The sequence below is a fragment of the Crocodylus siamensis genome, chromosome 3 (assembly GCF_052110815.1).
Source record: "Crocodylus siamensis isolate JL-2025a chromosome 3, ASM5211081v1, whole genome shotgun sequence".
Lineage (NCBI taxonomy): Eukaryota > Metazoa > Chordata > Crocodylia > Crocodylidae > Crocodylus > Crocodylus siamensis.
The window spans coordinates 33,905,231-34,027,126 of NC_143397.1; the positions used below are offsets into that span (position 1 = coordinate 33,905,231).

General features: G+C 44.5%; 2 protein-coding genes across 8 annotated transcripts; one reads left to right on the forward strand and one right to left on the reverse strand.

The window, feature by feature from the left end:
* Nucleotides 1–13,495: 13,495 nt before the first annotated feature.
* Nucleotides 13,496–72,779, forward strand: POC5 (POC5 centriolar protein). Of its 5 annotated transcripts, XM_090038073.1 has the most exons (13): nucleotides 13,496–13,588; nucleotides 17,503–17,603; nucleotides 37,665–37,854; nucleotides 52,623–52,807; nucleotides 55,224–55,400; nucleotides 58,394–58,498; nucleotides 60,092–60,271; nucleotides 62,325–62,487; nucleotides 65,693–65,811; nucleotides 69,172–69,285; nucleotides 70,246–70,419; nucleotides 71,911–71,969; nucleotides 72,339–72,472. In XM_090038073.1, the coding sequence occupies exons 2-12, from the start codon at nucleotides 17,520–17,522 to the stop codon at nucleotides 71,938–71,940; spliced, it is 1,521 nt and encodes a 506-aa protein (XP_089894199.1). In that variant the 5' UTR covers nucleotides 13,496–13,588; nucleotides 17,503–17,519; the 3' UTR covers nucleotides 71,941–71,969; nucleotides 72,339–72,472. The 5 variants fall into 5 exon arrangements, 4 of the variants coding, with proteins under 4 accessions (XP_089894199.1, XP_089894198.1, XP_089894197.1 ...); XM_090038072.1 differs by having other exon boundaries at nucleotides 71,911–72,481; XR_016441192.1 differs by having other exon boundaries at nucleotides 13,497–13,588; nucleotides 70,246–71,969; nucleotides 72,339–72,428.
* Nucleotides 72,780–72,906: 127 nt separating this feature from the next.
* On the reverse strand, nucleotides 72,907–120,637 carry ANKDD1B (ankyrin repeat and death domain containing 1B). Of its 3 annotated transcripts, XR_016441193.1 has the most exons (16): nucleotides 118,849–120,635; nucleotides 111,053–111,156; nucleotides 107,461–107,559; nucleotides 99,173–99,271; nucleotides 98,972–99,076; nucleotides 97,919–98,017; nucleotides 94,624–94,722; nucleotides 93,247–93,345; nucleotides 91,930–92,028; nucleotides 89,571–89,669; nucleotides 85,962–86,060; nucleotides 80,325–80,420; nucleotides 75,575–75,773; nucleotides 74,567–74,698; nucleotides 74,031–74,245; nucleotides 72,907–73,205 (listed from the first exon to the last, which is right to left on the reverse strand). XR_016441193.1 is itself a non-coding variant. In XM_090038074.1 (15 exons), exons 1-15 carry the CDS (start codon nucleotides 118,934–118,936, stop codon nucleotides 74,187–74,189), a joined length of 1,575 nt encoding a protein of 524 aa, XP_089894200.1. In that variant the 5' UTR covers nucleotides 118,937–120,635; the 3' UTR covers nucleotides 72,907–74,186. The 3 variants fall into 3 exon arrangements, 2 of the variants coding, with proteins under 2 accessions (XP_089894200.1, XP_089894201.1); XM_090038074.1 differs by having other exon boundaries at nucleotides 72,907–74,245; XM_090038075.1 differs by lacking the exon at nucleotides 80,325–80,420 and having other exon boundaries at nucleotides 72,907–74,245; nucleotides 118,849–120,637.
* Between the last annotated feature and the right edge of the window lie 1,259 nt (nucleotides 120,638–121,896).

A 121,896-nucleotide genomic window follows, 5' to 3' on the forward strand; every position in this document is an offset into this window, starting at 1 on the left:
ATTCATCTAGTTCACCAAAGACAGGTTTAACAAAATATAAAATGCACAAAATACAAAACACCAAATAACAAGAGATATAGGGCACAGGTACCTGGAGGGAGAAAGCTGGGAAAAACACAATGACCCTCTCCACTCCAACAAGAATTTCTCCTGTCATTTCACTCACCCCTACTTGATCCAGCCAGGACTTAAACTCAGGTCTCCCACATGGTGGGCAAAAGCACTAACACACAGCAACCACTGCTAGACCTGTTTTAAACTGCTGGGACTTTTGACTTTCTTGAAGCCCCTGCTTCATACCAAGCTATACTGCTTCTTGCTGGAGAAACTGGAAGTGGAGCTGACAGCCTCTCAGGTCACTGCCCAGCTTTCTGCTGGAGCCTTGCTGGGGATCCTGGAACTCAGCAGGGAGCCTCTCCTGCTGGCCGTGCTGCGCTGCCTGAGGGCCCTGTTCTTTTAGGCTCTTCTGGGGCAACTGCTCCTGCCTCACTGGCCCAGCTCTTGCCAGCTCTTTGAAACTCCTTCCTCATTGTCCCTCACAGGTCTCCTCCGAGTCACCTGCACTGCCCCTTTTAAACCTCTCCAAGTGACCTGAGGGGCCAATCAGGGGACACGGAGGGTGAGTCTCTGGGGCCTGATTGGTGAAGAAAGGGAATCCCAAGCCCTCCAATCATTTTTTACCCTTTCAAAGCCCCTGGGCCAAATCACTACCAGCTAGTGCATCACATGTGTATTTGTGCATGCACCTGCATGCCACTGCTCTGTGTGTGTGCAAGCCAGTGTCACTGGGGGAGGGGAGGGTGAGTGTGTGTATGCATGTATTTGTGGATCTATGTGTCACTGCTATGTGCAGCAGAGGGCACTGTCTACGTGCTGCGCCGAGACCAGACCCAGAAACACCAGGCAGGGAAGGCTGTATTGGAGGCAGGTCCGTGATGACCTTTGCTCTGACCTGTTGCTTCCAAGATCCTGTCATTCCTCCCAGCACAGAAAGGGGCTCAGGCCGAGCTGAGCTCTGTGTTCCCAGCCCCAGTCACTGCCCTGACCCCACAAGGCAATGATCAGAGGGGGCTGAGAATCGGGCACTGGGGGCTACTGTTTAACCACAACCCCCCAGACAAGGGCAGTCACTGTTGTTAACATCCAGCCAGGGCTGTCACTGTGTGTCGTCCAAACGGACAATGAAGGAGAACTTTCCCAAAGAGTTCAGGGCCTAAGGTCGTCCGGTGCCGGGAACACCTCCAGGCCAGGCCAGGCCAGACCAAAGACGCCCATATCCCAGCACTCAGCACCTTGCTGGTGTGGGAGGGAAACCCCTGGTTGCTGTGGCAACAGTGCTGCTTCCTGCACTGTGGCATCGCAATCCCAAGCCTCAGTGTCAGGCACTGGCTCCTCCCAGTCCTCTTGCGACCTTCGCCAGAGCCAGTTGCCCATCGTAGTCACTCGTGTTTTCGGTCATTTCTGTTCTCTAGAGTTAGTTGCTTAGTTAGTTTGTTATTTTGTTAGTTCACTAGTTTGTTAGTTCATTAGTTAGTTCATTAATTTGTTCATTAATTTGTTTGTTTGTTAGTTAGCTAATTAGTTCGTTAGATCATTAGTTAGAGAGTTAATTAGTCAGACATTTGTCAACAGTCTTTAATCCAAGTGTCGGAAGTGAGCCCTGGTTGGGGACATGAGTGCCCTTTCTCATTCATCCATGGGCGCAGCACCAGGGACACCACACGGGCCCGTTTGGGAGATGTGGCAAGTTGTCAGCAGGAGCTCAGGTTGTGCAAGGGCCCAGGACTCAGCCCCACGCCTCATCCCTGCTCTTGGCAGTCAGTCTCCTCTTTCCCTCCTTCAGCTCAGGGGCTGTGTTTGTTTGCAGATGCTCTAGCAAGAGAAGCTGTCACCAGTGTGCCTGTGCTCCTGCAATCTGGGTGAGACCTGGCCATGTGCCCCACCACCATGGGAGCAACGAGGGCTGAGCAGCACAAGAGGCTTCAGGGCTCCCCTCTCAGCAGGGTTTGCCTGGCAGGCCAAGCCCATGCTGTCCCAGGTCCAATCTGGACAGCCCCGGCTCCATGCCCCACCCAGCTGTCACCCCCTGCTCTTCACCAGCAAGTTCCCTGGGGAAGGGAAACAGGACTGGCTCCCACAGGTCCTGGCCCTGCAGCCCCTGCCCATGGCCATGCCCTGATAATCTTCCCCCTGGCAATGGCCCTGCTCCCCTCTTCTCCCTTGCAGGGTGGGGCCCACATGGACTTTGGGATCCCCATCCTCACAGTGGTGCTCAGTCCCACCCAGCCTAATGCACAGCCCTCATGTCCCCTCAGCACTACAGGCCTCCCTGGGCACAGACAAGTGGGCAAGAGCGAAACTGCCCCCCATTAAGGGGTCTCCATGTTTACCCTCTGTGGGGGTGAAGTCCAGGAGAGGAGGGGCCCTGCACCCAGTGAGTTTGGGTCCAGCCTGAGCTGGAGACGGCTTGTGCAGTTGCATCGGGAGGGGGCAAGTTCTCTGCAGGAGGGCATCCCGCTCTCCCTCCTCTGCCTCCATTCCCAAGGGGCTGATCCAGCCAGGAGACCCCTCCCCAGCCTTACTGCTCCTCATCCCGTTGTCCCCTGGGACCCAACCCCTGCCAGGGGCATTTGCACCTCAGATGACCAGCCATGTCCCTGGGGTCACGTAAGGGACCAGACCTGCTCCCTGGAGGGACTCCCACCTGACTCCTGTGGAGGAAGGCCCTGCCCTTGTGGCACGCAAGACTCCTGACAGGTGCCCCCATGCACTGCCCCAGAGGGGCTGGTTGCTCTGAGCCCTGGCAGCAGAGTGGGCCCAACTGATGCATGGCCCCTTGTTTCCCCTCAGGACCAGGAGCAGTGCTGGGGGCAAGTCCAGGCAACGATGTGAGGAGCCAGATGTGGCCGCACCCACCCACTGCGGTGAGTCTTTCCCCTGCCCAGGGAGTGGGAGGGGCTGATCTGGAGGTCAGGGGTCTCTCACCATGTTCCCCGTGCCCCTCCAAGCCCCATGCAGCACACGAGACCCCGGGAGAGAATCTCCCTCTCCTGACAACTCCATGGGCCCTCCAAGAATAAGAGAGAGGGTTGTGAGCTCTTCCCCCCATCACAGGGACAGTCCTCCCCAGCTCAGAGTGTCTGAGGGGCCTGGGACCTTGAGCTGGGAGGTGGGGACTCACCTGAGAGAGGTGGTAATAAACAACCCCTGGGATCCCCAGGGCCCAGGTCTACGAGCCCTCCTTGGCCCAAGGGCTCTGGGGGCCACCAACCCTGCATCATGGGGAGATGGGGAATTCACTACACAAGCGAGTCCATTACCCCAGCCGCTCTTTGAAAGCAGGAGAAACCCTGTGGCAGGTGGGCAGCTGATTAGCAGGTCCCAGCCGGGGTGGGGGCTGTGAGGGAGACCAAGTGGGCTGGCTGATGGCTGCATGGAGGGGTGGACCAGAGGAACAAGCCTGTGGCTGAGGGATGGTGGGTGAACGCAGGGACAGAGGGACAGATGGGGGAAGAGGTGGCTATGTGCGCAAACAGACAGGCAGTGGTGTGAGGCTTCTCTAACCCGCACTGTCTTGTTTGTTGGCAGCTGGAGCTGAAGGCGCTTCGTGCCTGCTGGCGCAGCAGGAGCAAGATGTGGAAGTCCTCCTGTCCTGGCAGGTGTGGGGCTGGGGAGGGAGCTGGCTGTTCCAGTTGTGAGGCACAGGGGTTGGAGCAAAAGCCCAGGACCCATCCCTTCTTCTGTATGAGTCTCTCCTTGGGGAAGGGGTGTTTTTTGGGACAGCGCTGCAGTCTCTCTGAGCCTGGAAATGTTTTTTGTCTCCACAGTGCTCGGCAAAGGAAGGAGCAGCTCCTGATAAGTTTAGGGGTGGCAGAGGCCGGCAGGGCAGGGAACAGGCTGAGGCTGAGCTTGACCAGGCAGGGTAACATCCGAGAGGATGTGAAAACGGAGAACAGAGTCCTGACACATTGCATGTGGGGAGAGGTAGGGCTTGATGGGTGCTTAGGGAGGTAACGCTGTTGGGTGCAGAGGTCCAATATATGTGGTGCAGCCATGGACATGGTCTGATGGGCTGGGGTGATTCTCATAGAGGCTCAAGTGGAGGACCTGAGGCTCCTTAATTTCTCCCTAGTCCTAGCCCTCAAGGCCCAGAGGGAGCAGGGCCAGTCTGTGGACAACAGCCCCACAGAGGTGAGCTGCTCTGCATGCTCCTGCCCCGGGGGGGAGGAGGGGGGTGTATGTGCCTGTGTGTGCACAGGGCAAGGCTGTACCTCTGCTGTGCCAGGCCCTGCAGTATAGGGGCAGGGTGTTGCCCTGGCTCTGTGGGTGGACGGATTCTGTGTGCAGTGCTGGGCACCATGTGAGCTTGGTGGATGTCACACTGTGGGACCGGTGGGGTGACACGTCTGTGCTGCACTGACCTCCCCTGCTTTGTGGATTGCTCTCCCCTCCCCCAGCCTCCCCTGTACTCTGGCAGGTGCCAGCTCTGGGCCAGGGGGTGGATTTTGTTATCACTGCCATTTTGCTTTTTCATTTGCAACAGCCTCCCATGGATGTGGAGGGGATGGCTGGGGAGTGCTGGCCACCCTGGAGGGAATAAGACGGGGACAGGGAGGGGAGGGTGAGGTGTGGGGCTCTCCTGAGTAGCTTGTGAGCTCTGGGGCAGGCTATGGTGTGTTACAAGTGGTGCTTTTTGCAAGTAGGGGAGTTGTTCCTTCTCTGGTGCTGGAGGGGATGAATTCAGTCCAGGACCCATTTCTGACCAGTTCCTTTCTGTCCAACCAGGAGCATTAGGCCCCTTCCAGAAGAAGGCTGCAGGGTCCCAGCAAAACACAGGGACCCAGACCAACCTGTCCCCTACTACAGAGGCTAGCGCCCAGACAGATGGCCCCCAACACAAGCATGCCAGCACCCAGACCAGGGTCCTCTGCCTGGCTGACGTGGGGTGTCAGGGTGAACCCCTGGCAAAAACAGCGGCAAGCACCCAAACGAGGCTTGTCATTGTCCAAAAGGAGCAGGACACGTGGAGGGGTATGGTGCTTTTCGTACTGTTAGCTTGTGAGCCCTGGGATCTGGGTGGATGGGACCTGGGTGATGATCAGGGCCCCTTCTGCCTCCAGGCAGGTCAGGATGCCCCATGAAGCCCATCCCACAGGGTGCCAATGCGCTGCACCAAGCAGTTGAGTCGTGTGTCAGTCCCTCATGACTGGGCTTCTGGATCCTGTGCTCAGGCAGTGTGGGGGCCACATCTTGTATGAAGCCTTAAGAAGCTGGTGGGAGAAGTTGGTGGTGGGCTTGTACACACCAGGACATAGTATCCTGGTCCCTTCTGTCTCCATCCATGTGGGGCTGAGTGGGGAGCGTGCCATTCAAGTCTAGTGAGGGAGGGGGCTGGTATCTGAGACAGCTCCATCTCCTTCTGAGCCATGAAATGCTTTTTGTCTCCACCGTGCCAGGCAGAGGCAGGGGAAGCTGTTGGTAAGTGTGTATGGGGCAGGGGTAGCAGAGCTCTAGGGCCATTGGGGAGGAGGCCAGGGATGGGGAAGGGAGCTAGGAAGGGAGCAATTCCAGAGGGTAACCCAGAAGGGTCCTCACACACCCAGTGCAGGCCTGGGCAGGCAGTGACAGGCTGTGTACAGTCTCACACTGTGTACATCTTGGAATAGCTGTTTTGAGGGAAGCTGAGAATGAGCAGGACGAGAAGGAGCCATTGCTCCTAGGGAGAATGGCAATGCAGAGATGAGCCCTTCTATGGTCCTGTATCACAGCGGGGGGAGAGGGGGGTTGGGGTAAATGTCACCTTCCTGGTGTTTTGTGGGAGGGTGTGTGTGTACACTGCTGTGTGTTGTGATGTTGCGGTGTCCCACTGTGTTACCTATGCAGTGTGTTGTGTGGTGTTTGAGTGGGTGGTCAGGGCTGCACTGACCTAACCTCATTCTTGGTTTGGTGTCCTCCTCGGCCTACCACTGGGGGGCCAGCTCTGGGACAGAGGAACAGGAGGGTGGATTTCATCCTCAATGGCATTCAATTTTTTTATTTGCAAGCACAGCCCATGTATCAGGAAACAATGGCTGGGAGGTCTTGCTCGCCCTGCAGGGGGTAAGTGGGGGACAGGGAGGGGAGAAGGAAGTGATGTCATAGGGGTCTGTGGGGGACTGGACAGGTGCTGGGGGTACTGGGGATGTCATGCAGAGTGTTCCAGCTGCAGGGTAGGCTGGAGGTGCTGGGAGCAGTGGTGTTTGCAGGTAGGGGAGTTCTTCCTTCATAGGGCCTGCTGGGCTTGAATTCAGTCCAAGGTCCACCTCTGACCAGTTGCATCTTGTGCAATCAGGAGCAAACGCCTCTCCGAAGGGATTGAGGCAGGGACCCAGGCCAGTATGCCCCTAACCACGGAGGCCAGCACCCAGGCAGAGGGCCCCCGGCATCAGGCCACCTCCACCCAGAAAAGGGCTGTCTGTCTGGTTGACGTGGGGGTGCCAGGGCGACCTCCTGCCACAGATGGAGGTGAGAACCAAGGCTCATCAGGGTCTAAAAAGGACAGGACAGGGGGAAAGGTATGATGCTTTTCCTAGTTTTTTTGTTTTGTTTTTTAAAGAAATGTTTCATGCTTCAAGCCAAATCCAGTCCAAATCTATGAGTCAAAACTGTAGCACATATCATGGAGGAATGTCCTATTTATCTTTTTAATGATTGTACTGAAAACCTGCACCAGGCTGCTGCTGCTGACTTGCCATGGATATTGTACCTAAAACTGTCACTCTAGTCTTATCTCTTAGTGCCATTGCTTAGAGCTTGTTCTGCTATTCAGTTGCTGTATCCATCTGAATAAATCACAAGGCAACAAGTGGAAGTCATTGTGCAAGCACCCCTGCTCAAAACCCTGGCACCTAACTGACTATATCATAGTGCATTGCAAAGTCCACCTCAGGACAGCCATAATGCCAACTGCCATAATGGCCGCAGCACAACACGGCCCGCTCAGATTCGAACAGTCGGCAGATTCTGCTGAACGCCTGTCGTCAGCCATCTCAGGTGGGACACAAGAAGAAGACGAGGAGAAGACCAGCCCCAACAGCTGCTGGGTAGATCCTTGTTTGATATGCTCCAACATGTCCATCCATACGGCCACAACATGATGTCAACAAAAGAAGCAACCAAAGAAGAGATTCAGTCTCAAGTGCTTGAAAAACCCTGCTAAGAGACATCTTCTCCAGCAGTGCCTCAGTGAGAACTGTGTCAACTGCCCTGATGCTCTTGACACCACCAATCACTGGAGCAAGAGCGAGAGCTTCAAGAAGGGCATCCGTGAGGCATGCCAAAAATCTTGAGGCTTCTCCACAAAAAAACGTGAGAACTGGTTCAGTGAGAATGATTGGGAAATTCTTGCCTTCAAAATGCACAGACCACACAGTGACATCAACTCCAAATAGAAAAATTTACATTCGTGGCCTTCAGTACAGATCATTCACTCAACAGCCCCTGCCACATGGACAGTTTTGCACACATAGTTGAAAAATGGATCTCCTGCTTTGTGTGTCTTAGAAAAAGCCACCATTGAATAGGTGTGTAATCTGTAACACGTAATAAAAAGACAGGAGAATTTATTAGTGCTCTAAATCATTATGACATTTTCTCTGGACTCACATAAGGGCTTCACTGCAAAGAAGCTGCTTTGGCTTGGTTTAGCACATCCTTCTGCCTGTTTACCTAGTCATTACTTTCCAGTTTCCCTGAGGTTTTTCCCCCCGCTACTTGCCAGAGGAGGCAACCCTTCCTCAGGCTGGACAAGGCTCAGGTTTCAGATGGCAGCTCCCATTACTCCCTCAGTTCTGTGGCAACTTGTAGGATCCAAGCCTTCCCTCTTCCCACCTCCTGTCACCAGCTGTGCTCAGCCCCAGCTGCTCCAGCAGGCTGCAGGGAGGTTGTGACTGCTCCTGTCCTGGAGCTGGGAGAGGAAGCAGAGGGCAGTGTCTGCACTCCCTGCCCTGGGCTCCAGGTTGGCCCTCAGAGCTGGAGCCCTGGACTGAAACCTCCCCTGGGAGCAAAACACCCAGCCTGGGGTTGGGGGGCGGGGGGGGGTGTTTCTGTGTCTCTCTTTGGCCCCTGGGGGTTTTGTTCTCCCTTGGTGCAGTCAGAAACCCAGGGACCCGAGCACCACCTGGCTCTGGCACAGAGAAGCCAAAGGCCACTTTTCAAAGTCATTTCTGTTTTTCTGGGTACCCACTTTCAGACACTGGGAATCCAGACAAGTCCAAGTGAAATCAGTGGGAGCTGCAGGTGCTCGGCCCTGTTTACAGCTGCAAATAGATTCCATCTCAGGCTGGATGCCTCAAAACTTGCCACCCAAATGCAAAATCTATTCTTTAAAGTTTGTCCCTCCTTGATTTGTGTCAAAGATGCAGTGGGCCAGCCTTGGAACCAGGAGTCCCAGCTGTTAGCTTCTAGCTCTGTCCAACGGGCCTGCTCAGCAGCACTGCAATTAGTAATTACGGTAGTTAATATTTCCAAGGGGCTTTGAAGAGGCAGAAGCCAAACTGTGCTCTGAGGGAGGAGGCAGTAGCATTCCCACTTGTCCATTTCTGATTTTGAAGTAATTTACATTGATAAGAAAAAAACAACAACACTAATTTATAGTAGGGTTTTTGATGCTCTGCCCATGTCCTGATGGATGTTCTGCCTGACTTAGATCAAGTATGTTCCTCCTTTCTGCCCAGCCCTGCCAAGTGCTCCCTGCCAGGCACAAGGAAGGGGAACCTGCTGGCTGCAGCTATTGCTGTGACCACTGGAGCACTCTGGACCCCCTCCCCACTCCAGTCATTTGGTGCAAGAGGGTGGAATGGAGGGTTGCCAGGTGCTGAGGGGGGCTGTGTGGCTTGCCTCCCCCTTGCCCAGAATGAACCTGGCACCCCAAAGTGCAAGGTCTCTAGCAGGGAAGTAAAATTTACAGCATGGCTTTCAAGGCAGATGTTGAAAAATCAGAGAGATCTGGGGGCAGGGGCACCTAGAGCACACAGCCTCCCTGGAAACACAAGCAGCTCCTCAGCACCTCCCCCCAGCTTCCACTTCTCCCTGGAAGGCATGTACTTCACCACCCCCTGGTGGCATTTTGGTAGCAGAGCATTCCCTAAAAAGTCACAGTTTTACTTAGAACCCTTGGCAGTATATGTATGGACACTTCTGTCCAGGGAGAATTGGGAATTGTTTCTCAGTCAGTGATATTATTGGAACACTTCAACTGTTATATCTGCCCATATGCTTAGTCTTTCAATGCCCTAGATATCATTTGCAAACAACACAAACCAGCCACATTAAAACTAAAATTGCAGTAGAGTCCCCAGGTGTAGACAGACATAAAAACTTGTACTGTTTCTTGTATTGTTCCAAGAATGTCACTAATTGGGAACAGGTTCACAATTGTCCCTGGACACAAGTGTCCACAAATACACTACTAAGGTCTTAAGTAGAATCCCCATTTAGGGATTGTACTGCTGCCAAAACACCACCAGGGGATGGTAGAGTCCCCAGACCCTCAAGCCTTCCAGGGCTCAGAGCCCAGTTTCCCCAGGATTCCTGTAGAGTGGGAGGATGACCCAGAAGGGTGCAGGGTTGGAGTGGAGGAGTTGCCAGGTTCTGCAAGTGGAGGGTTATGTGGCTCTAGCTCATAGTCCTTAGGGGGCTGGGGGCTCCACCACCTATCCTCCCCCCACAAAAAAAAGAAACAACAAAAAACTGCCCAGCTTTTTCAACCACTCAGGTACCTTGCATTGTCAGATGTGTGTACAGGATGGAACCAGCAGGACAGGGCTGCTGCAAAAGTGCAGCACAAAGAGCAATGAACAGTTAATGGGCCAATTTACTTCACATTGGCTGTCAATTCCATCTCATCCAGTTCTATTAAGTGTCCATTGTGCAACTGCTCTGTTTCTCTTCACCCCACCCAGCAAGTAACAGGTGTTTATTGTTTTACTGTTACAGGCACCAACCCACTCATCACAAGGAGGGGGGCTACAAAGCACTCCCCGCCCCAACCTGGTTACTCCCTTCCCCCAAAACTTAAAACAGAGGCTTTCAACTTCCCCATTCCTGTAGATTGTGCGCAATAGTTCTTTGGGAAGTAAAGTCCTGGTTGCATCCCAGAGCATCCTCATTACCTTGCATGGGTTTGGGGAGGGGTAACGGGCAGTGCAGTTAAGATGCCCAGGCACTAGGCAGGGAATGCTCTGTGTCCACATATAACATTGAACTAGTTCAAGGAGGACCAGCTCAAAACAGTACTTGATTCTCTTGCGTGCTTTGGAAATACTCTAAGTTTAAATTGGTCTAAAGTGGCCTACATTTCTAGACTCTCGGGCTGCGTACAGATGAGCACGGACATGTGGTACGTGGTGCCGCAGATCCGTCTGTGGTGTTACACGCTGCATGCAGAGAGGTTTTAGACCTCAGAAAATCCCAAGGTAAAAAAACCCATACCACCCAAAACTGGACCCTTGCCAGCCAGAGCCATACTTCCGCTGCTAGCTAGGCTTTCTGCCCTGGCTGCAGCCCCAGGAGGCCCCCAGGATCCCAGATAAGGATGCTGGCCCCAGCATAGTTCTTGGTCTCAGCCTCCCCTACCCCACCTGAGGTAACCTGCTGTGCACCAGAACGCATGTGGCACTGGTGTTCCTTGGGGACAAGTAGCAGCAGCAGAAGGTACTACTTGTCCCCGAGGAACCAAACATCCACATTTGTCTGGATGCAGTCTTGGGGTTTAAATCTATTTAGAATGTTCTAAGAGTTACAGCTATTTGCACCCTGATTTCTTCTTAGTCCTATTGAGGCCATGACAAAGAAACATACTTACCCTTGAGCTTCCCTTAGCAAGAAAAATGTTCCCTTTTCACTGAAAAGCTAACAAAAAGAGTTCACAGAAAGGGAAAAAATTTCCAATGGTTACTTCTCATTTGACATTAGTCTTTGCTGTTTGAGATGTCTGAAGGGAGAAGATGTAGCCAAGGTCTAACCAAATTTTGTGCAATATATTACCAGAAAGTTAGAAAAAGCAAAGTCAGATGGATCTACTATTGTGTTATTTCCAGTTCCTGGAGCAAGCCTGGGTTTTTCTTTACTTCTGCTTAAATGTAGTGGACTTCAGAGAGATGCTCTGGCAGTCAAATATCATTTAAGAGAGGGACTTGAAAGGCCCCTTTTTGAGGACAGGGCAATGAATATTGTCAAACTGGAGATTGTAGAAGCAGATATAAAATGCTTAACATAAAGACTCTCTCTTTGTGCAACTTGCTCCAAATTGTCTACAGATGTTTCTTTTGCTATCAAACTAGTTTTAAGCTAAATATCAGTGATGCTTTGCAATTATTTGAGCCAGACTGGGATATGTGACTCCTGTATAGCTGTAACCAGAGTAGTGTGGTGCCATATTGCAAAAACATTTCCCACCTCAGAGCCTGCACTACAAAAAGCAAGATTAAGGAGGCATCAGAGTAAACCAAAAGACTAATGGGGCAAAAGACTCCATATTCCCTAGTGTACAACTGAAGAGCTTTAAAAATCTAGTGCCATGCTTATAATTATACAGGGAATCATTATGGAGGCAACTCATTCTGGGATCACATTCAATACAGAATATATTTAGTCCAAGTTCTGGCATAGCAATGCTGCGAGACACTGAGCTGGACAGAAACCAGCTATAAAGTTGCTGCATGTTTTCAAACACTAACTTTGTAGCTGGCTGGCTCTTTTTATGGCTGGATGGACATTTTTATGGCATGTTGATTACTTTGCACGTGTGCCCAGTATAAATGTATTGCATGATTAACTAGTTAATTGTGTGATAATTACTTTGCACACATGGCTGGTCTTACTTTATAGTGCAATTAACCAGCAAATTGCACAATATATGTAACATGTGGCAGGGACCTAAAAGCTCAGGAGGCACCCCTCTCCCAACCCAAGCTTGTTGCTGAATGCAGACCCTGGGGTAACTGCCTTTGTCTGAAGACTATGGGGACACACTCTTGGGGATGTCTAGGCTTGGGATGCAATGGCTGTGCCCCAGAGCTCCCAACAGTGGCACATGACTAATGCCAGGCAGCAGCACTGAAGGCACACAGCAGCAGCAGCTCAGAGGCACGAGTTAAATTAAATGACTTTTCCTACCCAGGCAACATGCTGTACCTAGCAGACTAGGAGGGGGTAAGTGTTTCCTTCTCATGTCATTGTTGTGACAAGATATTTAGCAGAATTCACAGACATGCTGGAATCTGACAGGGCTGTGAGCACTTCTGCCATGGCCTCATATATGCGACCTCTGGATTGTCAACCTCACCCATGTCATCACACCCCCCATATCCTATTAGGTTGCAGACAGTAAGTCTGACCATCTTGAAGGATGCCTTATTTTCACATCTTGATCCACTAACTGCATCTCAAATCTCTTGTTCTCAATAGGAAGGGAATCCTACCAAACTCACACCCTTCCCATTGAACTCTTCACAGTATTAAGTATACACTTACGGCATAGTTGTTTTGGGCTTTTTTTAATATTGAATTTCTGTTTGCTAACACCAGAACAAAGTGTCTTCAATTCCAGAAGACATGGTGCTACACAAAGTTGCTGTGTTTAGAAATCAAGGCAAAAACATTTTCAGCCAGGTTGATTATCTCTCATAGCTTGAAAATTTTCATGTCAGTGGGTCAGCATCTGTATCTGCATCTTCTTGTCATTAGGCTACATCAGTGTAAAGTGGAGTGGGCAACTTTGGCAAAGCCCCAGTCAGGATCCTGGCCCCAGGCCCTGCAACTCCAGCCCTTTGCTGCCCTGAAGCCAAGCTGGGGGAGGAAGCCAGTGCATGTGGCACTGTCAGCACATGTGTTTCACACAGCCTGGGGGCAGTGTTGCCATGTGCACAATAATTATCATATTTGTATAATAATTTCAACCCTTATACAATGTATGATCAATAATAGTAAAAGTGTTCAAAACGAAGGATAATTTCAGAAATGCTTCAACTCTGATGACCCAGTTCACTCACTGGGACATTACAGCGAGCAATATAAAGAAATAAGAAAACGCACATTTTTCAGCAAATCGGTAATTTTGAGCTTCCAATATACAATAATTTCGTATTTAAGGCCTGACAGCACTGTCCGCAGAAGGCCCCAGTAGCACCCACCACCCTCAAGGAGGCACTCACACCTGTCCACGTGACCACCCCAAGCTAACTGACTGTGTCCCCGCCCAGCACCACCCGCCTTCGAGGCCCGGTAACTTCCCTGACCAATCAGCGCGCGAAAGCGCCAGAGCGCCCATGGTGACACGGAGCCTATCAGAGAACGGCACAGGTAACAACTTGGTGAACAGCCGCCGCCGCAGCCGGGCTTGGATTGGGATTTAAAAAAAAAGAGCAAGCCCCGCCTTCCCGAGCTCACCGACCGCTTCTCGATTGGCTGCGACGCGAAGGGGTTGTCCAATCATCGGGCGCTTTGCAAAAAAAAATATTCTGAGCCAATCGGGAAGGTTTTTATGTCACGCCCCGACCGTTTGAAACTAGCAAGGAGTCCGGCAGAGCCGGCGCTCGGCGGGGCGCAGGTAAGGAGGGGGAGGGCGTGCTGCACACGTTACACTCAGTGTTGGGCCCCAGCGTGGGCGGCCCCGTTGTCCCGCTACCTCCGCCGCACCTCGGCCGGGCCGGGCTGCGCCGCGCGCGGTGCCCCAGGACGCGGGGCTGTTCCCCTCAGCCGGGTTGTGACTGGGCATTGCGGTAGCGGTCTCCTGCCGGTGCCGTGGGGCTTGGGGAGGGCCCCTCCGCTCCGCTCCCGAACACCCCTTCCAAGCGCGCCGGGTCCCGAGTGACACATGCCCAAGTCTGGGAACTGAAACGGAGGCCTACCTCCTGGCTGCGGCCGGCTGGGGTGTTTCTGGAAATCGCCAGGCTTATGCGGGAAGCGACTCTTGTTTCAAGGCAGGAGCCCAAGGGCAAGGCACCGCGGGATGTTTTGGTCAAACAAAACCCCGACCTGAAGTCAACATGTCTTGTCGGAGCGGATCTAGGTTATGAGAAGGGGGCACGGGTGGTGCAATGCAGCGTCCCATGTGACAGTGCAATCCATGTCTTCTCCATCGAACGAGAAAGTCGAAGGTTTACTAATATCCAGGGACCTAGGGCTGTATTATTAAGATGGAAACAAAAAACAGTATAACTTCATTGGAATGAGTTAAAAGCAGTTTGCAGGGCTGTGAAATAAGCTATGTTACCAGGAGTAGTGAACAGAGGGAGGAACTGCAGGAGAAAGGTAAAGTGATTAGTGGAACATCAAGAATATTAAATCATAGAAAATGGGAGTTGGAAGGGATGTCAGGAGGTCATCGAGTCCAACCCCCAAGCAGGATGATCCCCAACTAGATCACCCCAGCCAAGGCTTTGTCTAGTTAGGTCTTAACAACCCCTGAGGTTGAAGAATCCACCACCTCTCTGGGTGACCTGCTCCAGTGTTTTACTACCCTCCTAGTAAGAGAATTGTTCCCAATATAAAACTTAAACCTCTCTTGCTGCCACTTGAGACAGTTGCTCCTTGTTCTGTTATTTGCCACCACTGAGAATAGTCTAGCTTCATTCTCTTTCCAACCGCCCTTCAGGTAGTTGAAGGTTGCTATTGAATCCCCTCTCAGTCTTCTCTTCTCTATACTAAAAAAAGCCCATTTCCGCCAGCCTCTCCTCAGAAGTCATGTGCCCAAGCCTCCAACCATTTTTGTTGCCCTTCACTGGACTCTGCAACTTGTCCACATCCTTTCTATAGTTGGGGGTGGGGAGGCGACAAAACTGAACACAGTACTCCAGATGTGGCCTCACCAGCGCTGAATAAAGGGGAAGAATCACTTCCCTTGCCCTGCTTCTCTCTTCTAAAAAGGAGAGAGGGTTGTTAACACTTGTGGAATGAAGTGTTTAGAAGAAATCAGGTAGACTTCAGTGAGCCATGAATTCAGTTCACACTCTCACTGCTGCCTGAACAAAAATGCTGCTGCCACCACCAGACAGTTGATTTTAAATGTTGGGTGAAGCATAAATCAGAGGGGTGCAACTGTACTACCTTCCTTCCGCCCCCCAAGATCCACCCCTGTATTGTTACTGTTTTTATTTGCAATATCACTGTGCCTAGGAACCCTGTCATGGACCAGGACTTCATTGCGCTATAGGAAAGTTTTGTGGATGCATAAGCCAGTATATTGGGTTTTAACATTAGAGACAACAGTACTCTTTTTCTGATTTTGGGCCAAAATAAATAACAGCTTTTAAATTCTCTTTCCAAAATTTTTAAAATCTCAGTGTCTCCATGCTAAGACTAACTTCCCCTCCCCTGAGTCATGGAAACTTCAGAGGATAGGAAATGCTGCATCTCTGCCCTTTGAAGTATCTACAACAGCTGCTGTCAGTACCAACAAACCAAAATGTGAATTTCAGCAAGTGTTTAACTTTTTAGGCATTTCGGTATACCCAGTTTTCTTAAAATACAATAATACAGGTTCAGAAGTCATGATGGGGAAATAGCTTAGAGATTTCCTTTATCTTTTTTTCTTTGCTATGTTGATCTGGGAGGGGATTGTAGTCAATGTGCTAGGGCACATCCCAGTACAGTATCCCATGTAAATATGGGTTTGGGTCATCATCATGTAGCCAGCAACACATAAGTGAACTATTGAAGTGCTGTGTGACTACAATTATATATTCATATACAGTCAGTTTCAAGGCCTTTAATAATAAATATGTGTTTTCATTTTTAAGTCCACTTTTGTAAAGTGAACTATTATAGTGCTGCTGCTTTGAACATCACAAGTCCTGTCATCATTTGCATAGCTAACACCTTTTTATAGTGATTGATACTTAGCTGTGTAAAAAAGACTTTGCTTATGTGACGTATGTGACATCTGTCTGAAAGCAAATTTCCTACTCCTACCAGAAAATCAGGGAAATAACCTAAGTTTGGCAGGTGTTGAAAGTAAAAAGGAAACAACTTTTCCAGTGACAAAGAACTTTCCTGGAGAAAGAAGAAACGTTGTATGGAGTCTCCCCTTTTTTCCGCACAACTTCCATCTGCACTTTTATATGTAAGGACAAAAGACTAGGACATGCTTAAGTTGGTTACTCTCTGCTAGGTTAAAGGCAGTAAAATTGAAAATAATTCTGGTAACTTAAAATCATGTTTCTATTAGAAAATACTTTAAAAAACCCTTAAAGTCACTAATTGCAAATGCCTATGGGAAGAAAAAATGTTGTTTTTCATTTTTCTTTATATAGTTTGTTCATTGTTTTGTCTGTATAAACAGCAAGTTTCTACTGTTATTTGTGTGGGTCTTTGCACAGAAATCCTCTCTGTGTATGTACTCGATGCAACTCTTCCTACTTTTATTTATACAGTTGATATTGTTTCCTAGGCACATCAGACAACTACACCACATTGTCTTTTACAATTTTTCCTTGTTTTATGTATTTATACCCCCGCCACTTTAGTCTGCAGTTACCCCCTATGCATCCATTCTTTTCCCTGTATCCCAAAAATAATCAGGTTTTTTCAGTGCTCTATAAAATCTGTTTTCTCAGCAGTGAGTATTTAGAGCTGCAGTAAGTCAGAACCTTTCCTTTAGTCAGACCTCAAGTGTTATCCCTTTTCCACAGTATCACTACATCCAAGATCCCTGCAAGGTGTCACTTCTGTCCCATTCCCTCCCTTAGGAGTGGCTAGAATGTTTGGCAGTTTTTTGGAAATGAATAGGGCACCACCTGTGTTCTGCTTCCATCCCAGGCATAGGGTGTGGAATATTGGAGTCGAGTGGTAAATGATGTTAGCCATTAGAAAAGGCTTCAGGGTTGCAGAGCAGGAGTACTTTGGGTATGGCCTCACCTAGTGTTGGGGTAAGGAAACATCTAGTTCAATGAAGAAGGATCATGGAAGAGTTAAGTGCTACAAAACCTCTATATAGGAAAAACAAGAAAATCAAATCCAAAACAGTACACCATAAGTAAGGTGAAAGGACTGAGTGTAAACTGATGAAAAACATAGGATTCTGAGTTAAGGCTGATGTTTCTGGAGTTTATTATACAGGTATAAAAATGTATTTAATATGATTTTTTTTATTCTACTGCTCAGAAGAAATCACAGTGGGAGTCTTGTTCAGCCAATTATAAAACCTATAGAATTATAGAAGACTATGGGGGTCATAGAGCTGCTGCTTAGGGTCCAATTTCAAAGTCCACTGAAAGTAATGGCAGTCATTCCATTGTTTTCAAAAGGCTTTTTTGGCCTGGGCCTAGGTAGATAGGAATGTGAAATCATGGTGTTGTATAATATCAACACTGCATAAGAATTTGTTTTTACATTCATATTAGTACAACAAATGTGAACTGTTTACTATATTAGAATTCGTATCGCAAGCAACTTTCTAGATCAACAAAGAGAAAAGAAAATCGTATAACTGGAAAATGAAGTTTAGCTTCTGCTATTTTATAGAATTGTCTTTGTGCAAAATGTCTTCAGATGAGGAGAAAAGCACAAGTCCAGTTTTACCAAAAGACTCAGATCAAGGCAGTTCTGTCTCTTCAGATCTTCAGGTAGGACAGAAGCAACCTCATATGAACTTCTTGCATGGCATTTTATTTGACAAAATGTTTTTCAAAAGAAATACGGTGAATAACTATCTTTTTCTTTTTTGCTTTAGGCATACAAAAAAGCAATAAAAATGTTAATGGAAGGAGTGAATATAAACAAAGTAGTGCAGACATTAAGCAAAATTTGAATGTTCATAAATAAATACAACATTGTGAATCCTTGCATAGCAAAGTTTTACATTTCTTGTAATAGCACAACAAATTTAAGTATTTGGAACATGTCTGATTTCAGCTTAGAAGACAGTACATTGAAACCCAGATATAAAGATCCTTTTTTTTTCTTATAGTTGTTTTCACTAGTGTGTATTACCAGACTCAAATATTAAAACTGATACGAAGGGTAGAAGAGAAAATACTAATATGGAATATATGAGGTATCCACCTTATTTGGCAGGAGAGAAATTTTAGTGCAGTGTTTCCCAAACTCTTCTGCCCCATGGCACACTTACCTAAATAAAAAAAAATCACTGCAGCACACTGGACGCAGAGCAGGGTGAGTGTGGTGCGCAGCCATCTGGACACTGACGGGGGAGTGGGGAATGGCACACGGCCAGCTGGATAGCATTTTGGGCTGGAGTCACGCACCCCGTCTGTATGTGTCCACAGCAGCAGCAGGCAGGGGGCTTGGCTCCAGCCAGGCAGGGGGCGTGGCTCCAGCCCAAAATGCCGTGGTATACCTGCACGTGCCTGACGGCACACTGGTTGGGAAACACTGTTTTAGTCAACTAAGGAGAATGAATCTGTCACTTCAGTACATTCCCATCACTGCTGTGGGATGTAGTGGGATTACATTAGTCTTTTTGCATGTTGTTAAAGGAACTGAGTGCGTTCTTTTTTTTTCTAATTTATTTATTTATTTTCCCCTCAGCAGGACTGTGCTACAGTTGTTATCTCAGTAACCACATGATAGTGTTGTGTTTTGTTTTCTTCATCAAATACATAGGGACTTTGCTGGAAATGTGACATAGTTAATTGTGTTTTTGCTTCTCCAGATTTTACTGCAGGGAAATATTTTTGGGTGAAATCTTGGCCTTGTTGAAGTCAATGCCAAATGGCGATTTTGCTACTGATTTGAACGAGACCAGGATTTATCTTTTGTCTGGTTTGTGTGATATCTTGAATTAGAAAGTATCAGAATGCTATGATCGTTGTAGGTAATATCTTATTGCATTTAAAAGTCTGTCCTTATGAGCACCTGAAAGCCTGTAAGAATCGCATTTTAATGTTATTTTCAGGTTTAAACACAGGAATTCCAAAACTCTTTTAATAAAAAAAATACTTAATAGTAATACAGGTTTTAATGAATTCATAATAAATATCTGTAGTTTAGGATGATCAAAATCATTTGGAAATTGTGTATAAAACTATAGTTTTGACTTGTTATCTGTGTTTGTAGCATTTCTGGTCTTTTATATCCATTTGGAACACATTTTTAAAGATTTTATATTGTAAATGGGTTAGGGCTGTTTTGTATTTATAATCTCTAAATTTTCAGTGCTTGTAACATTGGAGTATACATAATTTTGTAACAGACAGAAACTGAACTTTTTTCCATTATCAATAATACAGGTATTTACAAAATGCCCATCTCTGAATTCAAAGTAGAATTTATTTCCTATAAAGATTAAGGTCCCACCTGACATGTACATTGCAGTCAAAGGAATGACATTTTGGCATCTTGACTCTAATAACAAAAATTCCATTAACTTTTTTTGGTCCAGGATCTTGTTACATAAGTCTGCAACCTCAAGATGTCAGCTCTGTTGGATTTCACTATATTTTCTTCTTTTTTGTTACAGCTCACTGATACTGTGTCAGGGGGAAAATGTCCAGTTTTGGGATGAAAAAAGAGCAGTTGAGAACAAAAGTCTCCCTGAGGCCAATCAGTTTCAACTAAAAGTGTTCCTCTGCTCTAATTAATACCAGGTTTTGTGCCCTCAAATTAATCTTTCTTACAATTTGTTTAGATCTTGCAAAGATCTTGGAATAAACACATTAATAAAAATAATGAAGTCCAGCATTATACCTAAATGTAATTTAACTGATTGCAATAAATAACATGTTAAGATTTTCCCACATACAGCATTACATAAGTCGTATCCATACCAAAAGTGCCATTCTCTGGCATAAAAAGGCCAATGGTGCTCTGCTCTAAATAGGATTCTTTTTATAAAAAGTACATGTCTCCCAAGTACATGTCACAAACCTTGGTTTTGTGTTTTGTAAATTATTCACATGAATAATTTAAAATACAAACTTAAGTTAGATGGGGAAAATCGTGCATAAATAGAATAACAGCAGATAGGGATGGGAAAGAGCTTAAGGTTGCATCTAGACAAGCCTGGCTATGTGGTACAGTGGAGTCGCATCTTACACGCATTTAACTTGTGCAAATTCAGCTATACTCGCTCGGCTGCTGGGGCTAGCCGCCGGGTGCTGGCTGGGGCATGGCATGTAGTACGGTGTCACGTGGTACTGCCTGCATGCGCCAGCATGGCTGGGGGGTGGCAGCTCGCTCACGCTCAGCTGGCTCCCCTGGTGGGACAAGGCGGCAGAGGATGAGAGGGGTCAGGAGGACGTGCGGAGCAGCAGCAACAGGTTGTCCTGCTGCCGCCTCCCTGTAGTAGGCGCAGCTGTTGTGCAGCTGTCGCACTGCACACACGGGCTGGGATTTTCAAGGTAATTTTGACTATATGCGATTTTGCCTTACACGCTGACTTCAGAAAGTAACCCCCTCGTAAGATGCGACTGTACTGAACTGCAGATCTGCCTATGGTGCCCCAAACTGCGCACACAGGTGTTCCTTGTCCTGCAAGGTAGCAGCATGGGGAGGTGTTTTGACCCCAGGAGATCCTGGAATCAAAAAAAACCTGTGCAAAGAAGAAGTGGGGCAGTACATGTGGGGGCAGCATGCACCACCCAAAATGAGCCTCCCTGGCTGGAGCCACACTCTGGCATCTGGCCAGGCTCTGAGCGACAGGATCACCACGGCTGCAGCTCCCTGAGGTTTCATAGATTTCATAGACATTAGGGCTGGAAGGGACCTCGGGAGATCATCGAGTCCAGCCCCCTGCCCAAAAGGCAGGAAGTCAGCTGGGGTCATAGGATCCCAGCAAGATAAGCATCCAATTTGCTCTTGAAGGTGTTCAACATAGGTGCTTGAACCACCTCCGCTGGCAGACTGTTCCAGACCTTGGGGGCTCGGACAGTAAAGAAATTCTTCCTTATGTCCAGCCTGAAATGGTCTTGCAGGAGTTTGTGACCGTTCAACCTCGTCATCCCTTGGGGCACTCTGGTGAACAGACGTTCCCCCAGATCCTGGTGGTCACCCCTGATAAACTTATAGGTGGCCATCAGATCACCCCTGAGCCTGCGCTTTTCCAGGCTAAAGAGTCCCACGGCTCTCAGCCTGTCATCGTAAGATCTGTTTTCCTGACCTCTGATCATGCGCGTGGCTCTCCTCTGGACTCTCTCAAGCTTCTCCACATCCTTTTTGAATTGTGGAGCCCAAAACTGGACGCAGTACTCCAGCTGCGGCCTCACCAAGGCCGAGTACAAGGGGAGAATGACGTCCCGGGATTTGCTCGAGAAGCATCTATGGATGCACGCCAGCATTTTGGTCGCTTTGCTAGCCGCAGCATCGCATTGCAGACTCATGTTCATCTTGTGGTCAATGATGACCCCCAAGTCTCTTTCTTCTGTAGTGCTAACCAACATAGCACTGCCGAGCCTATGAGGGTGCTGCAGGTTTTTCCTCCCAAGGTGGAGAACCTTGCATTTTTCGGTGTTAAACACCATGAGGTTCTCGTCTGCCCATTTGCTGAGCTTGTCCAGGTCATCCTGGATCACCCGCCTGTCTTCTGGCGTGGATGCTTTGCCCCAAAGTTTGGTGTCATCGGCGAACTTGGCCAGTGCACTCCTGACTCCAGTGTCCACATTGTTAATGAAGATGTTGAACAGTATGGGTCCCAGGACAGAGCCTTGAGGGACCCCACTGGTCACAGGGCACCATGATGAGTGACTGCCATCAATCACAACCCTCTGGGTCCGACCACGAAGCCAATTTCCCAGCCAGCGGATCGTGGTGGAGCCAAGGCCACAACTGGGCAGTTTGGCCAAGAGGTGATCATGGGATACCAGATCAAAAGCTTTTTTGAAGTCAAGATATATGACATCAATCTCTTCTCCCTTGTCCAGGTGATAGGTCACCTGGTCATAGAAGGAAATGAGATTGGTCAAACAAGACCTACCCGCAACAAACCCGTGCTGGCTATCCCTTAGAATGTTAGCCTGGGCCAGTCCCTCAAGGATGGCCTCCTTAATAAACTTTTCTAAGATCTTCCCCAGGATAGAAGTCAGGCTAATGGGCCTGTAGTTAGCCGGATCCACTCTCCTCCCTTTCTTGAAGATCGGCACCACATTGGCCTTCTTCCAGTCTTCGGGCACTACACCAGAGCGCCAGGAGTTTTCAAAGATCCGTGCCAGGGGCTGGGCTATGACGCTTGCCAGCTCCTTGAGTACCCTGGGGTGCAGATTATCAGGGCTGGCTGACTTGAAGGTATCCGGCTTCTCAAGGTGTTCCTTCACGAGGTCAGCATTGATGGAGGGTAGGGGATTCCCCTCACCCAGATTTCCCTGTCCCATAGCAGGCATGGGCATCCCGTGTGACTGATGAAAGACTGACGCAAAGTACCTATTTAATAGGTTGGCTTTTTCCTGGGCGTCAGTTGTCAGTTGCCCCATCTGGTTTAGCAGGGGTTCAACATTGCCCTTGCTTTTCCTCCGGCTCCCCACATAACTGAAAAAGGACTTTTTGTTGTCCTTGATGCCTGAAGCTAGTTGGAGTTCAGTTGCAGCCTTGGCTTTCCTGGTTTGGTCCCTGCAGGACCGGACCAGTGCGGAGTAATCCTCCTTGGAGGTGAATCCTGTCCTCCATCCTTTGTAGGCTTTCCTTTTAAGCCACAGTAGGTCCTCTAGGTCTCTGGAGAGCCAGGGTGGCTGCTGTGCCTTCTTGCTGCCTTTCCTCCGTGTTGGAATAGATTTAGCTTGTGCACTGAGGATCGCTTCCTTGAGAAGCAACCACTCTTCTTGAACTCCGATCTCCCTGGGGTCATGGTCCCTGAGGGCCTGACTGACTAGCCTCTTGAGCTTATCATAGTCGGCTTTTCTGAAGTCAAGGACTTCTGTGTTGCTGACTGACTTGCCAGCTTTACGGCGGTTGCTGGTCCCAACTTCCCTACTCCACCTGGGGCACAGGTGTTCCCTGGGGGCAAGTAGCAGCAACACAAGTTGTACTGCTGCTTCTTGTCCCTAGGGAAACAAATGTCTACTCTTGTGTGGACGCAGCTTAAAGGGTTATTTAGTCCATACTCTTGTCCCCAGGTAGGATCAGCCTGATACCTGAACCATTCCTCATAAATATATTTTTACCTTGGTCTTGAATCTCTGTTGGAAGTTTTTAATAACCTCCTTAGGTAGTGTATTGCAGTACTTAACTATCCTTGCAGTTGAAAACTTTTTTCCTGACATCTAATCCATCTTTCCCTTGTTGCAATTTAAGCTCGTTATTTCTTATCCTATCTACCATTTTACAAGCTTCCCCTTGGCAGTAACCTTTTGCATATTTGAAGACTGCTATCGTGTCTGCCCTCTCTCTCTCTCTCTCCTCTCTCTTTTTAAAAAAAACAAAAAACTTGTAGATCATAGTTTCTAGGCCCTTCAACATTTTAGTTGTAGTCTTCTGGACTTTCTTTAATTGGTTCACATTCTTCTTGAAGTGTGGTGTGCAGAACTGGATACAGTACTCCAGCTGAGTCCTTCCTAGTATTGAATACAGTAGAATAATTTATTTCATATGTCCTGTTTTATATATCCCAGATATCTCAGATTAGTATGATATTGTTGATGCATTTTAGTTTGATTTGCTGCCATACCATTAGGACCATCTCTGGGAAATAACTTGCTAGAGGATAATTCTGCACTTTGTGTTTATGCATGTGGTAAAGCACCTTCAGTGCCTACCACTTTAAGGGCTGACAGTAGGCAGCAGGGCAGTCAGCAGGTGCAGGCCAGCCCTGATGAGTCGGTCACATGACTGCAGGAGGACCAAAGGACTGGAGGAGAGGGCTGAGCAGCCTCCATTTTGGTTCAGGCCCTCAGGGCTGAGCCAACAGTCTGCTCCTGGCAGCTGGAAGAACATCACCTGGCTGAACTGCTGCTTAGAACATCTTGGCGGTAATGGCAGGAGCTTTGGGGGTGGCAGGAGGTTCCTGGTCCTGGGGAATGATTGAAAACTACACCCTGCTACGGGAAGGATGGACTGGTGGGACTACCTGTGGTGGGATAGTTCCCCAGAAATGCCAGCCCAGTTGTCTCCCCAGTAAAAGGCAGGTAGGGGCACCTATAACGCTAGCTCCCACTACCCAGTGGGTAATTTTAGATCAGGAACAGGCAATGGGGGCTAGTCATGTCTGCGGGCACCTGAGCCCATGGGGTATAAGACCTCAAGCCCCAGTGAGGTGGTGTGAGTTGGCCCCAATGAGGGGGCAAAAAGGGGCCCCAGTGAGGGGCGGAAGTGCATGTGGGGGCCTGCACAGGGTACGGTGTGTGGTGGTGCCTGCAGGCTGTGCATTGGGGTGTAGAGTAGGGTCTGCATAGGCGGGTGTGTAGAATAGGGTTTCTTGGGCAACCTGAAGGGCTGCACAGGGGCCAACCCCTACAAGAGCAAAAAACTTGGATGAGTTGCCTGGCAAAGTACTAGGGCCAGAGTTCAGCCCAGTGTGAGGCATAAGGCCAGTGCCACATACAGTAGGGTTGCTTGAGCGACCTGAAGGGCTGTGTGGCGACTGGCCAGAGTGAGAGTAGATAGGCCTGATGGCCTGAGGTGGCTGCTCATGGAGCAGGGTGGGTTGCAAGTGGCCCAGTGAGAGCGGGCAGGATGAAAGAGGCCCTGTGAGAGGGGGTGGTATGTTGAGGCCCAGAGAAGGGCAGAGTGTGAGAGGCCCAGCAAGGGGCAAAATTTGGCCCAGCCTCGGGCCAAAGTTATGAACAATTTATGATGCCATCTGCGAGGCATGGGACGTGATATAGGGAAGGTCAGAGCTGTGTACAACACTGTAGTCATCAGGGCATTTAATAGGCAGCCTCCTGCATTCAGTATCCAGTTTATTACCCCAAGTCATGGCAGACTTCCCTAGACAGTTGAGCAGGCTGACATTGAGACTTGGCCCTCAGCCCCCTGGCACAACACAGTTGATTATTCCTACTTGTATTTTGTACTTGTTCTTAATGTCTTTCACCCTACCTATTTCTACTGGAGACCATTTTTCCGATTTGTGAGGATCACTTTAGAATACAATCCTGTCCACCAAAGTGCTTGCGACCCCTTCCAGCTTGTTGTCATATATATTTCCCATCCCAGTCATTAATGAAAATGTTGACTAGTACTGGACCGAGGACAGACTCCTGCACAGCCCAACAATACACAATTTCAATTAGCAAATCATTGATACCTACTTTCTGAGTATATTTTTTTTTGTAAGCATTTTTATATCCATCTTGTGTGAGTTTCTTCTAGGCTGTGTTTCCCTAGTTTGTTTAAGAGAATATCATGTGGGATATTAGCTAAAGTAAAGATATGAATCTGAGATATGTGTGCTGTCATCCCTGCTTTATGGTTCAGAAACGTGTACTACATGTGCTAGGCATATCAAAAGATTGGACAGCTTCCACATGAGATGTCTGCATAAGATCCTGAAAATAAAGTGGGGAAAAAAGAATACCAAATACAGAGGTACTGGAGCATGCAGTACTTCTGGACTGACGCACTTAGAAATCACTATCAAGAAAAAAAGGTTGCTATGGATTGGCTGTGTCAAGAGAATGGAAGAAGACAGTATTCCCAAGAATATTTTATATGGTGAGATTCAAGAAGGCTCTAGAAAGTAGGGTGGTCCTGTATGGCAGTATCACGATGTGTGCAAAATTGGTATGAAGTTATTCAACATCACTATAGAAAGCTGGGAGGGAGCATGCTGGAGAGAACATCTGGTTCTGGATGCAGCTCAGCATGAATCAGCTTTGATCCAGAGGATAGAACCACAGTGAGAAAGAAGAAATCATCATGCTTTAAATTTGGACTCCAACTTGGGTAACAGAATCATAGAAAATTAGGGTTGGAAGGGACCTCAGGAGGTCATCTACTCCTGCTCAAAGGAGGACCATTCCCACTATATATCATCCCAGACCAGGCTTGGTCTGCTCGGGTATTAAAAACCACTGAAGATGGAGATTCCACAACCTCTCTGGTAATCCTGTTGGCATTTCCTGGGGCTGCTGTACCACCAGGAGTCCCACCAGGCCTCCCTACCCTGGCAGGGTGCAGTTTAGGGTCATGCCTAGGACCTGGGACCTCCTTCATCCCCAGAGCCCCAGCCCATATACCTCCAAGATATTGTGAGCCTCAGCTCAGCCGGCTGATGTCAAAGCAAGTGATATTCCAGGTAAGCCCCTTCAATGGAGCGGGGGAGACCCAGAAATCTTTCACAACCCAAGGGGTCACCACTTGAAGCTGGCAAATATTCACCTGCTGCAGCTATAGGACCTGGTATAATGACAGTGGAGCTGAGGCTTGTGGGGATAAGGAATTATTTCAGGGCAAATCTTGGCCTGTTACTTGGTATAAGTAGCAGAACAGCAGGGAGAAACTTGAGATTTGTGCAGTATCCTGTGGATGGGTCTGTGACACTTCTGCCAAGTGTACAAGCCTGCCTCCTGGCTATTCAACACAGCTCACAAAGACACTCTCATGGGCCCAGAGGAACAATCTTCCATCTTCAGCTCCATCTGTTCAAAAATGAAGTTTATTTCCTACCTATGAGGACATTTTACCATCTTGTACCATCCACACTTTTCCTAGAGCCTGATGAAAGACTTTGATCCCAAAAGCTTGCAGAAAAGGACAATTTTCTTGCCATTTTCCAGTTGGAAAATAAAAGGTATCATTTTGGAACCAAGAATTCTAGTTGTTTGTATGTCCTGGCAGTATATATATTCAGAAAGCCATATACAGGAATAATTTGGCTTTATTTCTAAGCATTTGAAATTGGAGGACAAAGCAAAGACATTGCTATACAACAAGTCCTAAAAAGACATGACAGATTTTTTGCATCAACTTGTTACTGAATATCAAGCAGGTCCTGGAGCCAGCACACAGAGAATAATAAAACATTAATGCCAAAGTTAGTCTAAAGCCTAGTTAAACATGACTGATGCTACAAGATAGACTTATAAAGGTATTTAGGGGCCTATATTGCATATAGGCAAAAGGAGGATTTACAAAAGTGTTGAAGCATGATAGCTGCCTAAATCTCATTGAAAAATCTACTTTGAGGTATATTTTTATAAATCTTACTAAGCAGCTATCTAGCAGTAGTAACTTATTTACAGCTTTCTGTAAAGCATACAATGAAACAGACACTACAATTATATTTTACACCTTTTGCTAGAAGCATACTATAAAATTATACGTTATATTTTATTTTGCCCTTATTTGTTGTGCAAATAACACACATACACTTAGGGAGTGTTAGACAGACTGTGATTCATTAGAGAGAATTCAAATTGTTTTCTCTTCATTAGATCAATATTAAAGGTTTTTTTCCACTAAGGGAGAGATCCATTTCCTCTTATCTCTTCAGAAAAGGAACACGAACATAAATAATGGTTTAAAGAATCTATTTCATTCCTCCCACAAGAATATATCCTGTCTGAATATGGAATCTGGCACCATCAATCCATAACAACTATACATCTCAGTAAATGTCTAGTAATAGCTTCCCATTGTTTAAATGCCTATTTTCCTCAGGCAGCTTCATACTTTTTGTCAGTCTGGCTTTATATACAGTAAGCAATAAATTGGTAGTAACTTGGGTCTTGTGTCTTAATAGTTGTAACGGGGGCGGGGTGGAAATAGGCAAAAGCTGTTTCTAAAAATTTCTGGCACAAAGTGACCAGCAGTCTTCAGTTCTCCAGGACTGTCCCATATGTCTGGGCTTCATTCCTGAGGATTCATTTTTGTACCCAATTTAAAAAAATTGGTGCCTGGCAGTATTCTGCTGCATCTGCTAAGTGGACACAGTACAGTGCCTTCTGGCACCATAAGAATACAACTTTACTACTTTCAAATTGGGAGGTAGTGGCGATTATCTCTTGAACTGTAAGCAGCATAACTATGTTCATGTTGCATTATTCCGGCTAATTAGCCTGTGAAGTCACTGGATCTTGTCTGGAGCTCCAGGGGTGCTTCACCTGTGCCATGCCACACCATGTCCATGCTGCCAGAAAAATGTTGCCGACCCCTGGTGTGAACTGCTTTCTAGTTCAGGATATCAGCTTCTCGAATGGAGTTCTGGATTTGGTCCCTTGAAGTTGGTTACTTTATTCTGACAGGAGTAGTTACAGCTAATAAAACTCTAATGTATCCTGTAAGAAAAGATTCACCTGGAAAATAGGATATTGAACAGCATATGAGCATTTGTACTGTAGGGGAGCTTCCAGATGATCATGCATATATGGTTTGCAGCACCTCAGAACTGTTTGAGGTGCCCCAAAATGCACTCAGCACATCTGCAACCATTTGCCACGTTACTAATTTGCAGCACCAAAATCTGATACCAGGAACTCCCAGTATAAAAAAAAAAAAAAGAAACAAACCCACAAAAAATCCCACCACAAGGAACAGTGGCACAAGGCACACTTGTGGAGTGTGTGCCAGAGCAACTGGAGGCTGAGTCCTCCAGGAAGATGCTCTGGCTGATACCCAGACCATCACCACTGCTTTAGGTGTCCCCTGGCTCCTTCATCACACCAGGAGCCAGGAGGAGCAGGTAAAAAGCAGTTTCCCTGAAGCAGGACATTTTGCCTCATAGCAAACCCCACATGCAGAGGTGTATGCAGCAACAAAAAGCAGCACAAATTTGTGCCGCTGGTATTTGTACAGCAGCAGACTCATGCCCCTGCATATGCTGATGCGCCCTAGCCAAACACTGGGAATGTTGTCAGCTTCCTGAGGGGAAGACAGGAAAACCAAATGCTAGAAATGTTAGCTGATTTAAAACTACCGATAATTAGCCAACTTAAATACACATACAACACTCTATTTCTTTTACAAATGTGTTCACCAAATCTTAGAGAATCCTACTTTTTCTGTCATTATTCTATATGCAGTTCATCAGTCTCCTGTTGCTAAGGACCTCACTGTTGCCATAAAGATGAATTCTATGCAGCAGACTTATGTTCCTTTTATCTTAAAAAAGAAAAAAAAGAAAAAGACTAATAGTTTTATCGCCTAACACTCCTGTGTTCTCAACAGTAGTATTAGCCTCCTCCCCACAACTGAAAAACTGGATCGTATATATTATCCCAACTTCTGTTTTTCAGTTTCCAGTTCTTTAAGTGCCAATTTTATGCTCTAGTGGGAATTTGACATTTCTGTACAGACTTAGCTCGGGGTGTCATTTAGAAAAGAACAAGAAAAGAAAAGGGGGTGAAGTTGAGGTTACACTTTTTTTTATTTCACTTTTTTTTTCTCACTATTACGCATTTGACAGCTTTTCATTTAGAAAAAAAAATCTAGTTTGGTGAGGTAGAGGTTTCTCTTTATTCTGTTACTTTAGTTTATGGCCCCTTGTGTTTCTCATCAGTTTGCTCTCCTTTCAGTCTTTTCATATTTTACCTTTTTGTTAACAAATGGATTTTTAAAATGTTTAATGCAATTTTCTTGAGTTTTGTGCCCGGTATATGACCAATATGAACAGCTATCGGTTACTAGTTGCGTCTTCATTTCCTTACAACTTGTGCTCTGCTACCTTTTCTGTTCCCAGAAGTTTCAGGTGTTTAAAAGTCTTAAGGTATTGAAGGATCTGGGTCATACATTTCAGAGATGGTAGGGAAGTGATCTGAAGTCCTTTGCACAAGAATTTTGTCTAGCTGAGCTAAGATGAAGGTTAGAAGTTGTTTTTTTTCCTTGCCCTTGGCCATAGTTAGTTGCTGCAGGGAACTTTGTACTTTTTCATTTTGTGTATAGTTGATAAATCTATACAGTATTATTGGGAATGTCTGTATTTTTCTTCTAGCCCTCATAATTAATGGGTACTTAGCAGTGCTTTGTGGCATGGGAAAGGTATCAGCCATTCTGAAACATGCAGAGGTCTGCTGCTTCCATAAGAAGTCATCCCTTTTAGTTAGATCATTTGCCCATTACTGCCTTGTTTCTCACTAAAGAAAATAATGGCTTTTGAGTGCTATGAAGCTCAGTGTCAGAGATCACAGGTACATTTCAATGTGATTTTTAGACCTCTCTATGTGGTTGAGGCCATGGTGAGAAAAGACATGAACAGACTATTTTTTGTCATTTTGGTTTCTACATAGCTTTCTATGTTACAAGACTAGGACCTTCTGATGATCCACTTCGTGCTTTTGATTATAAACAATTCCTGTGGGTTGCACTGCCTTTTTGGGGAAGGAAATTGGATCTATCATGATTGCATTAAGGAGCAACAGAGAGGATGGAGATCTAATCTACCATAAGCTCTCTTTCTCTCTCTCAGCTCTGTAATGCCCCGCTAGGCAGAAGTCCTTTGTTGCCATTCATATACTTGTTTCCTCAGCGTCTGTCTGGACACTGCAGGATGGGGTACATATTTTAGCCTTACTGTGGATGGTTGTGTTAAATCACTGATTTAATCATGATGTAAATCAGCAAGCTGGAAACTTGGATTTAAATAATTTTAATCTTGTTTTTCGCTTGTACCAAAAGTTTTTCTACAGAAAGGCTATTTCCCATTGGTTGATTTAATGGTCGGTAAACATTAAAATACTAGCCAGTTGCCCATCAGGAATGACAGGGGGCAGGGGAGGGCGGGTGGGGATGAAGCACCACCACCACCTTCCAGGAGCAGGAGGGTGGCGGAGCCGCAAGGTAAGCGGCCAACTACTTGATGCAGGTTACATAAAATCAAAGTAAATTACTGCAGTTAGAGCCCATTTACATGAGACGTCTACTGAGCAGTTGATTAATTAACTGCACAGTAAACGTTTTGGCATCTATATATGCAGTCTATGACAGGGGCCATCTTGGGACTGAGATCTCATGTTGGTCCATCCACCTGTCTATATGGGGCAGTCCACCCAGTCTTTTCTGCCACGACTTTGCTAGTATAATAAACTGGTAGTAAATGTAGGAGGCTGCGTGTTATATGCCCTGATGCCAGGGGGTGCTACCCACAGTTCTGTACCTTGCCTACACTGTGGCCCGTGCCTCGCATATGGCATCTGAACAGATTCTTACATTTTGAGCTAAACTTGGTGTCTCAGCGTCTGAGAACTTACTGATGGCTCCCTCTGACCCTGTCCCATGGCCTTGACATGCCCGAGGACTTACTGGGGTTGTGACTCACCCTGGCTACTGCACTGAGCCATGCATTTGGCCTCTGGCCCAACTGTGGCCTCAGGCATCTGTGGACTTACCCTGGCCTATCCACCCCCTACCTGGGGCTTCAACTTGTGCCCTACAACTTGGGACCCTCCAACTATGCCTTCTCACTAGGGCCTTCACTGTACCACTGATGTTATTACTTGGGGGTTGGCCTGTGTGCTGCCCTTCAGGCCATCCCTTCAGCCCTACTCAACACCTGGATTACATGCAGTCTTTCGGGTCATAAAGATGCCCCCTATTCTGTGTGGGCTGCCTCTGCTCTCATGCCCTCTCCCTAGAGCTACACAACTGTCCCCTCACACTGGGGCCTCTGGGGTCTTACATCTCTCTGGGGCTCAGGTGGTCGCTTCCATGCCTGGCCCTCTTACCCACAATGTGGTGGGGGCTGGGGTTATTAAGGTGCCCCTACCTGCCTTTCACAGGGGAGGTTTGCAGTCCTGGCATTTGAATGACACTGCCCTGTCACAGGCAGCTCCATCAGGCCTTCCTACCTCAGCAGGTTGCAGTTTCAGGTCATGCCCAGGACCAGGAGCCTCCTGCCATCCCCATAGCTCCTGCCCTTGCCTCCAAGATGTTGTGAGCAGCAGCTCAGTTGGATGATGTTGATCCCTGGCTACAAGCAGCAAACAGTCTGACTTGCCTAAGTTTGAAAATGGCTGCCTTAATCAGGTACCTGCTGGCTGCCAGCTCCAGCCCTTAAAGTGGTAGGCATCAAAGGTACACCACCACAAACTCCTACTAGGGCATATGAAATTAAAACTCTGGACAGCAGAGGTTTTTTGTGCACAGCAGCATGTGTAGATCCTGCCCCAGGTGATTGGGGCATGGGGTGCTTCAGTGCAGAACATCCCCAATGCTAGCAGGCATCCCCAATGTCAAAGCACCCTTGTGCCTCAACCAGCCCTACCACAGCATGTGGAGCCCAGTTGGAACAGCTGACCTCCCAGATACCCTTTCAGCCTAGGCTGCTATGACCAGGCTCCACATGCTGGGTACAGATAAATTCTGGAGCATTATGCTTTGGAGCTTTTTGCTTCTGGGTGCACATTCAAACAGCACGCCTGGGAGCCATAAATTCCAGAGTTTATTTGTGTGCATCATAGCCCAGCCCCTGGCACGGATCTTTGAAAACTCTTGGTGCTCTGGTGTAGTGCCCGAAGACTGGAAGAAGGCCAATGTGGTGCCTATCTTCAAGAAAGGGAGGAAAGTGGATCCGGCTAACTATAGGCCCATCAGCCTGACTTCAATCCTGGGTAAGATCTTAGAAAAGTTTATTAAAGAGGCCATCCTTAATGGACTGGGAGACGCCAACATCCTAAAGGATAGCCAGCACGGGTTTGTTGTGGGTAGGTGTTGCTTGACCAATCTCATTTCCTTCTACGACCAGGTGACCTATCACTTGGACAAGGGAGAAGAGACTGATGTCATATATCTTGACTTCAAAAAAGCCTTCAATCTGTTATCCCATGATCACCTCTTCGCGAAACTGGCCAGTTGTGGCCTTGGGTCCACCACAATATGCTGGCTGGGAAATTGGCTCCATGGTCAGACCCAGAGGGTTGTAATTGATGGCAGTCACTCATCATGGTGTCCTGTGACCAGTGGGGTCCCCCAGGGCTCTGTCCCTTGACCCATACTGTTCAACATCTTCATTAACGATGTGGACATTGGAGTCAGGAGTGGACTGGCCAAGTTCGCCGATGACACCAAACTTTGGGGCAAAGCATCCACGCCAGAAGACAGGCGGGTGATTCAGGCTGACCTGGACAAGCTCAGCAAATGGGCGGATGAGAACCTGATGGTGTTTAACACTGAAAAATGCAAGGTTCTCCACCTTGGAAGAAAAACCTGCAGCATCCTTATAGGCTTGGCAGTGCTACGCTGGCTAGCACTACGGAAGAAAGAGACTTGGGAGTCATTGTTGACCACAAGATGAACATGAGCATGGAATGTGATGCTGCAGCTACTAAAGCAACCAAAACGCTGGCTTGCATCCATAGATGCTTCTCAAGGAAATCCTGGAACATCATTCTCCCCTTGTACTCGGCCTTGGTGAGACCGCAGCTGGAGTACTGCATCCAGATTTGGGCTCCGCAATTCAAAAAGGATGTGGAGAAGCTTGAGAGAGTCCAGAGAAGAGCCACATGCATGATCAGAGGTCAGGAAAACAGACCTTACAACGACAGGCTGAGAGCCATGGGACTCTTTAGCCTGGAAAAGCGCAGGCTCAGGGGTGATCTGATGGCCACCTATAAGTTTATCAGGGGTGACCCCCAGGATCTGGGGGAATGTTTGTTCACCAGAGCGCCCCCAAGGGATGACAAGGTCAAATGGTCATAAACTACTGCAAGACCGTTTCAGGCTAGACATAAGGAAGAATTTCTTTACTGTCCGAGCCCCCAAGGTCTGGAACAGTCTGCCAGCGGAGGTGGTTCAAGCACCTATGTTGAACACCTTCAAGAGCAAATTGGATGCTTATCTTGCTGGGATCCTATGACCCCAGCTGCCCTCTTGCCCTTTGGGCAGGGGGCTGGACTCAATGATCTTCCGAGGTCCCTTCCAGCCCTAATGTCTATGAAATCTATGAAATTGTGTAGACACCCCCTTAGCAAATTAAACTGAATTATCCATATTGGACACTTACAATTTTAGAATTAGTAGATCATTCTCAAATCCATTTTGATTTATGAACTGGACAATAAATTAAGCTTTTTCTTGAACTGAAGAGGTTGAAAAAGTAAAAAATGTTACCACTGTCAAAAATCTATTTAGCATTTTAACAGCCAACAGTTAAGTCGTTTGATTTTATTTATTTTTTCCCTTCAAAACGTAATTGTAGTGAATATGTTCTTCTGGAATTAGTTATTTTAATTAATATAATTTGTTTAAATGATTTAACTGTAGGCCTTATTATAGGGTGATAACTTCAAATTGAAATTTAAATCTTTTAAATTGAAGAATTCCATTTTTTTTAATTTAGAAGGTTTTTATCCAACTTGGTTTACAGTGGGAAGTTTGGAGTGGTTTGTGCTTTTCCAGGGTAACTGTTTTTATAATTAGTTATTTAGTAATACAAAACTATCTAGGGAGAAGAATAGGGAGGATCAGTGGCACAGCACAGGGGTGGAGAAAGAATATGGTTAAGTTGTGTGCCACTGTAGCCTGTATTCAGTCAGTTTGCAGGCTGGATTCAGCCCCTGAGCTATAGGTTGACAGCCCCTGCTCCAGAGTATCTATTCCAGTGCTTAGCAGTCCTTGGAGTTAGGAAGTTTTTCCTACTGTCTAACCTAAATCTCCCCTGTTGCAGTTTAAGTACATTACTTCTTGTCCTGTCCTCTGAAAACTAAAAAAAAAAGTTGATTGTAAGGCTCTTTTTAAGAACCCATTTTTATATTTGAAGACTGTTTTCAAATTTCTCCTCTGTAATTTCCTCTCAGTCTTCTCCGACCAAATGATCTAACTGTCCAGCTTGTCTTTGCATGCATGTTTCCCAGACCTCCCATTATTTTTATTCCTCTTCTCTGTACTCTCTTCAGTTTGTCCTCATTTTCCTTAAGGTGCAGTGCTCAAAATTTGACACAGTGAAATATCCAGGTGAAATATCACTAGTGCCAACTTGACACTCAATTCCATCCTCCAAAGCATTAACAGAAGTATTGAGTAATACTGGAACAAGGACAAATCCCTGGGAATGCTCCCCCTCCCTCCCTGTACCTACTTTCTATTAGACACATTATTCTGTGATCATAATTGTCTGCACCAGGTATATACCCAGCTTATGGTAGTTTTAGCTAGGCCTTATTTCCTTAGTTTAGTTATGAGACTGTCATGGGAGACATTACCAAAAATACAGAAAAACCTGGTTAGTTCAATATTGTATAGTTCAGCCAAAAGGATAGGTTTTTGTATGCTTTATGATATAGATAATAATTTAAAAACAAGGAAAACCTTCTTAAATACTGTATCTGTCAAATACATTTTGATGTCCTTTTTATTGCCACAGCTGAGCAGCACCTTTCTTTCTCATTTCTAATGTCTGCTGTTTCTTCATCAGCCTTAAATGTCTGCTGGGTGTCACTGAATGTCTGCGTAGATGAAAGGCCCTGTCATCTCCTCTCTGTCTGTCACATGTGAACAGTGAACACTCTCTGCAGGGCAGAGCTGGACCAACCAGCTCTGTAGCTTGTCTTCAAATAAATTTGTGGAGGCCCCCAGGACTCACGACAAGACTACCTGGTTCCAATCATGAGCCGGGGGCTGATTAGCATGTGGATCCTTGTGGGGGTATTAGGGGTTCTGGAGTACATGCACATGCTGAGCTGTGGGGTCACCATGGCTTGAAACACTGTTGACTTTGCTGGGGCCCAGCCCAATGACCTCAGTTGTAAAATCATGAGCCTTTTGGCTTTAGTGTGATATCTCCAATAGCTTTGTACTTCTCACTTTGTTCTTATTAGTTAGTAAGGTGTGCACATGGGTACACTAAGTCTGTAATTACCCATAGCAGTTTGTAGACATGTAAATTACTATGGGTGTACCAATATGTCAGTTGGCTGTCAGACTGGCACCAATAAAATGACTGATATCGTCTATCGGCTTTTCTTGGTTGTTGTAGTTGATAATTATGACTTTGTGCCCATTGCACCCTGGCGAGCATAGTCTGGTCCCCATTCCATGCTGCCAGCCTGAGCCAAGTCCTGATGAGCAGCATGAAAGGGAGGGGACCCTGGTGAGCAGTCACAGGGCACAGCACTCAGCAACAAAGGGACCTTTACCAGCTCCTGCTGCTGCTGCTGCTGCCTCTCCCATGGCAATGCCACACATGCAGTAGGGGCCTGTGTTCCAGGGTTGCCATGGAAACATTGGAGTAGCCTTAGCCCCAAGCGCACAGTGGGCAACTTGCCCTTGCCCCATACACAGATCTGGGGGGCACATGCCCCCCATACCTCCCCCAGAGGTATGTGCAGCAGCAGGAGTCACCCCCCACTCCCCTGACAAGCCACTGGCTCCATCCCACACCCTGCCCCAATCTGGCTGGGCAGTGGCTGCCCGAGCCCCTGCCCCCATCCTACTCCCTCCATCACCATGGGGGCCTTGATCTGCCTCCCCCCCGCCCCATAGCTCTTCCCCACAACAGTCTTACCAGCCGGATGCTGCTTTCCAAGCTGTTGAGCTGCACTCCTGGCCATGTGCATGTTGTGGCTGCATGCACGCAGCAGCATTTGTCAGTGACATTATCAGCCACATTAGCTAAAAAAAGCTGATTGCCAGTAATGTCAATTTTCTTTTTATCGGTGCTGATATGATATGCATTGATGCACCTCTAATATGTTCTAGTATCATTCTCATTGTTGAAGTTAGTCAGACTAGTTTGTAATTATGGGCACTGACATATGTGCACCTCCCTGGTCTAACTCATGGCACTTTAGAGAAAGTGCCATAAGTTAGACCAACCCTCCCAACCCAACAGACATTCGCTACTGGGGCAGGAGGATGAAGGATTGAATTTCAATTTGGAGCCAATCCAGCCGAGGAGCTGCAGATATGCAGCTTTTCTCCCCTAGCCTCACCCCCTCCCTCCCAGTTTGGGTACTGCCTGCACTATGGGAGGTGGGGAGAAAGCAGGGGAGGGAGCTCAGGCTCAGCTTTGCCCAGCCTGCACTGGAGTTAGGAGGCAGGTAGATTGGAACTCCTGCCAAGGCAGAGGGGCTACAATCCCCGTTTAGCACAGGCTGGACCAAGCCCAACCTGAACTCCCTCCCCTGCCGTCTTCCCCCCTTCCCATTGTGCAGACAGCACTGGGGCGGGGCTAGGCTGCATCAACCCAGCCACGTGATCATTAATGAAGGTGCTCCACTTTGGAACCCTCATATAATGGTTAACTTTTTATGCCATCGGGGACCTTTAAAGTGCTCTTCAGCCATGAACGTCTGTTAGGGAACAGCTGTAGAGTGCTTTCAAGGGGCTGATTATGAGACAAATATAAATTCTGTCCACCTTTTTCAGAAATGGGGCCATCTTTGCTTTTTTCAGTGTTGTGAGACTTCACCTGACCTCCGTGAGTTCTCAAAGATAACAGTCAATTTCTTTTCAATTACTTCAGTCAATTCCTTGAGTCCTCTAGGTCTAGGATGACTGTCCTACGGCTCTACTGTTTTGAAAATGCCCACCTTTTTAAAATAATGTCTAACTTGTCCTTTCCCTACTGTAATTTTAATACTTCAACTAAACCGTTATGTGCATGCACTGTGTAGTCACTGTGTAATGCATTAACTAGTATGCTATATACTTTCTAGAATGGGAAATAAGAGACATTAACTTTCCCTTTTAAATAGAAGGGAAACAGTTGACCCATTAAAAATGTAAGTTAAATCATTTTTGTTTCTGTTGTGATATAAAGTACTCATTTAAGTTATATCAAATAAAGCTAGTTTCATTCTTTGCTTCTTACACTCTGGTTTAAAAACCATGACAGTGGCTGTATATTATTTATCACCTTATTGTGACAGGATGAATATGAAGAGCTGCTTCGTTACGCTGTTGTGACTCCAAAGTTCGAACAGTGTGTCCTACGGCAGTCTGAACCTGCTTCAGAACTGACAGCAGATGGCAGGTTTTCAAGCTTAATGGATGAAGTCATTCACCATAAGACTCCAGCTAAAGAGAGAGGGGAAGAGTCTGTGCGCCAGATGGATGAAGGTATATTTAAAAAGTCTTCTGATTAATTTTAATTTAAAGACAATAATACAAAGCTCCTAGATAACGTTTGGCTTAAGAACCAGGAGAGAAAGGGAATGGATGACTGGATATGTACATGATTTAACATTTTATTTCATAAATAACTGTCAGATGATATTTATATTCTGAAAATTCTCTTTGTATGCTAACCATTGCATAAAGTGTGAAAGGAAAATTTAAGGTGATTGGTATAAAAAATCAGAGACAGAGCACTCTGTGTAGTCTCATTTTAAAGCACACCTCATAGTAATTTAGTCATGACAGTTACTTTTGCCCATATCTGTTTTATCAGGACAGCGCTTTATATACTCACTTTGCAATAGCTATTATAATAAAAAGATTGACTTGAAAAATAATTTTGTAGAGAGATGACTGCCACTTCTATGTTACTTCAAAAATATGCTGCATTTGTAGCCATTCTTTTAGCTCAGTAACTTAGTTCTGGACTAACTGAAAATAGTTTTAACTACTGGTTTGGTCTTTAGGGCTAAGTACATAAATTATACATAAACCAGTATAAGTGAATGGAAACCCGGTTCAAATCTGTAATACAACAGAAGTTTAGTGCACATAAACCGCTTTCAAACTGGCCAAAACCAGTTTTAAGACAAGCCTGGATGGATATAGTATCATACTTAACTGATTTTGGTTAAATCGATGTATTGAACTTCAGTCCCAGATCCTCTCCAGATTCAAGTTAACTCACAGTTCCCCAGCATCCCAGGATGCTTTGTACCTACCCCGCAAACAGCCCCTTGTGGCTAGCCTTGGCCTAAGCTGTCTGCTCCAGCTGAGCAGGGAGGTATGCTCTAGTGCCCCCGTGGGTTCTGACCTGGGCCACTGCAGGCATGTGGCTGTATTTCCAGAATCAAAAGTGAATGTCTGCTCACTTGCTTATTAGTTCAATCTGTGCATCTTTGACTATTCTGCAAAGATTGAATAAATTCTGCATCAGGCTTTTTGACTCTGTGTACTTACCCCAGGATTCTATAAGCTAGTTTCTTGTGATGCATCAAAAGCTCATAAGGCAGTAATAGTGAAACTGGTGATTATTTAATTACCCACTTTATCACAGACAACTTTTCATCTCTAGGAAATGTTGTTTGCCTAGCATTTTTTTTCTAAAGCAAAATTAGTATTTGCTTATCTGTATCTTTTTTTTTTTTAATTAAATGAGCTTTAATTAGGTGGAACTTATTCTGGTTGTTTGTATTCAGAAGAAGGACATTACATGATATGGATCCAGTGCATAGCTATGCTTTTTTGTCTACTTAATTTCTACTGTATTTTATTCTACAACCTCTGACTCATAAGGAAATTTTTGATCAAATTTCAGTTCCCATTTGTTGAAGAAATGTCCCTGTTTTTGATACAAGTTGCTTGACACATACTTCTAAAACTCAAATTCGAAGGTAGTTGCTAGAGGCAATTCTTACTAAGTCAGAGAAGTTGCCCTTTAAAGCTGAAAAGGAACAATCCTTATACTATACCAGGGGTTGGCAACATTTTTGGGTAGAGTGCCAGAAACATTTACAACCTTGATTTGTAAGATGTTGATGTGCTGGGGTGGACAGCAAGGAAGCTGGGAGGGGCTGGATTCTTGTTGTGGCAGTGCAGCTCTGGCCTCTTCTCCACCGTCTGTCCCTAGGTGCATGTGCTCGCCATGGTGCCCAGGCTGCTCACAGCAGGTGGCAGGGAGGCTGCAAGCAGCTGCACTGGGGTCTGCAGAGCCTTGGCCTCGCTTGTTGCTGGTGGCAGATGCATACACACCTCGAGGTGGACAACAGGGAAGGGACCAGGGCTGTACTGCCACAACAAGGATTGGGCTCCTCTGGGCTCCCCTGCCATCTACCCCGAGGGTTGGTGTGCCAAGCAAAATACCTTTGTGTGCCACACTGGTGCACGTGCCAGGTGTTGCCTACCCCTGTACTATACCATTGCATATTTTTACCTAGAAATACCAATTCGGGTGTTACAAGTGCTAATTACCAAAAGTTTTGAGTCTAACTTCATAAAATAAGTCTCCTTGAATAAAATGTTCTGATTTATCTTGTGCTTATTCTTCAAAATCTTACAAATATAGATTTACACAAGTAGCTTAATAATTTACTCTGCAACAAAAGTACTTGTGTTTCTAGCACTAACTGTAAATAAGGCAGCAAGTTCAGTTTGCTTGCTGATTGCTCTTATTTCTTTCCAACCCCTCAACAGGAAGATGAATAGGTTCCCTGTATCTGAAAAGGAAGGTAATGATCTTACCTTCCTTTTCAGAAGGTAAGCTTATAATTGGTTATAAGCTACCAATATAAACCATAAATAAATACAAATAAGCTTATAGAAGTTTTGCCCGATTAAAAATAAATTTTTTAATCGGGCAATTATTTTGCCCGATTAAAAATAAATGCTTATTTGTGTTTTATATTTATAATTTATATGGTAGTTTTAATGATCATCACCTTCCTTTTCAGATACAGGGAACCTATTCATCTTCCTGTAGTAACAGTGACATTTGGTGATTATTTCATTATCTGCTTTAGAAAATTGTTTTCTAAATGCCTATGTATACTGGGGCTTTTTTGGTGTGCTTACATTCCACATGACCAGACAAGAATATTTTAGCCGTTGTTTTCTTCCTTCGGTGAATATCACTGACCAAGTTCTATTGGCTCAGGACTAGGATTATCTTCATTATCAGTAAGAAACATTCCCTCCTTTAACTCTCAGATTCAAATACAGTTTCTGTCTCTTGAAAAAAGTATTCATACAGCTCCTCTTCTGCTTTGGAGGTTTTGGGTAGGGTGGTTCACCACATTCTTTCAAAATGCAATCCTCTGATCCTTTCTACCTTGATAATTGCAACATGTTTGGGGGAATTTACAGAAGAACTTCATATCCTACATGGTCATCTGCATGGTCCTTGTGTGGTCCTACTTCTTGGATGTATTTGGCATCAGGACAGGAGACCTAGATCCTCTGTGATAGTGAAATGTCACCCTCACCACAGGAATCTATCAGAGTACAACAGTGATCCTCCGATCTCTCTTGTAGTTGGCTACAGAAGCTCAAGTACAAGTTTCCCTTGCTTTATGCTGTACATGTGTTCCTGGAAAATGGTGCATAACTCGAATTTACATAAAGGGAACCAACTTTACAAGGTAACAAATAGGAATACATTCCAACATCTAGACTGTACTGACCCCCAGACCTATTTCAGTCGCTTTTACAGGACAGTTTTGGCACTCACCAACAGCAGACAGTACACACAAGCACAGGGTGGTAGTGAATGTTACCATAATGGAGATGGCAACTGCAGAAACCTATGTCGCAGACAATGAGCAAGGAGCGCAGATCCACATAAGAGACTATATTTTGGTGTGCATCACTCCCACAATGCACCGCACAAAGCAGCTGACTGCAGGCTTCCACCACACTGATTGCATAAGATTTCATAGACATTAGGGCTGGAAGGGAACTCGGGAGATCATCGAGTCCAGCCCCCTGCCCAAAGGGCAGGAAGTCAGCTGGGGTCATTGGATTTACATCCAATTTACTCTTGAAGGTGTTCAATGTAGGTGCTTGAACCACCTCCGCTGGCAGACTGTTCCAGACCTTGGGGGCTCGGACAGTAAAGAAGTTCTTTCTTATGTCCAGCCTGAAACGGTCATAGAGGAGTTTGTGACCATTCGACCTCGTCATCCCTTGGGGCGCTCTGGTGAACAGACGTTCCCCCAGATCCTGGGGGTCACCCCTGATAAACTTATAGGTGGCCATCAGATCACCCCTGAGCCTGCGCTTTTCCAGGCTAAAGAGTCCCATGGCTCTCAGTCTGTCATCATAAGATCTGTTTTCCTGACCCGTGATCATGCGTGTGGCTCTCCTCTGGACTCTCTCAAGCTTCTCCACATCCTTTTTGAATTGTGGAGCCCAAAACTGGACGCAGTACTCCAGCTGCGGCCTCACCAAGGCCGAGTACAAGGGGAGAATGACGTCCCAGGATTTGCTCGAGAAGCATCTATGGATGCACGCCAGCATTTTGGTCGCTTTACTAGCCGCAGCATCGCATTGGAGGCTCATGTTCATCTTGTGGTCAATGATGACCCCCAAGTCTCTTTCTTCTGTAGTGCTAACCAACATAGCACTGCCGAGCCTATGAGGGTGCTGCAGGTTTTTCCTCCCAAGGTGGAGAACCTTGCATTTTTCGGTGTTAAACACCATGAGGTTCTCGTCTGCCCATTTGCTGAGCTTGTCCAGGTCATCCTGGATCACCCGCCTGTCTTCTGGCGTGGATGCTTTGCCCCAAAGTTTGGTGTCATCGGCGAACTTGGCCAGTGCACTCCTGACTCCAGTGTCCACATTGTTAATGAAGATGTTGAACAGTATGGGTCCCAGGACAGAGCCTTGAGGGACCCCACTGGTCACAGGGCACCATGATGAGTGACTGCCATCAATCACAACCCTCTGGGTCCGACCACGAAGCCAATTTCCCAGCCAGCGGATCGTGGTGGAGCCAAGGCCACAACTGGGCAGTTTGGCCAAGAGGTGATCATGGGATACCAGATCAAAAGCTTTTTTGAAGTCAAGATATATGACATCAATCTCTTCTCCCTTGTCCAGGTGATAGGTCACCTGGTCATAGAAGGAAATGAGATTGGTCAAACAAGACCTACCCGCAACAAACCCGTGCTGGCTATCCCTTAGAATGTTAGCCTGGGCCAGTCCCTCAAGGATAGCCTCCTTAATAAACTTTTCTAAGATCTTCCCCAGGATAGAAGTCAGGCTAATGGGCCTGTAGTTAGCCGGATCCACTCTCCTCCCTTTCTTGAAGATCGGCACCACATTGGCCTTCTTCCAGTCTTCGGGCACTACACCAGAGCGCCAGGAGTTTTCAAAGATCCGTGCCAGGGGCTGGGCTATGACGCTTGCCAGCTCCTTGAGTACCCTGGGGTGCAGATTATCAGGGCTGGCTGACTTGAAGGTATCCGGCTTCTCAAGGTGTTCCTTCACGAGGTCAGCATTGATGGAGGGTAGGGGATTCCCCTCACCCAGATTTCCCTGTCCCATAGCAGGCATGGGCATCCCGTGTGACTGATGAAAGACTGACGCAAAGTACCTATTTAATAGGTTGGCTTTTTCCTGGGCGTCAGTTGTCAGTTGCCCCATCTGGTTTAGCAGGGGTCCAACATTGCCCTTGCTTTTCCTCCGGCTCCCCACATATCTGAAAAAGGACTTTTTGTTGTCCTTGATGCCCGAAGCTAGTTGGAGTTCAGTTGCAGCCTTGGCTTTCCTGGTTTGGTCCCTGCAGGACCGGACCAGTGCGGAGTAATCCTCCTTGGAGGTGAATCCCGTCCTCCATCCTTTGTAGGCTTTCCTTTTTAGCCACAGTAGGTCCGCTAGGTCTCTGGAGAGCCAGGGTGGCTGCTGTGCCTTCTTGCTGCCTTTCCTCCGTGTTGGAATAGATTTAGCTTGTGCACTGAGGATCGCTTCCTTGAGAAGCAACCACTCTTCTTGAACTCTGATCTCCCTGGGGTCATGGTCCCTGAGGGCCTCTTGAGCTTATCAAAGTCGGCTTTTCTGAAGTCAAGGACTTCTGTGTTGCTGACTGACTTGCCAGCTTTACGGCGGATGGTGAAGGTGATCAGCTCGTGATTGCTGTCACCCAACTTCCCATCAATCACTAGGTCGCCGATTAGGTCGTCCCCCGTAGCCAGTACCAGGTCAAGCAGTGCTTTGCCTCTCATTGGCCCATAGACTTCTTGAGTCAGGTAGAGGTCATCCACGCACGAGAAAGCTTTGCGCCCACTCAGATTTAGCTGAGTGATCTTCCCACGAGATGTCTGGGTAATTGAAGTCACCCATGATAACCAAGGTCCTGGAAGCAAGCGGCCTCAGTCAGTTCCCGGGCGAACTCCTGGTCGAGCTCGGGACTTTGAGTGGGAGGTCTGTAGTAGACTCCCACCATTGTGTCCCCTGTGCCGAATTCCCCACGAATTTTTACCCAGAGGGTCTCTAGCTGTCCATGCCGGTCGCCAACATCAGCTTGCAGGGACATGTAGCTTTCCTTCACATAGAGAGCTACACCCCCGCCCCTTTTGTCAACACGATCCCTCCTGTATAGGGTATAGCCCTCTATCCCCGTGGTCCAGTCATGGGTGGAGTCCCACCAGGTCTCCGTTATCCCAATGACATCATATTTCTTTGCACTGAGCAGGAGGACGAGCTCGTCCTGCTTGTTGCCCAGGTTCCTGGCATTAGTGTACAGGCAGGCAAGTGTGCCCTTGGGGGCTCTTGCCTTGCCCACAGATTGTGCCAGGGCTGGGGCAGGGGTGGGCTCCCTTAAGTGCCCCCTTAAGTGCCTTGGTCCGCTGGCTTTGCAAGGGCCATTCAGCGGGCCAGCAGGGGCAGTAGTCCCCCATCCCCCAGCGGGCTTAGTTTAAAGCCCGGTGGAGCAGGTCAGCCAGCCTGGCTGAGAAGAGCCTCCTCCCCAGGGGAGAGAGGTGGAGGCCATCTCTTCCCAGCGGCTCGCTGCCTCTCTCTCCAAAGAGCAGGCTGTGGTCATGGAAGCCAAAGCCTTCCCGATAACTCCAGCGCCACAGTCTTTGGTTCACTGCGTGGATCCTCCTCTCCCTCCTCAGCCCATAGCCCGAGACTGGGAGGATCAACGAAAACACCACCTGAGCTCCCAGACCCCTAAGCCCCACTTCCAACTCCCTGTAGCGCCTCATGACCTGGCTGGGGGTGCTCCGAGCTGTGTCATTGGTGCCCACATGAATAAGGAGCATGGGGTAGTGGTCCATGGGCTGGAGGAGCTGCAGGATCCTCTCCGCAGTGCCTCGGATCTGGGCCCCTGGGAAGCAGCAGACTTCCCGGGCTAAGGGGTCGGGGCGGCAGATTGCCCCCTCAGTGCCCTGCAGGATGGAGTCTCCCCAAACCAACACCTTTTGCTTTGTCTTGGGGAGAGCGGGGCCAGTAGCTGCGGTCGAGCCTGGGTTGCCTGTGGGAGCTGGCAACTGCGTGGGCTCTGCTGGGGCTGCAAGAGGTGCGAACCTGTTGCTAAGCTCCGGTGGGGCAGGGGCCTTGGTGCGGCGGGCCTTGAGGCCCTTGACCACCTTGGTCCATGCCCCTGATTGGGCAGAGCGGGAGGTCCCAGAGTCCTCCTTAGTTGTGGAGGGAGACGGAGCTCTCCCCTGTGGCTCCTGGGGGAGAAGGGCCTGGCATAAGAGTGAATTTACCTCGGATATAAAAAAATTGGTATAAAAGGGTCATTGTGTAAGAGCAAATTTGCATGTACAGAACCTGTATAAAATGAGGGAAACCTGTATCAGAGGAACTGCAAACTGAATACATTCTTAAATTATTTGCCTGAAATATCTGCAGTTTCTGTGAATGAAAATCTGTTTTCCTGCCCAACCATTCTGGCAAACATTGGCATGAATATTAACAACTGGAGGAGGGGGAAGATAATAGAAATACTAAGTTCCTTCTGTGGGATTTGAGTATTTCTATTTGTATCCAACTCTAAGGTCTCCAGTAGTTACTACTATGCAGGACAGAGTTGGCAAGCAAACTTCAAAATCCTGGAGAAGGAGACAAACAAGATCTCTTTGGAAGGAAGAGCAATTTTTCAGCTAATCTGCAAATTGGAGTAGCTAATTACCAAGATCACCTTTCAAAATCTGGCACAAAGCCACAGCTTTCCTCTGGACAAAGTCCTAGTGGACTCTAAATAAGAACTAAATGCACTGACCTGTGATTAACTAACAGTATGAACCTCCCTGAAAGCTACTATTGATGCATAGGGTGCTACAGTTGAGTCTGTGGCAACAGTAATTACTATGCATCATGCCTCCTGACTACAATGAACTGTGCAACAGAAATTCAATGCCAGATGATTCACAACCACTTTCAGGGGTTTCCTTTAAATGTCTATTTATGACATGTTGAAGGTTGTTTCAAGATTTCCCTTCACATCTCAAGGGGCAGTTATACTCTGAAATATGGTAAAAGGCATGATGTCCTTGGCAGTAACAGTTATTCAGGGTGATTCCAAAATAGTGTTCATCTATTCTTGTTTCAAACAAGAAAGTTAGAATGTGGATATAATTAGGGACCAACCCAAACTGCGGCAAGATGAAGGTATTTTCACGGGCCATTTCCTGCATGCGGAGCCAATTTCACGGTCTTTTCACAGTGAGCTCTCCCTCGCTGCAGATTGGCCAAGGGGCCCCAGCAGCCCTGCTTTGTGCTGCTGATAGGCCAAAAGACTAATCACTCAACTTCAGATAGCAGCATTGCTGTAGCGTTGCATGTGGCTTCTTAAACGATGGCTCTGAAACCCATTTGCTTTCCTGATTTGCGACTTCACTGAGCCTACATCGCTAGCTCAGCCTCTTAGTAGCTCTCTCTCAAACCACATGCTCTATCACTGCAGGGGTCACAAGGTTTGTTTTGTATTTTGGTAAGCTTTATTTTTCAGGCAATTTAAAATCATGGCAAATGCCTTTTTTCAGTGATTCTGTGAAAATTGTGAAACTGCAGTTTAAGGAGGTCCCTAGATATAACAAACAAAGCCAGGCAGCTGTACACTGGCATTTTAAGAGCTGAAGGATAGACAAGCCAAAACTCAATATTGCTGTGCTGATAATAGTAGGCTTTGAGCACTGTGATAGCTGGGATTGTCCAGGAAATGTATGAGACACAAGGATGTTTTGTAGCCAATTCTTGGTCCAGTAAAATATATTGCAAAAAAAATCAAAACAAACAAAAAAAACCCTTTGCCATATCTGATTTTCGTGTTAGATAAGAGGTTTATTTAGAGAAGATAGTCCTTAACTGATTACTTAAATAGGTTCTCCTAAAATTATTAACTATATTTAATATCCTATTAGGGGATTTCTGACATTTTTACTCCATTCTGCTCTGCTCTCGTTTGATCATTACCTGTTCAGTTAGGAAAATAAAATCTTCAAAGCAGGGCCCCAACTTTTATTTTAACTGTATGTAAAGCCTAATGCATACCTGTGCTGTATTCAGTATTAGCATAGGTCTACACTCAGAATGTAGTGTAGTGTGAAGATACTGATGGGAGCTCTGAACTGAGTATAGGCTAATTTCCCTTGCTTCTTGGCAGGATAAACTAGTGTGTGCTGAGCTCCCTTCTGCCCCAGATAGCTCAGGGACTGATTTTAAAGGTGTCCTGGGTGTCTCTGCACTATGCTGAATTCATTCATCTAGGCTTTAAAATGAAGACAGTTGGAATTGCTATTAGTACATAATGCCTTCTAGAACACAGCCTGGTTTGTGGGGTATGGGGAGGGGGTCACTGCTTTTTAAATAGTTTTGAGGCACGTGGAAGAGAAGCAATAGCATTCAAGATGGACTCTACTGACATAGCATAGTGTTTTTGTAGATTGCCAGTTACTAGTAACTTTTTCTTTGATGCAGTGAATCTAACAATAAACAATATTTTTACTAAAAACTTTGTCAAGGAAAGAAAAAAAAAAGTGCTGTTTAAATCCAATGTCCAGATGGTTTTCAAATTTAAAATCTAAATTTAATTTCCTGTTCAGTTAATTAAATCTAAAAACTTATGAGTTGGGAGTAATAAATTATGTGTAGCAGAGATGTAGAGTAGTGACTCATCCAACAACGTGGAGATGTCAGCTCTTTAGTTTTGGCACTCATTTTGACTTATTATGTTCCAGAGAAAATTTATAAATGCCAGCTTCATAAATTAAAAACAATAACAAGGTACTCAACTGGATCTATGCTGCCAGAGTGCTTGTGAACATAAGATCTCCAGTACCTTCCTGTCCCACCTTTCTCTTTGCCTCCCATCAACCCTCAGAATCCTATACAGATGTAATCTTCAAATTCCTCCAGTGGGCAGACATATTTTTTTTACATGGAGAAACATGGATGGAGAGTCAAATCCTAATCTTATTTATAGGCAGACAAGGTTCTTTGGATAAATCCAATATCTTTTACTAGACCAACTCAATCAATCTATGTCCTTAGACCAACACAGCTACAACGTACACCCCTGAAACATGGAAGATATTTAATCTCATTTATACTGGTATAAATTGGGATTAAAGCAGTCTAACCTTCTGTTAAACTTGCACATCTGAACTCAGAACCTGGTGCAGAGATATTAAGTGCTCAACTAAACCCCTGAGCCCAACCTGAGGTAAAGAGTGGTGTGCAGGTGCACTGTCTCAGGAGACTTGGAAGGAATTGCAACCTGGCTTTGCAGAGTCGGATTCTTGTAGCTTGAAGAAATGAAGTGAGGTAATTTCAGGTCTGCCCATATGCTCATACAGAAATACTGGGTAGGCAGCCTTACTGTCCCCACCTATTCTTATCCCCCTTGTCAGGAATCCTAACATTCTTTCCTGTAATCGCTGTAAACCTGACAACTTCCTCTACTGCCTTGGGTACCCTGAATACAGATTTCCTGGCTCCCAGCCCTATAAGTGGTCCACCAGAAAATGTCATGGATCAAGTGAACACAGGATTCAAGACAAATATTACTGGTAATTCCATCCTCTATCCCTTTGTATATCCTGGGTGCCTTATTTGGGAAGGTCTGTTTTTTTCCCCCTGCAGTTGCCATATGAATGGATCTTTGAGCTGTTAACTTCCCCTTCTCCAATAAGAAATGATTAGCACTAACTATTTGACATATTTACTTAAATACAAGAGGAGGTTCCCCCCAGTCAGCAGAGGGGGGAAGCCCCTTGTCTTATATTTGAAAATATGGAAACCTCATTAAATAAATTGCTTATCATTAAACTGATGCCAAAAGCAGCATGTGCTCAGCAATGGAAACCAACTGTGAAGTTGATTTAAATGCAGCCAACACTGAGCATAACTATAAAACACGTGGCCCATACTGGAGAAACATACTGATTTTTTTTTTCTTTTCTTTTTGCAAAATTATATATACAGTAAAACTCCATTAACTGGCACCTTACAAGCAGGCATGTTCTATTAACCGGCCTGCTGGCTCGTAAAGTAAAGCGAAACTGGAAGTGCCTACCATGGCACTTCTGGTTTCTCCGAGCCCCCCCACAGCTCGGGGCAAAGCAGCCTGTGCTGCTGAGCCCCCACTGCCCAGGGCATAGCAGGCTGTGCAGGGCCCACATCCCTGTCCCTCAGGGCCTGCGGGGGGGTTGGCAGTGCCACAGGAGGGTTGGCAATGCCGTGGGAGGGGCGGCGGTGCCCCAGACACAGCGGGAGAAGCAGCAGCCCAAACAGGCAAAGACTCCTGTTCAGGCCACTCAGTTAACCAGCATGTTTTGTTATTCGGCACCCCCCATTCCCCATGGGTACCGGATAACAAAGCTTTTACTGTATGTAATTTAAGTGAACCACAGCAGTCACAAAACAGGTTGGTAGAAGTATCATTTATATTTATATTTAATCTATACTTATACCAACATGTCTTGTGACTGCTGTGGTTCACTTGATAATCCAAAAACACCTTTACAGTTACACCACTCTTAGTCCTGTTACAAAAACCATGCCTACATGCCTGCATACCCTTCACTGTCACCTTTTAACCATCATAATTGCACAAAGGACTACCTCAGTGTCTTTCCCACACCCCTTCCCAACTTCTCCACCTGTTCGCCTAGTCCTTTCACTTGTCATTGTATTCATCATAGTTTCCGTCATCACCCTAATTGACAGCCTATCTGAACACAATATATGGTAGTGCCCATTGAGCACAGTTCCCTTCAGCACCAACTCTATTTTTTTAAACCATGATGAGCTACTGCATTTCACATATTTCAACCTCCTCTTCACTCCCACAGCTGGACTGTTCCTTTCTTTCCCATTTCCATGATTCCTGTTTCTTCACCAGCCTTAAATGCCTCGCAAACATCGCCTAATGAAACAACAAACAGTTCACCCAGAGTCCCTCTGTTGGCCCTTCTCTCAGCCTGTCACATATGATTAGTGTGGTCCTGCCTTCTGTGAGGTGGAGCCAGACCAGGTTGCCTTGTGTTTGATCTGCGTATAATTTTTTGGAGGATCCCAGAACCCATGACAAGAACACCTTGTTCCATTCACAAGGGATGGGGCTAATTAGCACATGGAACCTTTGGGGAGGGGGTACCTGGAGTGCACACACAGGCTGAGCTGTGGGGTCACCGTGGTTTGAGTTTCTATTGACTCTGCTGGGGCCCAGACCAGTGAACCATATGGTAAATCATGAGCCTTTTGGTTTTGGACTAATATCATGCATATGTATCTGGGTCCATGGAGGGCCTTACGGCTAAGGGCAAGCAAAACTCGGGGGCATCCAAACACCAAGCCTCCAGGTTTGTGCCTGCATGTAGTATGCCCACCAAAAGATTTTGGAAATATCTGTCGGCCCTGGTGGAGGTGGAAGATGTTTGCCAGTTGTAGGGCCACTATGGGTCTGGACTGACTCATAGATTTGGACTTGATTTGACTGATTTGGCTTAGAACACAAAAAATGTCTTTAATTTAAAAAATAGTTTGTGCTATATATGAGTAGGTACAAAGGTGCTTCTTAAAAGTGTGTTTATGGAGCACCTGTGCTAAAACTTGTAGCAGTTTCCAAAGTAAAATATATCATTTCTGGATGAATGAAGTCTGAGTACTATATGCAAATTCCTACAGGTATGTTTCTTCCAAGGTCAGTGTTTTCAAATTTGCTTCTCACCTGCATGTGGTCAGTGCAAGCCTACTGGGAGAGTCTGTTGGTAAAGAAGGGGAAGGGGCTGCAGGGGGAAGAAGGTGGGAGAGGCAAAGGACAGGGGTCCACTTGACCCAACCCATTTATTTTCCCTGCTGTTGTAGTGGGAGGGGGACAAATTCAAAGCAAATCTCCAATAATTAGATTATGAGCCTGGAAATTGTAGCAAATGTATAAATTTTCCGTATATAAAATCCTAATTTTGGGGCATTGTTTTATAGTCTAGTAAATATGGTATTTCCCTCTAGTGTATGTTTCTTTTTACCTATGTGTTATATCATCAGACATTTTTACATGTATATTTTGTGGTAGCAAAAATTCTCTTAGTAAACAGAATGTGTAGAATCCAGATGATATCCTCCAGCTTTCACAACTCAACTTGTACCAAGCTGTAACATGAGACATCACGTTGCTTATACTCATAGCTACATAACAGTTCAATACTAAATGTTTGAGGTTTACTCTTGCTTGTTTATAAAGAACGACTGTTTTTTTAACAAAGCTGATCTCAGCTGTAATGTTTATATAGCAGAAATCTACTAGTGGATAGGCTGTCAGAATTTCCTAAACCTTTGTCCAGCTTCCAAACATCCACTTCAGTAATCTGTTCCATTTTACACATGCTCTTTATGAAAAATATTTTTCATTTTCCTGAATTGGGTAAAGTCTGATCCTATTTCATACCCTGTTCATGCCCTCATCCCTTTGAATTCAATATGTATTTGTATTTCAGTGGCACCAAGTGTGTGTGAGGCAGGCTGTGTTGTGTTAGACACTGACCAAAACAGTCAAGAGCCTGCCTCAAGAACTTCCAAGTTTTAAATAGACAAGAAAATCAAAGACTGAGAAAACCGTATATTTGTATCATTTCACAGATGAAAAACCAACACAGAGAAAATCAAATCTGTTTGCTATTTATTGTGGTTTATGTGGATAAATAATTGGAGGAATAGCTTTAAAGGCATTACAAACATGCAAGATAAAGGTGCCTGTCATGAGGAGGTTATAATGCATGTCAGGTATATTTGAAACCTAGGAAATGATACAGAAAATGCTGAGTGAAGTGTATATAGAACTCTGTTTAAGATAACTTTTTATGTGACTTTCAACAAAAGGAGGTTTTTTTGTTTGATTTTCTTGTAAAAATAGTTTTTTAAGGCTACCAAATGTGCTTAGTATATAAACACTATTGTTGGACCTATATGCAACCTTGAAAGCTTCTGACTTTCAGGGGAACAATATTTTGACTTTGGAAGCATAGTTCGTTCCTTCTTGGAGCAAAACTGAATGCTGTTTTTTAAAACGTTTGTCCGTTCAAGGGTTTTGGGTTGTTTCCAGTCACTCAGCAGAGACTCCCTATGCCTGAAGAAGGGTGGTGATTGTACCTGAAATCTTGCAAAGAACTTTTTTCCAACTACTCAGTTGGCCTAATAAAAGATACAACATCAGCTCAAAGAACTGCCTGCCTACATCTCTTCAAGGAGAGGCATAACAAGGAGGGTTTGCACCCTGGACAAAGATTGCAGGAAAGAGAGCAGGGTTGAGGGAGGGTGCAGGAGTCACTCAGGCTGAGAACATCAAAACAGCCCCTGGCTATGTTGTTGCTGCTGCCACCACTACATACTGTACCCACCTCATCTCTTCCTCCTAGAGCAGCAGCAGCAGGCTGTCTGTGCACGGGTTACTGCTGCTGTAAGAGCAATGCCATGGGGCTGTCTTTGCTGTTGGGAGATAGACTTTCCAGGAATGGGCCAAAATTCTGGCACCCCTCCTAAGTTGGTGCCCTCCTGACCCTAGTTACACTACAGCCTTCAAGGCATCCATTTGAATTGGGTTTATATGCACAGGAAAAGGAGGCTGCTGGCAACATGGGTCTTTTGTGTGTCCACTTCTGACTTGTATCCTTAATGTATGAGTTAGGTCCTTCAGAGAATCAGCTTTTAACTTTTTGTTTTGTCTTGTTTGTTTGTTTTTGTTTTCTGTTTTGTAATTTTAACACCAGTGAAGGAATCTTCCCAGGCAGACATGGAAGGACTTTGTCCAGTTCATTCAGGAGAGATTTCTTCACCAGGGTCCTCATCTACTCCAAGAGAGATCAGTGAAACTGCAGTGACAGAATTAACTGTTCCAGATGAAAAAGTGACCCAGATAGAAAGCATCCTTGATCTCTGGAGTGGAAGTCTTAAGGTATCAAATCTGTGCTAAATTAAACCTTATAAGTGATGTGGGTGTCTGTTTATTGATGTGAAATTTGTACCATTACAGGGGAAAACTTAATCTGAATACACTGGGAAACTGGTACTCTTTTTTTTTTTCTGAGGATGTAGGCCCCTATAAGGTAGGTCTTACATGTGTGAACTTGGAATGTTCTAAAGTGCCTTGTCCATCAGGACTATGCATTAGGGCTGTGCAAAGCTTCAGTTGGTGATTTGATTTGGAGGAGATTTGCCCTTACCTGGTGGCCGAATCCGGATCGAATTAAGGGATCAGTTTAAAGGTCCGAATTGATTCAAAGCTCTCCAAATCTTCAGAAAGATTTTAATCCCCAACCCCCCGCTCCCATAGCCCCCACAATGGCTGCACCTGCCTGCCCTAGCTCCCAGTACTTTAAAGAAAAGCTCTGTTGCTCACCAGATGCTGCTGGGTGGGAGGCGATCCCCACTGTCTCTCACTGCCCCACACTGCATAGGGGGCTCTACACAAGTCCCCCGACCCCCAGCCCCCCCCCCCCATAGGTGCCCCTCTTGGGCTAGCTCTGGCCCTTTAAGAAAAAAAAAAAAGCCGAGAAAAGCCCCTGGACTCTCTGCTCCTGCAGCAGCCTTGGGGCTTTGGGGGCTTGTGCAGAGCCCCCCACATGACATGGGGCAATGTGTGGCGGCAGGCACCCTGCCAGCAGGAACAGTGAGTCTGGGGGTTTTGTAATTTTTCTTTTTTTTTCTTAAAGGGCCAGAGCTGGCCTGGGCAGGGCACCCGTGGGGGGGCTGGGGGAGTGAGGAAGGAGTTAGGGGGCTCATGCAGAGCCCCCCATGCAATGGGGGGCAGCAGCAGCACCTGGTGAGCACTGGGGGGGAGGGTTAACAAGTGCTGGGGGACTTGGGTGGGTGAAGCGGCCACTGCGGGGCTGGGAGAGGGGTGGGGGATGGGCCTGGCTTGGCTGATTCAGAGATTTGGCTGCTGAATTGAATCACTGGCCCCCAAATCGGCCAAATCTGAATCTGAAGTGAAGGCTAGCCACTTCACACAGGCCTATACTATGCAAGTGTCCTAAGCACTGACTTGTAGACCAGAGGTTCCTAATCACTGGGTTGCAGCCTGATACCGGGCCATGAAGGGTTAGCTGCCAGGTCATGGCACAGCAGGGCAGCCCTGGGAGGGAGGCAGCTAGCTCCATGCACCCTGTCTTGCTCCTGCCACCATGGCCGCGCCCATGGAGCAGTTACCAGGGCCTGCATCAAGCTAGGCAGAACCCGCCAGCCCTGCTGGGAGCAGGGGGAATGCAGGTGGGAAAATGCCCAGGGAGGAGGGCAGGGAGGTAGCTCTGCTGCTTGCTCCTAGGGAAGGCAGCAGAGCCCTTTTCCTGGGCAGCCCCAACTGGATCCCCCAAGGCACCACCTGCACAACCCCCTCCCCTGCAGGTCTCCCTGTGCCTGCGGCTGCAGTGCCCCGACCCAATATGATCCTCGCAACACCTCCCCCATGTAAAAATTTAATTTAACTATGTAAGTTAAATTTAAATATGTAAATTAGATACCTAGTTTGCCAAAATTCTTTAAGTGAGCTTACCAGTACACAATATAAAAAAGGTTGGGAACCACTGCGGTAAACAATCCTAAACTCTCCATTAGACTTTAAATCTGTTAGAGTGTTAGACCTCTCTTGGAGGTCTAATACCACTCTAGCAAATGGAGTTTGGAGTACATGTCACATCTTGTTTACAAAGAAGGCCCAAAGTCCGGTGGAGATCCTAAAAGTTTGAAGAACTGTAGCAAGTTACCTAAAGCTAAAGCAAGAAAGCCAATGGAACTACAGCACTAATCTTGGCACCTGTTGAAGAACCCCCTTCTAGTGTTGATGTTTGTCTTTTAAGAAATACCCTTGTCATTTCTCCTGATAGCATTAGCACCCTTACTAGAGCCAGACTGGATGGTGACATTGTCTATAAGAGAATTATTTTCTTATGTCAAGGCACTATTTCCCACTCTTTCTCCTAGCTTCCTACTTGCTGAGACATTTGTGCTGATAGCCTTGCTGCACATGTCCGCACAACTCCCAGTCAGGCTCTAAGGTTATCCAGACTTCTTATCACAGAATTAGGGACATGTAATATATCCATACTCGGTATTGTTACAGTTAATGGCCTGGATGCTGGTTGGATGCCGACCATCTAAAAGCTCTGCTCTTCACATGTTAAGAGATCTTGGAGAAAAGCAGGAAATCATCCTCAAGACAGTTTTATTCCTCCAAGTGGCCATTTCAATGTGTCAGTGCTTGTAAGAACAGATAAGTTGCATGTGAAATGCTGAATTAGCTGCCACATATTCTAAGACCTAAAAGATAATATAATTTTACTCATTTCATTAGTTCCATCCCTTATATGTTCCAGACAAATGTTTTGACTGAACTGAAGAAATGGAAACTTACTTTTATTGAACATCACAAGCTGGAAATGAGACAAGAGAGGGAGAAACATGCTGCTCATGTGAGACAACTGAATAATCAGATGGATAACCTGAGAGAACTGCTACATACTTATGAAATATCTATTGGCAGAAAAGACGAGGTAACAGTTTTCCTATACTACCATTCTTCTATATTAAGAAATTCTGCACCCCACCTTCTCCCTTCCACCCAGCCTTGTTTGTACTTTCACTGCAGGAATTCCTATCGCAGCAGTAAGGCAAGCAGGTAAACAATAAGGTTAGATTATATAGTCAGAAAAGATGACACATTACAAGCTACATAGGATAGAAATCTATAAATAATAGAATTCAACTACTTTTCTGTAAACCACTTGCATAACTTTTTATTTTCTAATAGTAAAGGAAAAAAGTACATGTTGTCTTTTATTTGTAGCTTATCTTTCATTAGAACTGCACTCTTCTGGATTTAATAATTACAAGTTATTCTCCATCACATTATCCTTTACAACAATATTGTTCTAAAAAGTCCCAATTTAAATTTTGTCCAGATTGGATGGATCTCCAAGTGGGAAGAAGTCTTGTTTGTTTAGAGTTTTTAGAGACAGTCTTCTGGAGGGGGAGAGGGGAAGGTCATAATCTGATTATAAAATGAAATAGGCCTATACTTTTTAGAAGTAACATTTTTCTAGCAGTACTTATACCAACTGTCCTGAAATTAACTAGCATACAGGTGGATGTAAAAGTAGTAGGAAAAAGGGAATTCCCTCAGTCATACTCCCAACATAATCCTCTTCTATATGATAATATCTTAAACCTGTGTTTAAGAATACCTAAGTAAATTAAGATTTTGAATCTGATTACTTTGAAAAATGTGTTGGAACTATAATCCTGAAAGAGCATGTGCAGGAAGAGTGAAAGTACATACTCCTGCTGCATTCATTAGACATGCCCCAGTTATAGTGATAATGAACAAACAGTTGCTACAGCTGTGCACACACATCTGGTATTTGCCAGTGCAATTCAGTTTGCCTGCCCAGGACACTCAGGCCCATCATTATTTCAGTCTCTGCTTTTGATTCCATTAAGAACAATTACATGACAAGATCATATTTGCATAACACATCTGGTAATAGTGTCATCAGAAATTATGATTCATTATTAATGCCTCTCCCCACTACCAAATCAAACACATTTCTTCATCTAATTCTGCTTATCACTAGGCTTCATTAGAATGGCAGTACCACTTTATGACTAAATTATAGGTGAGAGTGTCTTCCTTATAGTAGTGCATATTTGATGCAATGAATTACAAGCCACATTGGTCTACCAAGACTGATCTCTAGAAAGCCTACTGCTTCCACTCTTTCCCTATCAGAATTAACTCTTAGACTTCAGGTAGTTTCATTAATTTAAGTGGGCTTTTTTGTTATGTTCACATCCACTATCTAGTTGTATAACAAAAGTAGTATGTGGCTTTGTGCATCTTGCAGGCTATGACAATACTTCCATCAAGAAAATCAAGTTGATACTCTACATACTGTTAAATAAAACATGAGTAAAGTATTTGGTGGTTTTCCTTTTTAATTAACTTGTAAATATGTTATGAAATTGTCTTGTAAATTTATATAAAGTCAGTATTTACACTGAAAAAAGTTAGTTAGCTATGACATGTGAGCAGAGTAGCTTATTCAAGGTAGATTTCATGTAATACAATACTATGGATAGCGATTCTTAAAAAGCTAAAGAATTGGTCTTACTTGACAGATTTTAAATTGGCTTTTATTATTGCAAGTTTTAGTATTTTTTAACATTTTAAACTGAGCTCAATTTTGTGTATTGGTATAGACTTCTTAAACAGTATTGCCTGCAAATTATCACCAGCAGAGCATGTTTTATTGAGATTTAAGAATTCTGCACAATGTACTAGGCAACTGCTTTGATTACAAAGCAACTTCTATACTAATAGCATAGATCCTATTCATGTAACAGATGATTAATAGTTAGTTCATGCAATGAAAGTATAAATGTATTTTAAAGTACTAATCCTTAGAATCTTTCTGTGTGGTAGGCCAGTGTAGTGTACCGGTTGTAATTATGGGGAAATATAATTTTGAGGAAATGAAAGCACTGAGCCAAATTCTACCCCCAGTTATATGGAGGGTTACTGAGGTGTAACTGAGGTCAATATGTGCACTGTAGAAGCTGGCTAAACAAAAAGCTTCCAGAGGTGCTCACTAGTTTAGGATGCCCAACATGTGACATCCATAGGTCTTATATTCAGTTACTGAATCTCTGGTCCTCCTGTTGATTTCAGTTATGGATGTTCACTGTGTCTGAAAATCAGGTCAATTGAATATACAGTAACCAACTGATGGATCTATGAACCACCAATACTGAAAGTTGGTGGAGTCTGAGTGAATTACCCAAGCCTACCTATCAGGTTGGTAGTAGATCCAGAACTAAAACTCTAAACTTCCTGGCCTCAAATCATACTTGATTTAGAAGACAGTGTTGCCTCGTGAGGGGAGAATTTTTGTCTGTACCAGACACTCCACAAGATGCTCTACTTTATAAGATCTTTTAAATAAGAGTCCTAAGTTTGATATTTAGTTTTTAGCAACTTCTCAGCATGACAATTATTTTTTGGCTAGACAGTTTGTATATCCTTTCTGAAGTTCAGGAACTTTTTATGAACACCTCAGTAGGAATCTGAGCCATATGCAGGCAGACTCTCATTTAATACAAATGACAGTTGTTCCTGATTTAGTGTGCTGTTTTTGTAAGTAAATGTTTACATCTTCCTCTGAGCCTCTGCTTCCCTTTAATTAAATGTTACTGTGGTACAGAAGCTTGCAGATGTAGGAGGATAATGACCACTTTGATTTACCATTTTGATGAAAATTGCACTGAAAATTTCCTTGAGTGCAACGGGGTCTTTGAATGTTGATGTTGAATGAGCTTTTCCTTGTTTGAACTTTAAATTCTTTTGCATGACATACAAGAAAAAGATATAGTGCAAAGCTTCTGTTAAATATATTTAAAATTTAAAATAACTCAGGCATGCAGTAAACTTTAATCCATTCTACAAAATCATAAAACATCTGTCCAAATAGTGTCAGTATGTGTTTTGCAGGTAATTACTAACTTGACTCAGGCAATAGAGAAGCAAAAGGAAAGAATAGAGTTAATGAGAAAATTTACACTGTGGCGGATTCAGCATGTTGAGACCAGACAGCAGGTATGTGCATAAAATATTAGATAAACCTCTGAACTCAAAAGGGTCAGAGTTACTGCAACTCTTTGTTACCATCACAAGAAGTGACAACTCTTATATTTTGATGCATATAACAGAAATTGAATTGATGCTCTCAAGCTTTTTGATAGTAGTGCATTTGTTCTTGGAAACGCTTAGTTGGATAGGGGATAAGTCTGAAACAAAAATAAAAATGATTCCCTGTTTTCATGTTCTCTCTCTTGGGTTTGGACATCTCTTTGTTATTCTGTCTTTTCTTTGGCTTGTTTTAGTCTTACTGAATCTGTTGTTACCACTTAAAAATATATATGTTGGGCACCAGTTGTTTTTAAACAGAATTAGATTTTCTTTAAAATAGTGCTTTTTTGTAAGCATCCAGATGTAGAAAACTAGGTATTAAAAAAAAAAAAAACCAGACAGACATCCAGAACATGTGGTTTTTGGGTTTGGACACATACATTTGGAACCCTTTTGAAACTGTTCATCCAGGGTTCCGGATGAAGCGTTGTTTAAATTGGAGCAGTTTCGCTACGTTTGAATCATTCTTGGCTCATTCACACCTGACGTTTAGAATGTACTGGCTGCTGCCTTTTGGAAATTCCCCTTTTCAAAGGGTCCCAAATGTCCTTACATCCAGTGGTGGAAAAAATTGCTGCTAGATGTGATTCTGGGGGAGAGAGCAGTACAAGCTCTCAGCTTGCAACTGCCCAGTCTTCCCCTGTTCCTTGGACCTTCCCAAAACCAGGGTGATCCGAGTCTGGGAAAAGCGTGGGCTGCTCCAATCCTCTGCCTGTTCCTGGAGCACTGGAACAGTTGGGCAAAGCCCCTTTGCCCACTTCTTGCACCTGGGTCTCAAGTGAGAGAAGCAGGCAGGGGGCTTGCACTGCTTTTCCCATTGCTCGGGAGCTGAGTGGACAGAGCAGTGGGACAAAACCTACTTCTCACTTCAGGGCTCCCAGTGCCTGAGGAGCTGACAGTGGGAAGATGGCAGCTGCCCCTTCGCTCCCCTCCCCTCCCACTCTGAGAGGGGCAGGAGGAGCTGCTCCCTTTGCCTTCTTCAGACCAGGGTAACTCCAATCTCTAGAAGGCATGGGAGCCTTTCCCTGTGGCTCAGGGACTCCTGGAAACTAGGGAGAGTGAAGCCATGGTAAAGTGTACAAACATTAATTTTCCCAGGAGAAACTCTTCCAGAAGCAACTTCTAACTGTGAAAGTTGGTTGGAATTGAATTATTTTGTCTCTTAGAACTGCCATTTTGGTCCAGCAGAAACAGCATGAACATTTGTAGATGTCTGGTTTTTACCAACAGAATGGAAATTCTCCTGGTAGAAATAGGATGTCCGTATGTGGCTAAATGTAAATATATCCTTGTTTACCTCCTGGTAACTTGTTCAGTGCCCAAGCATATGCTGCTGCAGTTGTAGGACCGTGTGTGATGTTGTTAGTTTGAATATTGCCGAACTGAGAGCATAAACTGTAGTCTGTTTAATATGTTGTGAAACACTCGCATATACTCTCCTTAAAGAGCATTAAATAGTCAAGAAATATTTATATAACTTGGTAATATTCACTATTCAAGGCATATGCAAATAGACTGGCAGAGAGACAATTCCAAACAGCTTTGATGAAGAGGGTGTGGGCAGCCTGGCGGTCCCTTACTGAAGCAAAATGGAAAGAGAAAGTGGCGAAAGCCTGTCAGTCAAGGGCTGAAGATGTCTGTATTCAGCTTTCTCAGGATTATGAAGCTAAAATTACAGAGGTAAGGGGCTTATTTTAAGTTCCTCTTTCTAAACCAGCTTATGCATTCGTTTTCCACCAGAGTAGTGGGAAGTAGCTGCCAAGTGTGCAGCTGGGAATTTAAGGTACAAGTTCTGCAGCTAAAGCTTTGCTACAGGCTTATATTTTCTGTGCTCCATCTTTTTGCTGTATGAGTTGTACAGTAATATAAACGAAGTCTCTACATTTTGGCTGGAGAGGAAAATATGTCCTATGTACTGTATGAAATACAGATCACTTCACTTATCTGGTAGCTGTTTTCACCTGTCTGCAAATGGTAATCCCATGCCTATGAATAGTGTTGTTTCAGTAGACCTTAATGCATTAATATTTGCTAATTGCTTTCAAATAATCTTTTGAAGACATTATAGAATGCAAGACAGTTATTTTTCAGTTTGTCACTGTACAGTAGATTTTGGTATTACAACTGCTATTCTGTTAAAAGTTGAATTTTTTTTTCCTGTACAAGTCCTAGTCTAAAAATAGTCACACATATTAACACACATTCATTCAGATGAAATAAAGGTTGCCAGCATACTTTGGTGATCCATGTGAGTATTATTTGTCAAGAGAGTTTTATAGTTTGACAGGAAATTAAAAACCCTGGAATTTTATCATATGTCTCCACAGTACAGTGCAGTACTGTGCAGATACCTGAGCTAGGTATTGGAGGAATATAGCCAATAGCTGTGTGGGTGAAACTCTGCCTACATGAATACACCTTGCTTCTGCAGGACTGATTAGCTCATGTGGAGCTTCACTGCTGACACTATCCAGATTAACTTGTTCAGAGCTCTGGCGTCTCTGCACAATACTGCAGTGTGCTGGGTAGACATACTCCTGAGAGTTACAGATTTATTTAACCAGCCCCAGTCACAGTGAAATAACTACTAACTCCTATCCTAGTAGTTACAACTATGTAGTCATTTTGTATGTAAGAACTTAAAGACTGCAGCTTATATGGAGGGACTGTTGATTAAAAAGTGTCAAGAGCCTAAGTCCTTTCTGTGTGACAGTCAATGAGACTTACACTCCTAAATAACTCTCATGTTTTTGAAAATTCTATCTGAAAAATACAGTACTTTTCACTTTGGAAATATAACAAAAGGAAAAAACATCTTAATCTACTGCTTTCTGGATGGATAACTGAGTTTGTCACTTACCAACACAGACAGCCTCATCCCCTTATAGATGGCTGTAAAAATGATAGCTGTCTGATACAGTGTGGATGCAGTTAAGGGCGGGGGGAGAGGGTGTTTTGGAGTTGTTTTTTTAAAGAAATGGGCTGTTCATGCCAATAACAATGCAAACTATATTTATGTTACAATAGAAAAGCTGCTATCGGAAGATAAAATTAAACTGATTTCTTCCTGACCCTAGCTAGCAATATTTACTGCCTCTTTCCTGCTCCACCAAAATATTCTATAGTACTGCTAGACTGTATTATAGGCATTCTGGTATGGTTGGCGATGGATTCCCAGACTACAGAGATAATTAGTCTGTTTAAGTATGGCAGTTGCTAGGTTTCTCTCCTTATCAGGTGTTTTCGCTAGTTATGGGGACTACATGTTTTATCTTCTTTCTAGCACAACAGACTTTTGTAAGGAAATATTACATTGAGAAAATGAGCTACAGTAAAAGCTTTGCTATCTGGCACCCATTGGGAATGGGGGGTGCTGGATAACAAAATATGCCAGTTAATTGAGAAGCCCGAACAGGAGTCTTTGCCTGTTCAGCCGCCACTTCACCCACCACGTCCGTGGCATTGCCGACCCTCCCGCAGGCCCCAAGGGACAGGGAGGTGGGCCCTGTGCAGCATGCTATGCCTTGGGCTGTGGGGGCTTGGAGAAACTGAAAGTGCCACAGTGGGCACTTCCCATTTCACTTTTACAAGCCGGCATGCCAGGTAATAGAACATGCCACCTTGTAAGGTGCCAGTTAACAGAGCTTTTACTATATTTGGTATTTTGAAAGCTAGTTGAGGATTTGGGGGGGTTTCCTTGTGTTCACATATAAAGTTTTTTTTTTTATTATAGCTAAATACTTCTTTGGAAGAGGCAAAAGCTGAAATCCTGAGACTGCATAGTGAAAGAGAACAATATGAAGACACCATGAAGAAAGCCTTTATGCGTGGGGTGTGTGCTCTGAATTTGGAAGCAATGACCATGTTTCAAGGCAAAGAAAGTAGGCCAGATCACGGTTAGTGCTTCAAGTAGCTGTGGGTGGACTTATTTGGTCTCATTTAAGCAATATTTTCATTTTTATTATGGGGATTTAAATAGCAAGGATGAAAACACCATACTTATTATGGGATCAATTTATTGCTTACTTTCAAAATACAGTGAATACATGATTAAGAGTCCCTTGGAAGTGTAAGTAAAGAATACCTTAATGGTTGATTCTTCAGCAACATATTGCAGTTTTTAAGAGACTGTATAGATGGTTTGGTGGCCATTCTTTTCCCAGCCAGCTGTTTTCCTTCCCTCTTCTAATTCCACTTGTTTTAGAGCTTCAAGGGCAATAAAGTTCCTTAGGTTATGTCTACATTAGTGCTGTATACCAATACTGGCAGTTTCCTGTTCTTATGGGTACAGCTTTAGTGGCAGAGCTAGAGCAAAACCACTTCCCGAAGTGAAACTACCAGCATTAGTAAAAGTGCAGCTTTGCCAGTCTACATCAGGGGCTTCTGCTGGCACAGCTGTATTATTTGCATCTCTAAAAACCCCAGTCCAGTTTAGCTGTGCTGGCTGAAATTGGTAGGGTAGATGTAGCCTTAGCTATATAATTTCAATTATTAAACCTAAATTGTTAGCAGGTGTATTTAAATGTCCAGAAGCATCTGAAGACAGGATCCATCCCTCAACAGCCTCAAGTTTTAAATGTAGATGTAATGCAGTAAATTAAGGGAAGAAAAATAGTGAAGGGGAGGAAGTAGAACACAAGTGTCTGCCTGAGTGACTGCACCACCCTGTGAGGCTGTGCAATGAATGTGAGTACCCACTATAGCAAGCAGTCTCTTGAGTAGCCAGAGCACAGCGTGCACTAGGTGGCCAATTTGCATGCTAGGGTATGTATGATAGCAAATTCGCTTTATATCTACTACTGTTCAGAGTGAGGATATAGATAAGCAGCATATATTTAAATCTTTGGAATCTTCTTAGTCAGGTAGATTTTTAATGGAGTTATTTTTCAATGGTGAAACTTGAAAATAAATGGCAAGGACACTGCCAGGTACTTCAGTACTTAACTCAGTGAAAAGTAACAGTACTGAATTATCTCTTGGAAAAATAACACTTCTCTGGCTTCCATTTTGTGACCTTTCATCTTCTAGAACACAAGCTAATAGTGTATTTCATCCACTGACTTCCGAAGCTTCAGTGTTAACAGAATTCTGGGAATGGGATTTAACCTCAGCTCCTCCTACTCGCCAGGTGGCTGCTTCTGCAGCAACAGAGCAAACAGAATTAAAACGATGTTGGGAGCATTCAGGCTCAAATTTGTTTATTAGCGAGCAGGATTCAGTTAGGTAAAACAAACTCAAACTCAAGGCATTAAACTAATGAACATTCTCTACTAAAATCAATTTAGAACTGGGGACTTAAAAACTGCACATCCTGAGCCTTTCCAGGGCACTCTTCAAAAAAGGAACCCAAAATAAAGTGTGTTTTCTATTTATCAAATATACACTGTACATACAATCTTTTTAATGTTTCATGATTGTAAGCATCATAGATGAAGAAACTCGGCTTTTGTAGTGCATGGAAATTTATAGATTCTGTAGCTTACCATACATCTCCCCAGTTACTTATTGATAATTAATTGTTTGTGGAAGGAGGATGGATGTAAAGACTCAAAATTTCTGGCAAAATACTAAGGAGAAAGTGCCTGGAAAAGGCCATTAGAACCTGTAAATAAAACCGTTGATGGGGCTCAATAGCATTAAGGATGTTAAATATCTTCAGGTAGACAGGTTTAGATTGGATTAAAAAAAATCTTCTCAGAGACTTTGGGCCAAGCCAGCTGTTAGGTGTACATACAATGACAATAGAGACTGAAGATGCATATTTCTGAGCAGAATTTGGCCTCCTCATTTGACTTTTGGAAAATTATCAATGCATAATGCCCCTAATAGATACATTTAGATATGTTGGGACTAATATAAAACCCTGCTGTATGATATTGCAAACAGTACTGTAAATATATACAGAGAAAAGAGTCTTTAAAGAAAATGACATCAGCGAAAGAGCACATATATGTCATTACTAAAAACTAGGGTTGGCAAACCGGTTAATTGACCAGTCAATTATTGTCAGTTGATCAGTCAATTGGCTGCATATTTTTTGACCAATCATAGATTAGAGCGATTTTACAAAAAAACTACCCTTTGTAGTTTTCTTAACAGAAATATAATTTTTATATTTTTGACACTTTTTAATGGAAAAATTGTGTTTTTCTGTGTATTATATGGACCTATTGGCAATTTTTTACAATTTTGACCAGTCAGTTGACTGAACTTTATTTACCTTGTCAAATATCCAAACCTACTGAAAACATTTATAAGTTACATTTATAAGTAGTATGCACTGGGCCTACAGTATATATTGGCTCTTCCTATGTTCAAGCAAAAGCAAAAAAAAATTTTTGTGTGTGTTTTCTTTTCTTTCCTGAGACTGGAGACATGTCCTGCTCACTGCATTACTCCCATTGGTTGGTTAAAAAAGCATTTAAGTGGGGACTAAACTAGTGAGTATACCTTGTTCTAAAACTTTGAGTGACAAAATTACAGCTACCACACGGTGTCACTGTAGTCTATGGAATGATGAAAACATCACTGCCTACTATGAAAGTCCACCCTAGAAATCAGAGGTGAGGGCAAGCAAGTAAATGAGAATGTGCCCCTAGCTGCTTCACAAAGACTGCACAGGTGGAAAGAAAAGGGCAAACCTCTTTAGAAAAGAGAACAGGTGTATTCTCTGGGTTTGAGCTCCATAGTGCAGGAGGAGTATGGTGCCACTGAGAGTCAGTTATGCCTCCCTGCACTTACAGCTGCTCAAGTCTCTTGTTAGTTAAGTAGCCTTTTATCCTACTAACATAGATTCCCTAAAGGACCTTATACTGGTGTAGCAGAGCTCCAGCATGTCACCTTTCCCCACTGTGCCCCATATACTATGATAAGAGCAAAGGGACAGTGGGTGTAACAGAGAATTTGGTGTCATGATATTTGCACCTTTCTGAGAATAGAGTAGAAATACAAGAAGAATATCTGCATAAGAGTAGACTGATCCTTTTAATTAGATTATACACAAATCCCAAGGGAACAGTAAGGTTTTACTATGACTCATCTCTCTCCTTAGGGTTTTCTAGGTCCCATGCTCATTGCTTGAATTTGTGTTTCTAATAATAGATGCAGTAAGCAGAAGAGAAGATACTAGTTCCAGTGCGCCTGGGAGGCTCCCTCCTTCCCAATTTGATCCACCATCACCACCACCTCCAACAGCAGCCATCATTCAGACAGAAGGAATTGTAAGTATTGTAGCAGGAACAGACTTCATGTGTTGTTTAGTGAGGACACAGAATAACTCAGGTATTACAAGAATGTTCAGAGTGTGTCTACACAGCACAATACAGCATCTGCATCAAGCCATGTACACTTTGCCAAGTGACGTAAGGTCAGATATTAGATGGTGTTGCATTTGATTTCCCTTTTATTCTCCAGTAAACTTTTTCTTTTCCTAGAATTTTCAAACCAGTTAAGCAAGTTACAGCCTTGAGCAGAATTTTTTTCCTAAAGTATCTTTTGAGAAAAGTTGCTGAGAGTTTTTTTTGCAGAAATACCTGAACTTAACTTATTGCAAGAAAATAGAAAGTAACGTTAAAGGTTTAAAAGCTAATTGTTAGAAACATAGGCTAGATACAGATGTTACAAGTATCACACTTTAATCATGCAGAAACCACTCTAAAGCCATAACTGAACAGACGTTCACAGCTCTTAGAGCACAATTCACCATTTTTAAAGCATTCTAAGTTAACCCTTGATGGATGAGGTGTTAGACTTAAGCACTGTTAGAGCACTTTGTTGAACATTTATGCCAGATCCCATCAAGGGTTAACCTGTACAGTGAGATTGCACAGGGCTGCTGCTCTAGCCTTGGGCAGAGGTGACCCACCTCCCTGGCCAACCCAAGTCAGTGACAGCCTCTGATCCCAGCCCCACCTCCTTCCTCCAGCCAGCTGTAAGCTAGGGATATAAATATCGTTTAAAAAATATTTGTTTAAGCTCCTCTAATTATATCAGTTAAACAAATGATAACAGTGGACACAGCTGCTGCTGGGAGCCACTACAGAAAGGCCAGGCAGTTTCAGGTGGAGGGCCGCTTACTGAGTTTTGGCAAGTCATTGAGGGCCTCATGACAGGCAGCCAGGCACAAATAAATTTTAATTTTCTAAATTTTGTAGGGGCCCCGTGGGCTGGATAGAATGGCCTGGCAGGCTGCATCCATCCGGTGAGCCACATTTTGCCCACCCCTGTGCTACAGGCTCCCAAGAACCCTTTGACTGGGAGGAAGAGAGGAGGAGGCAAGCTAAGCCATACAACACAGCCCACATGAAGCCCTGCACTGGGAGGGAGGGAGCACCTGTGAATGAGCAGCTAATGGCTCAGTTGTTGAGTCATTAGGCTGCTCACTGTTTTCCTCATTAACTAGTCTCCATAGCCCCTTCTCCCTCCCCTCCTGTCTGTCCTGCCTTCTGCTTCCAGCTGGTGCACTGGGTGGGTTCCCTTCCCTGCCAGACTGTGGCCACCCTGAGCTAAAGGATAACCAGTAAGCTAAATGGTTATCACTGCACTTCTCAGTAAAATGTTTAATTGTTTAACCTTTTACATCCCTTCTCCGAGCCATGTTCTGCTGGGGATTGGGAGAAGGGAAGGAGGGAAGTCTCTCTCCCTGCAGCTGCTTTGGCCCCATTTCCCAACACAACCTGGCCAGAGGGGCTGCACAGGTAGGGGTCCGGGGTCTCTCTCCTCACAGCAGCCCTAGCTCAATGGCACATGGCTGCCAAGCTGGAGAGGGATATGGGGAAAGGGGTTTGGTCTCTGTGTCCCCACAGCAGCTCTAGCCCTGCAACAGAGCACTGCCTGGCCAGGACTGCTGCAAGGACACAGTGCAGCCCCCCGTGGACTGGGCAGAAGGACTGCCCAGCTGTTGGGGAAAGGATCCAGATTCTCTCTCCTCACAGCAGCCCTGGCCCTGTGGCCTGCTGCTACCTGGCTGGGGGAGGGGTCTCTCTCTCCCTCCAGCTGCTGATGACAATGGTCAGCTGGTGGGAGGGCAGGGGCTGGGGAAAGGGGCCACTCTGGCAGCCTCCTGGGAGGCATGTGGTAGCACCCCCAGTAGCCAGTGCAGGTAGGCAGTGAGGCTTCCACACCTCCCTCTCCAAAAGCAAACATCTGTTCAGTTCACTTGTGCTCTAACTTATAGCAGTTTAAGTAAAGTGTGGCAGAGCGCTTCTACCAAGGGCTTCTTGAGCATCTGTATTTAGCCGTGATGTGATGTTTAAAAATGCTACTAAGAATAGTGTCAAGTTAGTAATTAGTTGTTTCCAAAACATGAAATAAAAGTCAAATGACATCTATTGTGAGTCCCACTGAAATTTAATGGTTTTACAGTCATGGTTTCCATTTTCTTGTGGTTTTTCTTGTTACCTATGTAAAATTTGAATTGGCACATAAGTCATGAGATGCTATTTTTGAAGTGTGTAGGGGGGTTATTTGTGAAGGTGTTGAGGACTGTGGGTGTGTGGGTCTTGGAGCCTGGAGAGTCAGGCTCCCCAAACCCGTGGCAGGATGTGGGGTACTGTGGGTCAGGAGTAAGAAGCAGCAGCAAGACTGGGGGGCTGTGGCTTGGGAGTGAGGGGCAGACTGAGACACAGACAGCACCCAGCTGATAAGTGCAGAGAAAGGGAAGGGGTGTAGGAGATCCAGGCCCCCAGGTTAAGGGTAGGAGTGGGACAGGAGCAGGGGCACAGGTGAATGGGGCCCTGGAGTTTGGGCAGGTCATCCAGGGGTGGAGAGGAGCACGGCTCCCCATACCAGTGCACCCCCCCAAGGAAGACATGAGGTCACGTGCCCCCCCAGGGGGCAGAGGCAGATTGCTGTGGGGATCCCCCCCTCCCCCCACCTCTGGATGACCCACCCTGGCCCTAGGGCCCCATTCACCCTGCCCCTGCTATTGCCTTACTCCCTCCCCCCCTGCCCCTTTCCCTTCACTTACCAGCTGGGAAAATCCAGTGATCTGAGGGTTGGATCAGGAGATCATGAGTTAGAGTTATTTAAACTTTGCAATCCCAAGCAGGGCTGCCCCTGGTGGGGGAGAGGGAGTCTGGGCAACTGCCCTGAGCTCAGCACTTTAGAGGGCCCTGTGGAGCTGGGTGGAGTGGCTGTGGTGACTGTACAGCTGCTGGCTTCATGTCCGACCCCCCCCTCCCCCGGCTGTCGAATCTGCTGCCAGCTCCTTGCGTCCGGGGGCAGGGCCCCACGCGGGCTGATTTGCCCCGGACCCTGCACCCTGCTCGGGTCGTCTCTGATCCCGAGTCTTGCAATGGTTTCACAAAACAGTTGGCATTACTGCTTTCAGTTACAGTAATCTTAGTTATTACTTCAAACTCTGTAGCTGCACAAATAAAAAACAAAACCGTGTACGGACTTTAAGTCGACTCATTTTTAGTTTTCTAAGTATGAAATCTGTAAAGAAAACTACATTCAGCAGTATTATTTGAAGAGCATTAGAAGAGTAACCAAACTGCATTTTCAGTAAAGGATTAAATATGAACAAAAATGCAATACTTCTTTCTCATTCCTTTATAAACCTTTTGATTTATTCACAGTTTTCCTCCCACCTGGGCCACGCAAGTACTTCTCAGACCAGATTAGAATCAGACTCTCCAGTAATAGTCACTAGTACAGCTGTAGGATCCGGCATCATCTCAGCTCAAAAACTGGTAACAAACTAGAATTAAATGGATTCATTTTTCAAGGTTTTCCAGTCACCCTAAAATCTATTTTGGAGGACTTCTGAGTGATATTTTGGGGATATGTTATAGAAATATGAAGAGGAGGAAGTCATCTAAGAATTTAGATGAAGATTTGGGCAAAAGCTAGAAACTGCTCCAGTTCGTCTTATAGGGATTTTTTTTTTCATAGTGAAAGAGTATTTTTGGGAGAGGGAAAATTGTGGAGTTGAAAAAGGAGAGAGAATGAATGTAAAGATAATGGAAAGTCATAAACTGAACAATAGGAGTAATTCACTTTTTAATTGCTGAGAGAGGCTTTAAAAAAATAGCTGTCTTGTTTCCCACTTGCTGCTCATTCCTTCCCCTGCACTTCCCACCACTCCACATTTGTTTCTAAGCTGTTCTTTTTGCTTTTCTTCCTCCGCTAGCTGCTATCCTCTCTTCTTTTCCCATCTGATGCAATCTGCTGGTATGTCTCCAGGGAAGGGTTGGAAAATGGCAGCACTTCATTTTCATGTGTAAGCTTTTTGGTGCCTGGCATGTTATTGATTCAAGGACTCTGCCAGGGTGATGTGGGTGCCTACAGCTGTTACTGGCTTGCAGCCTTAAAGCAAAGCTAGAATTGTTACAGATTGCTAGATTTGTCAAAATATCTGACAAAGAGGCCACTTTCATGCTGATTTTATTCCTTTTCAGCACAATGCTCACTTACCACATCACAGTACTCACACTGCTTGTAGTAAATATATATTCTCTAGGTAGGATGCAGAATGCCATGGTAAACTAATTGCAATTAAGTATCAAATTTTAGCTCTACTTACTGTATGTAATCTCAGTTAGACAGTACTGGGGTGTTCTATTCATATATGCAGCTAATAAGCCTAAGCAGCTGTACAGGCACATTGTAAACATTATACTTCTGCCAACTACTGTCTTATTTGTTTATAGCCCATGGCAAGAGTAGTGACTTCTGCTCAACAGAAAGCAGGAAGAACAATCACTGCTCGAATCACAGGCCGGCCTGATTTGGGGCAAAAGAACAGAATTAGTAGCTTAGCTGTAATGGGAGTCTCACCACCCATGAGTTCAGTCGTTGTAGAAAAGCATCATCCAGTAACTCAGGTAAGTGAAATGGACCTTTACCCTACCTCCTGCCTGCAAGAAGATTAAAAACTCCTCAGGACAGAGGTCATTTGCTGAAGGGCTGTTAGAATAAATAAGAAGCACTCTTGATGCTAGGTGGGCACTGGAATTAAAACTTGCATCAAAATGAGGGAAGGAAGTAAATGCCTCCCCTTCTGCTCTACCCTAACACCTTCACTTAGTGAACAGCCATGTTCAGAGCTGTGGAAGCAAGTCCTTTTTGGTTCCTTATGTCTTCTACTGTCCCCTTTCTCCATCATTCAGTATATGCAATAACTTTGGAAATTATTTCTGTCAGTCACTTGATAGACAAAACTTGTATACCGACTTAATTTTAATGGCGAGAAGTGTGACTGGCCAAAGGTATAAAAATAAGATGGAGTGATTGATATGCTTTGCTCGTGCATCCCTTGTCTTAGTGACAATCTCCCGAGCTACCATCTTGCTTGCATGACAACAAAACAAAGCAATAATTAAACCTGCTATTTGTTGCAGTTGATTCATTCTTTCCTCTTTCTACTATGCAAACTTTTATGCAGTATGTTGTGGGACAGTGAATATGTTAATTAAGTTTCAAATAAATGATATATTCTGAGAAGAAGCATTTGTGCTATGGCCTAATTAGCTGAAAGATATGAGTTGGCCTGTGTCATTTCTTGAGCTGATTAGGCTGGCTACTGTCAGGGTAAGAGCTCTTTTTTGCTTTGAGTGGATGCAGGAGATCCAGCTTTTTTGGCTAAAAGTTCTCTGTGATTTTGGCCCAGATAATCAGAAAGGTCATTCTTTCGTCCCCTTTATCAGTACTGCCATAAATCTGATCAGCGCCAGTACTTTTGCTCTCTTGGTCTAAATAGACATGCTTAGGGGCTGAGTGTTTGCAGTGAAGGATCCTCACCTCTGCGTTTCCATCCTCTTCAGTCTACCAGATCTTCCTGACATACTTTCTGTTGGATTTTAGGAAATATTCAGGTTCAGAGTAAGTGGGGTTCAGTTTCGTTAAGGGGCAGCAGGGGACTTGTAACCTGGCGTGTGTGCTTAATTTTTCTTAATGAAAGTGACTGAATTTGGATGTGACTAGTCACTTTGGCTATTGTGCTAGAGAGTCTCTCTTGTAACTTCAAGATGCCTGCAACTTGGAAAGGGAGCTGGGAGCAGGGGGGAGAAAAAGGGGAGGTTTGTGAGAAGAGATTTTTTTTTTTAAGACACTTGTACATTTTTGCTCTGTCCCAGAACTTGAAAAAAGAAGCCATCGGTTCCATTGCAGTTCTCTGGCCCAGGGGCTGTTTTTTAGGCCTCCCTTTCCCTACATACCTTCCTACTCATGTGCACTTGGCAGTAAATGCCTGGTGCAGAGTCAGCTAGCCTGAATTGTATTTTTCTGATTTGAATTAATTGTTGGCAATGGAGAGAAGCTGTCAGGAATGGTGTTAGTTTGATTAAAAAGGGATTGACTGCTACTTATTGCTGCAGAGAGACCATCTGCCTACAATGAAAATGTAACCACCACCTTGTCTGAGGGCAGTTGCTTGGTAAGATTTCTTGGTATGTCTTTAGGGGGTGGCTTTATTTAAAAGTGATCTTAACTTCAAAGCAGTGTTGCTATAATTAATTAGAGCTACAGTCAAACTTTCAGAGACCCAAAGGAAAAAAAAATAAGCAAGAGGCCTGAATTAGGCACCCTGAGCTTTTATGAGATCAAACACTGAAATTGTGTTTTTAAAAAGAATTAAAATATAGATGGTGGTGGACGTCAGGGAGTTAGACACAGATGCCACTTCTTTCTTCTAAATCATTACCAGTTCTAAGGTGCAGATCATGATGTTCCAGCTAATACAATGGGGAAACTGTTGCTGTGAGCACTTTTCTTAGTTCTGATGTATCTTTTTTTTCCTCTTCAGCAAACCATATCCCAAGCCACTGCTGCTAAATACCCTCGAACTCTCCATCATGCCTCTAGTGCCACCACTGTGAGACCTACAGGACAGGGTGGACGAATGCCCCATAGCCAGTCTCATCCTCATGTTCAGTCGATAAAGGTTGTTGATTAAGTTAATGCTTTGTGTGTATCCTTTCCAACAGGCAGAGGGTTTTGTCAAGTCTCAGTTTAAAGCTATTCCCCATTGTTTCCAGGTTGCTATCACATGGCCAATCATGTTTTTACCTATTCAAAACTGTACTGCAAATCTGCTCATGCTGATGTTTTTTCTTTAAAACTGTTAAATTAACTTTTGAAATACAGTTCTCAAATTGCAAAGTATGCCTGTTTGAGAGAACCTGTTATAGCTGTATTCTTATTTAAGGAATTTGTTATATAGTTTTTAATAAAAGATCCAAACAGATATTAGTCTGATGGGATTTTTTAACACCCCCAATTTAAATTCCCCCAATTGCTTGGAGTGAGAGATGAAGCAAGTCACCTAATCTGGTTTCAATTATCTGCTAACCCTACAGAGACCCTTTGTTTGCAGGGCACAACTCTAAGAGAATGGTAGGCCGGCAGTTTTAGTGAGAGTGACACACAATGCATTACACAAATATTCTTTAATCATCAGCTCCCAAGCAGTTTTCCCTTTTTCAAACCAGCATTGCTTAAGCTCATGTTGTAATGCAGGACAGAATTGGACCCAAGACTTCAGAAGGCCGGAAAAAATAGAGTTCAGTTTACCAGCTTCACCCAGGAAACAGTTATGCTCAAGAAACAGGAATTCCTCTCCGTACTCCTCAAGCAGCAAATGGAATGAATGCTGTTAAATGTTCAGTACTGCCTTGATAGACAGAAAAAATGACAGCATATATTTGCTTATTTGGGAATGAATATTTAGCCAAGTTTGATTGTTTTCTTTTTACAAGACAGAAAAAACTACTGTTCCTTTAACAGTTCTTTTCTGTGTGAAAAACAGTAATTAAGTCAGAAGTTATAGTTTTAAGGCTACTATTATAGGGTGCCTCATGATGGGAATAAATTTAATGATGAATTTGCACCCATCTACAGTGTAGTCAAGGTGCCTCTTGTATTTTGCTGTGCTAGGATTAGCCTTGGTTAAATTTAATTAGTAGTTTATCTAGGCAATCAGGGTAGCTTTTCTGAAATGTCTGTTGGCCAGACTAGGCTAGTGTTTACTGTGGCTTTGTCCATGCTAAGAAAATTAGCATTTTCAGTGCTGGACACACACACCAAATAAACATCCACCAAAAACCATACCCCAAGTTTAAACAAGAAAAAGCCAGCGTCAGACAGAAAACTCTGATCAGATTCTTGCGGGCAGTATAATGAACTGAATTAGGCCAGGTGCTAGCCTATTTATGGATGTGTTTAATATTTATCTACACAATCCTGACTTATTAAACATCACTTCCTTAAGCTACAAAATATGCTTTTTATTTCTTATCAAGCACAGAGTAGCTTAACTGCATAGTTCCAATATGGAATTACTGCTGTGATGTAAGTTGGGTACAGAAATTGTAGCATGTGTGTTTTTTCTCAGACCTGTTAATTCTAACAACCAACCACTCTCCAAAAACAGTAAATTAACTGTATACTTACAACTGTCAGAAAATGACAGTGTGTGGAATTAAACAAAGAAACTAACCTGAGAATTATTTCTGGCAGGTAAGTTTTGAGAGCTTGAAGAAAAATCTTTTGTAGACTTAAAGCAGGCAAGTTACATTTTTTAAATATAATCTTTCTAGAAACAGTATTCACAAATAGCAAACAATTCCATGGTGTGTGCTCTCTTCTGTTGAAGTCAGGAAATTACACATTTTCGGGAATCCATATCAATGCTGCTTTCAGCTCTGATCTTTTCTGTAAAAAAAAAAAAAGGGGGGGGGTGGGAAATGCTGAGACAGGCACTGCTTCTCACCAGGTCTCCAACTGAACCAACAGAGGCCTGACCATGAACACTGGGATGAAACTGGAGTTTTTGTATGATTAAGCTGGGAGGGAGGGATTCATCTCTTCCCTTGATCAGCCAAATATCCAGAGCTGCAGACCCGGTGGGCAGCCATGCTTCTTTTGCAGGCCTGCAGTCATCACCTCTCTTCTAACATAGCTTGGTGCTTCAGAATAGCAGCAGTTTCTTCTGAAAGCTGCTTCACTCTGCTCTGCATACCAGAAAAATCTTACCCGCTAGATGTGGAAATCCTGCATTCACCAGATCTTCAAATATATGTTTGACCGGATTCTGATGAGCCAGCAACACTCCGTGTAACCAGATAAGCAGCATTCGGTGTCCATGTTCCTTATAGCTCTTTTTTCCTAAGCCATACACAAAATACATATCTGTGCAACAGGCTGGAGGCAAAATACCCTTATAGCACATTTGCTTTACAAATAGGGATTTTCCTTTAAAAACCACCTTCAGGCATTCACTTTTTCATTTGCTTTCTAACCTAGAAACTAAGACTTCCAAAGGTGAAATGGCAGTTTTACCCCAAAGCTGGTGGAAAAAAATCAGGATTTAATGAATCGAAAATTGAATTTGTTCCTTTCATGTTTAACTTGTGGAAAGGCATCATAGGGCAAGTAACAAAAGTGAAATACATGGAAATACTGAGTTCTCAAAGCTAACTGCAATCACTCATCCCTAAAGCTGGCAAGAATTCCTGAGGATTATGAAGCAAGTGCGAGATGTTAATTTGAAGTGTGTTTGGACTTCACAATTTTTTTAAATCACAAAGAAAATAATGCTGACTTGACTCAAGTGAAATGTCACTGTTTGACCAGGGGAAAATACATACTCGTGACTTCCTCATAAGTTAAGTGGCCTAATCAAGACACAAGGAATCAGAACTTGTGGCAGAGGTGGTATATTTTATTAGACCAACTAAATATTTTCAAAAAAAAAATCTTTATTTGCAAGCTTTAGGGCACAGGCACCTTTCTTCAGGCATAGGAGAGTGCAAAGATTGCAAAATTTCTCCTAGGTGGAAATGAAAATTCTGTGCCCAAAAGCTTGCAAATAAAGATTTTTTTGCAGCTATCTAGTTGGATTAATAAAAGATATCACCTTTGCCATGAGTTCTGATTTGCCTCTAGACCAAAACAGCTACAACATGGATACCTAATCAAGACACAATATTTTGACCTAATCTATATATGTCCTACCTGTATACATTGAGTGCCTATCATTACCTGTCCACTGTTCTTCAATAGCTTTAATTTGCTCATCTGTGAACTGCCAGAACAGGGCCAGCTTTTTCCATTCCTGTGGCTTTAACTGATTGTAAGCCAGATTCCAGAGGGAGGAACGGATTTGCTTGGTCTGCATGCTGTGGTCTTGCTTAAAGGACAGAAGAAAATCTGATGATTCCTCAGTACTTCCAAAATGCTCCTATAAAATAAAAACCAAGTTTCAGATAAACTGCAGTTTTTTAATGACAGATTCCAAAATTATGCTTAGGACATTTATCTTTGGCAACTAAACAGTATTGGGCTGTGTGCTTTGCCATATCTTGGCAGCACTAGGTAATTTTCTTATTATTAACATATGAACATAAGAATTGCCATTGACTGGGGCAGACAGTATCCCCCCTCGTATCTTGGGTCACACAGGCAGGCAGATGATATTGAAAGGGACAGTGAACTGGGTCTGACCAGCGCTTTTTCACTGTTTCCCTGTTACTTGTAGCCTCCAGCATTTAAGCTCGAAGTTCTGATTCAGAGGCTGTATCTAACTCCTACACTCAATAGCTACTGGGTTGTAGGTTGTAGCCGTGTTGGCCTCAGGACACAGGCAGACAAGTTCTTTGGGTAAATATGATATCTTTTATTAGACAAACTTAAATAGTTGGAAAAGTTATAGCAAGCGTTCAGGTTTAAAAACCCTTCATGAGGCTGAGGAAGTCTCTGCAGGTGTACAGTTATCTAAAATTTCCCACTATTGCTACCAGCAGTTCAGATTCACTGGAGAGGGCACTTGTTAGATAATGCAGCAGCGACTTAACTACAGCATGGCATTCACCATCTCTGAGCTGCCAAATGATGATGTTAGAACAAAGTAAAGTCCCTTTGAGCCCTGACTGCATGGCTAGTCCTGGATTAGGACCAGGACCAGGGCAGCAACAAACCAAAGTTAAAATCCTGACCACATGAAGTATGAGTCCTGGATCTTTAAACACATAGTAAGGCCCTAGTTCAGCAAAACATCTAAGCATGTGCTTATACCCGTGATGAGTAGAAATGATAAGCAGGTGCTTAAATCCATCAAATCATAGCTTATTTTTATTCATCACACTAGCAAAAACATTTTATGTGATTTAGCCATAACCATATTACTCTTATCAGCAAAAGTGGTGACCTTTGAAATGTAGGGGCCTGTCTGGATGTATTTTCATACCAAATCCTGTAGCTGTGCTTCACCCCGGCTACAGTGGCATTTGTGGCGGGTTATAACTATGCTGTTGCCTCATGTAGAGCCTCTCCTCCTCTAATATTCATTTTTGATGGTATTTGTTTACAGAATAGATGTATTTCACTCACCCTCTAAAACTAAAACTCCGAGCTGCTGCAGTGATACAGGATGCATATTTTAAACTACAGAACAGTTGGCCAGGAAGGTAAGTATTAGCATCCCACACTTCAGAAACAGTAAGCAAAAAGCCTGCATTCAAATAAACCCAGAGACCTGCAAATGTGTTGCTTACTCCAAAAGCACCTTCCCTAAAAACTATCATGGTTCAGTAATGCAACTTCACTAGGCACATTATAAAACATTCCTCCAAGGCAGATTTCATTGCCTGCAGTTTAAAGTAAGGTTTAGAAGCTTACGTCATTCTAATTTACTCAGAAATGTTATTCTATAATAATGGTTCAAATGTTCCAGAATTCAGAACATTGAAACTACATTTTGTTTACTTCCTAGCAGTTTATGTTCCATAGTGGTAACACTGATGCTGGTCCAAGGACTGTGTCCACCTGTATTGAGATATTTAGCTACAGGTAATGGGGTAAAAGTGCTTGGTTTTCATTTCCCAACATCTCTTAAACTGTTCCAAAACCCCATCAGCTTAAACATCTTTTCTTTCCCTCAGGCAGCTAAGTAAAGCATAGCAAAAGGGTAGGAGTATGACCTGCTACTATCAGAGTTGTCATATTTTCTCCAGGAATAAATGGTTTCACCTCCAACTGCCCTCTAAGATGAAAGGAACAATAATATATCTGGCGACTCTACCTGAACCATCTCAGATCAGATGTACACAAGCTGCACAGTTCATGGGCATGTTTTTCACTAGAATATAATTTAAAATTCTTACTTACCTTCCTGAGTTTCCTACAAAATTGAATTTTAAAGAATGAAAGAAGGCTGAAAGGGCCCGTCATTTAGTCCATCTCCCTGCACTGAGGAAATCCCTCCCATGTCTCCTGGTGGATGTTTGGCTAACCAGGCATGCACTCAGATGGATCGCTATAGTGACCCCAATGGTCCTCACCACTCTTTATTAAATAAAAAAGGATTTGAAAAGCAAATCAGCTGGTCATGTGTCCTCGATACATGGCAATTCAGTTAATCTGCCCATATATCTGCACATGCAGGCCCCCTGCCAATGTGCTTCAATCCAGTCAGAGTAGATCCCATTGGTGGCAGCTCTCCATTGGAAAGTGTTCCCTGCAAGTGGCCCTCAAAGTGAGTTGTGCACCCCTGTTCTTGGAAGCTGCTAATATCAGGAAGTTGGAAGGAGAGACAAGGTATTTATTTCTTTAGTAGCTGAACCAGGACAGGCAGAAATAAGACAGTGACATGATTTCAGAGCTGTCCTTAAATAGATCAACTGAATTCCTTTCTGCATCTGTATTTCCAAAAAACCAGAAAGAACCAGGGAAGCTTACAAAAGGGTGGATGTCCCTGTGGTATATGATAGGGTGTACATATTGGGAGTGCATCATGAAGTGAAGTAGGTTTACTTTAGATGTATTACATCTATAAAAGTTTCAGCTCCTCTTGAGTTCTGTGGAGGTCCCTACCCACTTTGTGTATTGTGGAGGAGCCCCTGCACCTCCACAATATTCCCCATAACTTACCACCTGTGAGTCATTCCTTTGGTCTCTGTGCACTGTAGTGTATCCCCTGCTCTTAAAGAGTGGTTTGTAGGTCCAGTTGCTGTTCCAGACTCAATATTCCCATGTGCTTCAGTGTAAGTAATTTTTCTGAGCTTGCTACTTTCCCATATTTACCCCCACAGGGAACTAGCATGGAAAGTCAGCTTCTCAGGAACAAGAAAATTAAAAAATGGCAGAGGAGTCCAGCCTACAAATGGCTGAATTGTTCCCAAAATGTCCCTTTTTCCTCCTCCTCCCTCTCCCATGGTAGGCAAGGGGAAATGCCTCATTGGATAAGAGATGCCAAATTGTAAGAAGGCTTGTCAGTGGAGGAGAGCAAGACAGGTATGTTAACTGACCTGCATCTCAGTAATACTTGTTATTTTTGAATTGGGATTTTTTTCACGGGGAAGAGGACTGGGGACAGGGGAAGAGCATTAATTTTCAGAGCGGCTGGAACAAAACATCAGCTAGAACCAATTCCAGCTCAGGCACTGACTACCTCGGAAATTCCCTGTTGGCTTAAACAGAGCACCATGCTGCTGAATTCAACGGCACTGCACCTGTGTACCTCAAGTAATGAACAAATAAAAATCTTCTGCTGGCTGCTTGATTATTACAGAAGAAGTAGAAAATTTGCTCTGTCAAACAGGAGGCACTAGTATCAGCCTGAGAGTAAATTTCCTTTGTGAATTCCAGATAGTTTGGGGCTTTTACAACTGCAGTGCATATCCAAAATCTTTACCAAGTTCACTGAGTTTCTCATACTTATATATGACTATGACTTCACCTGGAAAAATGACATGTGGCCATTTGAACATGATTTCAACCTTTTCTAATGAGTGTGTTTTAACAGTGGGTTCTTCATGCCTTCTCCATACCAAAAGAGTCAGTGAGATAAATAATAAAACTAACATAGGACTATAAATGATTTCAGCAACAACCCAGAGACCTGAGCAGCCCTGTACTCAGGAGCTCCACTTCTACTTACAGATGGATCTGAGTTTTCTAGCATGTCTCCAAGAATGTGCTTCCCTCAGAAACCCATCCCCAAACACCCCTTTTTCAGAAGCCTAAAGCCAAAGGTTGCTGTCTGGGCCTCTCTCTGTAATACATATACACAGATACACAGAATAGTTGACTCTGTATAGTAACCAAAAGCCTTAACAGCCATCCTCTTTTTTGGTGCAGGATACAGATATGAGCACTTCCTATTTCATAACTACACAAGGACAGCCACAACAAAGCAGCTCATGTTAAAATCTAAATGATAAGTTAGGGTGGAAGAACATGTTACAAAATGGAAAGTCATACTGAGCATGCCCTTACTTCAGAGTCCTTCTTCCCTCCCTTCCCTGATCTCTTTGTTGTGTTCAATTATTAAGGTAAATTTAACAGAATGGGAACTTTTGCCTGATCCAGCCAAGGATGAGAGGATGCTCTCAGGCTGATTTCAGCAGAAAAGGGACTCTCACACTCTGTGATTAAAACTCTGACTTTGCTGTAGCAAAAGGGCAGAAGGGTCAGTCAGGATCTGACACACATTTCCATGCAAGGATGAATTACACACCTGGGAGTTCATGGCATAAACTGGACATTGTTTCCCTCGATTAGCTCCAGGTTTAGTGCCTGGAGTAGCAAAGTGAAGTTAATTAATTTGCCTATGGCTTTGCAACACCTCAGTTGGTACTCGGGACTTCCTGATCTCCAACCCTATGCTTGTTTCTCAAAGAACTCCTTGTAACCTGCAAGGAGGAAACCAGCTGAGATAGAAGGGGTTTTAAAACAGGCTAGAATCCAGTTTTCCAGCTACAGTCCCCCTGGGTGAGGTAGACCTGTTTCTTACCTGTTTTCTGGTGTAAAACCTTTCAGCTTTAATGACCATATCTACAATAAGGGCATGGTTGCTTCTGGATGCCACAGCCAGTGCAGTTTTTCCTTGCTGCAAGAATAGACAATGAATCTCAGAATGATGGCCAGCCAAAGAAGACAGGCACACCTCTTTGTCCATGGAACCCTATCATTTACATTTTCAAAAGAACATGTTTCCACCATGATTTGATGGCTTCAGAGCTCCTGTGAGGCCCTCTGCTCTGGATGAAATGAATCCGTTCAGTTCACTGCCACTTGACAGATAGGATATTTTAGATTTCAGGGGGTTGATAAGGCAGAGATCAGAATATGTTATGGACCTGATGCAATGCTCACCTCTCCTGTCTTAAGACACTGGGCTACTTGATAGTGTGGGGCAGATCTGCTGCAGACTGAAAGCACACAGGCTAACAGGAGGTAATAATTAATGTTTACTACAGCTACACAAGCAGATTGGGAAATACAACTTTAATTCTGACCAGAAAACACTGCTTAATCTATCTGGGTCCATCTCTGCTACTGCCAGTTGAAGGCCGAGAGAATGTTTTGATGACTTTACTGGTTTATTTTCCCTGTCCTTTTCTGTGGGTGAAGTTGCACCAAGCACAGCTGCCTTAGACACAATTATTCTGGATATTTTCCACATATTGACATTAGGGGCTGAAAGAGATCAACCTCTAATTAGAAGACTCAGTGATTAAATTGCAAGGCACTTTAACTCTCCAGCTATTCTACAGTTACCTAATAGATACCTTTGGCACTCTGGTTCCCAACTCCATTCAAAATCATAATTAGCCCATTTTTATAGAGTCACATTGAGAGCCGAGGAATTTACAGCTTGCAAAAGCCTCATCATATGGACAGATCATGCTGCATTAGAGAAAAAAACAAGGGCCTGTAGGAGCTTCTAGAAGCCTACATTTGCCAAGTCATTCTCCATTCATAGGGGGATAACTTTGCCTTCCTTAGTAATGGCATTTTATTAGAGTACCTGTGAGCGTAATCAACAAGTTACCCAATATCCTGACTAAAGGGGGGCTCTTTCTGGTCTGTCTGAATGCACGATAAAGAATTTCAAAGGGAATGGAAGAGGAAAGGTCAACTGGAGCATCCCATGCTTCCTACAAAGAAACAATAGGCACCTAAGAACACTTCCTGTCTTCCTGTCACCTCCTCTTCAGCTCTTTCCAGATAGAGAAAAAATACTTAAATCTCAGGATATGGGAGGGGACAGTGACAATCCAAGCCAGCTTCGTTTGAATGGGGATAGAGCACAGAAACAGTGCTGACACCCCATCTAATCCAGACCCATTGGGCGCATCTACATGAGATGCTTTAACACGCACTTGACTAATTGCACAGTAAAGCATCACTGTCTACATGTGCTGATACTTATTGCACAGTCAATTAAGTCAACATCTTCATCGGTGACTTGGACGAGGGGGTAAATAGCACCCTGTTCAAATTTGCTGATGACACTAAGATGTGGGGGGATGTGGGCACACTAGAAGGAAGGAATAGGCTACAATCGGACCTAGACAGGTTACAGGGGTGGGCGGATGAGAACAGGATGGGTTTCAACACTGACAACTGCAAGGTGATCCACCTGGGGAGGAAGAACCAGCAGCATAGCTACAGGCTGGGGAACTCCCTTCTCATCAGTACAGAGGCAGAAAAGGATCTTGGAGTCATCATTGATGCCAAGATGAACATGGGCTGGCAGTGTGGGGATGCAGTCAGGAAGGCCAACGGCACCTTGTCATGCATCCACAGATGCATCTCAAGCAGGTCCAGGGAGGTGATCCTCCCCCTCCATGCAGCACTGGTCAGACCGCAGCTGGAGTAGTGTGTCCAGTTCTGGGCACCGCACTTCAAGAGGGATGTGGACAACATGGAGAGGGTCCAGAGGAGGGCCACTCGCATGATCAGGGGGCAGCAGAGCAGGCCCTACAAGGAAAGGCTATGGGACCTGAACCTGTTCCACAAGAGAAGGCTGAGGGGGAATCTAGTGGCCTGTTGCAAACTAGTCAGAGGGGACCAGCAGGCATTGGGGAAGTTCCTGTTTCCCCGAGCACTACCAGGAATGACTAGAAATAACGGTCAGAAGCTGGCAGAGGATAAATTCAGATTAGACATCAGGAGGCGCTACTTCATTGTCAGGGTGGCTAGGATCTGGAACCAACTTCCAAGCGAAGTTGTACTGGCTCCTACCCTGGGGGTCTTTAAGACGAGGCTAGACAGTCACCTTGCTGGGGTTGTTTGACCCCAGTATTCTTTCCTGCCATGGCAGGGGGTCGGACTTGATGACCTGCTCAGGTCCCTTCCGACCCTACTAACTATGAAACTAGGAAACTGTGGGGTAATCTGCTACCTGCAAGTGCAGGTATTAAATTAACTTCACGGTATTGACTGTACAGTAGCCTACATGTAGATGGCCAACAGGGAGCAACTATGCTCCCGGCCAGCCCAGGCAACAGAGAACAATCCCCTCCCCTGGGAGCTGCCTGTTGTTGGGGTGGGCTCTGAGCATGGAGCCAAGCCAGGACATTGTCCCTCTGCCCCAGCAACAGGCAGGTTCCAAGCCCTGGCTCCACTATCGGAACCAGGAGCCAATTAGCAAAGGGATCAAGTACATTGCTGCCCCCTGCTTCGACTTAGGAGTGGGGAGCTGATCAGTGCCAGGATGGGGGAGCTAAAAGTGGGGCAACTAACAGCGAGCCCCCAGGTGGGCAGGGTATCCCCACCAAGCCAGGGGCAACTGTGAGCTGTCCCACTGGGGGAGCAGCTAGCACTGATCGAGGCATAGGGCTGGGAAAGAGCTACAGGGGAGGGGACTCTTTCCAGCCCCCTGCCCTCATTGCCTGATCAGGGCACAGGGCTTGGAAACAGCTGCAGGGGAGATGCACAGCCCAGAGCCCTAGACAGGTACGGGTCCTGGTCAGCTATTGGGAAACCCTCCTGGGCACAGAGTTTGTCCCCATGTGCGTAGGGTGGGAGAGCTCTGCAGCGGCAGCACTCCTGCCCTGTGTACATCACGACCCCTCTCTGACAGCACCTAAGCTAGCATCCAGGGGGAACTCCCCTGGCTGCTGCAGGGGGGCAGAGCAGTGTGGGAGCAACCCTCTCCAGGCAGCTCCCATTGGGAGCAAATCTGCTCCAAAGAGGGAGCACATGTAGACATGCTCCCCAGTAGGCTTACTGTGTAGTATTTTTACTGTGCAATAAGCCTACTTCAAATTAATTGCACATGTAGATACGCCCATTAAGACCTATCAGAACTCCCAGTAATTATGGAACAGCTTACCCCTCCCACTGGTAGACATGGAGGAGCTGCTACCCCAGTAACTAAAAGCAGTACTGGCTCTTCCTTTGACTACTTCTATTGTGGCTTCTGGCTCCTGTTACCTGGCTCTGTGGCTTCTGTTACCTGGCTCTGAAGATTATACGGATTTAATGTTGAACCAGGCACTGAAACTTAATTTTTAATGTTTGACTTCTCATCTGTCTTTAACAGGACCAGTCAAAATATGGCCTGCGGGTCAAATCTGGCCTGCCAGGCCATTCTATCTGACCCGCAGGCCTAAAAATTTAGAAAATTACTATTTTAAGGCCTAAATCCTAAAAATTTAGAAAATTAATATTTATCTGCCCCGACTGCCTGTCAAAGATGACATGGTGCCCGCAGCAGCAGAACCCAGGAGAAGTCAGTGGCAGGGCCCTGTGGCAGCAGCAGCAAGGCCTGCTTGCCCCCCCTCCCAACCCCAGCCCCCCAGTCTCCAGCCAATAGCTTCTGCCTAGCAGAGGCTTCTGGCCTGGGACCCTAGAGCTGTTCCCTGCCTCCCTCCATTGGACAGTGGAGAGCCAGATAAGAATGGGCTGGGGGGGAGGAGGGGGAAGCAGGAGCCAGCCTGGCCCAGCCAGCACCATGTGGTTCCCAGCTGGCTCCTGCTGTGCCATGCAGTCCCAGCCATGCAGCTGTGACACTGCAAGGCAAGGGGAGGGAGCAGTGGTGACAGGCGGGGAAAGAAGGGAAGCAGCAGGGGAATGGCAGCAGTGGCAGCAGGAGCTCAGGACCCCGGGGGTCAGGGGCAGTGGCAGCAGGAGCCAGCTGGGAGCCACAGGGGCCAGGTTGGCTCCTGCTGTGTTCTGCAGTCCCACTATTGCAATTGGGAATCGTGGACTGCCGGTAGGTGCCTGGCCGGCTCTGTGCTGCGCGGCGCGGTTGCCAGCTGCAATGCTGGGACCACAGAATGCAGCAGGAGCCAACCCAGCCCCTGCAGTTCCCAGCTGGCTCCTGCTGCTGCTTCTATTGCGGGGCTGTGCACCTGCAACTCCCATACTCACACTGGGGGAAGCCCCACACTAGAGCCAGCTGCCTTCCCTGTCCCTAGACTCCACTGGGAGTGGCAGGATACCTGCCCCCTGCTACCCCATGGAGTCCAGCGTGGGGCTTCCCCACATGCAAGTGTGGGAGCTGCAGGCATGTGGCACAGAACCCCCATGATAGAGACAGTCGGGCAGTTTGTGCTCCTTGCTGCCCTGTACGCAGTGCTGGCTGGAGCCACACCCTGCCAGGCGCCAGTGCCTACACCAGACACAAGCTCCCTAAGTGCCCCCGCTTGCTGCTGCTCCTGGCAGGAGAAGCTGTGTACCATGTAGGGAAGTGTGTGGGGAGTCCCCACACCCCCCACCATCCCTAACACCCCACAAACCTCACACACCCACACCCTGCCCCCACAACCTCCCCATATATACACACAGCCCAACATACCCTATGCCCCCCACATAGCCATAACCCCTCACAACCCCCCTACCCCACCGTACACCCCCCCCCACACACACACAATATAAAAGATTGAGACTTAATTTTTTAGTTATTATGCAATCCTTTCTATATACAGTACACAAACACAAATCACGACAAATATTTTTTGTAATAAAATTTAAATGTTTTAGTAGGTGTTTGACTTTTAGTATATGATTTGGTTTTTTTCTGGTTCTAAGATGGCAACCCCCCCACTTCCCAAAAGGAGTATTTCTGAGGGGCAAAGGGGACTTCTGGTAGCAAAAGTCAGGGGTTAGGGGGCAGGATTTGCAGTCTCAATATGGTGACCAGAGGGTGGGGCAACTGTCAAGGGGCAGGGCCACCCATGCGGCCCTCAACAGCTCACCAAAACTTGTTAAGCAGCCTTCCAACTGAAATAATTGCCTGCCCCTCCTGTACAAGCTGGTACTTGGATGACAGAGTAACATCTGTGAGGCTTGGGTGTGGCTATAGGGGAGGATGGAGGCCACAAATAACTCATAAGGCAACTGATGCTCTGAGGCACTAATAGGGCTGACTAACAGCAGAGCTGCACTGGGCTCACCCTGGGACCCTGGGGGCAGCCCCTCAAAACTTTCTTAGTTACATCAAAGTATGGCATAAGAGGTAAAAAGGGAGGGTACCTGAGGAGCCAGAATGAGGACAGGAGTTGAATGGACCCCAGGGGGCATCACAGCCTGTGAGCCTGTCACAAGTATTTAGAAAATCTGATTCTTAGATATTTAGAGAGGAGGTCACCATAAAAATGATCCCATTGCCTTAGCATTTATATATAATGTGATATACCTTATCTGCAATCTTGAGATCACAGCCTGCCTTCAGCAACAGTTCCACTAGTTCAACATTGCCAAGATCAGCTGCCAGATGTAGAGGGGTTTGTTGCCTCTGGAATGAATAACAGAAAATAAATACAATAAACCAATGCCTCACGGGAAAGAAACCAGACCCAATTAAAATCCAAAGGCAGTTTACCATGACAGCATATACTTAAATGGATAATACTATGCAGAATGAAGTTACCTAACACTTGAATGGTCAAACTTTCAGCTGTCTTTTCAGAAAAGAAAAACAGGCCTTGGTTTTTCAAGCAATGCATTCACAGACTATAAAAGACCTTGTACAATAGGAATGTAGTAGGTTTGTCACATATTCAGAAATATTTTGGCCTGTGTTTAAGTTATGCTTACATAGGTTAGAACTGGGAATGGAGAAAACTATACAATTTCTCCTGTTGGAAATGTTTCAAGCTAGCTGCAAGCCCAGCTGTAGATCATGATTATTGTCCCTTCATCCTTTCTTTGCCTTTTCCAAACACCTGCTTCAATAAGCATTTTTGGACAGAACTGCAAACAGGCCAGTGGGATTTTATGGATTATTTATTGACTCTTCTGAAGAGAACAAGGGTCCATCTTGCTTAGACTATGGAAAGCTGAACTGTAAGAATGGGCTCACACTGGGGAAGGTAGAGACCTTGTCCAAAGCTCTACAGGACATGAAAGACTTGTAATGAAGCTACCCAGTGGAAAAATAACGGAGAAGTTCTGGCAAAAATTAAGCATTACAAGAGATCATTATGACCATCTACTCTGACTGCCTCAGTAACATGGGCTGTAGAACTTTCTCCAGTCAACCTTCTCAATCAAGCTCATAACTTCTCACATCTGTACAAAATCTATCCAGTCTTAATTCAAAGACTTAAAAGTGATGATGAATCTGTCATCTCCCTTGGTAAGTAACAGCATATTTCATGGAAAGCTTCTGACACAGAAATGTATATCAGGAAAAAGGCAGAGAGAGGGATACAGGAACTAGAAATAAATACATGGATGGTATTGTACTTGAAATCATGAACCAAGGCACAAAGACTGTACCCATTACTAGAGGGGTGCCATGGTATAGCTCCATTTCATACACTGCATCATGTGCTTCCAGTAAGATCTGTTTTGTTTTTCTACAGAATTTCATTAAATAAATAAGAATTGTGGTGGGTGATATCTTTTATTGGACCAGCTGCATGGCTGGGTACTGTGATACCCAAAAGCTTGCCTATGTCTATCCCAGTCATGCACTTCGTCCAATAAAATATATCATCCACAAGAATATTCGCCTCCCGCTTATTTTGGACCATCATGGCAATAACATCACCTCAGCACTATCATTACCATATTTACTCCAATCTATGATGACTCTGAATTTAAAATGACTCCCCAGTAATTAGATTCTATATGTGGAAAATGTATAAATTTGTTATATTCCAGGCATAGAATCTAAGTATTGGAGATTGTCTGGAATTCATCTCTCCCCACTGTTACAGCAGCGAAAGCAGTGGGTTTGCGGGGGGGGGGTCAGGTGCCTATGAGGGTCACGTGCCCCCTTGTCCTCTGCCCCCAACTTCTTCCCCCTGCAACCTTCCTGCCCCACCTACCACGCAAACCCCTCACCCCAAGCTCCCCACATAGCCTCTGCACCTCCTTCTCCACTCCTTCCAGTCTCTGCCCTTCTCCCCCTGACTCCCCAGTCTCTGCCTTTGTCCCCCACCCCCTTACTGTCAGATGCTGTTTGGGAGTGGGGGGGAGAAGGGGAAGGTGGCTGCTGTGGGTCTGATTCTGGCTCCAACCTGGGCTTAGGGTCAGAGTCAGAGCTGCAGCAGCTGCCTGCCCCCTACTCCTCCATTCTGTGTGGGAATTTAACATGAGGGGCTTTTTGCCCCCATGATGACTGGTGGGGGAGGGGAAGGGACTTTGTGTTAAAGTTGAATAAATGTGGTAAGTAAAAAACCCCCACATTTATTTGATTATATTCAGTAAATAAACCATAAAACCCCATTGGCCTGCTTGTAATTTCATTCTGCACAAGATTTTACTAGATACATAGAGGAATTTAACTCCAGTAATAACCACTCCAGTGACCAACAGGCACTTCCCAATTCCCTTTTGCCAAGTGTTTGCCTCTTGCTTATGTCTAGTGGCAAGATAACTTATTTGATTTGTTTGACTACTATGAAATATAGAAAAGTATTTCACACCTTTGGAAGCATCACTGCTGAAGATAAGGCATATCATCATTTATAGGAGTCACATATAAGATCCAGCAACTCCAGACTCCTACTTTTGGACTGAAATATCAGGAAGCACCAGCACAAAGTTTCCACATAAAACTTTACCTGTGTTCCATTGTGCAATGCCCTATGATACCATTTGACAGGATGACCACTTATTTTTCCTCATATAAAATATATGTTTTTCTGCGGTCTGATATATAATCATAGTACCTCTTACTGGCATGTATTTCTCCAAGCATGCTAGAAACAATAGGTATGAACAAATGTATGTTTGGACCCAACTTCATCCAGGATCAAAGTTGGAGAGATTTAGCTTACATCTATTACTACAGGCTCCAGCATTTTCAAGCAATATCTCCCTTTCTTTTGAAGCAGCTCCAAGTGTACATTTGGTCATATGCTATTAAAGTCCCAAGATGAGCCTGAAGAGTTTTCAGAACTGTTTATTCTATGGCATTGTTTGAGACATAGTATGTTGTCCTTTAATTCAATTCAGTGTTTATTTTATTTAACTGCTTTGATTCAGACTATGCAAAACAATGCCGCTCTCAAGCCCTAGGTTCCTATAAAGGATTAAATATAATCTATGTAATCCATGACAGTACCGGAGAAAGGATAAAGTAGCAGATCCAACAAAACTAAGTTCTTCCTCAGAAAACACTATGATCCACAGGAGACAGAGCAATTATGGGTTTGGTGCTTCCTAATTTGTTAATGCTTAATTGTTTTCAGACAATATTCACTGCTTTTGTTTACAGGAATAATAAATACCAGAATCTGGAACTGTTTGATTAGAACATACAGGAGTCACACTTAAGCAAGAGAAAGTGCTTGTGCTGATCACATTTTTTATACATGACACCAATTTTTCAACCCTGAAAATTAACTGGAGCTTGAAAGAGGCTGGGACCCTGAAAGGTGCCTCATTTGACATGTACCACAGAAGATCAGTTTTAAATGGGGCATTATTTCTTGTAGGGACAACAATGGCCTCCCAACTTAAATCAACATCCTGAAGTGAGTGTGTCATTCACTTCAAAAACTTTGATTCACTTTAGCAATATGTTAAAAACAGAAGTAGGTTATTCAAGTAGGAAACAAGCTACATCTTTTCTGAATATTATGTTGCTACCCATCTCTAAGATAGTACCAGTAGGGCAAGTGGGCTGAACAAGACATATGCAAATGAGTATGAGACAAATGCCTCTTCATCCCTTTTTTTTTGTACTCTGACCTTAAAAAGAGATATTAAAATAAATAGCCATTTATCAAAAGTATAAAAAATACATTCTCTTCTTTCATACAGAAGTAATTTTGCTTCGCAGTTTGCTTACCTGATCCAAACAGTTTATGTCATGATTGGCATCCAAGAGAGTATTTACTACAGAAAGATGATTGTTGATGACAGCTATGTGGAGAGGGGAATTTTTCTGCTGTAGAGAGAAATGAACTAACTATTAGGCTAGGACATGTACATCAAGAGTGGCATTCAAATAATACAGGAGGGTTCCATTAAACCCTGCCACTCAGATTTGAAACAGGGCATAATGCAGTAATAATTTTGCCTGATTATGCTTCCTCATTGTGAAGAAACTTCTCCTCTTAGCCCTAAAAGAAAAGGTCACATCATTCCCTGTTTCTGAACCTATATTTGTGAACAGCTCTTTCAGTCAAAATCCATTACCATGACTGCCAGTTGCTTTGCACAATGTGATATAATGGAGAAAGGTCCCATGTAAAAAGAACTGCTTGAATGATGCCTCAGATATGAAGTATCACTTGCTATAAAAATATATATTTCAATGTTTTCTGAATAAAGTTGCTTGCACTTCTGCAAATAAATAAAGCTGTGTTGAAGGGCTACTTCTTCATTTTTATTACAGTACAAAATTATTTTGTTGTTCCCAAGAAAGACATTGAAGAGCCATTCAATTTCATTTGAATTGTCCACTGGGCTTAGAGCTAAGTGAATACTTTTTATCAGGTAAGTTATTGATATGAGGGGTCCTAACCCCTGTAGATGCACACAGGTGCAGGGGGCTGTTCATGGAAACCCAATTGCAAAGCCTTGTCCCTAATCTCTTTTTGTTCATTAATTACCTAGAGCAACTTACAAACAGCAAGTAAAGAAAACTGTAATTATTCACTGCACAATGACACTAAGTAATTCTTTGTCTGGAGACTGTCTACAAGCAGTTCATTATAAGCACTTCATATTCACAATGTGCTGGCTTGTGTTTTAGTTGAACATGTAGGTCATATGGTGGCATTTCTGCTTTCCCTCCAGACCTGATCTGGAATTGCAATTGTTCAAAACCAGACTTAATGAGCATAACTCCAGATCAGGTTTCTGGGGTGATAGATCAAGTCCAAGAGTTGAAAATCCACTTTCTATGAATATTCGCTAACAATCATTTAAAATATGCTGCTTTGGTGAGAATATTTGCTAGTAAATTATCTTGGTAGACTATTAGTGTAAAAGGAACACAGCTGGAAATTAAATTTTACTATGCAAGTGATTTTTAGTGGAAAAAAATGAGGTATTTACCCAACAGATTGGTTAGGAATGAATCTGTGAGTCTTAAATAGATTTAAAAAATAATTCAGCACCACTACCATATAGGTAGTGTTAACATAAACCATACCCATTTATTCAGGGTTTAAAAAAAATAGAACTCTCATTCAACTTTTTACTGTGAATATTGCAAAAATAAAAACCTGATATGTAAGGGAATAAAATAATTGTTCCTTCAATGCTAAAATATAAAATAAATGCTTGGGCCATTTATATTACAAAATCCAGATATTTTATTTTAATATTATAATGTAGTATAGTAGTGCCCAGGCTTCTGGCCCTGTGGGCTGGATAAGTGGCAGGGGGTCAGACTGTGGGCTGGATCCCACACTGTATTGGTCTGTAAATATGATCCCACACGCTGGCTTGACCTGCATGCTAGATATGGCCATATACCAGTTGCAGTCATGTGGTGATTCAACCCTCCATGCTTGGACCCGGCCAGCGACCACTCCCATGTGCCAGTCCAACCATGCATTGGTGCAATATAACAAACAGGGCCATGTAATCTGGTCTGCGGGACTCCCCACAGGCCCATAAATTTGGCAGCTTAGGAGTGGCAATTAATGCTGCCACTGTTCATCCACTTCCATATTTCCTAACACATGGGAAGCCTGGGGGGCTAAATGGCTCTGTGGGCTAGATTTGGCCTGAAGGCTGCAGGTTGAGTACCATTGCTTCAGTACAATAAAGTAATTTTTAGGATCATGGTAAATCTCAAATATAATAAGAAATCCCATGCCTAAGATGGCACACAATTTGAATGTTATAAAACGTCATAGAACGAAACAAAATCAAGGTAGGATTTTACATAGATTCTGATGGGATTCTTTTTAAGCAGAGTGTATGAGGACATTACGGTGTTTTCCCCATTTAAATAATGAACTTTGCAAAGCAGGAGCTATCTGCAATGTTATAATTACACCTAGCATAAAGGGGCTCTAAGATTGTTGGTTCCCACATACAGCAACATCATCAATGCCATTTACATTAAAATAATTAATGATAGAATAAGTAACCCTACAGCCAGTAGAATTCTAATAAAAGGTAATCAAGAAAGATAAACCATGCTAGACAACCTTGAAGTCATGCTGAAAGAACTACTTTTATATGCTTACCTCAGGTTTAGTGACGAGATCTATATTTTTACCAATAAGAAATGTGACTAAGGATTCATGTCCATTCTGTGTTGCAATATGCAAGGCATTATTGTTGTGCTAAAAGAAACAAACAAAGGGCTTTTTAATCACTGGAACTAATTCAGAGTATTAAGGGAAATTCTTTTTTTAAGATGGCTACCCATACAGATGAAGCTTCAGTTTAAAATTGTGCTATTAGTCAAAAAGTGCTTATAGTAAAATGATGAAGTAGGAGATCAAATAACACAACATATCAATATGAATGTTTACTGGAATATGACACTGGTAGCTGGCAAAATAAGTTTCTAAAAATTCAACTCTCCTCTGATCTATTCTCAGGAAAAAGAAGATCCAACTTATTCAGTTAATCCTTTGCCACTGAAAACGAAGCTTTCCCTGTATCTCCCAATCCTGTAGATTGGTGTGACCTTTAACAAATAACGATGCTCAGGTTTGCACACTTCCCAAACTTCTGAAAAAACCTGTTAACACTTTGGCCAAAAGAAGCAAGAATGGGCTTTTGACAATGAAACATAGAAAAAATTATACCGTAGGTAAAAAGTTACCCTGGTGGATGGTGAATTATCAAATGCTGCAGTGACTCTAAGCTAAAACATATCAGAAATATGTTTAGATTTTAAATGGAGTTAGAGTGTTATAGCTGTGATGGTCCAATAAATGTATAAAGGTGAGGAATTTTTTGTGATATCTTTTATTGGACCAACTGCATAGCTGGGAGAGAAGATAGATAAGCTTTTGGGCCCAAACTCCCCTTCCTCGGGTTTCTTCCCCAATTGTGTAGTTAGTTTAATAAAAGAAATAAAGAAAACACTCACCACTTATATTTACTACATGCAGCAGCCACTGTCCCTTCTGCTATCAGAACATGCTTCTGTTCTCAGTTTTTTAGGGACCAAGAGGTTCACCTCAAATTCCTGTGCTAGGCCAAGACCATTAAACAAATGAAAATTGAACCTGAATCCAGGAATCAGATGTGGACAACATGTTTATCATCAGCTCAGTTGTTATATACTGCCAAAAATGCAGATTTTTCAATTACCTCTGGTGATTACTTTTCCAAGCCATATGTTTTATTACTGAATATAAAATAAATAACAAAGGCTCAACACAACATAAATATCTAGTGTAATTTTTTCCACTATCTTAAAGACCTATTAAAAATATTGTTTCCCTGTCCTTACAAAAAATATTTGCCTTTAGTGCATAGAACATGGCCCTTCACAGAGTCTAGGATGTCCCATTAACTATACCTGCGAAGAAATACTATACACATACTTTATTAGAAATGTTGATGTCACTTCCTGCTTCCAGTAACATCTCAACACAGTTTTCATGACCTCCTTCAACAGCCAAGTAAAATGGTGTTTCTCCATTCTAGCCCAACATAATAAAAAGAAAAATGTCTGTTAACATTCAATCTGTGCAACTGTGAAACAGATCTACTTTGCCATGTTATGTGGTGCATATGGTATATACAAGCTTAGCCAGAGTGATACAGAATAAGGAGAAAATGAGGTTTGGTTATGATGGTAATAATATCTGAATCCTTTGTTATTAACATGTGCATGGTTACAACAAAAATTTCTAACAAATATATCCTTATACTAATCTAGTACAAATATACACAAGCTCTATTTTCATATTTTTATTGCTTTTGTGTGTTTAAAATCCCCACGCACTACTAGACACAACTATGACCACAGATTGCAATGACAGACACACCAGTAAAACAATATTGCTATGGGTGTGATATGTACTGGATGGATTGAGTGCCAGAAATTAGTTTTTGCCAGCCCAATTTTGCGTATTTCTGATATGTTCTTGATTTTGGCATCAGCTAAAAAGAGCAGTAAATCTCCTACATTTTTATTTTTTAGATTTAATAAAAATCAATCCATAGCCCTGGTGAGTCTTCAGAATAAATGAGATACATAGCACAGTTACCTAAAATCCTTGTTTCTCATTTTTACTTAATACTTGTGCATATTTAAAGTTACCCCACCATTTCAATGTTTACTGTAGCATTAGTCTTTTCTAACTTTCTCTCACTTACCAACATGGGGATATTTTGGTTGGTATTTTAGTAAATTGGATGCTAATGAAAGGAACGAGCCTGACAATCATGGAGTTGAAAGACCTCTGTTTAACCACAGAACAGACTGAGTATGTGCAACACCTGCAGTAGCAGCAACAGTTTTATCATGTCACTCTGCCAATGGACAAGGTCATTCAGGAAGGACCACACTGAGGTGCAGTTTGTGTCCCGTTAATCCATGACCTCTCTGCTGAGACAGCAGAATAGAGTGCCAGCCAGAGGGGAGATTTCTGTGATGTGCCCATCTGCTCATTATGTATAAGGCACTTCATTACAGAGTGGGCAACAGATGACAGCATCTTCCATACCCTACTGACCCAAGCTAGATGAAAGCAGAAACACTGAGGTAAAAATCTATAGCATCTCTTCATTCTCCTTTGTTGACTTAGCATAAAGGCTTAAAGGAACTTTGATGCATGCATGCTCTGTGCTGACTAGTTTATAGAAACTCTATTTACTTTACAGCTATTTTGGTTTTATTTTTAAATCTTGGCTTTTATGTTTGCCTTGCATACCTTTTACCTTTATTTCCCTCAGCATCTTCTGTGTATTCTCACCTCATTGAGTTCATTTATTTCTTCCCATTGATTCAGCAGAATTTCCACCACCTCGCTGTGACCATTTTTAGCAGCTAAATGCAGTGCAGTGTTTCCTTCCTTTAAACGTAAACATCCAGAAACATAATGTAAGCCCCAAATTAAGTACAGGGTGTTGCAATTACAAGAAAACAATAGCTTCTGGACTTTAGGGAGATATTTAAATACAAGGCACTGTGGTATCTTCATCTACTGAACATAGACAATATCAGATCATAGGCCTGCACCTCAAAAAGGGAAGAAGCAGCTCTATGGGAGATTCAGATATTTTCCCAATACTGAGGAAGTCTGAATTAGCACAGGGAAAGGAAGATATAAGGATGTAGTGGCTGTATCAGTCTCTCTGCAACTTCCCTGAAGTTTTCAAAGTATCCACCTATGGAATGGCCTGAAATCTCTGCCTACCCTGCAACCAAGTAAAGAAAACCCAGCCCTCAAGAGGGTAAGGCAGAGGGAAAATTGTAAAGTGTTTCCAATGGAATTTTGTTTCATTTTACAGATGTCTCCATGAAAGGAATCTAGGTCTGGCTAAAAGCATCTTAAAAAGCAACAACTTACAAAGCTTGAGGGCCAAAACCTCAGTTGGTGTAAAATGGTGTAGTACCACTAAAATAAATGAAGTTATCTTCACTGTTTTCCCCCTGCCTTACACCATGCTCAGATATTTACAAAAAGAAAACAACAAAAATAAAACAAGCACACACACCTATGGTAAACAGCAGTGTGAGAAGAACTATGGGCACCAACAGATGTGCACACTCCCCCACCCCTCCACCCCGACTCCCAGTTCTGGGGCTGTCAGGAGGAAGGGAGAGGGGGGAAGCGAGCTGCTGGCTGTGGTTTGATACCTTGATGCCTGAGCTCAGGGGGGTCACAAGGCAGAGAGGTCCTGCAGCTCAGGCTGGGCAAACCCCAGCTGGCAGCTTGCTCCCCCTCTTCCATCCCTTCCTGCTGACAGCCCCAGGGGCAGGGCTGGGCCACATTAGCGTATCTACTACTATTCCCCCCAGCTTGGTGTCAACTGCAAACTTGCTGATGATGTACTCTATGCCATCTTCCAGTCTGCTTATGAAGACACTGAACAAAACCAGGCCTGGGACCAAACCCTGGGGCACTCCACTTGATACCAGCTGCCAACTAGACATCAAGACATTTATTACTACCTTCCAAGCCTGATGCTCCAGCTAGTTTTCTATCCATCTTACAGTCCATAAGCCCACACTTCCTTAGCTTGCCTGCTAGAATGTTGTGGGAGACCATATCAAAAGCCTTGCTAAAATCAAGGTATACCACATTCACTAGTCTCCCTGCATCCACAGAGCCAGTCATCTCATCATAGCAGGCAATCGGGTTGGTCAGGAATGACTTGCCCTTGGTGAATCCATGCTGACTGTTGCTAATCACCTTCTTCTCCTCCATCTTCTCCTCCTCCAAGTGCTTAGAAATAGATTCCTCGAGGATCTGCTCCATGATTTTTCCAGGGGCTGAAGTGTAGGTGACTGGTCTGTAGTTCCCTGGATCCTCCTTTTCTTAAATATGGGCACTATGTTTACCCTTTTCCAATCATCCGAGACCTCTCCTGATCATCCTAAGTTTTCAAAGACGATGGCCAGTGGCTCTGCAACCTCATCAGCCAACTCTCCCAGCACCCATGGGTGCATCCCATCTGGCCCCATGGAATCGTATATGTTCAGCTTTTCTAAAGAGTTCGTAACCTGTTCTTTCGTTACTGTTGCCTGCTCACCTCCTCCCCAAACTGTGCTGCCAGTTGCAACAGTCTGGGAACTAACCTTACCTGTGAAGACTGAGGTGAAGAAGGCATTGAGCACTTCAGCCTTTTCTGCATCCTCTGTCATAAGGTTGTCTCCCCCGTTCAGTAAGGGACCCACACTTTCCCTGATCCTCCTCTTGCTACTGACATACTTGTAGAGATCCTTCAAGTCTCTTGCTAGCTGCAATTCCAATTGTGATTTGGCCTTCCTGACTTCACCTCTGCATGCCCAAGCAATGCTCTTATACTTGTCTCTATTTGTCCGAGTTTCCACTTCTTATAAACTTCCTTTTTGTGACTTAGTTTACTGAAGAGTTCCCTGATAAGTCAAACTGGGTTTCTGCCATACTTACTAGTCTTCCTACACATTGGGATGGTTTGTTCCTGCACCCTCAGTAAGGCTTCTTTCAAATACAGTCACCTCCCCTGGACGCTTTTTCTCCTCAGGCTGGCCTCCCAGGGGATCCTGCCCATCAGTTCCCTGAGCAAGTCAAAGTCTTCTTTTCTGAAGTCCAAAGTCCTTACTCTGCTGCTCTCCATCCTTCCTTTCCTTGCTGCCGATGTCACCATGGCTGCCTGTGTGTGGGTTCCTGCTCACTGCCACCACGCCCCCGCCACTACTGCCACTGCCTGTGGGCAGTCATCATGCCACCCCAGCCTCAGGAGGCACAAGTCGTTCATGACCCAGAGACTTTCAACAGGCCTATCTCCAGTTTCATACTGGAGTTCTCAACCATCATACAGCTCTTTTACATAAAGTGCAACTCCTACTCTTCTTCCCTGTCTGTCATTCTTGAACAGTTTATACCCATCTATGACAGTGCTCCAGTCATGCAAGCTATCCCACCAAGTCTGTTATTCTGATCACATCATAGCTCCATGATTGTACAAGGACTTCCAATTCTTCCTACTTGTTTCCCAGGCTCCATGCATTTGTGTATAGGCACCTGAGGTAAGTTGCTGATTGCCCTGATTTCTCAAGTATGAAAACACCTCTCCTGTTGCCCACTCCTGCTTGCTCTTCCTCCAGGTCTCCTACTTTCCTCAGGGCTCGGGCAGTTCAGGAACACTGCTAAGTGTCTGTCTGCATCTTTATGTGCCACAATAGCTTTGAAAACCAGGCCTGAAGCAGCATGCCCAAAGTCACACAGGAAGTTGACAGCAGAGCAATGAAACCAAGACTCCCAATTCCTAGGTCAGCAGCTTAACTATTCAACCACCTTTCCTCTTCTAGTATTAGCTTTGGATTACATCATCTATATTATTAATAGACATCAAAAAGCTTCTAGATAATAAGCACTGAGAGTTCCAGGGTTCTTCAAGGGCCACCCAGTATCACTAACCTAATCTCTTGGGCTATCCTTACAAATCATACTATTGTCTCCATAGGTGTAAGTCTTTCAGTTACACAAGTAACTACACTGGTCTCACTTATAAACTTTAGGCACCATTATATTTTGAGTTATATGGAAAAGAAAAGCTTACCTGATCCTTTTCAGAGGTGAACAGCCTGAGGGAAATCAAACTGTTTATCATGTCAACATGGCCTTTTTCAGCTGCCAGAAGGAAGGGTTTTCTACCTTTCTGGAACAATGCCATCAGAAGAAAGACATTAACATTGCAGAACTTTCACCAGCTACTAGTATCATGGCTTATATATAATAAGAATATGCTATATTGTTGTGGATAAAAATGTACATATGCTGCATATATACATAAACATACAAAGATCTGGAGTCTAACTTTGTAAAGGAAAAGGAAATTTTCCTCAGGATGAGAACTGGATTACCTCAAAGAAGCATTTATAACCTGACCAAAAAGTCTAAAACAATAATAACGGAAACAGAAATTGCTCCAAACTGTTACTTCTTTTGGAGACTAACATATTCAGAGGAAGGATAATTTCATTAAAGCATGAGGTTCTCTATAAAGGACATTATAGATGTCCAAAGACATCTATATTATATATTGCATGTGACCAGAATTCTGAAAATACCGTCAGCTACAGATATCTGTGGCAGTCATAGAGGCTGAATGCAATGGCCAGTACTAGACACTTCAGAAGATGCAAGATGCTCCATAATGGACAACTATGGAACAACCTGCCCCTGGAGATAAATTTTCTGTCTAATCAGGTCAGTTAGCTTATGGCCTGAAGCATTAGATTTGCTTCCCTGATTAAACTTCTATGTTCCTTTTGCTGACTCTAATGCAAGCTATGGGGCTGAGAACTTGCATAGTCAGATAAATACAGCCACTGGGGTTCAAAGGTGTTTTGCCTCTTACAGGAGCATAGCATATTTATTATTGGGGATATGAAACTGCCACTTCACAAGGCAAACTTCTAAAGTGAGATCGTAATGCAGCAGGGCAAGAGGAGATATTTGAGCAAAATGTAGGTCCCTTCACACTGATAAAAATCTGAAGTTCATATATAATAGCTGACTATAAGCTAATACCCTTCATCACTGAAACAGACCTCACAATCTCAAGGTAACAAACCCATAAATCCTATAAGTAACTGAGCATATGCTGTACCTTATCAGGCTTGTTTAATTCATTCAGGCGAAGATCCTGGATAAAGTAATCCACTGTTTTAACATTATTGTTCTGAGCTGCAAAGTGCAGGACGTTCATCCCATCCTAAGGAAAATAAAAATAAGCTCTTTAAGGTTTGATTAGACTTCCTTTCAACATAAAAACATGTTTAATGTTAGTTAAAATATGACACTGACAAACCTGATTCTTAGCCGTTTGATCAGCACCAGCTTTAACCAACATTTTCATTATGTCTATGTTTCCAGACCAAGCTGCAAGATGAATTGCTGTCAACCCATGCTGCAAATAAATAAGGCAGAAATCATATTTAAAAAACCCAACATGCCACAATTCATAGTCTTATATGATGACTTTGATGAATGAGACAGAGCTGATTTTATTCTCCAGGTTTTAGGGCTTCCCCGCTAATATTGCCACTAGAGATGGGTGGATAAATGTGGACATATACATGGGGGTAACCATTATTTGTTCATGGTGGTGGCTCATTTTATTTTTCTTTGTCCTGTGTTTCTTCCCTTACAGTGCCTCCAGTAAAACTCTTAGGGCACTCTATCCACTTTTGTGCCTCTTCTTCCCTCAGACTCATTAATTAAAAGATGCAGAACAAATTAGCTTGGATGCTGCACTCTGCTATGGTGGCTTTTGGTTCCAGAGCTAACACAAGCACCACTAGGTTGACTGTCTCTGCATAGCACTTCCTTCTATGATACAGACATCCCCTGAAGTCCTCCAGATCTGTGTAGATAAAGATTTAAAGGACTCTTTATTTTTCCTTCCAACTTGTTCACTTTGTATATTTGTGTTCACTGCAATGCACACCTTCCCCCAGGGTCTAAAACAGGATGCAGAGACAGTGTGAGGAGCCTGCAGGAAGAATTGGAAAGCCCTGCAAGGTCAAGGAACTGTGATGTGATTGAAATAACAGAGACTTTGTGGAATAGCTTGCATGACTGGAACACTGTCATGGATGGGTACAAACTGTTCAGGAAGGACAGGTAGGGAGGGGACAGGAGGAAGAGGAGTTGCACTTTATGTAAAAGAGCTGTATGATGGTTGAGAACTCCAGTATGAAACCGGAGATGGACCTGTTGAAAGTCTCTGTGTTAAGGTTAGAGAGGAGAGTAACAAGGGTAATGTTGTGGTGAGTGTCTGATATAGACCACCAGATCAGGATGATGAGGTAGATAAGGCTTCCTTCAGACAAGTGGAAGAAGTTTCCAGAATACAGGCCATGGTTCTCATGGGGGACTTCAATACAGCAGTGCACAGGCAATCTAGGAAGCTTTTGGAGAGCATTGGAGACAACTTCTTAGTACAAGTGTTGGAGAGACCAACTAGGGGCCATGCTTTTTTGACCTGCTGCTCACAAATGGGAAGAATTGTTGGGGGATGTGGCAGTGGATGGCACCTTGGGCAGTAGTGACCACAAGATGACTGAGTTCAAGATCCTGAGGAAAGGAAGGAAAGAGAGCAGCAGAGCAAGGACTCTGGACTTCAGAGAAGCAGACTTCAACTCCCTCAGGAAAATGGGCAGGATCCCCTGAGAGGCCAGTCTGAGGGGAAGAGGTGTCCAAGAGAGCTGGCTGTATTTGAAAGAAGCCTTACTGAGGGTGCAGGAACAAAGCATCCTGATGTGCAGGAAGAATAGCAAGTGTGGCAAGCACGAGCTTCGCTTAGGAGTGAACTCTTCAGTGAGCTTAACCACAAAAAGGAAGCTTACAAGAAGTGGAAGCTTGGACAAACAATTTGGGAGGAGTATAAGAAATATTGCTTGAGCATAGAAGGGTGAAGTCAGGAAGGCTTGCTAGTTGCAGCTAGCAAGGAACATGAAGGGTAGTAAGAAGGGTTTCTACAAGTATGTCAGCAACAAGAGGAAAGTCAGGGAAAGTGTGGGTCCCTTACTGAATGGGGGAGGCAACCTAGTGACAGGTGATGAGGAAAAGGCTGAAATACTCAATGCCTTCTTCACAGGCAAGGCTCCCAGACCGCTGCACCAGGCAGCACAGTTTGGGGAGAAGGTGAGCAGCCAACAGTGCTGAAAAAACAGACTGGAGACTATTTAGAAAAGCTGGACATGTACAAGTTGCTGGCCATTACCTTTGTAAACTCATGGCGATCAGGGGAGGCCCCAGATAACTGGAAAAGGGCAAATATTAGGGCAAATACCATTTTTAAGAGTAGAGATGCTTTTAAGTGGAGCAGAGCTGAACAGCTTGAGGGGAGATGCAGGCTACTTGCAGAGGCTCAGGACTCTCCACTCCGCTGCCTTTGTCCCAGGAGCCCTGCGCTGGCTGCACATCCCCTGCCCACCTGGCAGTAGGGGGCACAACTCACTGCTCCTACTGGTGCCAGGCAAGAAGGGAGCCCGTGGCCAGTGCAGGGCTTCCAAGGAAAAGGCAGCAGAGCAGAGAACCCAAAGCCTGCAATGAGCAGCCTACATCTGTCCCACACACAAACTGGGGGGGAGGGGGACACATGCCCCCCATGCCTCCCCCGGGGGTGCCCATAGTGGCAGGGAGTCACCCCCCCACCGCCTGGATGAGCCACCTGTGGCTCCATCCCTCTCCCCCGGGTCCCATGCACTGCCCTGGCTGGGTAGCAACCCCAGCCCCTACCCCACTCCCTCCAACACCATGGGGGCCTCTATCTGCCCCCTCCCTACATTCCTACCCCTCCATAGGCCTACCTACAGGGAGCTGCTCTCCATGCTGCCCGGCAGCATTCCTGGCCATATGCGTACATGCAGCCACACGCATGCGGTGCCCCCTGAGTCTCACTCCCAGCAGACTCAAGCAGGGTCCCTTGCAGGCTAGAATGCCATCCGCCTGCAAGGGGAAATCTGCCATTTCCTGAGGGAACCCAGGCATGCAGGGGCCCCAGCCTTGCAGGAGAGAGGGAACCCAGGTGTCCAGGGCCCTGGCCAGAAGGCATAATTATCAATAAGCGTTATAAGCTACAATACCCAAAAAGCCAATAGCCAATAATGTCATTTTCCCTTTTATTGGTGCCAATCCCAAATGCAACTGATATATCGGTGCACCTCTAGATGGTTCCATGAAATTTGTCCTCGATTTCTTTACTGCTCAAAATATATTTAAAAAGCTGGAAAGCAGCAACTAAAAATAATTTATCACAGAGGATATTTTAATGTTGTTCAGAAACAAATTACCCAAACACAGATGATACAGACTTGCAATTCATAGTGATTAAAATTACACAATGCTCAACTCAACAGTAAACTTCCTAAAAGCCCTTTCTGAGTCACTTTTACAGAGAATTATTGTTCAAAGACAATTGTCCACTTCTTATAAAATCATTCTGTTAGCATTATATAATACAGTTATTCATTTTAGACTATTCCATATTAACCAAGTAGATGGTTTTTAGCTTGTCAGACAAAAGTACATAATAATATAGCTAAATCAGTGTAAACATTTTGCTTATAACATTACAACATTTACTCAAATATTGATATTATTGGAGAGGACAATTAAGCTTCTAAAATACAACTCTATTGTTCCTTGCTTCTATAGGCAAGTATTTTATCACAAGGCAAATTTAGAGCTACAACACAATCGGACATGCACGAGACATAAAAAAGTCGATTCAGTTGCAAACCCTGGCTGTGGTAAACAGGCTTGGTCCTATGATTTTATATCTCTCTTTCAGAAAGACCTCCATAGTTGGTGTAGGGTAACTACTCAGCCATGCTAAAGGCTTTTCAAGATCCTGTTCCATCTCACTTCACCTATAAGGTATATGATCCATTAAAGGAAGGGGAGAGTTTGTGATATGCAGACAGACATCAGCAAGCAAATGACACAATTTTCTTCCTTTTGGAACCCAAATGACATAATACATTCATTTTTCCAGTGGCTGGCCCATAAAGGGACTCAAATAGGACTGAAGAGCAAGCCATACGAGGAAAGGCTAACAGATATAGGACTGTTCAGCCTAGAAAAGATAGGACTTTGGGGGAATTTGGTGGCAGCTTACAAATATATCAAGGGTGAGCATCATGGGCTAGGCAAACAACTATTCACCCAAATGCCCCAGGGGAAAACCAGGAGCAACAGTCATAAACTCCTAGAAGAAGGTTTCAAACTAGATATAAGGAAAAAAATTCTTCACAGTTCGTGTGACCAGACTCTGGAATAGACTCCCAGTGGGGGTGGTGCAGGCAACTACCCTGGAGATCTTCAAAAGGAGACTGGACATACATCTTTCTAGGGTTATTTGACCCCAGCAGTCTTTCCTGCCCAAAGCAGGGGGGCTGGACCCGATGATCTCATGAGGTCCCTTCCACCCCTCAACTTCTGTGAATCTGTAAATGAAAACACACTGGCCCAAACTCAGTCTAAACAGAATGGAAATGGTACTGGCAGATTAGGAGAAGTCACCTATTGGGTATGGTAGCCATGGTGATTGCCTCTTTGCCTGAGCAGGATTTACCCAGGCTTTCGTGAAAATATTTATTTATTTATTTAATGTATATGCCTCCCTACCAAACAAAGCAGTATGCAATTTAGGGGTACACCTCTGCATCTTCTCTTACCCTGGAGTGCCAAGGAACTTCAGTTGTTTGAATGCCTCTGTCATCTCACATACAGCATTTATCTTGGTTGTGGGCTTTACAGCAATTATTCATGCCTTTTTTACTTGAATACTAGAATATTGCAAAATACGGCATGTGAAACTATCCTTAGAGACCTCTTTAAAGTCACAACTGTTTTTACAGTGGGATAACCTGCTGATCCTTAAACAGAAAAGAGTTACCTTAGTAGTTTGAAGACTGTATTGGTCTTACATTCACTTCAGGTTGTTGTTTTTAAAACACAGCTTTACTTATAATATAGTTGCTTCAAATGCCTCTATTGGCTAAAGCTAATTGAGATAAATTTGCTTTTCACATACACTACACATACACATTTAATCTAGCACTGTAAGGACGTGTCTACACATCGCTGTGCTTTAGTATTTCCTTTTGGAAGTACTAAAGCACAGCACAGTAACTATCTGTACTGCGACATGTGCACAGTAAGTGCATGGTTAAATTTTGCCACTACTTCACTATAGCGGTGCGCTAAAATGGGGGAGCACGCCGCTATGGTGAAGTAGCTGCCAACCGTGTGTAAACTCGTGTGATTGCTATGTCGCCATGGCGCACCATACAGCAATGTAGCACATTGCTACGGCAATGCAGGGTGATTTGTAGATGCACCTCAAACGCCCGAGTCTGTATCTATTGAAGTTGATGGCCAATGGAACAGAATATTCTGCAGAACAAAGAGTAGTTTTATTGCAAATGCTTGCCAGAAAACATATGCAACAGTAATAAAATACCTAGGTGGAAGAAACATGGCTATAAGACTAGTGTCTTGGCACATTTTCCTGATCAAACCCGTCACCTCATTTTTCCTTTTGCTACTTCAGTTTGGATTTTCATTTGCAACAGACAGCCAACATTTGCACAATTTAATGTATAAGCCTACTCACAAAGCAACTTCCTTTCCCTCTTTGGGACTCACCACTGACTTCATAGTCAAGTGCTTTGCCTTACCTTACATTTAGAACATGACTTACTTTTGTATTTTAGAAACCTATGGATACCACATGTAGGAGAAATGGATCATACAATGAAGTAATCTTAAATTTTACAGCTAATTATTTGTCCTCCCTGGCTCACAACAAAAACCATAGTCAGGATTTCTCAATGTAATTTAATTTCTTTTTTGTGAAAGAACAAAAGCATAAGACGTTTTCCATGGAAAATAAATATTTAGAAAGGATATAATTATTCCTAGGTACTTTACAAAATATCTCAAACTGAAGGTTTTGAGAAATCTAAACCCCTCTTCTCTCTTAAGGTCCTCAGAATAATAAATTCCAAATACAGGAAAGGAAAGAAAAACAAAGTCGTAAATGGTTTCATAGTTTCATAGTTAGTAGGGTTGGAAGGGATCTGAGCAGATCATCAAGTCCGACCCCTGCCATGGCAAGAAAGAGTACTGGGGTCAAACGACCCCAGCAAGGTTGTGTTTAAAAAAATACAATACCTAATTATTCATACTTTTTTTTTCACAAGCCATCTCACCACACAGAGTTATCTGATGCAGAGATGACTGTAGCAGGGTCAGGGGCCCGGGACAAATCAACCTGTGTGGGGGCCTGGACATGGCAACGGTGGGGGAGGGGGAGGAGCCAGATGTGAAGCTGGTCCAGCTCCATGGGGCCCCCAAAGTGCAGGACCCGGGGTAGTCACCCCAATTCGGCTCCCCCGCTCTCCCAGGGAGAGCCCTGATCTGATGTACAAGGTCTGTTAAAAAAATTATTGAGACTGAACATGTATTTGTGGTACAAAGTATTAGGTGGAGGGCATGGCTTTGGTCTGGGCATGTTGGGACTCCTCTGGACAGGTTTGCAGCTCATGATGTTTCTGCAGTTTTCTGTGGCCAGCAGTTGAAGTAAGATTGTTGTGTCTTGCATCCCCTTTCGTTATGTCAGAGTGTCCAGAACAACATGCGTGCATTAAATTTTGCACAGAAATTGGGAAAATGGCAAATGAAACATCTGAATTACTTAAAATAGCATTTGGTGATGACACAATGAGCCATGGAAGAGTTTTTGAATGGTATCATCTATTTAAGGAAGGACGATCATCAGTCAAAAGTGATGAGTGTTTCAGGCGTCCTTCAACATTACAAAATGATGAAAATGTGGCAGCGGTTCACAGTTTGATTCGAAATGATAGGTGACTGACTGTCCAAGAGACAGCAGAAGAAGTTGGAATTTCTGTTGGTTCATGTCATTCAATTCTAACCAGTGATTTGGGAATGAAACAACCAGAAAAACCACCAGAAAAGTGGATACCTGACTCTTGGATGCTTCACCATGACAACGTGCCTGCCCACTCAGCACAGCTTGTGAAGCAATTTTTAGCCAAATTTTAGCCAAACACTGTATCCCACAAGTGCTGCAGCCTCCATATTCACATGATATGGCTCCATGCAACATTTTTTCTTCTCTCAACTAAAGAAAACCTTGAAAGGAAGAAGATTTTGTGATGTGGAAACCATGAAACAAAATTAGGCTGAGCAGCTTTTAGCAGTTCCACAAATTGCTTATCAGAGGTGCTTCCAACAATGGTAGAAACATTGGGAGAAGTGTGTGGCTGCAGACAGAGCATAATTTGAAGGAAATTAAGCTAAAACCCTGTAGATAAAATATTTTGTTTCCTACAGCATCAGTCTCAATACTTTCTGAACAGCCCTCATATACTTTCTCCTCCAACTTTTACAGTATAACTCAAGTTGATTAGAAGTTTCTCAACTAAACATTTTTTTTTACTTTCCATAGAAAATATCAGTTTGTTAAAGGTTTCACAGATCCAGGGTGAATTTTTTGGCTAAAGCAACAGACAGCAAACTGGCCAACTGGTTAGGACATTCATCTGGGACATGCAGAAAGCAGAACAAGGTGACATCTTGGGGCACCTACACACGTGCTGGATTTCTGCTCCAATGCTTGCTAATTAGCACATCAGAACAGACTTTATTAATCAATTCTTCTAGAACGTGCTAATTATCATGCACCAGCAGCCTCCGCATCACATGTATTCAGTGTCCCTGTGCTTCAAAATGGCGACGGGGGCACCTTAACTAAAGCTCCTTGAGCAAGTTTAGTTTAAGCACCGCTACTGCCATTTTGAAGCGCAGGATGCTGAATATACGTTACATTGTGGGCACTTTAATTAGAGTGGTTCTAGGAGCTGCTTTCATTAAAGCACCCCCTTCTACCCTGGAGCACACATAAAGATGCTCATTGAAACTCATGGGTTCAGAGAGACAAACTTTCCTAGCCAACAGCTTACTTGGTGTAGTTGTTCTAATACAGAGCACTTGAAGGCTGTTTCTATTTATAGAGGATGCCAGATTCATTCACAGCTCCCCAGGATTTTGGGGTGATAGCAGCTGAAAGTCACCATTAGACACAGATGAACACATGCACACCAACAGCAGCAGTGTTGCAATTATGGGCATCCTCAGACATACTGTATTGCCTCACCTGGGCTGCTTCCTAAACTGGAAGCAGTGCAGCTAATTAGCACTGGTGAGCAGTATTACCAGCTTGACCTGCTCAGTGTCACATGTATGCAACTACACTGCTTCAAGGTCAGGGAGTAATATGTTTGAAAGTCACTACTGCCTGGCCTGGTAAATTTGCCTTGCATGGACCTGGCTTAAGACTGCAGCCAACTGTCCACCTTTTTAATTTAACTTTGCTTGTCTAAAATGTTTGTGAGGCAGGGGAAAGGCAGGTTCTTACAAATTAAATGACAGCTAATACCTTGTAAAATAGAGGGAAGCAAGAAGATCCATTTTCTCCATATCTGTCAGTACTTTTCCACCAGACCATTCTTAAATGGTGTACTGTACATTAACCAACCTGTGAAAAACAAGTTTGTTTACCTTATCTGCTATATCAACCCTGGCTTTGTGATGGAGAAGAAAATCCACAGTGGAAAAATGACTTCCTGCAACAGCGAAGTGGAGTGCTGTGCGTTTCATCTGAAATAAGCACAACCTGAGTTGGTGGGTATGAAATATAGTTCTTTTCATTAGACAGACAGTCAGGACTTCTGAAGTCCCTGATCACAGCTCACTATTATGTAATCCTCTGCAAGTCTCTCCTTGACAATAGCTAAAATTTGCAATTTTATGCGTTTGTTTTCTCCTGCTTAACTTAAAAAACACCATTGAATGATGTGGTGAAACCAGAATTCTTTAGGTATTTATATGCCAATGATAAGCCTTTCAGTAAAACCAACTGAGGAGGCAAACAGAGATTAAATAATCACCCGTTCCTTAGAGGAGGCATTAATACAACAAAAATTCATTTCCACAATTCCCATTTTATGGTTTGATTTAAAAAAGCAAAGGACTCAACTTCTGGGATTAGATTCATTTCTTGACAGCGTCCTGATTGCTGAATATTTGCTTTTGATTGTATCTATGCAATGCATGACTGGAATTATCTTTTTCAGTATTAGTCACCTCTTCAGTATAATACATTATCTATGCAAAACAAGGCTTCCACCCAAAAAGTAAAAAGTGAGCAATTTTACACACGTAAACAGTCTCAGTGTACGCCTAGGTATAAATAAAAGTTAATCCAAATTAACAAACAATGCGAATTTCAAGTGGACTGATTAACCTGCATTTTAACCCAGTATGGAAAATTTCATAGGTGGCCTTAATTTGTTTTAATGTAATGAACTTGTGTTGAGCTAAACCACATTAAAGACATTTTAATTCTGAATAAGAGTCTCTACATCAGAATTTAATCAGTTCAAGACCACTTAATCTATTAAAAAGTGAATTTAGATTAATCTTCCTGAGTTTCTCTTGTGTAGATAAGAGCTTACTGAGTTCAATGGGTCTACTCACAGAAGTAAGGCCAGGTCAACCAGGTATATAATGAGACAGAACATGTGACAGTTGGGCCAGAAAAAGTTACTTGTATAGATTAAGTTACAGAAGCAAAGTAGCCTTCCTTCCAATGCAGTTCATTTTGCCTGGAGAGGGAAGTACAAAAAGGCTTGAATAAACTCTGCCAGTTTTGCCAATTTAAGGTAAGCGCACATTGCCTATACATTACAGCAGGGGTCGGCAACCCCCAGCACATGTGTTGAGCATGGCATGCGAGGCCATTTTCCTTGGCACACATTGGTGCCAGGGAGGCAGCAGCTGTTTGCAGCCTCCTGGGTGCAGCCAGCCCCAGCTCTGGGTAGCTGCTGCCAGCCAGGAGCCAGGGCTGCTCCCAGCAGACAGCTGGGATGCCGCAAGCACTGCTGGGAGCAGCCTGGGCTCCATGGTTATCAGCAGCTACCCAAAGCTGGGGCTGGCTGCAGCCTGGAGGCTACAAACAGCTGCTGCCTCCCTGCCCCCAGCCCCAGCCCCAGCAGGCACAGTGCCGGCACCTGCTCGCTTCCCGGAGCCTGGGGCCAGGAGATAGCCAGGGCCAGGCCAGGAGGGCAGCAGCTGCTTGTAGCCTCCCGAATGCAGCCAGCTCCAGCTCTAGGGAGATACTGATAGCCATGGAGCCTGGGCTGCTCCCATGGAAGCCCTGCTGCAAGCAGCCCGGGCTTTGTGGCTATCAGCGGCTACCCAGAACCTGGGCCAGCTGCAAATATCTGCTGCCTCTCCACCCCGGCCCCAGCCCAGCTGCCTCCCAGACCCAGACCTGGCCCCAGGCTCTGAAGAGGCAGCACATACTGGCAATGCTCCCTGCTGTGCTGCCCTCGCTGCTTCTGCAAAGCAGCATTGGAACGCATGGAGCAGGGCACGTGAGGCATGCAGAAAGCTGCCTGTTCCCAGCTCCCCGCTGCTCTGTGGCAGGGGCTTTGGGTGGGGGGCAAGGGGCAGCAGGGCTGGGGGGCGGGGGCAGCAGGGCTGGGGGGCAAGGGCTTTGGGTGGGAGGCAAGGGTCATGAGCAGGGCTGGGGGGCAGGGGCAGCAGGGGTGGAGGACAAGGTCTTTGGGTGCAAGGCAAGGGGTAACAGGGCTGGGGGACAGGGGCAAGGGGCACATGCAGGGCATCCTGCCATGTACCTCCTGCCCTCATTTTGTTTTTCTGGCATGCCGACACTCTGGCACCTTCCAAGGTGGGTGTTTTGGGGGGTTTCAGCACTCTGGCCAAAAACGTTGCCTACCCCTGCACTACAGTATATCTACTCTGGCATAGTTCTCCTACTGTAGACCAGGCTGAAATCTATTTTGGATCAGAGAGTTGGACAGCATATTTCTGAAATGGGATACTGTTGCTTTAATCCCTTGAGTCCCATAAAGCAATATGGAGGCAGCAACGATTTTCTACATCCTTGAATTCCACTATCTGTGCCTAAGAAGCAAGCAACATATATTGATGGAAAAATATTCTCGTTTGAGAGAATGTAATTACAAGGATCCTTTATCTTTCTTTTAAAAAGAAGGATTTAGGATTCCACATGCAGGTTGTTTTTTCTGTCCACAGAAAACATACAAAACAGCCCACTTCCTCCCACCCGCAACAGAAAACATATACGAGGCAAAGAAAAAACTCAATAATTTGAGACAAGTAGTATTAGAACATTCAACCCCTGGATGGGTTGTAAAAGGGAAATGAAATGCAGTAGACCAGCCATTGGAAAGGGGCAAAGGCCCACACATTGTTAATAGGAGATGTCTTGGGCTAGTATTCATCTTTAAACTCTACAATGCATTGCATAAAATATCCTAGATCAAATTTAGACCAATGGTCTAAAGGACATCAGTGGAATTCCATTTACATTCACCAGGCCTGAATTCTGATTTCACTCATCAGTCAAAAGTTTCCAGTAAAGTACAGTTGTGTTTCAGTGTACACTGAATGGTGCATTACTTGGAATTTCAATCCATAAAGGATGGTACCTGCATCAATCAACTCTAACAAATGTGAGGTTACATATTATACAGAGGGGAAAATTAGAACTGAGAAATTAAGATAATTGTGCAAGGCCACAACATCAGTATCAGGGCAGAGAATGTAATTCAGCAGCTCTGGGATCCCAGCAGGGTTCGAAATGAGGAAGGCTCCCCAAAAGAGATGAGAGCCCCCTGATAGGAGACAAGAGTCCTCCATAAGCCTCACCATAAGAAATGAGATCCCCCAGCCCTCCCTGTGCCTTTCTAAGCAGCTCAGACAGTGGCAGCAGCGGCTCCTTTTTGCTACCACTGCCACCAACCATTCCTGCCCCCGCCCAACCCCCAAGAGTCAGAGTAATTCAAACCCTGGCTTCCAGTCCTGAGCACAGACTTTTAACACTACAAATTCAAAGGCCTAGACCTAGAGTTATTAAGCTCCTTGCACTCGCTGAGTTTGGAGGTCCTCTATCTGACAGCTTATTCAAATACTTTTCTAGAAGGTAATGCTTAGGCTTATCATGCTAAAAGCAAATACACTAGTGTTTTTGAGATTTCACTTAACCACCAAACACAAGCTGTATTTTTTATCATCAATCTGTCAAACAGTACTTTGTACTCACAATATTTACAGCATTAATATTAACCTTCTTCTTAACTAACTTCTCCATGATTTCCAAATTGTTCATTTTAGCAGCATACTGAAACTCCTTCTCATCTGGTAATACTGTAGAAAATATAACAGTTCATGTTATTAAAGAAATATCCATGAGAAGCTTAAATGATAACTATGCTCCCCTTACTTCCTGTTATTTTGGATATGCACATCTTGTTTCAATATTTTATGTGAATTACTTGCTTTTCCTCAGAATGGCTGTTCCAAGATTACACTTTCCCCTAGACATCTGGTTGATCTTCCTAGTTCTGATTACAGCAAACAGAAATAGAATTTTCACAGCACAGAAAAACCATTAGTTGCACTGCCCAGAATAGTAACAGTTCACTGATAATGTTTCTGCCCCCAAAAACCACAAGACACTTTACAAATGTAAGCATCATAGCACAAACTACAAAAATTCTCTCACTTACCGTTTAAATATAGCCACCTCCTTTTCTGAAACCTAGAAACTGTTGGAGTGAACACACCAACACTTTACAATACAATTTAGGGAAGGAACTGAATTATATCATCCAACTAAAACTGTAGATGGTTTATCAGTAGGAAAAAAAAAGAGATGATTACCTGTGCAAGAATTGTGTTAGGACACAGAATATTGGAATTCTTGTGGGAAAAAGTGCTTTGGAATTTATTAATGGGTCAGAACTTTTATTTTATGTTTCATCCAAAAAGACAGTACCACCAGCAACTTGGTACTCGACTGAGTGCTGAAGACTGAAAAGGCACCTACCTGGACAGCAGTAACACAATACTTTGTGGGCAATAGACAAAAAAAAGAGAATATAAAGAGTTAAAGCTAGACATCAGTCTGGCTAACTTGGAAGTTAGCACACTTCTGCATCAGTAGGCTTCTGTCTCAATATTTAATTAGACACTGATACCAGCAGGACATTAGTTGGAAAGATGTGTAAAATACATACAAATAATTAACTGTTTAGTTCGTAGGCTAAAATATTATAGAAAAAGAGGTACTTCAGTTCAGTACTATCAGAAAACAAAACACTATGTCCTATCAGCAACTCATCCTGCAGCAACTACTGGTTCCTGAGAGATACATGCAAGTTCTGTCCCGCTGCATTCTAGCTTCATGTACTGAAATACATTGAGATTAGTTGAGGTTGAGGTAGTGTGAGCCACTGCACTACAACATCCACTTAACTGAACATTATACATTATCCCTCACCAGGAATAATCCACAGTCACATTATACAAAGCAATCTAGATTACTGAACCGGACATTTCCAAAGCAATTTATTTTTATAGCCTTTTCTATGACCCTTTCAGAGCTGTATCCAAACACCTCACGATGAATGTATTTTTCCTCAAAATATCCTAAAGAGGTAAGAAAGTATTACTTAATCCATTTTATAGACGGGGACATGAACCAAGAATTTCAGCAAGCTGCAAACACAAAAAAGCTTTTCTGGAGTAAATATTAAAAGTGGAAGCTTAAAGTCATCAACAGTGACTTGTTACTCTAACCCAGTGGTCAATCGTGCAGCCTCTGACAGTCAATCTCAGTCTGTCAGAGGCTCCACAATTGAAAGCAGCAGGATGCACGTGGCTGGGCTGAGCCTTTCCCCCGCCACCTGGGCAGGCCTGGGTGAGTGGAGTCAGAGCCTGAGCAGTTTGTCCTGGGGGGGCTGGGTGGGGGCAGGCCCAGGAAGACAGTGTGGGGACCAGGGAACAGTAGATCCTGGGGTGCCCTTTACTTACCAAAAGTGATCTTCACCATAAAAAGGTTGGAGACCACTACTCTAACTAAAGCTATTGCTGTGCATTATACAGAAGTTCATATGCACTCTGCTCTCCTTCACATATAGAATACTAGAGTCAAGATTTCTTAGACTTTTAGGAAAGATAAATGTAAAGAACATTCCATTCAAAACATTAAAAAAATGTAAGGGCTGATGGCAGAAAATAATCCAGAAGTAACAATCTACGCGCAACAGAGACACACATCTTTTAAGCTATAGTATTCTGTATTCATAAGGAAGCATCCCACTCAAAGAAAATGTTGATCTTCCTGTAGGTCAGTTACAATGAAACAACATGCACATAACAATGATTTAAAATTCTTAAGAAATAAATGACCACAAACAAGACTTTGCAATGCTTTAGCACCTTTTATTCAGTATCTAAAAGTGGTTTATAAACATGAAAGCAATCAGGACTTATGGTAGAGGTGATATTTTTTACTAGACCAACTAGATTTTTGCAAAAAAGTTTAAATTTTTAGGAAAAAATTTAGAAATTTCAATTTTTAGAAAAATCTTTAGATTTTTGAAAAAAATCTAGTTGGTCTAATAAAAAATATCACCTCTACCACAAGTCCTGATTGCTTTTTCCTCTACACCAACATGGATACAACCTAGATGCCTTATAAACATTAACTGCTTTAACCACACAACGTGTGACCTATTATTATTTCAAAGATGGGTGAACCAGGGTCACTGTTCAGTTAAAGGTGCAATGGGATCAGATCTGTGATTCCAAAAATTGTGCATCTTACTATGCCACATATGGGTGGCAGGAGGTGTGATTCTGGAATTGGGGATCAGATCTGAATTGTGCACTACTGCTAGTGCAGGGATCAGATCATGATCCTGAGGCCCCTCTGCACTAGCAAGTAGCAAGCAAGATGCCCAGTGTGTCCCTGTAGCTGACAGCATATCAGAGCCCTTGCCAGTGCGCACCTGCAGCCAGAAGCACCAGTCAGCTAACAAGACCTTCCAGCCTCTGGTGCACTCCCAAGTTGGGAGTGCTGATCAGCTGATTGGTGCTAGCCATGCTTTCAATTTAAGGCATGATAGGAACCATCCACAAAGTCATTACATAAATGTTGCGTAATGATTTTGTGGCTTATTCCATTTTATCATAAGTTTCTATAAATTGACTGAATCTATGGTGGCATAATTACTTAAGATGGGATTAAATGGTTAACCATATCTTAAGTATAATGTTGGCCAGGGTCCCAAGAGTCACAGAGGTTAAGTGGCTTATGTGGAGTCACACAGCAAGTTTGTGGCTACACAACAGGCCATGCTCATTCTCATTGCAGGCAGGCAGCATTGCTGACAGCAGCTGAACAATTGTTCATCATTTATGTAGAGGGACCAGAAATGAAGGCCCTGAGTTAGCCATACTATGTAGGGAGAACTCCAAAAATTTAATTTGCTTACTTTGCCTTCAAATAACAAGGAAAAGGAATTAGCACCCTGAGGGGATTTCTTTAATACATCACTCTTGAAAACAATAGATTTGTTAGCCCCCATAAAGAATTCATAATTTCTCTTTTACTCCTACTCAGAGTGAAGAACTGGCTATATACAGGAAGTTTTTTTTTGCTCAGAGCTTGATATATCTTGATACGAAATTCAGGAAGCAAAAACAACCGCATTCCAGTCACACCACAAATTTAGCTTTCTTTATGACCTTTTGTTATTTTTACCAAATGATTTTTTTCATGCATGAAGTTACAAAATCATAGAAATGTCAGACCAGAAATTTATTGAAGGCTTCTCTCTAAGCTGTGGTTTCCACAGCCCTTCATTTCTCCACAGTATTATCAACCTTTCTATTTTCAGGTAGCAGTAAATCTCACTAATGCCAAGACAAAAATCTCCTTAAGACTGTCAAAGAAAGATCTACTTGGCTTCATTTAAACTTTTTGTCCAAGTTTCATCATAATGGTGTTTTTTCCTCACAGTTTCACAAAAAAACTCATTAAAAACATGTATGCTAGCAATAGATTATCTTGTGATGAATAGTACATGATACAAACATAAGAGCATAGCATCACTTTAATGTAACAAACATTTTTGTCTCTTGGAAAGAAAATAAAAGGGCACAGAAGAAAAGCAAAAGAAATTGCCACACTGTTTTAGAAACCTGGGGAAAGAAACACTGTGGAAGGGCAAGCCTTTAAGATTTGACCCATTCTTCATTCTTGCATTTAACTGTTATTTCAATACTAATAGCTTGATTTTCCACCCATTTACATTACTACAAACAAGAACTAATTCCATTGAACTCAAGATGAAGAAAATGACTTACGGCTTCAGTATTCTCAGTTGGAAATGTTCAATTTGAATAATAAATCTTTCCTTGCTTTTTGTCATTGTTTACCTTTCATGGTATCCATAAAGATAAAAATCTGTTGTTACCATACAGGAAGTAGAATATATTTTCTGGGCTAAGCAACAATTTAAGCTAGTTGGAATACATGGAGGGAAAGGAAGACTGGGGGAAATAAGCCATCTAAGTAGATTCAGAGATGTTTGGGTCGGAAGGGACCTTAGCAGATCATGGAGTTCAACACCCTGCCCTGGGCAGGAAAGAGCGCTGGGGTCACATGACCCCAGTCAGGTGCATGTCTAGCCTACTCTTAAAGACCCGCAAGGCAGGGGAGAGCACCATTTTCCTTGGAAGCCCATTTCCGATTTTGCCAACCCTTACCGTAAACAAGTTCTTTCTGATGTCTAACCTAAATTTGCTCTCCAAACCTAAACCTGCTTTCCAGGTAGTTTTCATGTTACATATTTTGGATAGATGTGATTTTCCATATATTCATTTTTTAATTAAAAAGATGTTTTTTTCAGATTTTTGCCTTGTACTTCAAAACCCTCACCCTTTTCCCTTATTTACCACTGGAAGTGTGGGAGAAGGGAAGAAGAAAATGAAGGAAAAAAATATTTTGGTTTAAACTGCAGAAATTCCTTTCTCCTAAATAGTCAATTTTTCTCCTTAAAGATACATTCCTACCAGTTCTAATAGTGACATTTCTTACATATTTTACTTTAGTCAATACATTTCGTATTTATTTCACATTATTCAATAGGATGCTTTCCCAGCTGGTCTTGTAAGGGCTCTCTGCAGGTTCTGAACTCTCCCATATTCTGAGAAGAGCAGAAATAAGCTTAGGGCACTTATACACCTACCTTTTTGTCCCATGACATGCCAGAGATCCACTGCTTTGGAGCACACTCAATTAATCAAGTCTGCTCTGCACACAAGCTGATGCAAAGTGTACTGCACCATGTGCAGTTGTATAATTGCTAAATGCATATCAGCATGCAGAAAATGGTAGTGGTGCACTTTTGGATTAAAACATCTTCTATGTATTTTAGTTTAAAAGAGCTCTGCTGCCCTTTTCAGAGCACTGACATGCATTTTGCCACTTATACAACTGCAAGTGATGCAGCACCTGGTGCTTTTCAAAGCGCCCAGTGCTGCAGTGCTTACATGTGTAAAAATGCCCTCAGTGACCATAGAATCATAGGGAAGTAGGGTTGGAAGGGGCTTCACAAGTCATCTACTCCAGCCCCATGCTTCAGGCAGGATTATCTCTGACGAAACCATCCTGGCCAAGTATTCATCCAATCATCCAACTTCTTTCAAACCCTGAAAACTTCCATGGATGGAGATTCCACAACTTGCCTGGGTAGCCTATTCCAGTGCTTGGCCATCCTCATATTCAGAAAGTGCCTCCTAAATTCTAACCTAAACTCCCCCTACTGAAACTTTAGGCTCTTAGTCCTGTCCCCAACACTCACATAGCCGACTCCATAATACAACCTCCCTTTAATTTCTGCTCCACCCAAAGTTTAAAACTAACTGCTGGGAAGTGGCAGCAATATTTCTAGTCAGGCAGCGCTGAGGGAGCCAACTGACTTCATGGTTCATAATCTACTTGATCCCATCTAAATGCTTCTTTCCACAGGTGTTAATGTCCCTCTCTTCTTTTTAATAGCCTTGATGTTCCACCAGTCAAGCTAGCCTTTCCTCTGCAGTTCTGTTGTTTTTAACTCATTTCAATTTGTTCTGGCTTTCATCTTAAGCTGAATAATGCAACCCTGGGCCCCTGGCTTATTAGTAAAGCCTTTAGTTGATTCTTAACCAGAGGAAAATATGTGTTGTCCTTATATGTGATGATGCATCTCACATCTGCGCCCCCTTTTCAAACTTCTAGATCCACTTATGTATACAGGGGCACAGACATATCTACTGGAAATACTTTTTTACTGTAATACTTTTTATCCACCCCCTTTTGTATGTTACTGGTTATGGGACTGAATGGAAAATAAAAAAGCTGACCTGAAACCTCCAGCCAGTTTCATAGATTTCATAGACATTTGGGCTGGAAGGGACCCTGGAGGATCATCGAGTCCAGCCCCCTGCCACAGGGGCAGAAGTTAGCAGGGATCATAGGATCCTAGCAAGATAAGTATCCAAATGTGTCTTGAAGGCATTCAAAGCAGATGCTTGAACCACCTCCAGCGGCAGTCTATTCCAGACCTTGGGGGCTCGGACAGTAAAGAAGTTCTTTCTTATGTCCAGCCTGAAACGGTCATAGAGGAGTTTGTGACCATTTGACCTTGTCATCCCTTGGGGTGCTCTGGTAAACAGATGTTCCCCCAGATCCTGATGAGCACCCCTGATAAACTTAGAGGTGGCTACCAGATCACCTCTGAGCCTGCGCTTTTCCAGGCTGAAGAGTCCCATGGCTCTCAGTCTCTCATCATAAGGTCTGTTTTCCTGCCCTCTGATCATGCACGTGACTCTTCTCTGGACTCTCTCAAGCTTCTCCACATCCTTTTTGAATTGTGGAGCCCAAAACTGGACAGAGTACTCCAGCTGCAGCCAAATACAACAGGAAAATGACATCCTGGGATTTGCTGTTAGAAGCATCTATGAATGTAAGCCAGTGTTTTGCTCGCTTTACTAGCCGCAGCATCACACTGAAGGCTCACGTTCATCTTGTGGTCAATCTTGTGGTTTGCCTGGCTCTTGTTCTCAGCAGCTTGTGCCTGATCCTGGTCTCAGTAGGATGCCAGTCCTTGTGGGGGGCAGATCCTGTCTTATAGTTTATCAGATTGAGAGAAGTGATTATGCCTCTCAATTCAGCGCAGGTAAGGCCACATCTGGAGTAGCGGCCAGTTCTGGACACCCCCTGTCTCCTCCAAGGATATGGTCAAATTGGAGATCAAGAAGAGAGCAATGACAGTGGTTCAGGGAATGGGGCACATGGCTACTGAGGAAAGGCGGAAGAAACTGGGCTTATTTAGTTTGGAGAAGAGGAGACTGAGGGGGGATTTAATAGCAGCCTTCAACTACCCAAAGCAGGGTTTGAAAGAGGATGGAACTAGACTGTTCTCAGTGGTGGCAGATGACAGAACAAAGAGCAATGGTCTCAAAGGAAGTTTAGGTTACAGATTAGGAAAAACTTTCTCACTAGGAGATTAGTAAAGCATTGGACCAGGCTACCCAGAGAGGTGGTAGAATCTCCTCCACCCTTGGGTGTTTTCAAGACAGGGCTAGACAAAGGCTTGGCTAGGATGATCTAGTTAGGGATGGTCCTGCTTTGAGCCGGGGCTGGACTAGATGTGACCTCCTGAGATCCCGTCCAGCCCTGATTCTCTATGATTCTCTGATCTCCTTGTGAGCCACTGAACACGAGGGGAGGCCTCCCCTGGGTTGATTACTGCCGTGGCAGGGCCCCTCACCCCCCCCCCCCCCCCACAAATTGGCTGGGCTGAGGGGCCGCCAGGGTCACATTCAGACCTCACAAGCGCCTACAAGGAGCCAATGCCCGACTTCAGGTCTCAGCACCCTGAGCTGAGGCGGGGCAGACAGGAGCCCCCCGCCCCTCCTCCTGCCATTGCCAAGAGTCCTTCAAGCCGGGCAGGGGGAAGAAGGGGAGGGAGGCAGCTCGGGGGACTCCACCCCGCGCCCACTCACGCCTCTCGTGGGTGGCCGCCGCCGCTGCCGCCGCCGCCGCGTCCTCGCCCAGGCTCAGGCCGGCCAGGAAATCGCTCAGCCCCTTCATGGCGCGGGCGCCGCTCCTCGCCCCGCCGCGCCGCGCCGCGGGCAGTGCCGGGCCGGGCCGGGCGGGGCGGGAATGGGAGGGGGCTCCGCCTGGCAGCACGAACCTGCCCGGGGGTGGAGGAGGGCGGGAAGGGGTTAAAACAAAAGGCTGATGACAGGAGCTTAGCTGGCAGCCGGGCGGGGCCGGGGCTCGCCCTGGCGCTGGTGCTGCGAAGCCCCCGGCCGCGTTGGTGCCTACTGGAAACCTCCGGGCTTCTCGCGCCTGCCGGGGCTCAGGGGTGAGCAGCACTGCAGGGCAGCCTGGGGGAAGGGCGCGAGCTTCACCTCGGGCACACCCCAGCCAGCTTTAAACCAGCTGCGCTAGAGGGCGGCGCAGCCGAGGAGAGCCTGGCTCTAAATGCAGGCTGGAACTACTTCCCCAGCTTCCCCGACAGGTTTTGTAGGCTGTGCTGGACTCCGTGCTGCTGTCACTGTGCTGCTCGTGAGGTTAAAAGCTGGCAGTGGCTGCAGTACAGAGACAGTGGGGCCATGTCCAGACCAGCGTAGCCACGCGGTATGTGGCGCCCAGGCCTGTCTGCAGTACCACGCACCTCAGAGGCACCGCTACCCTGGAGGGCCCAGGTTACCTTGGAGATCAAAATAACTTAAGCAGAAAAAATGTGGAGGAGTGCACCTGGCTGCAGGACCCCAGGAAACCCACAGTTGCTGGGCCCAGCTTCCCCGACCCCACCCGGGGTAACCTGTCACCCACCACAGCGTGAGGCAGGGGCGTTCTCCAGGGACCACCAGCAGTGGCACAAGATGTGCCCCAGGAACCAAACATCCACACTCATTTGGACATGGCTGGGGGGCAGGGGAGGTCATCCTTTGGTGCAATAGCAAATTTTTTTCACCTTACACTTGTAGAAATGGATTTTGCCCAAAAGTGGTAACTTTCCTGCTCCCTTATAATTAGATTCCACATGGCTTTATTTATGTAGCAACTTTTCACTGTACTGTTTTTATAGACTGACTGAACTGTTTATTTGATTAAAAATTACCTCCCCCCCAAATACTTCCATCCAAATTAGACTCTTTTGCTGGTTTTGCTGTACTGGCTAAATATGATGAGAATGTAATCAGGAGCACCAAATAGAAAAGTCAAGTATAACTGTCCCAGGATCAGGACCTAGGTTGTGTTCCTGTGCATGTGTGCTCTGTCAACTAATCACTAATAAGCTGGTATCGATGTATGATAAAGGTCATACTTGATATGCTATGCCTTGAGGCAGGGGTTTTCAACCTTTTTTAACAAGTGTACCCCTTCTGTCTCAAGGTTTCAGTTTATGTGCCCCTTTAAATTTTATTTCTTGTTTTTAAGGGGGGCACAGATTGAGGCCCTGCAGTGAGAGCGAGTGGGGCTAGGGTTGGGGCTGGGGCTGGGGCAGGCGCTGCACATCTGGGACGGAGTGTGAGATGGAGCTGCGAGTGGCTTGTGTGGGGGGGTGACAGCTCCCACCACTGCAAGAGGAGGCCATGGGGGGCATATGCACCCAAATCTGTGCATGGGGCAGGGCAGGTTGGGTTCCACTGTGAGCTGGGGCCAGGGCAGCACCAGGCTTTTCCCAACTGGGGCTAGGCCAGGTTGCACTTGGGGCAGGCAGTGGTAGCACTGGGAAGGGGCCTATGGGAGGGGCTGCAGCCACTCCAGAATTTCCTGTAGCCCTCCCAGCATTGCTGCCTGCCTTGAGCGCAGCCCAGCCCAACACCCCCGCGCTGCCTTGGCCCCAGCTTGCAGCAGCAGTCCACCCTCGCCATACCCTCCCTGGAGTGTGTGTAACGGCAGGAGCCACCATACCCTGCCCCGGCTGGACAGCCCTTGCCACAGTCCCACTGCTCCCCCAACATTGGAGCCTCGATCTGCACCCCCCCCCCCATGCACCTTTCCTCACAACAGATTTACCAGCCAGACCTGGTTGCTCTCCATGCTGCTGGGCTGTGCTCCTGGCCACCTGCATGTATGGGGCATTTATCAGCCACATCCATTCTGCATACCCCCTATGACCTTTCCAAGTACTGCCTGGGGTAGGCATCCCCCCCGGTTGACAACCACTGCCTTGAAAGAATTACTTCAATACTGAAGACTTAGGACCCCTGCTACACATGTTACATATATTATACCATTAACTGGTTAATTGTACAATAAATTTAGACTGGCCACACACACAAAAGAATTATTACGTGATAAAAGTGACTATCCAGCTACAAAAAGAACCAACCAGCTATAAAGTTAGTGCTTGAAAATATGTAACAACTCTACAGCTGGTTTCTATCCAGCTTTAATTTGAATATGCAGCAGGGCCTTTAGAATCTTATGGTTAAATTTTGATTCAGGTTTTTCGAAGTTATTTCCTTTAAAAAAAAGCCAAATGTTTATCATTTGAGAAAAGTAATATGACTGGTGTACTATCTTCAGTATATTCTTTTGCAGTACCAGAGCACAGAACAGATAGTTGAAGAACACTTCTACCAAGAGGCAATTTAAAAACCACAGATAGAAAAGCAGCACTATAATGTGGTGCAAATTTCCATCTGTTATACACAGACACAATGAGATGTGAACAAGCTGATGTATACCATTTAAAGCAAGTTTGTCCAACATGCGACCCATCAAGCCATTTTATGAGGCCCAAGGTCCTGGGCTCAGGACAGGTGAGTAGGGGAGGGGAGCTGCTCACCTCCATGGGGCCGGGCTCGTCATGTGAGCCGGGTCCCACCACCACCACCCCAGGGGCTGTGCAGAGCAGAGCTGCCCCAGCTGTCTGACGGGACAAGCTGGGGACAGTGCCTGCTTTTACTTCTCTCCGGCTTGGCCCCTTGCCCCCAGCATCCCACCCGCCTCCAGGGACCCACTGGGCTCAGCGGCCGTGGGGTGGGAATGGGGCATGGTGCCCGGCGCAGGCACAGGGGGGCCTCAGCAGG

Coding starts and splice junctions, on each gene's coding strand:
- POC5 (XM_090038070.1), top strand. CDS start 17,520: ATGTCTTCAGATGAGGAGAAAAGCACAAGTCCAGTTTTACCAAAAGAC. Junction 60,272..62,324: donor ATGAAGCTAAAATTACAGAG/GTAAGGGGCTTA, acceptor TTTTTATTATAG/CTAAATACTTCTTTGGAAGA. Junction 70,420..72,338: donor AGCATCATCCAGTAACTCAG/GTAAGTGAAATG, acceptor TTTCCTCTTCAG/CAAACCATATCCCAAGCCAC.
- ANKDD1B (XM_090038074.1), bottom strand. CDS start 118,936: ATGAAGGGGCTGAGCGATTTCCTGGCCGGCCTGAGCCTGGGCGAGGAC. Junction 86,061..89,570: donor ACATAAACTGTTTGGATCAG/GTAAGCAAACTG, acceptor TATTCATTCCAG/AGGCAACAAACCCCTCTACA. Junction 74,246..74,566: donor AGGATTTCCACATCTAGCGG/GTAAGATTTTTC, acceptor TTTTTTTTACAG/AAAAGATCAGAGCTGAAAGC.